Genomic DNA, 144,179 nt, shown 5'->3' on the forward strand with positions numbered 1-144,179 from the left:
GCCAGAGGGATACGCTCTGTGGACGATATAGTAGAGGACGGTGCGTTGGCCCCCTTTACTACTCTCATGTGTGATTATGGGATGCCACAATCGCATCACTGACAGTTCCGACAGCCTATGCATAGCCTGCGACACATGCTGGGTGCTCCTCCTTACGATCTAGAGACTGACGGTTAAAAATGGCGATCTCTAGTTGGCAGCGGCCGCCGCAGAGGTCCAAATCGGGACCCTCTTCCTAAGCCAGAGTAAGGGGGCTACACCCTTTGATAACCCCTGCTCAACCCTGTGGTAACATAGCACAAGCAGACAGGCCTATCTCAGAGGCAGTGTGTGAAGCATTGATGACCATACACAATAACGCAGGGAAGACACTACAAACGACACCACAAGCAGTTATAGAAAAATAGTTATCTTTATATAGATTGAACACGAGGCGTAAAAGAGCTCAAGGAGCCACAATGCACATAATTACAGATTCAATTCAAATGCAATAAAGGCACTCAAAAAGCATGTGGAACGAACTTAGTGCGAGGCCGGGGTCCACGCGACCCGGTGGTGCACATTGTCCCTGAGATTTAAAGGGGCACAGCACGCAATCTCACAAGGAAGTTGCGGTGATGACAGGCGGACTCGCAGCGGCCACAGCTCCCAGCTGTAGCGGTCCGCGGGACGGGGCTTAAAGGCGGGCACCCAGCGGCACGCGCAGGTGGTAACAAGACCCAAGAAGTGGGGACTAGTGCGGGCACTCGGCAGCACAGCTCCTCAGTTGCAGCTTGCCGCATTAGCGATTTCGATGATTCTCTTAGGTCGGCAAATGCGGGCACTCAGCGGCACAGCTCCTCAGCTGCAGCGGCCCTCAATAGCGATAGTGATGATTCTTGTAGGATGGCAAATGCGGGCACTTAGCGGCAGAGCTCCTCAGCTGCACAATAGCGATAGCGATGATTTTGTTAACACAGTCAAATGCGGACTCTCAGCGGCAACAGCTCCTCAGCTGCAGCGGCCCACAATAGCGATCACAATGACTTTGGTAACACAGGCAAATGCGGGCTCTCAGCGGCAACAGCTCCTGAGCTGCGGCGGCCCACAATAGCGATCACAATGACTTTGGTAACACAGGCAAATGCGGGTTTTCAGCGGCAACAGCTCCTCAGCTGTGGAGGCCCACAAAAGCGATGCAATGACTTTCAGCCCGCATTCCCCGCAGTAGAACCAGAGGCTCCGGAATTCCCAACAGAGGCCTCACATGCGAGTAGAATCCCTCTCAAATAGGAATCCGGACTGCTGATGTGTGAAGTCTAATGTCCTTGAGACTTCGGCAGGAGGCAAGCTCAGATCAGGCCTTTGGGTAGTTGCTTCAGCAAGATGAGTGAAAGTTTCAAAGTCAATTTTTTTTGGCAGAGTTTTATATAGCGCGAATTAGACCCAAACCGAATCGGGTATCAGAGCGCTTTACATAGCACCAGTTATGTTACATTTAGGACACACATTCATTTTGTTAGGCACGGGGAGATTAAGTGATTTGCCCAGAATCACAGGAAGTTTGGCGCCGTTACCGATACTCGAACCCAGTTCCTCCAGGTCCGAGGTCCGAGGTCGAGCGCCCTAGCCGTTAGGCCAACTCCTCTTCCCTATTCCCTCTAGTTACTTGGACAGGTTCGTCTTGACATCCAGAAGTAGCACACTGTATAGGGGTTTTTGCACAGATCTTTATACCCCAAAAGTCTTTGTTCTCAAAAAGTCACATATCACTGAACCCAGCCAGAACCAGTTTGGTGTCGTCCTGAGGCACTTTGTTTCCCTAACCCTCGGTTCACATCATTCTTGCCTGCCGCCGAGTCTGACATTTTGGCCATCCTTAGATCTCTGAAGTCTGGCTCATCCACTGATCCATGTCTGGCTAGGCCCCGATTTTACTTGACATCTCTGCCGCCTTCGATACGGTGCCTCACCAGATGCTTCTTGCCCGGCTCTCTTCCATTGGCATCACGGGCCTGGCTTGGGAGTGGATTAAATCTTTTTTGGATGCTCGCAAGCAGCAGGTCTGCATGGTTCCCTGTCTATCCTCTGTCAGGAAATTCGCTATGGGGGTGCCACAGGGCTCTACTCTGAGCCCTCTGCTTTTCAATGTTTATCGGACCCCTTTGATTTATCTGGCAGAGGAGGTTGGGGCAAAAATCATAGTGTTTGCAGACGACACCCAATTGTTATTTACCTGGAGGGGCTCGGATCTGGACACCAACATCGCCCAGACGTGCCTAACGTCCGTATTTCGCTGGCTTGGCCATGTCTCTGTGAAGTGCAATGAGGACCAATCTGAGGTCCTCTTGTACGGCCAGTTCCCTCTGGCCTTTAGACAATCTCTGTGGCCCCCTGATTTCCCGTCTCCTAACTCTGTGGGAGCCCCAGCAAAGAACTTAGGGGTATGATTTAGTGAGGATCTTCGGTTCGCTGACATGTTAAACAAGCATTTACAATGCAATGGTCTCAGCATTATTAAAGGTAGAGCTATTGGCATTGCTCATGATTTTTTTTTTTTTAATTATAAATAAATGGCATTGTCATTGTACAATGCATGACCTATTGCATGTACACCCACACAGAGCCACACACACAAAGCCACCCACACAGCACAACTGCAATGGGTGGCTCTGTGGTTCTCCGAGCGCTACCTATTGGACACGGCAACACACTCGCAACCTTCATCTCATCAAGCTCTTCTCACACTATTCCACCCATGTACCAGGCAGAGATCTCCAGCGCAATTACTGCTTAATGTAGCATACAGATGCTATAGCAGAAGTGTGTGGATTACATGAGATACAAAACCATATGCCCCTGCACTACCATTGCTGGGTATATCCAGAGGACCCACGACTATCACGAACCATGAACTGAGACACTTGAAGGAGCCCGGGATTCATGACACAGGTGATTTATACCATGAAGGCAGTCTCATGTTGTTTGCCTCCCTAGAGAGTAATGGACTTCAGCCAGGGCAGTCCTCATACACCACACTATAATATCAGCATTGAACTAACATTGGGGTGACATGTCAAGAGAGCCCCAACACACTTAACTATTCAATACTTGCATGTCATGGGGCAGGGGTGGCACAATCCGGGGGGCAGAGGCCAGAAAAATGGCACAATCCGGGGGGCAGAGGCAAGAAACATGGCACGATCCGGGGGGCAGAGGCAAGAAACATGGCACGATCAGGGGGGCAGAGGCAAGAAAAATGGCACAATCAGAGGGGCAGAGGCAAGAAAAATGGCACAATCAGGGGAGCAGAGGCAAGAAAAACGAGTGCAATCAGGGGACAGAAGGCCAGAAAAACGAGTGCAATCAGGGGGCAGAAGGCAAGAAAACAAGCACAATCAGGGGGCAGAGGCAAGAAAAACGAGTGCAATCAGGGGACAGAAGGCAAGAAAACAAGCACAATCAGGGGGGCAGAGGCAAGAAAAACGAGTGCAATCAGGGGACAGAAGGCCAGAAAAACGAGTGCAATCAGGGGGCAGAAGGCCAGAAAAACGAGTGCAATCAGGGGGCAGAAGGCAAGAAAACAAGCACAATCAGGGGGGCAGAGGCAAGAAAAACGAGTGCAATCAGGGGACAGAAGGCCAGAAAAACGAGTGCAATCAGGGGGCAGAAGGCCAGAAAAACGAGTGCAATCAGGGGGCAGAAGGCAAGAAAACAAGCACAATCAGGGGGGCTGAGGCAAGAAAAACGAGTGCAATCAGGGGGCAGAAGGCAAGAAAACAAGCACAATCAGGGGGGCAGAGGCAAGAAAAACGAGTGCAATCAGGGGGCAGAAGGCAAGAAAACAAGCACAATCAGGGGGGCAGAGGCAAGAAAAACGAGTACAATCAGGGGAGCAGAGGCAAGAAAAATGGCACAATCAGGGGAGCAGAGGCAAGAAAAATCCCTCTCTCCCGTTCTACTATAGAACAAGTGATTCTAAAACTCCTAACACTTATCCTAAGTGCTATGTTTTCTTGCTTGAGGTTAGCCGGACTATTGCGCCCGAGATCATTCAAAAGGCAGACTCTTCCAAGGAGGTGTGAAACTACCCCATGTACATTGATTCCAGTTTCAGTTTACTGAAGGGTAAACTCTTCTGGAGGCGGGGCGTCTTCCCCAACCCACAGATGAGACTTACTTATGCACTTTTTTCTGAAGCAGGGGCTCATGATTGAAGTCCTTAATGCATACTGCCCTAATGGTTTATATCTGAGCTGGCATAGAGCTGTGCCAGCTTAGTTCACTTGTGTCAGAATACTTTCCCATGCACATAGTGTTGCTGTTTTCCTACTGATTTGATGCTGTGTGCATTAAACCACCAGTGTTGTTTCTGATACCATGGTGGACCCGGCTTTCTATGATAACTCTTCTACTGTAGGGCACTGTACTAATGCCCTGCCATCTACTAGTATTCCTTCTAAGGAAGGCCACACTCAGATACAAGTTGCAGCTGACCTGTGGCACAGTGACCCAATCAGCCAGACAAAACCTCCATTAGCATAATTTTGAGTCACTCTTGTTTCACAAAATTCCTGAAATTATACCATTATGCCACACGGCAAAATTATGCTCTGTATTCTGTCAACACACAGGAACTACGCGACGCGAACAACGGAACAGAAGCTGCTGTTGTTTGTGGTGGGTTCTGTTTTTTGCACGGTTTGGTAGAGTGAAATGTATCCTCACGTCCAAATGCATTTCGTACTAAAATACATCGCCAAATGCCACTTTTGCATTTTATGTAATTACGTGTAATTTCGTGCAAGTATGCAAAATCAAGTAACGCGAATTTCTCCCATCCCTAGCTAGCAACTAACTAGCATCTTGATTCCCCTCAGTATTATGGGGACTAAAGAACTGCACGGATATTTATCATGATTGCTGAAGGACTAGTTGGGCTGCTGCATGCAAGACCTGCGAGCTGGCATCTGTGCCTTGATGTCACTTAAGATACAAAACTGAAACATACCTATGAAATTAGAGTAAACAACAGCATTGATTGGCAAAAGGATGAGGAGAGTTATAACAAACACTGCACCGTCACAAGGATACACGTTTGGCAGCTACATCCAGGTGAAAACAAATCTAGCCGATGCTGGCTGTACACCCAATGGAACAGGACTGCTCCAGGAACGCTGCCCGTAAAGAGTTAGATGACGTCATCGCGTACGGTATAGACACAGACTAGAGTAAATACGAACTAATTGGCAAGGGCATGGTGGCTAACCTCGTGGCAATCGGTACTCACAGTACGTGTTTAATTTATCATAGATACAGAGGTGAAAACCTGAAAAATGCTGTGAGGACGTGGAAAGGACGGAGATTGGCAAACACAAGTGAACGTCCACCCTCCTCAGCAAGGCTGCTCTCTTCCTGCCTCCACTGAGGAGTCCTCTTCTCACCAGATTGTTGCAGGAGAGTGAATTGCATTGAAAGTGGGTCTTTTGAGATAATTCCCACACGGGCCCAGTGGCGTAGCCAGTGTCGGCCCTGGTGCAAGGAGGGAAATGGACTCCCTGGCTGCTGTTTCAATGATAATATACATATATTATCACGTTTCAGGGGAGCCTTTGAGGTCCGGTGCTACTGTACCAGCTGCACCAATGGCAGCTAGGCGCCTACTTGTTCTCCAGACTCAGTCTCCCCCCATAGCTCCAATGACAGACTCCCGAGCACAGTGTGAAATAAAACACAACAAGACGACATAGGAAGGGAGGTGGGACGCGAACGCAGACAACCAGGGGCATGCTAACTCCGGGGTAATACGAACGTTGCCATTTCAGTTATTAGAATTACACAATTACACTTCTCCACAGAACAGTTCCGAAGAGAACATCGAACCCACTTCAACTGTAAGGTACTTGTTGCACCCAGTTCACAGACGATGCCACAATCCGAGAGGCGAACAACAACCAAGACTTGGGAATGGAATTCCAGTCAAAGGTTAAAGAACTCAAGTATTACTTCCCGACAAGTCACGACATGCATTCATCATACAGCGGCCACAACAGGGCACCCACCTGCATGAGTATCGCGACATAGACCTTCCCTGTTTCATGCGCTTTAGTCATACATGCTGCCAATGCTAGGGACCCAGTTTATGGGCTTAAACACACACCAAGGGGTCCGAACACGCGCACATCCGCGCCTAGAGGGCACTGCGCGGCTGCCTTTGGCTGCGGGCGGGCGCACAGCCGAAGGCCTGCGAGGCCTGCGCCTGTCATCAGAAAGGATATCCCAGACTCTGAAATCGACTGCCGCAAATGGAGGCCGCGATAGCATCGCCCCCAGCTGTCCTGCGAGGGGATACTGCCGGACAGTGGATCCGTGCGCCTCTCACAGGGCCCGCAATGGCAATCTGCGTGACACATCAGCACCCTGGGCCCTGGCCAGGCTGATAAACTGCCTGCGAAATGCGCGGGGCTGGAGATGGCAGCGATAAGGGACGTGAGATATCTCCAGGCGCACACGTCACAGATGCTGAAAGACGAGGGTAAAACGCTTAGAGAGCACAATATGAGAGCGGATTGAGGTGTGGCGAGCAGCACTGAAGTGGCTTTGTGCAAGCGGCACCTCCGCTGCCTCCACGCGCACCCTCAGTGCCTAATGACGTCAGGATTGACCCGAGGAAGGACCAGTTTAGTCGCCCATCCTCTCCCGGGTGATAAGAGTGTCTCTGGGAAGCAGTGCAGGTCGATCCACGCTTGATAAAGCGCTCTTGCCACCAGCTATTCCTGCAGAAAAAGGAGCACGCTGCAAGAGAGCAGATAGAAATGGCGGCCGCAAACGTCTGCAAATTTCGGATTCAGGGGCGTGTTTTGGCGTTCTGAGTGACGGGTGACGTCACAGTCGAAAGAACGCAAAAAAACACGCCCCCGAATCCGAAAGAGACGGGGCTTTATTGGAGTGACGCCTGTCTCCTCCAATGGCTGGGCTCCGTTTAGGAAGCCAGCCACTGGAGGAGAGAGGCGGGTTCAAGCCCCCAAACTGAAAATGACTCAAAATCATTAAATCTCCTCCCGGAGACTGCGCAAGCGCGGCCTTTGGTCCTCGACCTAAAAAACTGACTGTTGTCTTCTTTGGCACCCTCCAGACACTTAGAAAGTTATTTCCCCTGCTCCCTAGAGAGGCCAAAGAGACAGTAGCCCGTGCTTTGATTCTTTCCCGTCTTGATTATGCCAATGCCTTGTTCATTGGCATTCCCGGGTATTTGCTGAAAAAACTGCAAACCATACAGAATGCCGTAGCTAGACTCCTTTTTAACATCTCCAGGAGATCTAGTGTTCGACAGCATTTGCGGGATCTGCACTGCCTGCCTGTGGCCCAGCGAGTACAATTCAAAGCTCTCACTCTTGCGCACAGGGCCCTTCATGGTCTTGGTCCTTTGTATCTAAGGTGGCGCTTTGCCCTGTATGTACCCAATCGATCTCTGCGGGCTGCCTCTTTACGCCGGATGGTAATGCCGCGTTTCCACAGAGCTCGCTTGGGAGGCCAGTCTCTTTCTGTTAAAACAGCAGTGGCTTGGAATTCGCTCCCTGCGAATCTTCAGCTTACTCAAGACTTAATTGGTTTCCATCTGTTCCGCCCCAGTTCACTTCCGTGCCAGGACACTGTAGAGTATTAGTGCGCGATACAAGCTTTCTATTACATATAAAATAACATAACATCCTGCCTTTTAGGAAGAGGGGGTCTGTTATCAGACACACAGTGGGAGGTGGAGCCATCATTGACCTTGCCAGGCACAGCCCTGCTCAGATCAAAGGGTCACCCCTCCCCATACTCCAACTGCATATATCTCTATTCAATATTGGTCGGGATCAGCCTGCCCTGACCCTCCAAAACCAGATAGCCAATACACATAACAGCAGCGCACACTGGAAGGTTTAGGCAAGAAATTACCTTCTTCCTAAAAGTGATATTTTCAATCACATCCCTGTGCTTAGCTCTTTTCTGTCCCTGTGTTTAGCTCTTTTCTGTTTTCTGCACTCCCCGTGACTGTATTTCTACTGCTCTGTGCCCCACCGCTCCCCGCTCCCGCCACTGCTCCCCGGCGGCCCCTTCTGTACCCGCTCCCCGATGCACATTCGCCGCCCCGCTCCCACTCCCAGCTGCTCCTCCCTCCCACTTGGCCATTTATGGAGGAGACCGCATGGTGGTGAGCTGTGATCCTTGACCCTGCTCGCAGGGCCGGTCGCTCCATGCACCGCACGGCTCCCCGTGTGTGACCAGGACCTTCACCGCTGCTGCCGTGAGTTTGCCGCTGCTCCTGTGCTCCGTCTGCTCTGAGTATTTTGTGTTTTTACTGTGCCCATTATTGTATTTGCTTTGTGCCCTGTGTTTAGCTCTTTTCTGTTTTCTGCACTCCCCGTGACTGTATTTCTCCTGCTCTGTGCCACCAGCTCCCACCGCTGCTCCCCGGCAGACCCGCCCCTTTTTCTCTTCTGTACCCGCTCCCCGACACCCATTCGCCACCCCGCTCCCGCCTCCCAGCTACTCCTCCCTCCCACTTCGCCATTTATGGAGGAGACCACGCGGAAGCGCCGCTGGCGCGCCAAGGCGCACCAAAGGCAAGCCCGTCTGTGCCCGTCCATGCCTGGACTGCGCCCAGTGCCAGAACCCCTGGCCCCCACAGGAACCTGGACATCCGACTGAAGTACGACATCGCCGCCCTCAACGCACTCAACACCGGACGACCACTCGCCTGCTATCAAGCCACCCCAAGGCGCACCCACGGACCCTTCACCTGTCAAGCCTGCAAATTCACCTGCCTCCGACCCCGCACCCCACCCGCCAAACCAAACCATAACAACAACCACCTCAAGTGCATCCTCCTCAACACCCGCTCCGTTCACAAGCACGCCATCGAACTCTGGGACCTCCTCGACACAACAGCACCTGACGTCGCCTTCCTCGCGGAAACCTGGATGAATGCCTACTCAGCCCCCGACATCGCTATAGCCATCCCGGACGGCTACAAAATCACCCGGAAGGACTGCGTCAACAAAACAGGAGGAGGGATCGCCATCATCTACAGAAACACCATCAGCGTCACGACCAACACCGAAGACACACTCTCCACCACGAACACCTACACTTCCAGATCCACACCGACCCCCAGACCACCCTCAGAGGAACGCTCATCTACAGACCCCCCCGGCCCGCGTAGACAATTCAGCGAAACCATCGCCAACCTCATCAGCCCGCATGCCCTAGCCTCACCAGAATACATCCTCCTAGGAGACCTGAACTTTCACCTGAAGAAAAACAACAACAGCACCACCACCACCCTGCTCGACAACCTCGACAACCTCGGACTCAAGCAACTGGTGGACACCCCCACCCACCTCGCTGGCCACACTCTTGACGCCATCTTCTCCGCCAGTAACCACGTCACCTTCAGCCACTCAACCGGACTACACTGGACCGACCACAGCTGCATACACTTCACATTCAAGAAGACTACATCTCACCACCTCATGCATCAGATTCCCCGCAGATGCTGGAGCAAAATCACCACAGACCAGCTTACTACTTCACTGAGCCAGAATCCACCACCCGACACCAACATACCCGACACAAACAACGCTGCCCACAACCTCGCACAGTGGATCACCAGCTGCGCCAACGACCTCGCCCCACTGAAGAACCCCCACAGCAATACCACCACCAGAAAACTCTCATGGATCACAGACGCCCTCAAAACCGCAAAGAGATCCTGCCGTACACTCGTAAAGACCTGGCGCCACAAACGAACAACAGAAAACATGACAGCCCTCAAAAACGCCACCCGCAAATGCCATCAGCAGATCAGGGCCACCAAGAGGACAACGTTCAAAGAGCGACTGGACAACAACACCCATAACAGCAAGGAACTCTTCAGCATCGTCAAAGAGCTCTCCAACCCCAACGCCAGCTACAACAATATCACCCCTTCGCAAGACCTCTGCAACTCCCTCGCCACGTTCTTCCACTGCAAGATCGCAGATATAACAGCCTCGGACCCCAAACTCCACCTTCGGACACCAAACCAGCGACCCCCACCACCACCATCAGCTCTTGGACCCCGATCAGCAGTGAAGACACCATCCACGTCATGAATATCATCCACTCCGGCTTCCCCTCCGACCCATGCCCCCATCACATCTTCAACAAAGCCGACACCACCATCGCACCCCACCTGCGGAACGTCATAAACAGCTCCTTCAAGTCAGCAACCTTACCTGAGAGCTGGAAACACGCAGAGATCAACGTCCTCCTGAAGAAACCCACAGCGGACCCCAAGAACCTCAAGAACTTCGCCCCCTCTCTCTTCTCCCCTTTCTGGCTAAAGTCATCGAGAAGACCGTCAACAAACAGCTGACTGCTTTCCTCGAGGCAAACAACTCGCTCGACCCCACCCAGTCTGAATTTCGACCCAACCACAGCACCGAGACCGCCCTAATCGCAGCCACTGACGACATCAGAACCCTGATGGACAACGGAGAAACAGCCGCCCTCATCCTCCTAGACCTCTCAGCTGCCTTTGACACCGTCTGCCACCGCACCCTAATCGACGACACTGGAATCCAAGCAAAGGCCCCCTTCTGTTCCGCGGCCACCGAGATCATCTGCGGCGTGCCTCAAGGATCCTCACTCAGTCCAACGTTCTTCAACCTCTACATGACCCCCCTCGCCACCATCGCATGAAAACACAACATCAACATCATTTCCTACGCCGACGACACCCAGCTTCAGGAAGGTATGAAAAAGGTAGCAGAATGGATGAAGCTCAGTCGTCTTAAGCTCAACTCGGACAAGACGGAGGTCCTCATCCTTGGACAATCCCCATCTGCCTGGGATGACTCCTGGTCGCCCTCGGCGCTGGGCACCGCACCGACACCCACGGAACCACGCACGCAACCTGGGATTCATCTTGGACTCCTCCCTCACAATGACCAAACAAGTCAACGCCGTCTCATCCTCATGTTTCAACACCCTGCGCATGCTTCGAAAGATCTTCCGATGGATCCCCACAGAAACCAGTAGAGCAGTCACCCAGTCCCTCGTCAGAAGCCGGCTGGACTACGGAAATGCCCTATTCGCAGGAACCACCGCCAAACTTCAGAATCGCCTCCAGCGCATACAGAACGCCTCCGCACGACTCATCCTCAACATCCCTTGCCACAGCCACATATCCACCCACCTGAGGAACCTCCACTGGCTGCCCGTCAACAAAAGATTCACGTTCAGACTGCTCACCCATGCACACAAAGCGCTCCACAACATGGGCCCCGAAAACCTCAACGGCCGCCTCTCGTTCTACACCCCCACCCGCCAGCTTTTCTCCACCAGCCTCGCCCTCGCCATCGTCCCACGGATTCGCAGAACCACCACCGGGGGAAGATCATTCTCCTACCTGGCAGCGAAGACCTGGAACTCCCTCCCTATTTACCTACGACTGACTCAGGACCATCTCAGCTTCAGGAAGGGAAGCACCTCAAGCAAGACCTGGCTCTTCGAGCAGTAGCAGCACCCCCCCCCCCCCCTCTGGACCTTGAGACCCTCACGGGTGAGTAGCGCACTCTATAAATGGAAATGATTGATTGATTGACAGAATATAAAAATAATCATCACTAAAACATGCACTTTAATATTCGGAGCTCAGGCATACTAAATTCGAATTTTCTATCATGTTCCTTGGGTCAATTAGGATTGTACTAATTCAAACAGTCAATTTACAATAGGGAGCATTCGCGCTGTGGCACTTTATGGCAGTGGCACAGCGCCTAGAGCATCTAACACCAGCAAACACAGAGGAGACAAAAGAGAAAAATGGAAGGACGACTCACGACAAAGGTGCCAGGTCTAACACTGACCCAATGTTACATTATATCCTGATGCGGAAAGGATACAAGGACACTATGGTGGGATTGTATGTTACAGCTATGAACAGCCTTTTTTCGAGCACCACTGCCCACACTTTACGCTGTTTGTGGAGCAGAGGCTGGGCCTCTCACTCTCTGAGCAGCACTGGCATGACCTTTGGAAAGACCAAGGCAGTTTCCTCAAGGTGGTCAGGTTGAAATTCAGTTATTTCAAGTTCCTACACCGCTGGCACTGGATGCCGGAGGGGGTCTATAAAGCACATATGGTGGTGACGATGGGCCTGGCACACTGACTATTCTCTCCTGTTCCCACATCCCTTTCCCTTGTGTTCCCCTCGTCATCCTTACCTGATAATCTGCAGGATCTTCTGGGTCACATCTCACCTCTATCTGGACGGGTTATCTTATTGTTTTTCCTGTTTTCAATGTATTCTCACAAGTTCTAGTTTACACAGTATCTTGGATTCTGCTGAGTCGATAAACTTCGATCCCTGTAATATGCTCATTGTATATGAAAAATCAATAGAGAATTGAGGTATTAAAAAAAGAGACAGGGAGTGGAGTCACTTAACATTTGACTTTGACAATTCCAAAGTAAGAGACATTACTGAATTTATAGACATGATCAGAACACCTGTAAAGTGATAAAATTAACAACCAAGTCTCACTAAAATAGATATTCAATTTAAAATTCTACTGAACTGTGTGCAGTACTCATGGTGAAATATGAGAGAGGTTTTGCCAACAAAATGTGGGACAGAGGGTCTGCTCTGTGCCGAATAGTCATGTGTGAAGTTCTAGTTTATCCCCATATTTTGGAAGAATGAGCCAGGTTTGAGTGAGACTTCAGACCGACCTCCAAATGTGTTGGTGTCACTCGTGATGGGTGACGCTTGAGGGCTCTGATGTATGCATGTCCGAAATAATGTCGCTGTCGAGGCACTCAAGCCTGCTTGCATGACAATGCTACAAAGAGTTGACGCACTCACTAATCAATGGTGTATTGATGACGAGCGTACTGTGATATAGGGGCCTCTGTGAAGGAGAACAATATTTTTGAGTAGTGAAATACCCCTCCCCTGTTCCTCAGAGCAGAAACACCCACTCATTTATATGATACATTGCAAACTATGTGAGACATTTCTGGTTCATACTTGATATCTCTATCTTAGGAATGAATTGTTTCAAAGAAAAATTGCTTTTTTTTGTCAGTGAATCTTTGTTGAGAGAGGGAGGTGGTTACTGTAAAGAAAACAACAAAGTCTGCAAGAGGCCGGTATCTTAATAATTTAGGAGACAGTTGTGCTCTTAAATAAGAAACTCAAGACCTAATTAGGGCCTACATTTCAGTCTTGTTCGAGGATATAAAACTGTATCAAATATAAGGAATAAGCGACAGACACCGAAAAATTGGAAATAAACTGTTCCTTTAATTGTCGCTTTGACACATGACCTATGTCAAATTTTATTTGATCTGGTGTTTAAAACTCCCTGGCATTTTCCTCTGTTTACTTTCCTATGTACCACGCTGTGGATTTGAAAAACCTGCAAATAAATTATTAAAAAAAAAAAAAAAGTTGTCCAGTTTAATTGCAAAACTGACCGAAATACTCATATATTCATTTAAATACAGATATATTCATTTAAATACAGATATATTCATTGAAATACAGACTGACACTTCCAGTTGTCACCTTTCTGTAAATACTTTTTAGTCCTCTACATCAGTGATTGGAAGATGCTTGTCTGAAGTGAAGCTATAAATACTTTCTCACAGCAGCAACCAAGTGTGAGGCCCTGCATTTGTTTGTGTGAAATGTATTCACTGCTGGAGCCTGGAGGCAGCTGTTTCATCAGCGGCCACCAGAGGGCGATCCTTGCCTGAGCTGCACATTGGGTGAAAGTGAGAAGGGTTTCCTGTTCCGGGTCAGCGGTGGCAGAGACAGCACCAGCAGCAGTGGTGACATCACTTCCTCCCTGTGTTCTGTGCCCAGCCTGCTGCAGAGGAGGAAGGAGCCCTGTCTGTCTGTGTTTGCAGTTACCGCCATCTTCAGACCCTCACATATCCCCCCTCAGACCCCAGATCTGCCCCCAGGAGGAGGAGAGAGCCTGGACAGGTTTCTGCTCAGGTAGGACAGCTGCTAACTCACTTGGCTGCAATTTATTAATCACTGGATCAGATTCCCCTCCCCCCATTAATGGTGTTGTCAGGAGAGCTCAGCTATTCCTGCTGCTGATGCTGAGTGGGGAGCAGAGGAGGTGAGGCCTGTCCAGGGGGGCAGAGGAGGAGATGCATGTCCAGGGGTGCAGAGGAGGGGAGGCCTGTCCAGTGGTGCAGAGGAGGAGAGGCCTGTCCAGGGGTGCAGAGAAGGCGAGGCCTATCCAGGGGTACAGAGGAGGAGAGGCCTGTCCAGGGGTGCAGAGGAGGAAAGGCCTGTCCAGGGGTACAGAGGAGGAGAGGCCTGTCCAGGGGAGCAGAGGAGGAGATGCCTGTCCAGGGGCGCAGAGGAGGTGAGGCCTGTCCAGGGGAGCAGAGGAGTTGAGGCCTCTCCAGGGGTGCAGAGGAGGCGAGGCCTGTCCAGGGGTGCAGAGGAAGAGAGGCCTGTCCAGGGGTGCAGAGGAGTTGAGGCCTGTCCAGGGGAGCGGAGGAGGAGAGGCCTGTCCAGGGGGTGCAGAGGAGGAGAGGCCTGTCCAGGAGAGCGGAGGAGGTGAGACCTGTCCAGGGGAGCAGAGGAGGAGAGGCCTGTCCAGGGGTGCAGAGGAGGGGAGACCTGTCCAGAGGCGCAGAGGAGGTGAGGCCTGTCCAGGGGAGCGGAGGAGGTGAGGCCTGTCCAGGGGTGCAGAGGAGGTTAGGCCTGTCCAAGGGTGCAGAGGAGGGGAGACCTGTCCAGGGGAGCGGAGGAGGTGAGGCCTGTCCAGAGGAGGTGAGGCCTGTCCAGGAGTGCAGAGGAGCTGAGGCCTGTCCAGGGGTGCAGAGGAGGTGAGGCCTGTCCAGGGGTGCAGAGGAGGGGAGGCCTGTCCAGGGGTGCAGAGGAGGAGAGGCCTGACCAGGGGTACAGAAGAGGTGAGGCCTGTCCAGAGGAGCAGAGGTGGTGAGGCCTGTCCAGGGGTGCAGAGGAGGTGAGGCCTGTCCAGGAGTGCGGAGGAGGAGAGGCCTGTTTAGAGGTATAGAAGAGGTGAGGCCTGTCCAGGGGTGCAGAGGATGTGAGGCCTGTCCAGGAGTGTGGAGGAGGAGGGGCCTGTTCACAGGTATAGAAGAGGTGAGGCCTGTTCAGGGGTGCAGAGGAGGAGATGCCTGTCCAGGGGCAGAGTAGGAGAGGCCTGTCCAGGGGTGCAGAGGAGGAGAGGCCTGTCCAGGGGTGCAGAGGAGGTGAGGCCTGTTCAGGGGTGCAGAGGAGGAGAGGCCTGACCAGGGGTACAGAGGAGTTGAGGCCTGTCCAGGGGAGCGGAGGAGGAGAGGCCTGTCCAGGGGGTGCAGAGGAGGAGAGGCCTGTCCAGGAGAGCGGAGGCAGTGAGGCCTGTCCAGGGGAGCGGAGGAGGAGAGGCCTGTCCAGAGGAGCAGAGGCGATGAGGCCTGTCCAGGGGTGCAGAGGAGGTGAGGCCTGTCCAGGGGGTGCAGAGCAGGAGAGGCCTGTCCAGGAGAGTGCAGAGGAGGCAATGCCAGTCCAGGGGTGCAGAGGAAGTGAGGCCTGTCCAGGGGTGCAGAGGAGGTGAGGCCTGTCCAGGGGGTGCAGAGCGGGAGAGGCCTGTCCAGAGGAGTGCAGAGGAGGTGAGGCCTGTCCAGGGTTGCAGAGGATGTGAGGCCTGTCCAGGGTTGCAGAGGATGTGAGACCTGTCCAGGGGTGCAGAGGAGGCGAGGCCTGTCCAGGGATACATAGGAGGAAAGGCTTGTCCAAGGGGCAGAGGAGGAGATGCCTGTTCGGGGTGCAGAGGAGGTGAGGCCTGTCCAGTGGTGCAAAGGAAGTGAGGCCTATCCAGGGGAGCAGTGTCTCTCTTCGGGGGACTGTGCATAGCGCCGCGAGGCTCAGGGCGGACTGAGAGGTGCTGTATGGGGTGGAATGAAGTCTGGGCTCCTCTGTCCTTAATGAGAATCCTTCATCGAGAGCTCCTGGGAGAAGCACCGAGGCCAGTCCAGGGGTACAGAGGAGGTGAGGCCTGTCCAGGGGGCAGAGGAGGAAAGGCCTGTCCAGGGGTGCAGAGGAGGTGAGGCCTGTCCTGGGGGTACAGCAGAGGTGAGGCCTGTCCAGGGGGTGCAGAGGAGGAGAGGCCTGTCCAGAGGAGTGCAGAGGAGGCGAGGCCAGTCCAGGGGTGTAGAGGAGGTGAGGCCTGTCCAGGGGTGCAGAGGATGTGAGGCCTGTCCAGGGGTGCAGAGGAGGTGAGACCTGTCCGGGGTGCAGAGGAGGTGAGGCCTGTCCTGGGGGGTACAGCGGAGGTGAGGTTTGTCCAAAGGATGCAAAGGAGGTGAGGTATGTCCTTTTCAGGGGGTTGCAAAGAAGGTGACGCCTGTCCAAGAGGTGCAGAGGAGGTGAAGCCTCCCCAAGGGGAGGAGAGGAAGTGACCTGTCCAGGGGGTGTAGAGGAGGTGAGGCCTGTCCAGGGGTGCAGAGGTGATGAGGCCTGCGAAGCTGATAAAGAAGAGTTGAGGCCTGTTCCACGGGGGTGCAGAGGAGGTGTGGCCTGTCCAGGGGTGCAGAGGAGGTGATGCCTGTCCTCTGGGGTGTAGAGGAGATGCCTGTCCAGGAGGAGCAGAAGAGGTGAGGCCTGTCCCGAGCGTGCAGAGGAGGTGAGGCCTGTCCCGGTGTGTGCAGAGGAGGTGAGGCCTGTTCCGGCGTGAAGAGGAGGTGAGGCCTGTCCTGAGGGGTGCAGGGGAGATGCCTCTCCAGGGGGAGCAGAGGAGGCGAGGCCAGTCCGGGGGTGTAGAGGAGGTGAGGCCTGTCCAGGGGTGCAGAGGATGTGAGGCCTGTTCAGGGGTGAAGAGGAGGTGAGACCTGTCCGGGGTGCAGAGGAGGTGAGGCCTGTCTGGGGGGTACAGCAGAGGTGAGGTTTGTCCAAAGGGTGCAAAGGAGGGGAGGTATGTCCTTTTAAGGGGGTTGCAAAGAAGGTGACGCCTGTCCAAGAGGCGCAGAGGAGGTGAAGCCTCCCCAGGGGAGGAGAGGAAGTGGCCTGTCCAGGGGTGTAGAGGAGGTGAGGCCTGTCCAGGGGTGCAGAGGTGATGAGGCCTGCAAATCTGATGCAGCAGAGTTGAGGCCTGTTCCATGGGGGTGCAGAGGAGGTGTGGCCTGTCCAAGGGTGCAGAGGAGGTGATGCTTGTCCTCTGGGGTGCAGAGGAGATGCCTGTCCAGGGGGAGCAGAAGAGTTGAGGCCTGTCCCGAGCGTGCAGAGGAGGTGAGGCCTGTCCCGGTGCGTGCAGAGGAGGTGAGGCCTGTTCCGGGGTGAAGAGGAGGTGAGGCCTGTCCTGAGGGGTTCAGGGGAGATGCCTGTCCAGGGGGAGCAGAGGAGGCGAGGCCTGTCCGCGGTGCAGGGGAGGTGAAGCATGTCCTGTTCAGGGGGTGAAGCGCAGGTGATGCCTGTCCAGGGGTGCAGAGGAGGTTGTACCTGTCCTGGGCTGGGGGTGCAGAGGAGCTGAGGCGTATCCGGGAGGGGTGCAGAGTGGTTGAGGCCTGTCCAGGGAGATGCAGAGGAGTGGAGGCGTGTCGTCTGCTGGGATGAAACCTGCCCTGTAGGGGTAGGAGGTGAGGCCTGTCCTGTTCTCTTGGTATGAAGAATGTGGACCGCCTCAGCCGCTGCTCTCACCGCCCAGAGATGCTCCTTTCCAGACATATCATTTTATTTTAAGAGCTCATAATCCGCGTTTTTGAAAAGTATCTGGAGTTACCACAGAGCCTTAGATGGCTCCTGACAAAGGCACACATCTCCTCCAAGCATGGAGTTTATTTTTTAAACCACTGTCTTTAGTAAAGTAACCAAGACTACAACCCCCAGAATGCACTTACGTATTACATGAAAGTACAGGCATGAATATTCAGGGGATCACGCTTCGGAAATATTTGGTACTTCCCAGGGCATCGGGGCAGATAAGAGTAGAACAGTTCATGTGCAAGGACGTTCATTCTCAGCCTCTTTCTGCTGATTGTGAGTCCTGTGAGATCTGTGATAATATGAATCTCTCTCAAGGAGATTTCACACAGTTTTATCTATTTCAGGGAGAAATACAAGGAAAAACAGGGGGCGCCCCAGTCTCTGGTATCCTTGGATCTCTGGACTGACCCTTCCCTGGTCCTGCAAGAGAGGACAAACCATGTGTTTAGTCTGGCCTCTTCAAGGGAGTGAGAGCTGGCTCAGGATCCTGGTCCACCAGGTCCCGTCTCCCATCCTGGTCCTAACAAGGCCCCAGCTCACGTCCTAATCCTCACAAGGCCCTGGCTCACGTCCTGGTCCTCACAAGGCCATGGCTCACATCCTGGTCCTCACAAGGCCCTGGCTCATGTCCTGATCCTCATAAGGCCCCGGCTCACGTCCTGGTCCTCACAAGGCCCCGGCTCACGTCCTGGTCCTCACAAGGCCCCAGCTCATGTCCTGGTCCTCACAAGGCCCTGGCTCATGTCCTGGTCCTCACAAGGTCCTGGGTCACGTCCTGGTCCACCAGACCCAAGCTCAGTTCATGGTCTACCAGGCCCATGCTCACGTCCTGGTCCTCACAAGGTCCACAAGGCCCACGCTCACGTCCTGGTCCTCACAAGGCCCCGGCTCATGTCCTGGTCCACCAGGCCTTGGCTCACATCCTGGTCCTCACAAGGCCCTGGCTCACATCCCGGTCCAACAGGCCCCAGCTCACGTCGGGGTTTACCAATCTCCAGCTCACGTCCTGGTTATCACAAGGCCCTGGCTCGCGCCCTGGTCCCCACAAGGCCCTGGGTCATGTCGTGGTCCACCAGACCCTGGCTCACATCCCGGTCTACCAGGCCCATGCTTACGTCCTGGTCCTCACAAGGCCCGGCTCGCGTCCTGGTCCACCAGGCTCCAGCTCACATCCTGTTCCAACAGGCCCGGCCCATGTCCTGGTCCACACAAGGCCCTGGCTCATGACCTGGTCCTCACAAGGCCCTGTCTCACATCCTGGTCCTCACAAGGCACTGGCTCACGTCCTGGTCCTCATAACGCACCAGCTCACGTCCTGGTCCTCACAAGGTCCCTGCTCGCATCCTGGTCCTCACAAGGCCCCAGCTCACTTCCTGGTCCTCACAAGGCCCCAGCTCATGTCCTAGATCCTCACAAGGGCCCAGCTCACGTCCTGGTCTTCACAAGGTGCTGGCTCACATCCTGGTCCTTCAGGCCCCGGGTCACATCCTGGTCCTCACAAGGCCCTGGCTCTAGTCCTGGTCTTCACAAGGCAATGGCTCACATCCTGGTCCTCACAAGGCCATGGCTCACGTCCTGGTCCTCACAAGGCCCTGGCTCATGTCCTGATCCTCACAATGCACCAGCTCACGTCCTGGTCCTCACAAGGTCCCAGCTCGCATCCTAGTCCTCACAAGGCCCCAGCTCACTTCCTGGTCCTCACAAGGCCCCAGCTCATGTCCTAGATCCTCACAAGGCCCCAGCTCACGTCCTGATCTTCACAAGGTGCTGGCTCACATCCTGGTCTGCCAGGCCTCGGCACACATCCTGGTCATCACAAGGCCCTGGCTCTCAAGTCCTGGTCTTCACAAGGCAATGGCTCACATCCTGGTCCTGACAAGGCCATGGCTCACGTCCTGGTCCTCACAAGGCCCTGGCTCATGTCCTCATCCTCACAAGGCCCCAGCTCATGCCCTGGTCCTCACAAGGCCCTGGCTCACGTCCTGTTCCTCACAAGGCCCAGGCTCACATCTCAGGCCTCACCAGGCCCTGATCACATCCTGGTCCTCACTAGACTCTGGCTCACATCCTTGTACTCACTAGACTCTGGCTCACATCCAGGTCCCTACCAGGCTCGGGCTCACGTCCTGGTCCTCACCAGGCTCCGGCTCATGTTCTGGTCCTCTCCAGGCTCCGGCTCACGTCCTGGTCCATACCAGGCTCCGACACATGTCCTGGTCCTCACAAGGCCTTGGCTCACGTCCTGGTCCTCAACAGGCCCTGATCACATCCTATTCCTCACTAGACTCCGGCTCACGTCCAGGTCCTCACCGGGCCAAGCCGGAGAGGGAGATCAATTGGTTGTTGGCCCGCAATGCCACCTCAAACAGGAAGCAGACATAGGCAAATCAGCTTTAGACTTCTTCCAATAGGCCAGTCCAGCCTGAAGAGCCAATGCAGATCCTTTCTGAACCAGAACACAATCAGCCCAAGACCGGTTTCAGCCTATCTGGGCCTTGACTGTAGGGTGCGGCTTCATTCCAGTGGTGCAGCGAGCACGGAACCCACATCTGGGCTCTGACTCTAGGGTGCGACTTGATTCCAGTGGTGCAGCGAGCACGGGTCCCACATCTGGGCACACCTGGCGTATTTATGAATAAGTAAAATGATGGGTGGGATGGTTGAGTTCATCCCAGGCTCTGGTAATTACTCTGGGACACATCCAAGCCCAACCTTCTTGTTCTCGCCCTCCGTTGCACCCCAGCCTGCAGCCAATCAGAGAGTTTTAGACAACATTACTTCCAGAGGTCTGCTCCAGTAGTCACAGCAGTTCTAACTCTAAGGATCGGCCTGTCTCTCTGTTCCTGATGTTTATCAAACTAACTGAGGCCACGGTGAACACGCAGCTCACCAAATACCTTGAGTCCTACCAACTTCTGCACAAAGTCCATCCAGGGCTCCAAAAGAGCTAAAGCCACGTGGGATATTAGAGAAATTATGTATGGGGGTGGGGAGGTGGGGCTCTGATCTGATTAGATCTATCTGGAGCCTTTGACACCATCTCCCACTCGACATTACTACAGAGATTGCAGATGGTGGGTCTTTGGGGAAAGTGCCTGCTTGGTTTTTATCCTTTTTGAAAGATCCGACCCAAGCGGTGGCCTCAGCTAACTTCAGATCAACCCCTAAGACAATTCTCCCTCACCCGGCTGTAAAAGCACAACATTTGTGAATAGGGATAAGAAGGGCACATACAAGGTTTCAAAGAAAATGGCTTTATTGCCAATAAGCTGCAGCTGAGACAATTTCAGGACTGCAAATTGATCTGGTTTTACAGAAAGGAAATCAGTCTTTATATACATTTTTCAGAGCCTGGATACATTAATCATTAACATCAACATCATGGTGAGAGCACTTCACAAATAGTCCACGTGTACATGGACACATTAATTATTAACAATGACATCATGGGGTGATCATTTCAGAAATAGTCCACGTGTACATTTACCTTATACATGACGCACATGACCATGTTAATATTTAGCCAATCTCTTACGCTACTGCCTTCTGACCTAGAGCCTGAGTCTGTTATCTTGTTTTTGTCAAACATGCACTGTTTGAGGTGGTCAGCAGATGCACAATTTCCACACACAATATTTGTCCTAAGCAAACACTTTTACCCAAGCAGAGGCAGAGCAGATTGACACGTCCCAGTTCAGAGAGCCAATTCTAGGAATTAACTCTCTGAACCGGCTTCTGTAAACAGGTGAAGGCCAGAGAACTGTTACACATGTTTGAGTTGCATCAGAAGGGACACGTACTCGTTCGTTTGCAATCCATTTGGTTTTAACTGAATTTCAGACAATTCAGTTTAACCCTCTGTGCACCAGCTGTGCACCATGGAGCAACCTTTCATTATGATTAGTGGGCTCATATTATTTGTAAGCAGGTGAAAGACAGAAATTAATATAAACTACGGTTCACTTTAATGTATTCATTCAACAAAGGGCCAACTAATTTTTCATCTTTTACAAAACGACCCTTTGAACCTTAGTTTAAAATAATTTCATCACGAAGCATGTCATAATTTAATAATTATATTGTCCATTCTTATCATTGTCAGAAATGTCTATGTTCATCAACTCAGTAGTGACTGTTTGCATCAGCATTCTTTCTTTTTCCTCTAATCTCCTCCCTTGGCATTTTGTCAGCTGTCCCAATAGTTGCCAGCACATTGGCAGGCAATTTATTAATAGACAACAGCCTACTATTAGTAGGAAAATTGTTATGAACACCATTCCTATCTTCCAACCCCATGTGCTCAACCAACTCCAAAGTGAACCTTCTATATCCCATGTACCAGAATCCTGATGTGCTTCTACACCTATATGATGCAATCTTTTTATTGCCTCCCTGACAGTAACAGAGGAGTCAGGGACATAGGTGCAACAGGACGCCCCTATAATTGCACAGACTCCACCCCTTTCTGCTAGCATCATGTCAAGAATCATTCTATTTTGTAACGAAACTAATCTCACAGCTTGAAGCTCTACTGTAATATTTTCAAGTATACTTGTCGTTTCATTTATTGTTGCTTCTAGTAGTCTGGACAATCTACGTATATCCCCTGAGTTGATAGATGGACCAATCCATGGTATCACCCCTTTAAATATATCACCCGCTATCTGTGATGCTGTATCTCTTTGATCCACACTTCTCCTGCCTCGCCGTGGTGCATGTCTTTGCATGTCCCTTCGTACTTCCTTTGTGTCTTTTATTGCTATAGCAGGTAATACAAAACCTAGGTGACACCAACCACTCCAACTTGTTGGAAGCCATGTATAAGCCCTTTCTCCACAAATGAAATAAATTGAGTCACCTACATAAAGTGGAATGCTAATATTTCCGGCCGTCATTTCAAATGTCATGTTACAATTTGTACTATTGCCCACCTGATAGGTCCCATTACTCTTAATACAAATACTCCCTATTGCGTTGTGTTTTTTTAATTTTAACTTCAAAAATGGTATATTCTTATTTGCCTCTTTTGATGGGCCTGCTATCCCAGTGCTTGTATTTTTAGTTTGAAAGAGCGGAGTAAAGATGTCAGACAGGGGGAATGTTGCATTCTGTTCTATTACTTCCGTGCAGTTCCCCAGAGTCAGAATATCTGCCATATATTTGTTATATAATGTTCCTGCAGGTGGAGCCATTGTTGTCCCTGCACCAGCAGTACTTTTCTTTAACACCTTGGCTGCTAGGTGTTTTCCCGTCCTGTGCTGGCTTTGCTTTATTCCCATTGTTTCATGACGAGCTCAGCTCGTCATCAGCACAGCTCACCCGTGCATCATGACGAGCTCAGCTCGTCATGAGCATGGAAGGGGTTAAATTCTGCAAAACAGCTATTAGCTCTATTTTTACTATTGTTATGTAAATGGCATAACAGGATGCTTCAAAAGGCAGTGGGACTTGAACCAGGGGCAAACTTTGGTCCACCGAAGCTGGGAATTGCAAACATATCCAGCAATCTCCCCTTGTTAATATCTTATTGGTATGATGCAACAAAGTCACAAAGGATTTGTGGCGCATATCTTCTCTGTGGGCTATTTCTTCAGGTGACAAAGTGTATGCAGGTATGATAACAGGGGGTGTTGGTGTTGGTATCAATTGTTCCATGGGATAGAACACGTCCAATAAGTATACAGTAATTAATGCTAGCAATAAAAGACAGAATATCACCCCAGGTATGCACATTTTAGACTTGTACCATTTTTTCTTCATTGTTTGAGCTGTATATTTTCTATTCATACCTATCTATTCTTATACTTTCTTTAATTGGATGTAGTGCTATTGATGACACTATGTTGTGAATTATCACTGTGAATCTTTACTATAATATAAGCTAAACACACAAAAAGCATGAACACATATAAGGTGAGGCTGTAGTATAGAATATATTGCGAACAGCTATTCGTTAATATTTCAGATGGTCTCTGAGAATTTCTTGGTACTTCTCGCCTCCCAAAGATATGCATGTAATTCTTGTAATGCAAGGTCACGTATATCAACCTTTAGTGCAGCCTTACTTCATTTTTACAATATTGTCCACTGTACCTCACCCTAAAGGTAGCTTTTTAAAGCAGGCTGTCTTGCCAACCTATGAAAAGTTATTTGCTGGTTGCTGCAGCAGCACGGGTGCTCGCAGTGACAGGAGGACTCGCAAATACCTCCCGGATCAGTTCATCTACTAATTGCTGCAGTGGCACGGGCACTTTGCAGTTACAGGAGGACTCGCAAATACCTCCTGGATCAGTTCATCTACTCAATGTTGTACTGGCCCACTTTTTACTAAGAACTCCCTGATGAAGTTTGCTAAACTTTTCTTGTTCTGCAACTGAGCTATTACTCCTGGTGGTAGCGTGCAATATACCCTAGTTGAATTTTCTTAGTCAGAAAGTACTCTATCTAAAGCTTCTCGTAATGCTATACTGTTTAAGTCTTGCATTAGCTCATATTCTAGCTGATCAAATGATTCCTGGATGTACAGTAGTGCGCTTTCGTTGTTTTCTTCACCGTTATTCCCAAAGTCAAAGATATTTGTTAAAATATCTGTTAGGATGATATCTAGCAGTAATACTTCATCTATTTCCTGAAGAGGATCAATTATAGGTATTATTGACATTTCATCTCTGTCTTCTTTGTTGACCGTAAATTGTACCTCTTCTCCTCTTTGATCAATTCCGGTGTTGGCATGTGCTGCTGACCTGGATCTTGGCTGGATGTGGTGTCAGGAGGTGCCCTCTTGATGTTGCTGGCGTGGATCCAGGATTTGTTGTTGGTGCACTTTACCTCAGTCTTCGTGGCGAGCAGGACTTGCTGTGGACCCTTCCAGCGAGCTTGGAGACAGTTGGACCTCTGGAATGCCTTGATGAGCACCCAGTCCCCAGGTTTAAACTTGTGTCCTTCAACTTGCAGTGGCTCTGGAAGGGCCCCCTTCACATGCTGGTTGATAGAAGCAAGAGTGCGTGTAAGTGACATGCAGTAATCATTCAACAATTCATTCGTCATCATAGGCAGAGCATTTTTGTCTGGAACTCCCCAAGCTACCATTGGCAACCCAGTGACTATTTCGTGTGCACTGAGTTTGGTCTTGGCATCTGGTGTGCTCCTCATGCTCATTAGGGCAATAGGCAAGGCATCCATCCAGGTCAATTTTGTGTCGGCACATATTTTTGCTATTTTGCTCTTGAGCACGCCATTTTTTCTTTCTACTGCACCAGCTGCCTCTGTATGATAGGCGCAGGGTAGCTTCTGTTGTATTCCCAAGGCTTTGCATGTCAATTTTATTATTTCATTACAGAAGTGGCTGCCATTGTCTGAAAATATGGTTTTTGGGACCCCAAAACGTGGGATCAATTCCTTTATCAAGCACTTGGCTGTTGAGATGACATCATTGTGTTTTACCGGGTATGCCTCTATCCATTTTGAATACATGCACACCACCACCAGGATATACCTATGCTTATTTGTAGGTGGCATCTCCACATAGTCTATTTGCAGGGCTTCAAATGGCATTGTTGGTTTTTGAAAGTGGCCTTTGGGTACTGGAGCAGTCTTACCCACATTGTACTGTGCACATACCATACATCTTTGACATATTTCCTGTGCTGTTTTCCTTATATTCTTGTTCACCCAGAACTTGTCCATACAGTTTACTATGGCATCCCTGCATATGTGTGCCGGGCCATGCATGGCCAAACACATGGAGTAGACCATCCTGTCTGGTAACATATATTTCTCCTTGGTGTCATTCATCCAACATCCTTGAACAAATGACCCGTCCTTTGACCAACCCATCTGTTCTTCTGCTGTTGCTCCTTGTTGCATTAGTCTTATACCTTCAGTTGTTAGATCTAGTGACTTCACTTCATCAGGTAATTCTTGGGCCGTTAGTACTAGTGCTGAATTATTTCTTACTGTCTGTTTTGCTGTTATGTCAGCAAATGCATTTCCCTGGCCTACCTTGTCAGTAACTTTCTTGTGAGCACTGCATTTAATTATGGCCAATTTCTTTGGAAGTGCCAAGGAGTTAAGTAATTTAGTGATCAGCACTCCGTGCTGTATCTTTGTGCCTTGTGAGGTAATAAAACCTCTTTCTTTCCAGAGTCTTCCAAAGGAATGTGCCACATTAAAAGCATATTGGCTGTCTGTGTATATGTTAACACACCTCCCTTCAGATAACTCACAAGCTTGTGTGAGTGCCACAAGTTCGGCTGCTTGTGCAGACAACTCAGGTATCTTACAGGACTCAACTACAGTTTTATTTGTCACAGCTGCATAAGCTGCTGATGTATTTCCATCCTCTGTTCTAAGGCAGGAACCATCCACCCACAATTCTCCTTCAGCATCTGCATAGGGTGTATCAGTCATATCTATTCTACCGTTTGTTTGCTCCTCAGTTAACAAAATACAATCATGGTCTGAGTCCACTAGATCATCAGTGGGAACAGGTAACAGAGTGGCAGGGTTAAGAACATTACACTTGTGAAGTGTTACATGTGCTGCAAATAAACAGATCTCATATTGCGTAAGTCTGACATTTGTGAGGTGTTGAGTACGTGTCTTATTTAATATCAGCTCCACTGCATGTGGTACATAGACATCAACTTCATGTCCCATTATTATGCATTCTGCACGTTGTAGTGATAAGGCAGTTGCTGCAACAGAACGTATACAGGAAGGTAAAGCCTTGGCTACAGTATCCAAGGTGGCAGAGAAATATGCGCATGGTCTTTTGTGGTCACTGAACTGCTGGCATAGAACCTCAAGAGCACTCCCGTCAGACTCATGAACATAGAGTTGGAAAGACTTAGAATAGTCTGGTAGGCCTAAAGCAGGAGCAGAGCAGAGAGCTTGCCGAATGGCAAGGAAGCTTTGTTCATGCTATGCTATGCTATGGTGACTTGTATAGCGCACGGCTGCCCCAGCGAAGGGGCGTCCCGGCGCTGCAGAAGGACAGATTACAGTGAGGTGGAGACGCTAAGGATGAAGCTATTGTTGAAAGAGGTGTGTTTTGACAGCCTTTCTGAAGGCTAGGAGATCTTGTATCCCACGGATAGCTTCAGGAAGACTATTCCATAACTTGGCCGCTAGGAAGCTGAAAGAGCGGCCGCCCATTCTGGCCAGTCTGATGCGGGGGATGATCGCAAGATGCTGCCCCTCTGACCGGAGCGATCTCCTGGGGATGTACTCTGACAGAAGTGGGCGAAGCATTGGGGGGGAGGAGGTTTTAAGAATTTTGAAAGCGAGGCACAATGCTTTGAACTGGACCCTTTTGCCCACCGGGAGCCAGTACAATTTCTTCAAGGTTCCAGATACCGAGGAATGGCGCGGGAGACCAACCAGAGCCCTGGCAGCCGCATTCTGAACTCTTTGCAATCTAGTAATTTCAGCTAGATTAGCCCCAATAAAAGGGAGCTGGCATAGTCCAGTCTGGAAAGGATGGTCGCCTGGACGATTAGTTGGCGAGTGCGGCAGTCAAAGAACTTCAGAATGGGCCTGATGTTACACAGGACGCCAAAACATGTGGCGGCAACTTTTTTTGTGTGGTGCGTGAACTTTAGAGCAGAATCCACCCAAACTCCCAGGTTTTTGACACATTCCTTAGGCGTAGGGGGTGGGCCTAGCGCATCCGGCCACCAGCTGTCACCCCAGGACGAAGTGTTTTTGCCCAGGAGGAGAATCTCCGTTTTCCCGGCGTTTAATTGAAGAAAATTCGCCGTCATCCAGTTGGTGATGTCAGTGAGTGTCTGTTTAAAGTGTTGTGCCTCCAGACCACTGTTGTCATTAAGTGCCACCACCAACTGGGTATCGTCTGCATAAGATACCAGGGCAAGTCCATTTCTTCTAGCTACCTCTGCCAGGGGGCGGACATATACATTGAACAGGGTAGGGCTCAGGGAAGAGCCTTGCGGCACTCCCTGTCCAATGTTATGTTCCTCAGAGATGTAAGGAGGGGTAGAGACTCTAAAAGACCTGTTGAAAAGGAAGTCTCTAAACCAACCCAGAGCTGACCCTGTGATTCCAATTTCCTCCAATCTCGACAAGAGGACCTCGTGTGACACCGTGTCGAAGGCAGCACTAAGGTCCAACAGGACCAGTGCTGCCGTGCCTCCAGTGTCAAGGATGGTACGGAGGTCCTCTGAGACACTGAGCAAGGCGGTCTCGGTGCTATGACCAGCTCTAAACCCGTGTTGAGAGTCATCCAAGATGTTATTGGTGAGGAGGAAATCTGTCAGAATGTTGTTGACATGTGCCTCGATAATTTTGGCAGGCCAGGGAAGCAGAGAGATAGGTCTAAAGTTCTCAGGAAGCGAGGGGTCTAGAGTGGGTTTTTTTAGAATGGGAGAAACCCAGGCCTGCTTCCACTTGGAGGGAACTTTAGCGGTCAGAAGGGACCGGTTAATGATTTCTCGGATGTGCTCAGTGATAGATTCATGGGCTTCACAGAAGGTATCCGGTTTAAGGGGATCTGCCGGAGAGCCTGATTTAATCTTTTTGCAGATTTTTTGGAAACTCTCTCGCTCAAGCGTGGGTAAAGAGGAGAGAGAGGGCCTAATGGGATCAAAGATGGCCAATGGCTGCGGGCCTTTAGGAAAGGTGTCGTAGATTTTCATGATCTTGTTGGTGAAGAAGTTGGCCATATTATTACAGAGGTCAGGGGAAGTGATAGTGGTGTTGACAGTTTTCTTTGCGGTAAGATCTTTCAAAATTTTAAATACAGCTTTCGAGGTGTTAGAGCTGTTATTGATTTCATTGGCATAATATGCCGCCCTTATTTTGCAGATCTTACGATGGTAGGTTTTTTGAAGCATGACATATTCTAGTTTTAGATTGGCATCGTAGTTTTTCCTCCAACCCCTCTCTGCCTTTTTGCATTCCTTTTTCAGGCTTGCTAATTCGGAGTTATACCAAGGGCTAGCTGTGTGGGTGCGAACCTTGGTGCATCTGGCCGGGATCAAGGTATCAAGTGCCTGAGTGATCCAAAGGCAGAACTGGTCATAGCTTACGTCTAAATCTTCGGTAGGGGGTGGAGGATTTAATACCAGAAGATTGTGTAGGTCTTCAAGATGAAGCTTTCTCCATGGCCGTTTCTGGACTGAAGGAGTAGGTACCGCTACAGATCTCAAGATGCACGGGATAGACAGAGTTACTAAATGATGATCGGTCCAGGTCATAGGGATTGGCGTGCCTGCGGAACAGCTAGTAATATTGGAGAAAATGGGGTCAAGAAGGTGACCCGCTCTGTGAGTGGAGCTCCTCACAAATTGAGTAAGTTGGAAAGCCGCAAGATCAGCAAGAAAGGTGGCCACTTTGGGTTCGGAGTCCTTATCAAGATGAAGATTAAGGTCACCCATGATTGTAAAGTTAGCAGATTTAAGGATGTTGGTGTCTAAAAATTGTAAGAGTGAGCTAATGAAAGGGGTATCTGCACCAGGGGGTCTGTAGATTAAGAGCCCCGTCGCGCAGAACTGAGGGTTAGCTTTGATCGAGAAACGCGCGCTTTCACAGCCCTTAATATCTATTTTGCTGAATTGACAGTCAAGGTGGGATTTGATTATTAGGGCCAAGCCCCCCCCTCTCGTGCTCCTATTCACAGTGTGAATGGTATAACCTGTGGGAGTCGCCAAGTTGCAGACCGAGTCCATTTCATCGAGAAGCCACGTCTCAGTCATGAACAGGGCATCGAGAGAGTGGTCAGTTAGGAGGTCAGAAATTTCAGAGTGGTGTTTATGCACAGATCTCACATTAAGATGACCTATCCTGAGAGTGTGGGTCTTGGGGGGTTTGGGTGTGGTTTTTATAGTAGAGCAAAGTTGAGAGGGATGTAGTAAAGGATGTCGTATGTGGGCTGGGTTGCGTCTCGCACAGGTACAGGTGGAGTGCTGAAGATCAAGCAGTTCCGCTTTAGAGTAACACATCTTACCGGGTAACGATAGAACGCTAGAATGTAAAAACCAGGGGGACTGGCGCCTGGCGCTGCCTTAGCGCGGACGGGCGCAGACGGGCAGCTCTTTGGCGGGTCTTCGGCGGGGCTGCGCGCGAACGCTACGCGCCCGTGTGTCTGCGAGGGCTAAGTAGCCTGCAGGAAGTAGAGCACTAGAGCGCTAACCGCTCTTCCAGCAGGGCGACCGGAAGTGCCCCCACGAAGAGATGCAGGGAGGCGGCTCCAACAATAATCAGTAAGGCGTGTGGTGCAGGGGAAGGTGAATTTTACAAAAAAGCACAGCAATTTGCAAGGCGCTAATCCAAATACACTATTTACAATTTACAATTTATTTTAAGCACAGAGTTTTAAAACAGACGAGCGCTGTCTCAATCTTACTGCCAAAGTCCAAACGCTAAACGGGTTGGAGACACTGCCACTGTCTCCTTCCCGCAGCGCGCTGCAGCCCCTGCTCTGCCTAAGTAGCCTGCAGGAAGTAGAGCACTAGAGCGCTAACCGCTCTTCCAGCAGGGCGACCGGAAGTGCCCCCACGAAGAGATGCAGGGAGGCGGCTCCAACAATAATCAGTAAGGCGTGTGGTGCAGGGGAAGGTGAATTTTACAAAAAAGCACAGCAATTTGCAAGGCGCTAATCCAAATACACTATTTACAATTTACAATTTATTTTAAGCACAGAGTTTTAAAACAGACGAGCGCTGTCTCAATCTTACTGCCAAAGTCCAAACGCTAAACGGGTTGGAGACACTGCCACTGTCTCCTTCCCGCAGCGCGCTGCAGCCCCTGCTCTGCCTAAGTAGCCTGCAGGAAGTAGAGCACTAGAGCGCTAACCGCTCTTCCAGCAGGGCGACCGGAAGTGCCCCCACGAAGAGATGCAGGGAGGCGGCTCCAACAACATGTTCTGGCAACCACTGAAGGGGTTCGGGCGTGTCCTTGTGGGTCAGGGCCAATAAGGGTTTTGAAATCAAGGAGAAGTTAGCAATCTAATGTCGACAATAACTGGCCATACCTAAAAAGGCTCGCACCTGTTTTTGGGTGCGTGGCACTGGTGTCTGTAGAATCAATTTCATGCGCTTATCATCCAATCTTCTCTGCCCTTTCGACAGGATGTGTCCTAGGTAGGATACTTCCTGTTGAACAAATTGTATTTTCTCTGGTGAAACTTTGTGACCACGTTCAGCTAAGAAATTTAACAAATTAATGGTGTCAGTTGTACATTTTGTCTCAGAGATGCTACCAAGCAGCAGGTCATCAATATATTGTATTAGCACAGAATTAGGTGATAAATTGAATGTGTCTAGTTCTCTTTTCAAGGACTGGTTGTAAATGCTCGGGCTCTCTGTGAACCCTTGAGGGATACGACAGAAACAGAAGGTTCTCCCGCTTACAGAGAATGAAAAGAGGTACATGCTACCCTCATCTACTGGAATTGAGAAGAAGGCATTTTTTAAATCCACTACTGAAAAATATGTCATTTCTGGTGACAATGTTGACAATATTGATACTACATTTGGGACAACCGGGAACTGTGGCACCAACATTTTATTAATTTCTCTGAGATCAACTATGAATCTGTAACTTTTTTCATCAGTATTTCCATCGCCTTTCTTTAAGACCGGAAGAATAGGGCTGTCACAAGGACTGCCTGATATTTCTTTAACAATCCCTTCTTTTAGTAAGTCAGCTACTATAACCTGCAATCCCTTTAGACTCTCTGGAGCTATTTTGTACTGTGGTATTCTTGGTAATTTCACATTCTGTTTGACTGTAATTGTTACAGGTGTGATGTTGATTTTCCCAGTGTCATTTTTGTGTTTTGCCCATATCCTTGAATCTATCTGATCCATTATTTGTGCTGTAATATTTTGTATTCCTATTGATAGGAAACAGTTGCCCATTTCCTCTGTCATTGGTCCATCTACTTCCAAGAAAACTCCGTCTGCAGTGCACTTAATTGTGGCATTCATCTTTTTTAGCAAGTCCAATCCCAACAAATTAAATGCACATTTGTCTGATATAAGGAATGAATGCGTGTCCTGAATTGGGCCTATACTGTATTTCAAGGGTGCTGAAATTGGGCTTGTTACAAGTATGTTGGTGAATCCCACTGACTTATTTATTTTTCACGAGAGAGGAACATCTGGAAACTTTTTCTTTGTTAAGGAGGAATTGGTGGCCCCTGTATCTATTAGTAATTCCACAGGTGTACCTTCAATCTTACCCCTCACATATGGTTCAGTGGGATCTACAGGGATTACCATCCTCTGTATTAACTCTCTCGGGCCTCCCTAACGAGCATAGTAAACCCATTCCCCTTGGGGCCCTTCCTGATGGATCCTGATCATAAGGGTGATGCACCTGCATTTTTGGTATTTCTTCATTATCAAATTTGTGTTGGGGGGATACCCTGTTGGGCCAGGTTGTGAGTCACGTCCTTGCTGTTGATATCCAGCTTTTCCCATGCTCCTTCCCCGGCCTCTTGATCTCCCTATCCCACCACCTCTCTGTGACTGCTTTACGGGGTGTGGGCATTGCGCTCTCCAATGATCATGGTCCCCACAATTAAAGCATCCCTGTGTGCGTGTTAGTTCATTTGTGGTTGTATGCTGTGTTGGGGGTGCAGAGAATGACCTTTGTGGGCCCCCACGGCCTCTTCCTCTCCCCCTGCTTCTTGGAACACGGCTGCTATACTGGTGAGCCTGCTGAATCAAGACGTTTTTAATTCTTTTATTTTGTTATTTTAATTTTCCAAATCCTTTTTCCCTAGCATTTCGTAATACTGTGATAATTGTAAAACCTCTGTTAGAGGTTTGCATGACCAAGTAGGGTTGTACTCTAGAATCCCTCTTTTAATTGCAGGTTTTAAATTCAATTTACAAAACAGGAGACAAGTGCGCTTTGTGTTGCTTCTTTTTCAGTATCTAAACCACTTGAAGCTGTGAAGACCTTCTGTATTCTAGAGAAAAACCCGGATACTGTTTCTTCAGTATCTTGAATGCATGCATTTAATTTTGACCAGTCAATTTGTTTTCTTGGCACTAGTATATTTATTTTGCCCATTATTTTAGCCGGCAAATTTTTAATTTCCTCTGAAATATCTTCTCCTTGTTCCCTCTTTTCTGTAGTTATTTTTTCCCATTTTATTTTTAAGCATTCATCATCTTCTCTTCTTATCTTTCCCCAAAGGTCTGGTGGCAATATTATGGAAAACATCTGTTCTATGTCATCTAGTGTTAGAGTGCCCACTCTTTATATTATTTCCGTCTGTCTATACCATTCCTCTCTTTCTTGTCTAATGTCTGGAAACTGAAGTGCAAATCTATGTAATTCAACATTTGACCATGGTGTGTGAACTTTAATAGTGGTCTGCCCTTCCTGACTTCCTGGTACTTCTCTTAATGGCATGGTGTGAGTAGGGGAAAGAGTACTAGCTTCCTCCTCTTTACTTTTTTAAAGTTTTGTACATTTTTGTTCTAGTATCAGTAGTGTATCTATCCATTCAGCTAATATCTGGACAGCATCTAATATTTCTGTGCTTGTTGCCCCTACATCGTCCATTACTGCTGATATTGTGCCGTTATGAACACGGGACAACCTGTCAGGTTGGGGGTAGCCGTCTTCCTCAGGCCAATATTTGTCCCAGTCTTTAAACCAGCTGTAACTTTTTTTGTCCAACTTTTCCAAAGCGCTGCGTTGAAGTGCAGGCGTGAAATCAGTTGGGAAGCGGCTTTTTGCATTACGCCATGTAGAAGTACCACTTTTCATAAACTCTATTACCCACTCGTGTACCACTTTCTGTTCTTTGTCTGATATTTTTGTCCGTAACCCTTGTCTACCTGAGCCAGAAAGAGGCGTATCTTGAAGTTGTATAGGTATTGTCTTACTAATTTGTGATGTAACTTGTGGTGTGGATGTGTGTGGTGCTGATGAAGCTTGCATTGTTTGCGGGCTGTATGGTGGTGGAGTTGTCAATAAACCTTCTATTACAGGGTCTTCGGAATCTTCCTGTTCTAAGGGAGCATTAGGTAGAGTTGGGTAAATATCTGGTATTGGCTTGTGAACTGTGAAGCATTTGTCTACTTCCATTTCCTTTTCCCTACAATGACTTACATGTCTTTCTTCTCCTTTCTCCCTATCATGGACCATAGCTTTTCCTCTCATAGTTTTAGGTTTACTTGAGAACCTTGAAGCTACATATGATCGCCACGCATGAAAAGCATCCCACTGCAACAAACGTACCTTCTTCCCTTTCTTTTCACGTTTCCTTAAACAATCTTCTAAATAAAGCATTTTAGCTTTATCAAATGTGCCATATTCTGGCCATTGCAATTCATTATTTTTCCTGGTGTAATGAGTCCATTGATCTAGATGGAGAATTGCAGAGTATCCCTTTTTCTTTGATACGTACCACGCTGGGGTACCGCGAGGGGCTGTAGGTTGAGTGACATCTAACGCTGCCCTGCGGCCTTAAGCTGTGTAATTTGCTAAGCATTTTTAATTTTATTTAGTTACTAATTTAATTATTTTTCTTCCTTTATCACTTTTTATTTCTTTTCTAGAAATACACTGTTGTACACCCTATTTCAACAATATGCATATTTTTTAGACGTCTTTCAGAAGCATGCTCTGTCTTGAGTCAACCACCCACGGTCCCTCTGAGGCAACCTCCAACGGTCCCTCCTCTGTCCTTGTGATCCTTATGATCTTTCACAGATTGGACAGTCCTCCTCAGGCACTTATGTTAAAGGTGCCCTCAGACCTCCCCTAGGAATTCCTAATGAATTCCAGTGTCTACCCTTTGAGGTGTCAGTAGAACAACATTCTATTTATAAAAGTCAGTTCAGTGCATTATGCACTGCCTACCTGATCATCTGATCAGTAATGCCTTTGTATGCGTCCTTCTTTTTGTGGCAGAAAACCTCCTGATGGCTCGAAGGGAGCTGCAGGTGTCTTGTGTCAAAGGCTTATCAATGGGAGCCTTGTTTTCTGGGCGTGTCAGGAAACAAGTCCTCTCTGGAGCTGCGCAGCAAACACCGAGATGTTGAAGGCCCCCGTAGAGTCCTGAGACCGCAGTTCATCAACCCCTGCAGGAACCAGCAGTCCCTAGCGAGTCACGGGCACCATCTGTAAAAGCACAAAATTTGTGAATAGGGACAAGAAGGGCACATACAAGGTTTCAAAGAAAATGGCTTTATTGCCAATAAGCTGCAGCTGAGACAATTTGCAGGACTGCAAAGTGATCTGGTTTTACAGAAAGGAAATCAGTCCTTATATACATTTTTCAGAACCTGGATACATTAATCATTAACATCAACATCATGGTGTGAGCACTTCACAAATAGTCCACGTGTACATGGACACATTAATTATTAACAATGACATCATGGGGTGATCATTTCAGAAATAGTCCACGTGTACATTTACCTTATACATGACGCACATGACCATGTTAATATTTAGCCAATCTCTTACGCTACTGCCTTCTGACCTAGAGCCTGAGTCTGTTATCTTGTTTTTGTCAAACATGCACTGTTTGAGGTGGTCAGCAGATGCACAATTTCCACACACGATATTTGTCCTAAGCAAACACTTTTACCCAAGCAGAGGCCGAGCAGATTGACACGTCCCAGTTCAGAGAGCCAATTCTAGGAATTAACTCTCTGAACCGGCTTCTGTAAACAGGTGAAGGCCAGAGAACTGTTACACATGTTTGAGTTGCATCAGAAGGGACACGTACTCGTTTGTTTGCAATCCATTTGGTTTTAACTGAATTTCAGACAATTCAGTTTAACCCTCTGTGCACCAGCTGTGCACCATGGAGCAACCTTTCATTATGATTAGTGAGCTCATATTATTTGTAAGCAGGTGAAAGACAGAAATTAATATAAACTACGGTTCACTTTAATGTATTCATTCAACAAAGGGCCAACTAATTTTTCATATTTTACACGGCTGATTTTGAGCCACAATCTTTTCAATATTTACATGGCCCATTTGGCCAGCCTGATCGAGTCATTCGATATCACCTCTACTCGATGATACACAGATCATTAGATAGAAGAAAATACACCTGATCGAGTCATTTGATAATCGATATCACATCTACTCGATGATACACAAATCATTAGATTAGAAGAAAATACGCCTGATGGAGCCATTCAATATCACCTCTACTCTAATATACACAAATCATTGGTTTAGAATCAAATACAGATAAAATGCTCACTAATTTCAGGAGCTGCTGCCAGGAAGTAGCTGATTGGATGAGCTCAAACTCCCTGGCGCTAAACAGTGGAAAAACGGAAATAGTGGTATTCGGGACCGGAGCCTCATGGCACAAGGGTGGCGGCCGGTGTCTTTGGGAGCTCTGCTCACCTCATTCCCTCAGGTCAGCAAACTGGAAGTTTGGGTGGACTTGCATCTGTTCCTAAAAGGATACATTAAAATCACCTGCTCTATAGGCTTCTGACTGCTGAAAGTTATCAGAAAAATACTTCCATTAATCCCTGCTTTATCTAGGAGGGATCTGGTACAGGTTCTGATTCTATCGAGAATGAATTCCTACATCACTATACATAGGCATAATTGAATATCGCCTACATAGATTGTTGCTGCTACAAAGACAGCAGTTGGGCTTGTTCTGAGGTTAATAAAATCAAGGTCGATCTCCAACAAACTGGTCAAATTGCAACCGCTTCCTGTCCTGAAAAGATGTCAATATAAAGCACTTCATGTCATAAATGCTCTACAATCAGGGGGTTCATTCTTATATGTCCTCGCCTTTTGCCTGGTATCAGCTGGCCAAGTGGTAAGAAGAACCCATCATGCTTTGCGGCGTAAAGTCTCTAAGTTTATAAAAATCAGAATAGATGGCTTCTCTCTGCCTGCGGTGACTGCAGGTACCTGGAATGGAATGCCCTCCCACCTGCCCTGTGCGCCCAAGAAAACATGAGTTCTTTCAGGAAACAAATCAAAACCTTTCTGTTCATGTTCAGCGGCTGTGGGATTTTGATACGTATGTGCTTATACTAGCGCCAGGACACTTCTTTCCCGAACTAGTTATTCGGTGCTATATTAATTTGCTTTCACATCCAGTCATAAGCCAACGATCTCTGGGCAACAGATCGTTGCAGCTATAGACGCCTGTTAGAAATGGGATTTCCGGTTGGCTAAGGCTTGCGCCAAAGTCAGGCAGAAACCACCACTCTAGTCAGGGCAAGGGAGCTACACGCCAAAGATAACCCCTGCTCACCCTCTAGGTAACGTGACGCATGCAGTAAGGCTTATCCCGGAGGCAATGTAGGTTAAGTATTTGCGCACGCACCCAGCAACAACACCCAAAGCCCACCACAAAGGAAACACCACACAAGGTTATATATAAAAATAGCCTTTGTATTATACCAAACACATTAGATGATAAACACACACTTTACAATGTGCCATAGGCACGGGCAGAATTTACAGGGGATTATGTACATGGGACAGGGCTACGTGGGCCACTGTCAGGAATGAGCACTTTTACAACTAGCACTTGGTAGAATTAGCACTTTGTAGAACATAGAATACTTTTAGGAATAGCACTTAGCACATATACAGGTAGATGCATCATTGGTGCCGTTTGCGATTCCTTAATTGCGAAAATTAAGGAATCGCAATTAAGGAATCGCAAACGGCAATGCATCAAGAAATCGCAAAGGTTTTAGCGATTTCTTAATATTCCTTATTTGCGATTCCTTAATTGCGAATCGCAAATAAGGAATCGCTTAACATTGATTCCTATGGGCCTAGTGGCCCATAGGAATCAATCGGAAGGCATTTTCATTTTGCGAATTCGCAATTAAGGAATTGCAAAATGAGATTGCAATTTCACTGGTGCAGGGGGGGGGTCCAAAGGACCCCCCCCTGCACCCCTGGAATGTCACATAAGTACATTTTACTCACACACATGTCCCAAGGGCATGTGTGTGTGTAACATGTAAGTGTCAAATATGCATTTATTTGAATTTTTTACACTTTTCGCAAAATTACCATGAAGGTGTACTTCATGGTAATTTTTCCCTACAAAATTGCGAATTCGCAAAATAAAATTAATCTTGCATAGCATTTAAGAAATCGCAAAAAAATTGTGAATTCTTAAATTGCAATACATGAAAAATAAATGATGCATCCCAATAAGTGATTTTGGAATCGCAAACGGCCGATTTTTGTGAATCGCACCGTTTGCGATTCCAAAATCGCTTGATGCATGTGCCTGATAATAACTGTAGCACCAAATAGCAAATGTAGCACACAACCAGTAGCCACTAGTAACAGGTAAGTACCACCTACGCAACCCTAACCACCTTAGGCATGTATCACGCAGGGAATCATGAACTCACTAGTATAACAATACTAGGAAAAACAACCACCTAAGTATGATAAAACACATTCAGAGGAATAGGCACAAAGACATTATACATGATGCAGAAATCACACTAGGCAGGTCATTACACATTGCGCAAAGATCACATAGGGCCAAAAACATGTACCCCACGCAAGGGCACAACACATGAACTGTCCCCAGGCCAACTGGCCTCTCAGGGGCTGAAACGCCCTGTGTCCAAAATGTCAGGGCAAGCTGCGTGGGCAGCCAAAGGAGATGCACCAGGGCCTAAACGTAGCCGCTGCCCACTAAGTGCTGGGCAGCTGTAGCAGGTTCATCCCCGTTATCAGGCTGGGACGCAGATGCCCTCGACCGATTTCGCTACCAGTCACACCTAGGAGGTGCTCTATAATACTTTGGGGCACCAGGCTCATAATAGTTTATAGAAAAGAGCGTCTTGAAATACGCGCCCCACTCTGGATTTGATATATATTTTCATGAGTACACTCTAGCTTTCATCGGATCTCTGTTCTTCTTAAGGCTGCTCTCGCTGTGCCAATTACCTCAGAGATATTCTGTGAAATTGATGCCTCCTGAATTTTGAATTTGAAGAGATAAGTACTTTGTTCTTGACCCATCGTCATATCACACGCCCAACTGCATATTGAAATCCACACATTGGCTTACTATATGTCGCGCCTAAACATTTGCCCTGACGAAGTTACATATTGTAACGAAACGCGTTGGCTGTTTTTACCTGGTTTAATTGACCGAAATAAAGAAGAGTTATTTGGAGCATTAACAGCGTCTCCTTAATCTATTTGAGTGCGCCTCCTACTTTCGTTTATAACTTCACCCATTTGGGACCTGTGCCCTAGGACAACAGGCACTTGAAGTGTGCAGCACCAACATCCACTTTTTTACTATTGTTTTGGTTGTGCTTAACCTTGGTCAGGTTGTCCTGTTCTTCTTTCTCTCAGCTATAGCAGGGAGCCTGGCACCAGCGTGCCTCCTGGCTCTCCCGTGGGGCTCTGAACAACAATGGGGCCCAAGGACACATGGGAGCCTCGTGGTCTCAAGAAACAAATGCCACCTCACGGGGTGAGCGGTTCGTTGCCAACCGGGGCCGCTCTACCCTCCAAAATGCCCCTAACAATGCGGGTGTGGGATCCTCTCGGGCTCTAAACAACGATGGCCCCTTCGTTGGAGTCCCTCCTCTAGGGACTCTGGAAATAATGGCCCGTGAAGTCCGTGGAGCCTCGCAGGCTCTAAAATAAAATGAAGCAAGCACTTTAGCAGTAGTGGGGCGGGCACCGGCAATGTGCCCCGACGCCCCCTCGAACAATTATGGCCCCTTCGTTGGAGTCCCCCTTCTGGGGACTCGGGAAACACCTGAAAAATGCAGTACTTTAGCAGGGGAGCGACCCGCTGCCAACTGGGACCGCTCCTCATTAAATTGGGAACTCCCACCGAGACGCCCGCACTCACCAGCTGCTTGGAGGAGGCGTCTCCGCGGGGCTTCTTTACGGCGGCCGATGCTCCTCTAATCCCCGGAGCGGAGTCTCCGTTGTCTTCCGGCTGCTCCTCGACCCGCACCCCGGGTCTTGCTCACTCCCAGCGCGGGGTAGGCTCCCGCCTGGGATCGCTTAGGGCTACACTTCCCGGGACACCGGCACACTCTGCTGGTGTCCCGAACTGCACACCTCGCCCTAGGATGCCGGAGCGCGGGGTGGGCTCCCGGTGGCTTCCGGTGTCGGAACAGTACTTCCGGGTCGCACTAGGCAGCGGCCCGGAGGTAATTCTTCGCGGGCCGCGGCAACAACGGGCTCCCGAAAATCGGCAGAAATACGGCAATGAGCGGGGTAGGCACCCGCGCCGCAGATTAGGGCAAAATGCAGGCGAAATGCAGGGTGGGCACCTGTGCCAACAAACAAAGGCAGGGGGATCCCCACGCTGGGGAATCCCTCTTTAGAGGTGAAAGCAGCTCTGGACTGCAGACAAAAGTAGGAGTGCTCCCAGCACTCAGGAAACAGCGCTCCCCTGGCGCCTCCAGAGGCAGAGTCCTAGCCAAAGTCCAGCAAAGTTCCGAGGAAGAAGAGAAAGGTAGGGGGGGGCAAAGGCTGGGTTCAGAGGCCAGCTCACAGGGCCCTCCAGGCAGGAAGGCAGTCCCAGTGGCGGTCCTCCTGGCGCCCAGCAGCAGCAGGCCCCCCTCAGATTAGGATCAGGAACAGAGAACATTGGTATGGGGTCACAGCCCTTCTTATACCCAGAAATCCTTTGTCTAGGCTGCAGGGTGGGGGAAAAACCAGTCGCAGCTGGTTTTGGAGCACTCTGATGTGCTCACCCCCTCTTCTCATTCACTGGCCAGGCTAGGGAAATTAGACGCACCACAGGGGGCGGAGCCAGCATTGTGTGGGGAAAGCCCAGCCCTATTCAGGTCCCAGGCGCACTCCTCCCTCACATCACTCATGCAGATCTCTCCACTCACCACCGGGGCAGACCCATCATGACTCATGGAGCCAGGCTCACCAGCCAGCTCCAGCCAATCACAAGCCAGACAGCCAATTCACATAAATTACACAGACAGGCCAACTTATAGAAGTGGCACTTCCACACTAGACACAATAACGCCGCACACATAATTGCGCAGCATTTAATCCATCGAGTCCACACATACCAAATTCGCACCTGCACTCCCCACGCATCAGGAACTACCAGGGACACAACATTCCCCATGCATTCCTATGGGAGGGCAGGCCAACCTTACTACACGCACGCACTTTACCCTGGGGCACCGTGGTAAAGTGCGCAGAAGCCAAAAATCACTAACACCATGTCACAAGTAAAAGCAAAAAGTTTAGGGATGAACCTGCCAGAAAGGCCAAGTCCAACACGCCCTAGGAGGAGGAAAGGCTCCGGGATCTGAAAGTCAGGTGTAGAGTTTTACAAAGCTTAGAAATAAATTCCTGCCTGAGGCGATGCGACTCGGCTATCCCTCCTACGAAAGAGAATTGTCTCCCCGTTACAGTTGGGATTTGTCCCACATAAACCCACAGCGGTTCATCTACGCACTGTATTCGCAGTGCTGCATCGGGAAAGCACACACATGAAGGCTGATAATGCCGATAAGGCGTTTGACTCCCTGGAACAGTCTTTTATGATCGAGACGTTTAGGCGCCTTGGTATGTCAGGGAATTTGAGATCACGTAGGAAGCTGCTGGACACACAGCCTATGGCCTGAGTTTACGTAAATGGGCTCAACTCAAACGCCATTCATATCACCTGGGGAACTGGGCAGGGACGCCCTCTGTCATCCATTCTATATACCAGGAACGAACCCTTAGGTCTGTGAACTCCAGGAGTGGCATACCATAACCATACTTGGCTGACACCTTTTAGACACTGAAACCAAGAAGAAAACACATCTTTGTAAATTGACAGGTTTATAGTCACAGTGGCCAGGCCTGGAGGTGCGTTGAGAGTTGAGAAGGGCAGACGACAGAACTTCAGAGTTCAATTGTTCGAAATCCTTGAAGTTAGAGGTTTTCTGGACAGGTCCGCTGTCCTCTGGAGATCTGGTCTTTATTGAAGAGTAGAAATTAAAATATCCTCTTGGAATCAAAAGTATCACCAAGTAGTTATAGCCACCATTCAATCCACTCTACTCAATCACATCTACACAAGATCTGTTAATTATACATATATACCACCAAGAAAGAAATTCCACATAGTAGCTTTAATATAGAAAAATACAACTCATGTTATTTCCTTTGTACGTAAAAAGGAGATTATGTATGTGACTCCCTATAAACAGTTCTAATTTTAATCCCCAGGTACAAAATATAATTTGGCGCACTAAAACACTTCAGATAAAAATACATGAGGCACTGGCGCATCAGTGTGGGTTTAATGTGCTGAGAAGTTTGATACCAAACTTCCCAGGTTTCAGTGTAGCCATTATGGTGTTGTGGAGTTCGTAATGACAAACTCCCAGCACCATATACTCTTAATGGCAGGACTGTACTTACAATGCCCAAGAATGGACTTGGGCACTGTATGGGTACAGGGCTCATTCACCTGTACCCTCACCACTGGTATAGTACACCTAGCTGGAGGGGTGGCTGATCTAGGCCAGGGCAGTGGGTTGTAGGCATGGCTCACAAGGATGTGTGCCATGTTGACTCTTCACTTTGTTCTGCATCAAAACACGCAGCCTGCAAAGGCAGTATGTGTGTGTAGAGGTACCGGGCCTCTAAGGGTGGCACAATAAGTGCTGCAGCCCTTAGAGGCCTTCTCTGGTCACTGTGCCCTGGGTACCTGTGGTACCATTTACCAGGGGCTGACCTGTGGTCATGTGAGATCTAGCTATTTTGTCTGATGCCCGATGGAGCTACCTGGTTTAGCTATAGGGGAGACAGGTCAGTGATTCCCTCCTTGGACGTCACCTACCCAGTCGGTCGTCAGCCAGACTTACTTTCGTCTCTCCTGTCGTCTCTTCCCGCGTGCTCCCTCTATCTTTGTCTCTCCCTCTCTACTCTCTCAATGTATTGAGACTGAACTATTTTGTTGAATGCCCGAAGAAGCTACCAGGTTTAGCTATAGGGGAGATGGGCCGTAGACTCTCTCCTTGGTCGTCACCTACCCAGTCGGCCGTTAGACAGACTTCATTTCGTCTATCCCTGTTGTCTCCTCCCCTATCCCCCCCTTTTTCTCCTTCCATGCCCCCTACCCGCTACGCTCCATTTATCTTGCCATCCATGCTTTTTTTTTTGTTTTTTTTTCTCAAATCGAGACCAAGCTATTTGACAACGCCTGGTGGAGCCACCTGATAGCTATAGAGGAGATGGGTTTTGGGACTTCCCCTCGACCGTCACCTACCCAGCTGGACTTTAGACAGACTTTCCTTTCGTCTCTCTGCCGTTATCTCCCTACTATCCCTTTACCCTTACCCCCTTCCCCTCTACACTTCAATCATCCCGTCTTCTATGCTCTTGCATTTATTTGTCTAGCAACTGATGTAAATTGAACTGACGTAATCTTGTAATGTAATTTTTGTGGTACCTCATGTAAAGCGCTCTGATACCTCCGGGTCTAGCCAGCGCTATATAAAACTCTTGAATAAATAAATAAATAAATAGGCAAATTAATTTAGTTTTGGGGAAAGAACACAGGCCCTGGGAACCTGATTGGCAGGGTACCAGGGCACATCAAGTCAAATTGCATCAGTGGTCTGGCAAAAAGTGGGGGGGTTGCTATAACAGAAACCCACTTTCCTACAGGTAGTCTTTGAACAAAATGTGAAGATGCATACCATGCGTTCTAACTTGTCATTTGCTGGTCTATTTTCCAGAAGGGTCTCTCTTGGAGTCCACCAAGCACGTTTCATCGTATTTTCAGCAACTTGTTTGGGTATCCGCGTTCCTTTAATTTGTGCAGAAGAATTTCTGCATTCATGAAATAATCACTTTTACCTGAGCAATTCCGTCTTATTCGGAGAAATTGGCCTGAAGGCAAATTGTCATGTAAACTGTGTGGATGATGACTTGTATAATGCAGGGCATTGTTCCTAACCCTTGATTTGGTAAACAATGTATTTATTCATAAAGTTTTATATAGTGCGAACTTGATCCCGAAGGATATCAGAGCGCTTTACAGTTAGAGGGAGAGGAAGGAAAAGATCACAACAAGACTAAAATGGTGAAACTAATATGCATAAAATCATATAGTGCAAACATAACAGATCCTATCTAATTCAGGGTTAACGTAGAGTGGGCTAGTCAATGATAAAATGACATCGTTGGAAGTGATGATACATAATGATGTAAGCGGGGCGAATACAATTATAACAAACAGAATTATTAACCAATGCTGTAGTATTTACAGAGCGATTAGGGTCCGTCGTGTTAAGGTAAGAATTATTCATGAGGAATCTTTTTGCTTCCAATTTGAAAGCATCCTTGGAGGAGATTATATGAATTTCCTGTGGAAGAGAGTTCCAAATATCTGGTGCAGCGCCAGAGAAGGCTCGTTGATGGTAGTTCATAATCTGCCATTGTGGCCAAAGACTGCTACATCCAAAAATGTGATAGATGACTGGCTACTGGACAGACAGAATTGTATATCTACTGATCTGGCATTCAACCATTCAATAAACACATTTAAGATATCATCTTGTCCATCCCAAATGCAAAAAATGTCATCAATAAACCGAAACCATTTGTGAATATGATGCACAAATGGATTGCTTTCATAGGAAAATTTCTCTTAAAACTTGGCCATGAATAAAACGGCCAGCTCTAGGGCAAAGGGACAGACCATCGCTGTCCCTTTGATTTCCTCTCCATGGGCAGCTCGCTGGTGTGACAGTGTCTCCATGAAGACACGTTGAGATGTCTGCCCCAGAAGTCATGGTGGAAGGTTGAGTAGTCGCGGTGGAAGGATCACCTTCTTGGGTCTGAGGTGCTGGTGTTATCGCAGAAGTGCAACAACAGTAGAGTCAGCAGTGGTTGTCTGCATCTTCCCCTCTGCGGTCTCCGAATCAGCTTTTTTTATTTAGCAGTTGACACTGGCCAGTGAGACACAACCTCTACACAGACTTTAACAAAATGGTAACAGTTGATAAACAAAGAGCGCACAGCAAATCAAGGTAGTCAATTTTGCGAAAGTAAAAAGAGGTGCTCCAAGAAGGTAGGGATCGGTTACCACAACCCCTAACTTAACCCACAGAGGTGAGTTAACCAATATAAAGAGTTCTTCCAAGCACTCAAACGTTTATAATAGTAATAAGTCCTCCAAACGTTATTTATCAGTTGAGTTGTCCAAGTTTATTCCTCCAAAGAAACAGTGATCCAGCTCAGTTCAATAAACAAGCATTGCCAAGCACAGCCAACACGTGTTTCGCCTAGCCAATATACGGCAATTGACTTCTTCAGGGCTGCAACCTAATTGGGAATTCCGCTGACTTACTGGTGTAACTTGACATGGCACGCTGGCTTACTGGGCTCACTCGTAATCGCTATAACGAGGGTTATGGAAATTATGGAAGGGTTACAGGCCATAGAGAATGTGTTTAGATGTATTGAATGGAGTAATTGTTACTGCTGTTTAGAGTGGTGCTTATAACTTAGGTTTTGTGCATATATTTTATAGATTTGACGATGAAGGATCAGTCTACTTGAACATGATATCTACTTTGACTTCAACTGTAGTTTATTAAGGTTGGTAGTTGTTAGTTGTCTCTTAGCATGTATCGTACTTTATCTAATTATTTACTTATACTATACTTCTTCTCTTGAACCTGTCGATGTCTTCCTTCTAGCAGTTACTATTGTTTTGCACATATGTTGGTGTACCCGTTTTTGGAAATTTGTGTGGCTCTATTCTTCTTTCCATACTATTGCACCGATACATGGTGTGGTTTGAGGGTTTATCCCCTATAGACTTTAGAATAACTTAGAGGTACAATGGTACTCTACACTATGTATTATTATATTGTTATATTTTTATTTGTCTCATACCTGTTATTTGGGTTGCAGCCCTGAAGAAGTCAAGTGCTGTATATTGGCTAGACGAAACACGTGTTGGCTGTGCTTGGCAATGCTTGTTTATTGAACTGAGCTTGATCACTGTTTCTTTGGAGGAATAAAATTGGACAACTCAACTGATAAATAACGTTTGGAGAACTTATTACTATTATAAACTTTTGAGTGCTTGGAAGAACTCTATACAGACTTGCTCAGTCAGGGAGACTGGGGGACCCTGGGCTCTTCACAGGGCTTCTCGGCACTCTGCCACATTTCCTCTGTTCCTTCTGGGCCGTTCCTCACAACGGGCTCTGCTGCTGGTCCTCCTCAAAGGGCAGGCAGACTTCTGCCAGACAAGGCTCTCTCCTCTTCCCTCTCATCGGACAGGCAGCTCACAGGGCCACTGCCCGGGGCAATAGTGTCATCCCGGAAGACTTGCAGAAACCAGGCAATGTGCCCTCGCCTACGGGGGATTCACTATCAGTGATACTTATCTTGAAACAGCGGCTCTTCGTGTCGGGCAGTAAAGCAACTTGAGTTACAACAAAGCCCATATGTTTGTGACCCACTTTTCTGTGGTATTTTCAGACCCTGAATGCTTATTCCCTGTCTGGGTTTACCAGTTTCCCTGGTTTCATTTCATCATCCATTTTCTTCTGCAGCACAAACCAGGACTTTGTGCAGGGTGATTGCTGCTCACAGCAGGTAGTGATGATGCTGCCTCCACGCGGGAATACTTACAACATGAGCACAGTAAGTGTGAACCTTCTAAAAGGCGGTCCTGACTCCCTCCCTCCACCCTTGTGTCCAAAGTTACACCCTTCTCGTCTGGATTGCTGACAATATTGCCCATCTTGTGCCATGTTAGATGGTTGGGAATTGAACATGGATGCGACTGATAACAACATACGTACACATTTGTAAACAATATAGAGCCCTGCTACCTTATATTATAAATAGTGCTCCCGGTTTTATGGTATTTATTTTTTACACATTTCCGTCTGTATTTATCCATATTTCTTTTTTTATCATTTTATCTGTATTTATCCGCTTTCATTTCTGTGGCAAGCAAAAGAAGACGATGCAGCTAGTATTTTTTCACATTTATTTAAATAGACAATGCACACTTTTTGCCGTTTTTGTATAGTGTGACTTTGCCCCAGAGGTACTGAAGTGCTTAACATGAGCAACAGTTTGATTACACAAGGTCCTTTTCATTTTTACAGACACTGGGAAATTAAGGGACTTGGTCAGAATCATGGGATGGTGAGGCAAACCGAGACTTGAGCCTATATGTTCACATCCATGGTAGTTAATTCACCCCAGTGCTATGGGTAGTGAAGGTGACATCACAATCCCTTTGCCATTGCAGGGTTACATCCACTCTTAGCCCCACAGAAGTCACTTAATTCCTGCTGTGCGGCTAAGAAAATAAAGCTGAGTGAAAATCAAGGAACGTAATCAGGGCTATTAGATTCCTGATTTCTTCCTGTTTTTCCCACAGCCGTGATGACCAGGCAAGTCGGGTGGTTCACTATCTGTACTCCTCAATAACGCTAACTTACCACAGCGTTCAAGTCCCTCCAAATCTACTACTCCCATTTCCTCCACCCACCACCTTTTTGGTTGATGTATACACCCATTGCCATATAATTAATAGAATAAATGTAAAGACAGAGCCCACAGGTTGACACTTTAGGCCACCAAGATTAATGCACTTGTAATGGGCTTTCTCAATACAATTAGAGATTGGGCTACAGAAATGTGGAACGTCAACGATTAGACATCTATATAGCTTTTACATGCTGAGAGCTACTCAACAAGTCACCCTTGTGTCCTCCTCACCCCTACAGTATTCGCGTGGTTATACCTGTGTACTAAAAATGCTACAGTTAGCAGCAAGTCAGACTACCTGCAAGGTCTGTAAAGTACAGTGACTTAAGATTGTCCATTAATTTGAATAGAAAGAACTACGTTCAGGGCATCGACGAATAATCACGAGGGCTAGCATTCAAGCATTGCTCGAGACGGCACTTGGTGACAGTCGCTAGGGTTAGGTTTCAGATGTTGCGATATCTACTCACTCATTTGCATGCCTAAATTTCCATTTGACGGCTCTGTGCTTGCCTGGGAGCGAGCATTGCTCTCCAGGGAGAGGCTGCATTCCGGTGTCCTGCACCTCGATCCACCGGTGTGCCAATGAACCTGAACTGCATGCTTGCCTTTGCCACCCTGTAACTAACCTTGGTGCTGTGCTTGGCTCTGGGCTGTAGCTGAGAACCAGGCGCTGCAGCACCTTAGACGTGCAGATGTTCACGTGCACTTTCAGATGCATGGCTGCCTTCCTCGGGCTTCAAATCTACAGTGCTCCAAGGTCAAGTGGCAAACACCGCCCGATATATCTGTCTTTTTTAAAACTGCTTTACGGTGAAGAATGGCTTAGCAAAGGTGCCACGAACACTAAAGAAAACAAACCCCCCTCCTCACACCGACCCCCAATACGCTGGTTTCGAACTCATTTTAGGATGCCCACTGTCTCTGCTGCCATTGACAGCTAGGACCCTGCCAGTGAAAATATTCAAAGATTTTGCTCCCCATACTTTGTGGGGGTAAATGAAGCCATAACCTCGCTGTGGTGCCAGGCCCTCCTTAAACGAGTTCTCTTGATGGACCTTTCATTTTTCTTGTTGATCAACAAAGAAATTAAGCTACACCGACTCTTCCACACCACTAATTCGAAGAGAACATCACTGTCCTGCTGCTTGCCCATTTCTTTGCGCTTTAAACTATGCCTCTGGACAGGCAGTTTCTGACAGGATGTCTAGGGGGGCAATTAACCCCGTGGCATTGTCAATAGTGTGTGAATGATGCATTGATAAAGGCCGATAAGCGCTCTCGGCCTGCTGCTGCCTCGGAGGTAGAGAGGCTCGGTCATTCACAGATCAGTCTCCCTTGGCAGCAGAGTGCTTAGTTCAGACTCTGGAGGGCGGGGTGATTTAGAGGGGAGAATAATCTACAGGACATCGCAGTAGCAGCTTCAGATTTCTTTCCTTGGCCCCTGTGCGCCCCAGACACTGATTTTTCAGAGGAGACAATAGACACCATAAAGCCGGTTAGTAAGTATTTTTCCGTTTCTATTTATAAATAGTGACAAAGGAATAAAAGTATTCCGTCTGTATTTATATGTAAAAATCCATTTAAACGGAAAACCGGGAGCAATATTTTGTATAGTTTGCAAATGAAATGAGGTTTAATTACATGCTTGAGTATAATTGATGAAAGAATCTAGTTATAACTGTATGCTCCTTTTCAGAATTTGACAATCCTAGTCAGGATAAGGCACAAGCAAACCCCAAATTGAACTGTGGTCAACCCCCGTGGTAGCTTGGCACAGAGCAGTCAGGCTTAATTTACAGGAAATGTGTAAATATTTGTGCAACACTTCAAACAGTAAAACAGCGTAAACAGCACACAAAATCAACACCAGGTTAGAAAAATAGAGCTCAGTTTAATCAACAAATCGAAACCCAAACGACAACAATCCAATGAGTAGAACCAGAGATATGAATATTTAAAGAATACACTTCTATACAGCACCTAAAAACATAAAGCACCAACCTAGGCAATCTGGTCATGCTGAACCAGGTCAAAGTCAAAAGTTCAAGCTGATCACGATGGAGCACAAATTAGATAGAGCCCCAGATTAGTTCAGCTGAAGGTTTTACCCTCTCAAGTTTTAAGCCAAGAGCCCCGTTCGCATTGGACAGGGTCGCAGGGAGTAAGGAGAGTGTCGATGGCGGTGGTGGACATGGCACGAAGAGCAGGCCGGGTATCGCTTACGGTCGGGCTGGAGCTTCGCGTTGATGGTCTTCCACATCGATTGATCCTTGCTGTTCAAGGAGATAGGCGGCAGGGGCTCGTGCTGAAGTTCTGTGCGAGCAGTGGGATTCCGGTGCGAACGGGCTCATTTGCACTCATGAAGAGTTCAAAAGCTTGATTTAGGAGCCCACTGAACCACAGCAAGAGTCTAGGGCCTGAGAAGCACCATTTGGGAGCAAGGAACGCACTGAAGACTGGACCAGGAGCTGCTTGGGAGCTTGTTTTGTGCCAGAGGCTCAGACAGATCACTAACCGTAGACTGTTCTGGAAGGAAATTAAGGCATGGCTTTTCACTCAATGATGCATCGGTCAGTACCTGGTTGATTACTTTACTGAGCGCCAAGACGCCTCGGCATTAGTGCGCTTTAGAAATACCATCAGTCAGTCAGTCAGTAAGATCAGGGAGCCAACAGACAAACCCTCTGAGTCACTCGGGGATCTCGGGTTCAAGACAGAGTTGCAGGCCTAGATATTCTTCCCCAGACAAGAGTTCAGCAGGCCAATAAAGCAGGGCGCAGTTCCTTATAGAGCAGCAGTCCAGCAAAGTGGCACTCCTTGTAGCGGCACAGTAGTCCTTCTTCCTGGCAGTGTCCCCAAGTCAAAGTGGTGGTGTCCAATGTCCTTCTTTCATACACAGTGGTGCCTTTGAAGTGGGCAGAAACGTCTAGAGGCATACCTTTGAAGTGTACAGATGCCCTCCATTCCCTGCCCATGTTCCAGACTAACTACAGGGGGTGTGTAGTTCTTTGTGTTGATTGTATGGAAGAGTCTGTGGCCTGCACTCCTTGTTTCTATTCTCTTTAATCCAATGGTAGTCTTTAGGGGAGCAATCCTGGCTTGCGCTGCGTCCTGCGGCACCAAGTAAACAATGTAACAACCGCTGATATGGATGATATCAGTCCCAGGATGCATCACGTGTTGTAGGATGAAAAAATCATCGTAAACCAAATTTAATGAATGTCCCATAATTTTATTGTTTGAAAAATGAGGTTGTAGAACGAGGTTATTCCAATTTTGAAATGCGAGCATAGTGCCCAATTGCCTTTAATACAGCATGTCGAAATTCCCAGTTCCTTTAACAATGATGAAAAGCTTGACCAATGCATTTCGGGCCGTACCGGTCCTTCGTCAGGGGTTCTGTTCTAAAAAATGTTAATCGAAAGAATTGCCATTAGAATGCTATAAACTCATTAACACGAGCAACATTAAACACCTTATATGTCAGCCATGTAAATTGTCCCATAAACAACTCTTTCCCTCCAAAAGTGTGAAGTAACGCTGTATTAAAGGCAATTGGTTATTATCCTACAAGTCGTGATGCATCCTGGGACTGATATCATCCATATCAGCGGTTGTTACGTTCTTTGTGTTGAGACACTACAGAGCCTATTCAGGCCCTCCCTCGTATCCTGCCAGTGATGTCTCGTGCAGTGGCAGGCTTGAGACACGTTCGAAGGGCTCCTTAAGTGGGTGGCACAAGCAGTGCTGCAGCCCACTAGTGGCATTTATTTTACAGGCCATGGGCACATGTAGGGCTACCTAACTAGGACCTAACAAGTAGATTAAATATGCTACATGGGCAGAAGTATATGTGGCCATGTTTTAAGAAGAGAACACACGCACTTTAGCACGGATTAGCACTGGTAAAGTGCACAGAGTCCCAAGGCCAACAAAACAAATTTATCAAAAAGTAGTAGGAGGAAGGTATAAAGTGTGGGGATGAACCTGCAAAAAGGGCAGTTCTAACACTACCCCCTCCAGCCTAACGACAGGGGAGTTTAATCAATACCTTGATAGACTTTCCTGCTTAGGTGATAGAACGTGGACAGTGGCCCTCTACTTCAGAGGCACTCATCAGTTCTATGCCCCTTTGAACTCAGTTGGATACCTCTATCTACACTCTCCTGAGCCACGGAACTGACCCACTGGGAGCTCTTCTCATCATCTGTGCAGCACCTAACACTAACTTGTTCACAGATACATCCCAGTTGGCAGACAGTACCACCATGTGATCTGGTTCGTTACACCCCTTGGATCAGACTTTTGTCCCCAACCCAAGGTAAACTCTGTGAATTAAGACAGCAACCAACAGAGGCCCCTGACAGCGGTCAGCTGACAAAAACATCACAAACAAACGGGTACGTGCCAATACACAGATGAATAGACCACAGGTTTCCATATTGACCGTGCTAGCACTACCTCCCATAAAAGGACATCACCGATGTGGAAATTGCATCTCACGCTTGAGTACCATCGAAGGAGATAAATTTGAATACAGAGGCAAAAGTATCATCCATGAAAAATTCACAAATTGCAATAGTACCAAAGTAATATATTGTGTAATATGGCCATGCCAGCTTGCATACGTAGGTGAAACAACTCAGGCAGGAAAAAAGAGGATCACTCAACACAGATCAATAATTAAATGCAAAGTCCAGAATGCATCCATGGTACAACATTGCGAAGAAAAAAGACATGGGACACAAGACATAAAATGGACAATCCTAAAACACGTAAAAGGAAGTTGCACTAATTCCATACTATCGCGCTTCGAAGCAAAAACGATCCTACGTCTGGGCACAACCGACAATGGACTCAACGAGAAGAGAGAAGTAATGCATTGCATATGAGAAGCCAACTACATACAAACCCTCCAGGATTTCACAGCAAACCGCAAAATCTGCACTTTTGTAAAAATGCCGCAATTTTTACAAAGTACCCAGGAATGCAGGGACTTCAACGGGGTAAAACAGTGGCAAAAGGAGACCGTGGGAATTAAGAACATTCTGCACAAGTGTGATAAAAGAGCTAGGAAGTGTAGATAGGTAGAAGAAAACGGCATGGAGTGAAATCAAGAGTAGCCAGCTTGGTATCTGGCAATATAAATATATATTATGTTATGTAACCTCCCCCTTTTTGTACAAATTAAAATTAGGCCATATCCTAGGTTGCTCAAGGTTTACATGTTTCATTCTATGTCACGGAAGCAGTGCCCCTTTAATTAAAATGCTACAGTTAATTTATCTCTACAGACACATTAAAGATATGAGAATTAAAATTCGGAATTATGAAAAAGTCAAAGTGAAAAATAAAATAATGAATTGTTAAACCAAGTACCTGGTTGGAAAATTTTAATTTGAAGCTAATGTCTGAAATTGTGAACTTTTCTGAAATTAAATATTGTAAAGGTGTTCTGATGTCTGAATTGATTGATTCCCTAATTAGGCATACAATTAAATCATCAGCTTCAGATTGATTCACTCAACTCTGACTGATAGTTTTAAGGCCATACCTGAAGATTATAATGCTCTAAGACCTCCTTTTCTAATCGGGTTCCAGCCCTCTGTCTTGGCGTAAGTTCAACAGACTCTTAATAGACAAGTGAAAAATGGCCATGACCATATTTCAGAATGTTGGATATTGCCTAATATGAAAGAAAAATGTATTTTGGTCTTTAGAATTACAGAAGACTCAGGCGGTGCTGTTCTAACTAATAACATGGTCTGTTGCATTCTGTAGTTTGTTGTGTAATGTGATTTTTTAAGGTCGAGGACCGTAGGCTGCGCTTGCGCAGTTCGGTCCGAAGATTTAATGATTTTTAGTTAGGGGGCTTGAACCCGCCCCTCTTCTTCATTGGCTGGCCTCGAAAATGCTGGACAGCCATTGGAGGAGAGGGGCGTCACTTTGTTTAAGCCCCGTCTTTTGTGGATTGGGGGGCGTGTTTTTTCGTTTCTTTCTCGCTGTGACGTCATCATGAAAAAACACGCCCCCCAGTCTGAAAAGGACGGGGTTCTTTCACGATCCCTCCCCTGGTTTCCTCCTCCTTCCCCATCTCTTCCCACCTCTTCTTTAATTAGTAATGCAGTGCTAAAAAATTATGTGAAAATGAAACCGGTTGATTTTTCACTGTTTTGCTTTGGAAGCGGAGCGGGCTGACTTTTCACGAAATCTAGTTTAATCTTTCACATTTTATAGGCGGGAAAAACGCTGTCTACACCTCTCCTTAACATGTTACTTCAGCAAAAGTAGAGCAGATCGCTTTAATCTATCTTTTGCCAGGGTGCAAAATCGTTTTGGAGTGGAGCAAATCCTTTCCTGTTCCTATGAAGGAGACAGAAAATAGCGCAAAGGAGCATTTGCTTGAAGTTTGCACCGCTGCAAGGCGTGTGTATGACTGGGTTAATTTCGGCCTTGTTTCCGCCTAATTTCTTGCCCCCTCTTCTTTCTTTAGACCCCGCAGCTCCACCTCCTCCCTCGCAGTGCTGCGAAGCGGAGTTTGGGTGGCATAAAACACCTTCCGCGGTTCACGGGGGAGGGAGGCGGGGAGGGGGCGGTAATGTGTGGTCAGCCCGGGTCCTATCTGTGCCCGTGCCCTGGGCACCACACCCAGACCGCCTTTCACACGCTGGCAGTTGCCTCCCGCCCGTCTCTGATAAAACTATCTGATGGCCCCAGACCCGCAGGGGCCCTCCGTGCCTAGGAGTCTGATTTTCACAAGCCCCTTTGTGCGCCCCCAGTCCTCTCTCGCTTCCTTCAGACCTGCCCCGGATTGCAGCCCCCAGTTCTGCCCAGGCTCCGGGGCAATGCCTGGTTGATGCACACGGAGCCTTCTGGGAGACATGAAGATAGGCCTGGGACTCTGAACGGCGGGCCGGGGTTGGGCGGAGTCACATGCACCTCTCCGAGTCCTCATCGCACCAACTCGCTCTCCTTGTCTTGACCTTAGAGCTGCTCTCCCCTCCCTCCAGCTCGACTGCTCTGGCGACTCTTCTTTTCTCTGCCCCTCCATCCACTCTGTGGCTTCCTGTTTTTACCGGTCGGCGTAGCTCTCACTGTAGCTTTCACTCCCCACCCCCGTCTTACCTTCTGGTGGCCCCAGACCCGCAGAGGCCCTCCGTGCCCAGGATTCAGATTTTCACAAGCCCCTTTGTGCGCCCCCAGTCCTCTCTCGCTTCCTTCAGACCTGCCCCGGATTGCAGCCCCTAGTTCTGCCCAGGGTCCGGGGCAATGCCTGGTTCATGCACACGGAGCCTTCTGGGACACGTGAAGATAGGCCTGGGACTCTGAACGGTACTAGAACACGGTCACATTGGATGTCTATGGCAGTATCTATATACTACTTTCAGCCATTTAGCCAAGGCTATTCAGCTTCTAAATATGTAGTTCCTTTCGCAACAAATTCTTATCGTGGATCTATTGGTTTTGCTAATATTTGCTGATATTTGCCACTTAACTATCTATTCTCCTAAAATGTAACTGACAGCTTGGAGATTATCTTACCTGTTGCACATCTCTGGCGAGAAGACTCTAGATAGACTCTCACCACCCCCAAAGACATTGCATCATAGATTAGCAAATTTTGCAGCATCAAAAATAAAACTTTGCAGCACACAATTGTATTTCATTACTTTAAAATTGTTTGTTTTCAGCCTTTAAAAATGGAAGCTATTCGAGAAAAAGTATTAGGTTTGAAATAGGCATGTTTAAGGTTAATGGAGTCGTTTTTTTCTTTACCTTTCTTACTTGAACAAGCTGTTGTTTGTACTACCCATTGCTGAGCCTGATGGGCTAAAAGGAAGTGCTTCCATGGAGGTCACCCCATATGCTCTGGGGTTCTGTGTATGTGTGTGTGGCTCTGTGTGTGTGTGGCTCTGTGTGTTACGGGCTCTGTGTGTGGGGGGGCTCTGGGTGTGTGTGTGTGTGTGTGTGGGCTCTGTGTGTGGGGGGGGCTCTGTGTGTGTGTGTGGGGCTCTGTGTGTGTGCATGGGGCTCTGTGTGTGTGGGGCTCTGTGTGTGGGGGGGACTCTGTGTGTGTGGGGGGCTCTGTGTGTGGGGGGACTCTTTGTGTGGGGGGCTCTGTGTGTGTGTGTGCATGTGGGGGGGAATGTGTGTGTGTGGCTGTGTGTGTGTGTGTGGGGCTCTGTGTGTGTGTGGGGGGCTCTGTGTGTGTGTGGGGTGGATGTGTGTGTGTGTGTGTGGCTCTGTGTGTGTGTGTGTCTCTGTGTGTGTGTGTGGCTCTGTGTGTGTGGCTCTGTGTGTGTGTGTGTGGCTATGTGTGTGTGGCTGTGTGTGTGTGGCTCTGTGTGTATGTGGCTCTGTGTGTGTGTGTGTGTGTGTGGCTCTGTGTGGATAGCTTTTTTTGTAGGTGGCTCTATGTGTGGGTGGCTCTGTCTGTGTGAGGGTGGCTCTGTGTAGGTGGCTCTATGTGAATGACTCTGTGTGTGGCTCTGTGTGGGTGTAAATGCAATAGGCCATTCATTTGCGAGCGATTAAGCTATTGTAAATGACAATGCCATTTATTTAACGATTAAGCTATTGGCAATGTAAATGACAATGCCATTTATTTATGATTTAAAAAAAAAATGTCATGAGCAATGCCAATAGCTCTACCTTTAATAATGCCGAGACCATTGCATTGTAAATGCTTGTTTTAACTTACCACGGATTTACCTATTAAAAAAACTTTCAAAATTTACCTTTGTATTAATGTCCCCCTCTTAGGGCATTATATACACTTAGACCATATGAAATTCCTACATTTTGGGTCTGGTTGGGGATTTTAAGATTTTTATGGGGGCATAGCCTGAGTCTACTGGGTAGGAATGTTTATGGAAATGGTGAGGTTTAGGGGTATGGGATAATTTAGGGAGATGCGGAATAGTTGAAGGAAGTGGAGAATTGGGTCACCAGAAGACATTGGGTGGACTTGGGACAGTGTGAGTGCTTTGAGTGGGGTCAGGTGGCGGAATGAGGTCATAGGTTGGAATGGATGTACAAGGAGGAATAGGGGCAGGTTTTCTGGAAGCACTTGTGTCAGAGGAGGTATTAGACCTCCCTGTGTGGCAGACAGGGCAGAGAGCATATCTTCCAGGATGTTAACCAATTTAGAAAGTTGCTGAGTTAGATTTGCTTTAATACACTACGAAAGTGTGGCTCGTCATCCTGTGATTCTGGGCACGTCACTTAATCTCCCTATGAACAATGCATGTGTTTGTGTTGTAATTGTGTAGTGTCACTGGTGCACATGTGAAGAGCTTCAATACCTTCGGGTCAAGTTGGATCTATAATTTAAAAAACTACAAAAGAATGCACTAGGAGGTTAAAACGAAAAACAAAGTCTTAACATAAGGAAAGACAAATTGATACCCAGTTACTTGCTATTTTGTAGAGAGTGAAACCAGAAAATGTGGATAAAATTGTGGCTTCCATGCTGAAATCGTGTGATTTTAGGCAAATATTAAATTTCACTAAGGTAGGTTCTGGAATGCCATTTCCTATGGGATGCTCTGCTACCAGGCCATCTTTGAGGAGCTTCTCAGAACCTATACTAAATCAAATGGAGGATTGCATTCCAAGGAATAACAGCCTTCACCTGTGGGCTGCTACCTCTGTTCCATATCCCAGGTTGCCTATTTCAAAGCGGAATACTCTGCTAAAACAGTTTCCATTGATATAAGGCTGAAAATTAATGATTACGAGTAAAATAAAGTGTCGCAAACATGTCGCTAAATTGCCATATTTGTGCCGCTAAATTTACTAACCCATGTCGCTAGATCCTGGGGGGTCTGTACATAACATACAGCACAATATGCATGTAACATACGAACTGATAGTTTTTCACTAGGTCCTGATGAATCGCCACTGATCCTCCAGACTATGAGGCATCAAACCTGTCGACCCCTTGTAGAGCGCAGTTATCCCAAACCATTACTTCAGATAGTCGCCACTCTTCCTTTTAACCAGGGGAGGAGCCAACCTGAATAAAAGTAATTATTTGGACTACCCAACCTGTTTTAATCACTTCCATTACACCACATCTACACTTTTTAGGTCCGTTACCTCCACTGCACCAAACGGCAAGGAACAAAAGATCTCTGCCAAAGAGCCCCTCTTCAGCATCTTCAGGTCAAAACCTCAGGGGGGATGAAACGTGGTTGGGAATTAAAAGATAATTCCAATTTCAAATCTGTGTGCCCTTGACTAAAGTACAAGCTAAGGTTTATTCTTGAAAAAAGGTTTCAAGTCTTATCCTGCGGAAATTAAAACACTTGCCCGGGATCACATCATTTGAAATCAATGTAGGTGTCAAGAGCATTATAATTAGGTTGAGTAGATTATTTAAGTAACTAGTCCTACAAGTCTTCTAACATTTTTCGGATTTTTCGAGGCCTGTTTGGGATCTGACTGTACCAACCAGGATTAGAGAGGCCCCAATGCGGATAATCTCAGCTGCCTGCTAATAAATTACCATAACTACTAAAAGTAACTACAGTCTGCTAACTCAGAGCGCTGCCCAGCCCGCCGCAGTACTGGGCAAACCGCAGGAGAGTGAGAAGCTGAGGCAAACAGGATGTACATTTCTCAAAAGGCTTCAGCTTAGCTGCTAGCTCCCTGAAATAATTTAAATCAATTTTATTGTAGGCAATATGCCTAATCTGTTTATTAATAAAAGCTATGCAAAAACATACGGTCGGATGTATTTATTGTGAAAAGCATATCTTAAAAGTGCCTATGGATATAATATAGGGGAATTGCTATTACACTGCATTAAAGCCAGCAGCGTTATTTGTTATCACAATCTCACATATTACCACAGAAGACTCGTATTTGCCCAGCTTTTGTAATAACAATGGTCTCAATGAAATAGGCTGTAATTGCTGTGACTTTACTCAAGCCAGTTGTACCTACAGCTTTTAAATACAAGTGACTTACGATTAAAAGTTATATATTTGTCCAAAACAAAAACATGTCACTTAAAATGCTTTACATAGATTGTGTATGATGAAAATCAAATTTTGATCTAGTATTTTTAGCATTGTATGAATTCAGAAGCACCAAGCAGAGAAGGACAGAATTGTTCCTTTTAAAACAAGAGTTAGTGAAAGAGACGGTAAACATGCCTGTCTTTTGGTGCTTGAGAAGAAGTGATTGTAAAGGGCTGCAGGGTGTGCAAGTAGAAGCGTGTGTGTGGGGGGGTAAAACTGTGAAGGCAGCCACGTCGGGCCTGCGCACTGAAGCACGATAAGAGAGTAGGCGTGGTCTGTATCCACAAAGGGGCACTTCCACAAACCGAATGGGAGGTCAGGAACAGCACCAGCCCTCACTGCACCATCCCTCACTGCACCAGCCTGCACTGCACCAGCCCTGCACCAGCCCTCACTGCACCAGCCCTCACTGCACCAGCCCTCACAACACCAGCTCACTGCACCAGCCCTCACAACACCAGCCCTCACTGCACCAGCCCTCACTGCACCACTGCACCAGCCCTCACTGCACCAGCCCGCACTGCACCAGCCCTCACAGCACCAGCCTCACAGCACCAGCCCTCACTGCACCGGCCCTCACTGCACCAGCCCTCACAACACCAGCCCTCACTGCACCAGCCCTCACTGCACCACTGCACCAGCCCTCACTGCACCAGCCCGCACTGCACCAGCCCTCACAGCACCAGCCTCACAGCACCAGCCCTCACTGCACCGGCCCTCACTGCACCAGCCCTCACAACACCAGCCCTCACTGCACCAGCCCTCACAACACCAGCTCACTACACCAGCCCTCACAACACCAGCCCTCACTGCACCAGCCCTCACTGCACCAGCTCACTGCACCAGCCCTCACAACACCAGCCCTCACTGCACCAGCTCACTGCACCAGCCCTCACAACACCAGCCCTCACTGCACCAGCTCACTGCACCAGCCCTCACAACACCAGCCCTCACTGCACCAGCCCGCACTGCACCAGCCCGCACTGCACCAGCCCTCACTGCACCAGCCCTCACTGCACCACTGCACCAGCCCTCACAGCACAAGCCCTCACTGCACCAGCCCTCACTGCACCAGCCATCATAGCACCAGCCCTCACTGCACCAGCCCGCACTGCACCAGCCCGCACTGCACCAGCCCTCACTGCACCAGCCCTCACTGCACCACTGCACCAGCCCTCACAGCACCAGCCCTCACTGCACCGGCCCTCACTGCACCAGCCCTCACAGCACCAGCCCTCACTGCACCAGCCCTCACAGCACCAGCCCTGCACCAGCCCGCACTGCACCAGCCCTCACTGCACCAGCCCTCACTGCACTAGCCCTCACTGCACCAGCCCTCACAGCACCAGCCCTGCACCAGCCCTCACAGCTCCAGCCCTCACTGTACCAGCCCTCACTGCACCAGCCCTCACTGCACTAGCCCTCACTGCACCAGCCCTCACAGCACCAGCCCTGCACCAGCCCTCACAGCTCCAGCCCTCACTGTACCAGCCCTCACAGCACCAGCCCTCACTGCACCAGCCCTCACAGCACCAGCCCTGCACCAGCCCTGCACCAGCCCTCACTGCACCAGCCCTCACTGCACCAGCCCTCACTGCACCAGCCCTCACTGCACCAGCCCCCACAGCACCAGCCCTCAGAGCACCAGCGCTCACTGCACCAGCCCTCGCTGCACCAGCCCTCACAGCACCAGCCCTCACAGCACCAGCCCTCACTGCACCAGCCCTCACAGCACCAGCCCTCACTGCACCAGCCCTCACAGCACCAGCCCTCACAGCACCAGCCCTCACTGCACCAGCCCTCACAGCACCAGCCCTGCACCAGCCCTCACTGCGCCAGCCCTCACTGCACCACCCCTCACTGCACCAGCCCTCACAGCACCAGCCCTCACTGCACCAGCCCTCACAGCACCTGCCCTCACTGCACTAGCCCTCACTGCACCAGCCCTCACTGCACCAGCCCTCACTGCACCAGTCCTGCACCAGCCCTCACTGCACCAGCCCTCACTGCACCAGCCCTCACTGCACCAGCCCTCACTGCACCAGCCCTCACTGCACCAGCCCTCACAGCACCTGCCCTCACAGCACCTGCCCTCACTGCACCAGCCCTCACAGCACCAGCCCTGCACCAGCCCTCACTGCACCAGCCCTCACAGCACCAGCCCTCACTGCACCATCCCTCACAGCACCAGCCCTGCACCAGCCCTCACAGCACCAGCCCTCACAGCACCGGCCCGCACTGCACCAGCCCTCACTGCACCAGCCCTCACTGCACCACTGCACCAGCCCTCACAGCACCAGCCCTCACCGCACCAGTCCTCACTGCACCAGCCCTCGCTGCACCAGCCCTCACCGCACCAGCCCTCACTGCACTAGCCCTCACTGCACCAGCCCTCACCAGCCCTCACTGCACTAGCCCTCACTGCACCAGCCCGCACTGCACCAGCCCGCACTGCACCAGCCCTCACTGCACCAGCCCTCACTGCACCAGCCCTCACTGCACCGGCCTTCACTGCACCAGCTCACTGCACCAGCCCTCACAACACCAGCCCTCACAGCACCAGCCCTCACTGCACCAGCCCTCACTGCAACAGCCCTCACTGCACCAGCTCACTGCACCAGCCCTCACAACACCAGCCCTCACTGCACCAGCCCGCACTGCACCAGCCCTCACAGCACCAGACTCACAGCATCAGCCCTCACAGCACCAGCCTTCACCCCTCACAGCACCAGCCCTCACTGCAATAGCCCTCACTGCACCAGCCCCCACTGCACCAGCCCCCACTGCGCCAGCCCTTACAGCACCAGCCCTCACTGCACCAGCCCTCACTGCACCAGCCCTCACAGCACCAGCCCTCACTGCACCAGCCCTCACTGCACCAGCCATCACAGCACCAGCCTTCGCTGCACCACCCCTCACAGCACCAGCCCTCACTGCACCAGCCCTCACTGCACCAGGCCTCACTGCACCAGCCCTGCACCAGCCCTCACTGCACCAGCCCTCACAGCACCAGCCCTCACTGCACCGGCCCTCACTGCACCAGCCCTCACAGCACCAGCCCTCACTGCACCAGCCCTCACAGCACCAGCCCTGCACCAGCCCGCACTGCACCAGCCCTCACTGCACCAGCCCTCACTGCACTAGCCCTCACTGCACCAGCCCTCACAGCACCAGCCCTGCACCAGCCCTCACAGCTCCAGCCCTCACTGTACCAGCCCTCACAGCACCAGCCCTCACTGCACTAGCCCTCACTGCACCAGCCCTCACAGCACCAGCCCTGCACCAGCCCTCACAGCTCCAGCCCTCACTGTACCAGCCCTCACAGCACCAGCCCTCACTGCACCAGCCCTCACAGCTCCAGCCCTCACTGCACTAGCCCTCACTGCACCAGCCCTCACAGCACCAGCCCTCACAGCACCAGCCCTCACTGCACCAGCCCTCACAGCACCAGCCCTGCACCAGCCCTCACTGCGCCAGCCCTCACTGCACCACCCCTCACTGCACCAGCCCTCACAGCACCAGCCCTCACTGCACCAGCCCTCACAGCACCTGCCCTCACTGCACTAGCCCTCACTGCACCAGCCCTCACTGCACCAGCCCTCACTGCACCAGTCCTGCACCAGCCCTCACTGCACCAGCCCTCACTGCACCAGCCCTCACTGCACCAGCCCTCACAGCACCTGCCCTCACAGCACCTGCCCTCACTGCACCAGCCCTCACAGCACCAGCCCTGCACCAGCCCTCACTGCACCAGCCCTCACAGCACCAGCCCTCACTGCACCATCCCTCACAGCACCAGCCCTGCACCAGCCCTCACAGCACCAGCCCTCACTGTACCAGCCCTCACTGCACCAGCCTTCACTGCACCAGCCCCCACTGCACCAGCCCTCACAGCACCAGCCCTCACTGCACCAGCCCTCACTGCACCAGTCCTGCACCAGCCCTCACTGCACCAGCCCTCACTGCACCAGCCCTCACTGCACCAGCCCTCAAAGCACCTGCCCTCACTGCACCAGCCCTCACTGCACCAGCCCTCACAGCACCAGCCCTGCACCAGCCCTCACTGCACCAGCCCTCACAGCACCTGCCCTCACTGCACCATCCCTCCCTGCACCAGCCCTCACAGCACCAGCCCTGCACCAGCCCTGCACCAGCCCTCACTGCACCAGCCCTCACTGCACCAGCCCTCACTGCACCAGCCCTCACTGCACCAGCCCCCACAGCACCAGCCCTCAGAGCACCAGCGCTCACTGCACCAGCCCTCGCTGCACCAGCCCTCACAGCACCAGCCCTCACAGCATCAGCCCTCACAGCACCAGCCTTCACCCCTCACAGCACCAGCCCTCACTGCACCAGCCCTCACTGCACCAGCCCTCACTGCACCAGCCCTCACTGCACCAGCCCTCACTGCACCAGCCCTGCACCAGCCCTCACAGCACCAGTGCACCAGCCCTCACTGCACCAGCCCGCACTGCACCAGCCCGCACTGCACCAGCCCTCACCGCACCAGCCCTCACAGCACCAGCCCCTCACCGCACCAGCCCTCACCGCACCAGCCCTCACAGCACCAGCCCTCATAGCACCAGCCCTGCACCAGCCCTCACAGCACCAGCCCTCACTGCACCAGCCCTCACTGCACCAGCCCTCACAGCACCAGCCTTCACCCCTCACTGCACCAGCACTCACTGCACCAGCCCTCACAGCACCAGGCCTCACAGCACCAGCCCTCACAGCACCAGCCCTCACTGCACCAGCTCACTGCAACAGCCCTCACAACACCAGCCCTCACTGCACCAGCCCGCACTGCACCAGCCCTCACAACACCAGCCCTCACTGCACCAGCCCTCACAGCACCAGCCCTCACTGCACCAGCCCTCACTGCACCAGCCCTCACAGCACCAGCCCTCACAGCACCAGCCTTCACCCCTCACTGCACCAGCCGTCACTGCACCAGCCCTCACAGCACCAGCCTTCACCCCTCACTGCACCAGCCCTCACAGCACCAGCCCGCACAGCACCAGCCCTCACTGCACCAGCCCTCACTGCACCAGCCCTCACAGCACCAGCCCGCACTGCACCAGCCCTCACTGCACCAGCCCTCACCGCACCAGCCCTCACAGCACCAGCCCTCACTGCACCAGCCCGCACTGCACCAGCCCTCACTGCACCAGCCCCCGCTGCACCAGCCTTCAGAGCACCAGCCCTCACTGCACTAGCCCTCACAGCACCAGCCCTCACTGCACCAGCCCTCACTGCAATAGCCCTCACTGCACCAGCCCTCACTGCACCAGTCCTCACTGGACCAGCCCTCCCAGTACCAGCCCTCACTGCACCAGCCCTCACTGCACCAGCCCTGCACCAGCCCTCACTGCACCAGCCCTCACTGCACCAGCCCTCACTGCACCAGCCTTCACAGCACCAGCCCTCACCAGCCCTCACTGCACCAGCCCTCACAGCACCAGCCCTCACAGCACCAGCCCGCACTGCATCAGCCCTCACCGCACCAGCCCTCACAGCACCAGCCCTCACTGCACCAGCCCGCACTGCACCAGCCCTCACTGCACCAGCCCCCGCTGCACCAGCCTTCAGAGCACCAGCCCTCACTGCACTAGCCCTCACAGCACCAGCCCTCACTGCACCAGCCCTCACTGCAATAGCCCTCACTGCACCAGCCCTCACTGCACCAGTCCTCACTGGACCAGCCCTCCCAGTACCAGCCCTCACTGCACCAGCCCTCACTGCACCAGCCCTGCACCAGCCCTCACTGCACCAGCCCTCACTGCACCAGCCCTCACTGCACCAGCCTTCACAGCACCAGCCCTCACCAGCACTCACTGCACCAGCCCTCACTGCACCAGCCCTCACAGCACCAGCCCGCACTGCATCAGCCCTCACAGCACCAGCCCTCACTGCACCAGCCCTCACAGCACCAGCCTTCACCCCTCACTGCACCAGCCCTCACCGCACCAGCCCTCACAGCACCAGCCCTCACAGCACCAGCCCTCACTGCACCAGCTCACTGCACCAGCCCTGCACTAGCCCTCACTGCACCAGCCCTCACTGCACCAGCCCTCACTGCACCAGCCCTCACAGCACCAGCCCGCACTGCACCAGCCCTCACAGCACCAGCCCTCACTGCACCAGCCCTCACAGCACCAGCCTTCACCCCTCACTTCACCAGCCCTCACCGCACCAGCCCTCACAGCACCAGCCCTCACAGCACCAGCCCTCACAGCACCAGCCCTCACTTCACCAGCCCTCACTGCAGAAGCCCTCACAGCACCAGCCCTCACAGCACCAGCCCTCACAGCACCAGCCCGGACTGCACCAGCCTTCACAGCACCAGCCTTCACCCCTCACAGCACCAGCCCTCACAGCACCAGCCCTCACAACACCAGCTTCTGCTAATTGTAAATACAAGAGCATGGCTTTAAAAAACAATATTTGCTGCAAGCCCCGGATCAGCCAAATTAAAAGATGCTCACGTGGACACACATGTATCAAACATCATTTATAGATGCGGGCAGGAAATGGGTAAATCAAATGTTGATCTGGTATTTTTAGCTGTAAACATTGTTTCATCCGGTACCTCGCGCTGAGAGGGAGACAACAAACCGCGCGCGAGACAAGAGCCGCTCTGAGGTTCAGCCGCGCATGCCCAGGAGACGGGGCCTGTCACCAGTGCGCATGCGCAGGTTTAATCTGATCATGATAGTGTCACTGAGCATTGCGCAGGCGTCCTCACAGGGAAGCGGGGCCTGCAGAGTCCAACCGAGAGAGGATGTAACCGGGACCGTCAACACTGTCTTCCCTCAAACACGGGAAAACCCCAGGACCCAACTATGAGCGCGGGTTAAAAAGAGTCTGTTGGATGAACAACTGCGCATGCGCTGAGGACAGACACCGCCGCGAGCGCAGGCAAAAGAGAGCACATTGATTAGCAACTGCGCATGCGCCGAGGACTGACACTGCGTTTCACCGCGCAGCACCGCAGCTAGGGTTACAGAGTGTGTCTTGGATGAACACCTGCGCATGCGCTGAGGACAAACACTTCCTCCTTTGGCGGAGCACGATGCGCCTCAGCCAACGCTGAGAATTATTTAAGTGCAAAGCTCCTCGGGCGGCTCCTCTAATGGGGAAGTGTTTCTCTGCGCAGGCGCAATGTGACTTAGAAACATTTGTTGCGCAGGCGCAGTTAATACATTTCTCAGCCTGTGCACGTGATTTATTTCGGAGGTGTTAAGATGACCCGGAGCCGAGTAAGTTTACAGTCCTTTATTAGTTTAGTAATAAAGTAGAACACCCCGGACAGAGCGGAAGGCAAGGCTGCCGGTCAGGTGTTTAGTCCATAACTGGATGTCAGCTGGGATTCTAGAATGCCAGCTGATGACGCAGGGTGAGCGCGAGGGGACAACGGGAGCCTACAGGGGACACAGCAGGAGAGTACAGCTGGGATTCTAGAATGCCAGCTGATGACGCAGGGTGAGCACGAGAGGACAACGGGAGCCTACAGGGGACACAGCAGGAGAGTACAGCTGGGGTTCTAGAATGCCAGCTGATGGCGCAGGGTGAGCGCGAGGGGACAACGGGAGCCTACAGGGGACTGTAGAGTACTAAGATGCTGGTAAGATTGTATGCTTACGTTGTTATTGCTTGCTCTCATTGTTATTGCTCGTGCATACTCTTGCTTCACACGCGCATCTCTTGAAAGAGTGTTTTCTTTCAAGAGATGCGTTCCTCGTGGCATCTCTCACATGCAACCTTCAACTGTGGGTCTGCGACTTAGACAGTTGAGGCTTTGCCGTGTGTGGACGTGCTCCTGTGGTGCTCTGTTACTTTGGTAATAAACTTACCTTACTTCATTCAACTAAGCCTCCAGCCTGTTCCTGTGTTCTTTAAAAGTGCATCTTCACATTTGGCGACGAGGGACTCTTTTTTCTTCGAAAACAGAGCATCACCAACCTTGCACCGTTCTCCTCCTCATCGTACTTCGCCAGAGCATGCTGTTCATCCTTCACCGTCAAGAAAACCCGGTTTAATTTGGCCTTCTGCATCAAGGTATCGGACATTTTCTTCACTTTCACCGATTTTCCTTCCTTGATGCGCCTCCTCTATGACGTGAGACGTTAGCGAGATCATCTTCTCGTTCCAAGCACACGTCATCACGCTCACACGCGCAATCACGTACCTACGCTACGCAGAGGGGCCATTTTGTTTTCTTTTGTCATTCAGCGTTACCATGGATACGATTTCACGATCGGAAAGATCGCAAAGCAAATGAATAATCGCATGTCTCTCAGGCATTAACGGTGAGCGCATTTCAAGGTTATTTTTCAACGGTGAGCCTATTTTCAAGGTTATTTCACTTTTCCTTGCATTTCAGACATTTGAAAAGTTCTTTTTATTTTAAAAAGTTCTTTTCTTGTGAACATTTTTAAAAGATTTCAGGCTTTTGCTGTTTAAAAATACTTTACATCCGTGTTATTCATTCAACATGGCTACTAACCAGCAAATTGTTGCTTTAAATTATTTTCTACCAGTTCCTGGTAAACCTAAGGAACCTTGGAGGCATTGGTTTCAGAACTTTGAAAGTTACTTAATTGCTATTGGAGCTGATGAATATTCACCAAAGAGAAAAATGGCTATTCTCTATAGCAATTTAGGAAAAGAAGGGAGACAAATTTTTAATAATTTGCCTAATCCTCTCCCAGCTTCAGGAAGTGGAGATGAAATTAATGAATATTCTGCTGCCATTCTAAAATTAAATAGAAAATTTCTTGATCAACCTAGTGTGATCCTTGAACGTTTTAACTTTATGAAAAGGCGTCAAGAACAAGATGAAACTGTTGAGGAATTTATTTCCACTTTGAGGAATCTTGCTTCTGAGTGCAGTTTTGGCTCTTATTTGGACACAGCTCTTAGAGATCAATTTGTGTATAACTGCTGTCACAAAAAAATTCAAGAACGTATACTAAGCTGCAGAGATCCATCCTTATCTGAAGTACTCGAAATGGCCAAAGGAATCGAGAGATCAATTGTATCTTCTAAGTGCATCTCTCAAAGTACCTCTTCCTTTACTCCAACTGACTTGAGTGTTAACGCAGTTTATTCTAAGGGCAAGCCTTCTCAAAGACCGTTTCAAAGGAGAACAAACACTTTTTGTTTTCGTTGTGGTTCTAAAACACACTTGAGCAACAACCCTACTTGCCCAGCTCAAGGGAAAAAGTGCACTTTTTGTCTCAAAAATGGTCATTTCCAATCTGTGTGTCGCAACAGAAAGTCTTCTCAAATTAATAACATTTCTTATTTTTCAGGCGAAGATGCAGATGTTCAATCTATTGATTCTGATTTAAAAAATGTTACTATTAGTTCAGTCAATATTGATGCTAATGAGGGAAATTTAGCTGTAAAGGAAATTCTCTCCATTCATTCTGTCTCTATTTGTATGGTTGATTGCATTAATTCAGAACGTGTAAAGGATCCCTCTTGCCTAGTTATTGTTGATCAAATAGATATTGACATGATGGCGGATTCTGGTGCTCCAGTGACCATCATATCTGATCATTTGTTCAAGACCCACTGGTCTTCAAGAATTACCCTTGAACCTTTGGACATCATACCTAAAGGATATACTGGCAAGCAAATTGACATTTGGGGTTTCTTTATCACCAGTGTAACTTGTTTTGGAAGGTGCATTTACACAAAAGTTTATGTAGCTACTGATGGTAAATGTATTGTAGGGTGGCAAGACCTTGCTAGAATGGGCCTCAAACTTGTTCCTGGTTCAGAATTTCCTGTTCAAATCAATGAACAGAGTACCTTTTCTTTCATCAATTTTATAGATGTTGGAATTGTCAACAAAATTATTGCTGATTTCCCAGAAGTCTTTAATAATTCTGTTGGTATGATAAAAAACTACGAACATCGCATTCGTCTCAAACCTAACGCAATTCCTGTAATTCACAAGTTGAGGAATGTTCCTCTTAGCGTAAGAGACGATTTAAAAAAAGTACTTTTTAAAATGGTTGATGAGAAGATTATTGAAGCTGTGGATTCTTCACTTTGGGTTAGTCCTATTGTGGTCGTGAAGAAAAAGGATTCCAGTATTCGTCTCTGTGCGGATCTTAGATCACTTAATCAAAATATTCTTATCGACTGTTACCCTTTGCCCAGAATTCAAGAACTCCTCACCGGCATTGCTGAATCAAAATTGTTCACGCTCTTGGATTTAAGGAGTGCTTATCATCAAATTCCCCTGACTAAATGCTCTTCTGAACTCACCACTTTCATTACTCCTTTTGGGGCTTTTAAATATTTAAGACTACCTTTTGGATTGGCAAGTGCCGCAAGTGTGTTTCAAAAATTTATGGACAGCGTCTTATGTGGTGTTAAAGGTGTGCAAGCATATCAAGACGATGTTTTGATTCATTCTAAAAATGTTGATGAACATATTAAGGATTTACGTATTGTTCTGTCACGCTTCAAAAAAGTAGGAATCACCCTGGGAGAAAAAAAGTGTACGTTTTTTGTGGAAGAATTAGACTATTTAGGTCATTCTATCTCCACCTCAGGTATCAAACCAAAACTTTCCCTTACGCAGGCTATTTCCAATGTACCCATCCCTAACAATAAGGACACTTTGAGATCGTTCCTCGGTCTCACCGAATATTACTCGAGATTTGTCATGAACTATGCCCAGTTAGTTCAACCTCTTAGGATGCTAATAAAAAAGGATGTTACCTTCTTGTGGAATGATGAGGCAAATTCAGCTTTTAATAACATAAAAGAGGTTATCGTAAATGCCCCAGCCCTATCATCTTTCACACCAGGCCTGAAGTGTGGCATTTATGTTGATGCTAGCCAAAAGGGTCTTGGTGCAATCCTTTGTCAATGGAAAGGTTCTGTAGAACACACCATTGGTTTTGCCTCAAAGTCACTGAACAATGCCGAAGGTAATTATAGCACAATTGAGAAAGAGGCTCTTGGCTGTGCATGGGCTGTAGAAAAATTCAAAGTCTACATTTGGGGTTCACATTTCTTACTATACACTGATCATAAACCCCTACTACACCTTTTAAACGGAAATGGTACTGGTAAAGCCTCTTCCAGGTTAGTAAGGATTCTTTCTAAGCTACATGATTTTAATTTCAGCATTCACCATGTACCTGGAGGTAAAAATATGAGAGCAGATGCACTTTCCAGGTTGCCTTTGGAAAATGACGAAGATGTTCTCAGAGATGACATTGAGTGTGTCGTAGCCTCTTTGGAAGACTTAGTTCTTTCTCCTCTTTCTATTTCTGAGGAAGACTGGTCCAAATGCTATTCCGAAGATGAAATTCTTGTGGCTGTGAAAAACTTAATAGTTTCAGGCTGGCCTAAGATACGTTCCCTTCCTGCCCCCTTGAAGTCCTTTGCACAAGTTTCAGACGATTTGACCATTATCAATGGCATTGTTTTTAGGGGTGATCGATGTGTTCCTCCTTTGGCTTTAAGAAAAAAATTATTTTTTGCAGCCCATCAAGGTCACTTAGGTGTAGGTGGAACCTCTCGCAAATTGAAAGAACATTTTTGGTGGCCTGCCATGGAGAGAAACGTCAATGATTGGGTTGATTCTTGCAGTACTTGTCTGGTATCAGACAAACACTGGAAATTACAGAACCTACCTTTACATAATGTTCCCATTCCTGAGGAATCCTGGGTCAAGCTAGCGATTGATTTTTCTGGTCCTTTTGAGATTCTTCCTAGATCTCAACGTTACATAGTCTCCCTTGTTGACTATCACTCTAAGTGGTTTGACTTTGATTTTTGTACTAACCCAGATTCTACGTCAGCAATTACATTTTTGGAAAGAATTTTTAGAATAGAAGGTCCCCCTAAGGAAATAGTCAGTGACAATGGTTCGCATTTTTGCTCCCGTGTCTTAGAAGAATTTTTGAAGAAGTTTGACGTCAAACACTTAAAAGTCGCTCTTTACTCTCCCGCATCCAATGGTTTGGTTGAACGGATGAATAGATTTTTGAAAGAAGGCATTCAAACTGCTTTCTCCTGCAAAATGGATGTTGAAGTTTTTCTAAGGGAAAAAGTTTGGGCCTACTTAATTACCCCTCACTCCACTACGGGCATTTCACCTTTCAGACTCCTTAAAAAAAGAAACCCACATGGTACTGTCTGCCCTTCTTGGATCAAAGATTTAACCCCTCAGGTTTCCAAATGCATATCCTGTTCTGATAAGTTGGTTGTAAAAAGTAATGTTGTGAAACAACAATCTGGACAAAAGCGAAATTTTGATCCTAAAGTTCTTTCCACCCCTGAAATGTTTACTGTAGGTGATTGGGTCATGTTCAAAACCATGGATAGAGTCTCTCCAAGTTTTCTATGCCCACTCAAGTTCTCAAGGTTTCTAAAGGTTCCCTGTTTTTAGATAAGAGAGGGTGGCGTAACATACGCTCTCTCATTAAATTAACCTCTGAACAAGTCATGATCATTCGCAGAAATAAACATGGGAATGACAACTCTTCCTATGTTGATTATGATTTTCCCACAAAGTTAGATACTCCTTCTCTCACCCAGGTGGAATCTTTGTCTCCCAATAATACCATTCTTTCTCCCCAAGATTCCCAAGGTGAGATGTCCTCTCCTTCTGTTGAGGTCACCCTTCCTCTTCAAGACACTCAAGAAAATGTTGAAATTTCATCTCCCTCTACTTCCACTTCAGATGTGACAACTAGAACACACAGGAATTGTTCTTTCCCTACACGTTTTAAAGACTTTTACGTAGACTAAGTTTTATTTCCGTTAGTTAAGTTTTCTTTATTTGTTTTGAGGGAAGGGAGGAGATGTAGAGTACTAAGATGCTGGTAAGATTCTATGCTTACGTTGTTATTGCTTGCTCTCATTGTTATTGCTCGTGCATACTCTTGCTTCACACGCGCATCTCTTGAAAGAGTGTTTTCTTTCAAGAGATGCGTTCCTCGTGGCATCTCTCACATGCAACCTTCAACTGTGGGTCTGCGACTTAGACAGTTGAGGCTTTGCCGTGTGTGGACGTGCTCCTGTGGTGCTCTGTTACTTTGGTAATAAACTTACCTTACTTCATTCAACTAAGCCTCCAGCCTGTTCCTGTGTTCTTTAAAAGTGCATCTTCACAGGGACACAGCAGGAGAGTACAGCTGGGGTTCTAGAATGCCAGCTGATGACGCAGGGTGAGCGCGAGAGGACAACGGGAGCCTACAGGGGACACAGCAGGAGAGTACAGCTGGGGTTCTAGAATGCCAGCTGATGACGCAGGGTGAGCGCGAGGGAACAACGGGAGCCTACAGGGGACACAGCAGGAGAGTACAGCTGGGATTCCAGAATGCCAGCTGATGACGCAGGGTGAGCGCGAGGGGACACAGCAGGAGAGTACAGCTGGGATTCTAGAATGCCAGCTGATGACGCAGGGTGAGCGCGAGGGGACAACGGGAGCCTACAGGGGACACAGCAGGAGAGTACAGCTGGGGTTCTAGAGTGCCAGCTGATGATGCAGGGTGAGCGCGAGGGCACAACGGGAGCCTGCAGGGGACACAGCAGGAGAGCACAGCTGGGATTCTAGAATGCCAGATGATGACGCAGGGGGTAAATGTAAATGTAAATTGATACTTGTATAGCGCACTACTCACCCGCAAGGGTCTCAAGGCGCTTTTACGAACACCGCTGTGGAACCCATCCTGGCTTTCCCTGTGAGGCATCCACTCCTGGGCACCCCCAGGGTGAGGCCAGGCATCCTTAGCATTGTGGGGGCCGTTGTGGAGATTAAGCAAGCTATTGCCCAGAGTTGCAGAGTGGGACTCTATGATTAGAATAGGCACCGAGGCGAGAATTATCAGGTCTGTGGAATTTTTGAGTCCAAGACCCGCAGAGGCGGGGAATTGAACCCTGGTCCCGGGCTAGACCTCTGCATCAGGGTCTGCCGCTCTAACCATTGAACCACACTTCTCCACTAGGGGGGGACAACGGGAGCCTACAGGGGACACAGCAGGAGAGTACAGCTGGGATTCTAGAATGCCAGCTGATGACGCAGGGTGAGCGCGAGGGGGCAACGGGAGCCCGCAGGGGACACAGCAGGAGAATACAGCTGGGATTCTAGAATGCCAGCTGATGACGCAGGGTGAGCCCAGTCTGCCACCCCAGTTCAGACATGGCTACATGCAAATCAGTCTGACCCTGTGCCTCATGGGAACAGTCCAGCCCGAACTGCCACGCCATGCCTTCCCTGGACCGGTTTCTGGCATTCCAGCCGTCTTCAGCCCGGCGTGCTTGAATCCAGTGGCAAAGTGAGCGAGGGACTCACGTCTGAGCATACCCAGCCACACTTATGGCGGCCAAAAGCGGTACAAAAGGGGGTGGTAATGGACGGAGCATCTGAACCAATCAAACACTCACACCCAGTCACACCCAGTCAAAAGATCTGGGTTTACTCCATCACCGTTCTTTAGCCCACTCTGCCACCCCAGTTCAGACATGGCTACATGCAAATCAGTCTGACCCTGTGCCTCATGGGAACAGTCCAGCCCGAACTGCCACGCCATGCCTTCCCTGGACCGGAAACAAGCTTCCGAGGACCGGTTTCTGGCATTCCAGCCGTCTTCAGCCCGGCGTGCTTGAATCCAGTGGCAAAGTGAGCGAGGGACTCACGTCTGAGCATACCCAGCCACACTTATGGCGGCCAAAAGCGGTACAAAAGGGGGTGGTAATGGACGGAGCATCTGAACCAATCAAACACTCACACCCAGTCACACCCAGTCAAAAGATCTGGGTTTAATCCATCACCGTTCTTTAGCCCACTCTGCCACCCCAGTTCAGACATGGCTATATTCAAATCAGTCTGACCCTGTGCCTCTTGGGAACTGTCCAGCCTGAACTGCCACACCCGTAGATTTTTCATCCCATCTAGCCTCTGCATCGCCACTCTGACTTTTGCTCGAAGAATTAGCACGTTACACAGTACCAAACCCTGTCAGCTGAAACCCCTGAGGAATCGGGTTTTTGCTTGCAGGAATCGGGAAGCAGGAGACTAGCCCTGAAATCGGTAGTCTCACGCCTGAATCGGGAGGGTTGGAATGTCTGGAGTACGATTACTGCAACTCAACACATCTTCTTCCCAAAGGATGTAAACAATGGAACGAATGTGGAAGGAAACATCCACCCATACTTAGTCACACACAAAGTCTTTGAACTTGCTTGGCATAGCCACAGTGCTCCCGCATCTGCTGGTGATAATTTCCGCATTGTTAATACCGCCTCCAGATTCCAGTTCTTCCTCATAAGACTCACTACTTTCTTCTCTTGATTCATCAGTGGTTTCGCTGCCTATGACATCTCTCTTTACCCCAATGGACTCTATTTGTTCTTGATGTGAAGGAGCAACAACATACCGTCAGTCAAAGTCCTTCTGATCTCCCTCATCAGCAGGTTTGTTGGTGTCCAATTCCACATCCTTTGCCTTTTCAATATTGTTCTCCATCTCGCATTTGGATAATGCAGATGCATGCCACACTTTTCCATCGCTCAGGAGAGCCGAATTGCAAAACACCTTTTCCACCACCAAGGGTTGGGTGAATCTGTTCTGTCCTTTCTCAATGTGTCCACTTCTCTTTACTCTCACCCAATCACCTACCTGGATGGCTAGTGGTTTGCATTTGAGTTTATTGTCAAATTGCCTTTTGTATGCCATCCGTGCCTTCTGTACATTCTTCCTGACCTCCTCTGTAGACCAATTGGCTTTCCTACTTGTCTTGAGCCATCCTACATTGTCCTTGGATAGTGCTGTTCTTCCAATGTAGGATGGCTCAAGACAAGTAGTAAAGCCAATTGGTCTACAGAGGAGGTCAGGAAGAATGTACAGAAGGCACATATGACATACAAAAGGCAAGTTGACAATAAACACAAATGCAAATCACTCATCATTTCAAACGGGCTGATTCCTGTGCTCTCCCTAGGAGTTATTCTGTGTGCCCAAATCATTTTTTTTGTTTCCATTTTCTAACACAACCCGTTGTTATTTGCTAGTTGTATGGTACCTTTTACCACTCTGTTAAACCTCTCTACAGCTCCATTACCAGATGGGTGGTATACTGAAGTAGTTTTATGTGTTACTCCGTTTCTTTCGATAAACTTCTTGAAGGCGACAGAAGTGAATTGCTTGCCATTGTCACTCACGATAATTTTTGGGATACCTTCTCTTGTAAATACTCCATCAAGGAACTTGACAATGTCATTTGCTTCTACTTTATGGAGTATTTTGATCTCCGAGCATTTTGAAAAATGTTCGACCAAAACTACGATATACAACAGATCTTCCTGATATCGTATTGGGCCCATGACATCTATTCCCACACTCCCCCAAGGCATCTCAGGGCAAGGCAATGGATGCAAAGGTGGTTTGAGTGTGATTTTGGGCTTGTCCGAGTTTTCACATTTAGCACAGGTCCTGACTCCAAATCACACCCTGGCCACCAGTACCAAAATGTTATTCTCTGTTTAGTTTTATGATACCCTTATGTCCTTCGTGGCATATTTACAGAATTTTCTTTCTTAGATTCTCGGGAGGTATTACCCTCCCCTGTCTTAATATTAATCCCCCTTCCACAGATAATTTGTTTCTGAGTTCCCAGTACGGTTTCATCTTGTTTTTGATGTGGTTTTTGTCTGGCCATCCATTGATGATAAATTTGTTTACTTCCTGTATCACTTCATCCTGTTCATATTCCTTTTCCCATTCATTTTTTTTGAATGCTCGGAAATTCTTTGCTAATGTTAGCCACTCATCTTCTTTATCTTCTTTATCCTCTTCCTCTTCCCTTCCTTGTAGGGGTAAGCGGCTGAGAAAGCCTGCCACTATGTTTCTTGCACCTGGAAGATACTTTACTTAGTAGTTGTAGTCCAATAATCTTACAGAAAATCTTGCCAATCTGGGAGATGCGTTATATAGTCCCTTAACAGTCAACACTTTTGTCAAAGGTTTGTGATCACACCTTAGGGTCACCCTTTTTCCCCACACATATTGGCGGAAATGCTCCAAACCCCACACACATGCAAGTGCCTCCCGTTCAATCACCGAGTACTTCTCCTCGGTGGGGGTGAGTGACCGTGATGCGAAGGCAACTGTCACTTCCTTTCCTTCTGGTCCAACTTGCGAAAGTATAGCGCCTATACCTTTTCCACTCGTGTCTGTTGTGACTATACTCTCTAGCTCTGGGTCGAACCCTTGTAGGGGTGGAGCATCACAAATTTCCTTTTTAAGGTTTATAAATGCCTCGTTGCAATCTCTAGACCATACAAATTTGTTTTTACTTTTTAGTAATTTTCTAAATTCATATGTGTTTGTTGAGAAATTCCTTACAAATTTTGAATAAAATTCCACTAGCCCTAAGAAGGCTCTTAATTCTTCTTTTGTTTGTGGTTCAGGAGCATCCTCAATAGCCCTAACCAACTCTTTCTTTGGTTTTATTCCTTCTTGTGTTATTTCATGACCTAAGTACGTCACTGTTCTCTCTGCAAATTTGCATTTGGTGTATTCTGCTGTCAATCCACCTTCTTCCAGTGTCTTGAGAACTTTTATTAATTTTTGATCATTATCTGTTTAGGTTTTTCCCATTACCAGGATGTCATCTTGAAAGATGAGCATGTCTTTGACATCCTTAAATACCTCATGCATGAGTCTCTGAAATAGTGCCGCTGCCGATGCTAGTCCAAAAGGTACTCTTTTGAACCTATAACATCCGAACGGTGAAATGAAGCTGGTTAGGCACCTACTGTCTGGGTGTAGAGAAACCTGGTGGTATGCGGCAGTTAAAACTATTGTTGAAAAAATACCTTCATACCTTTTGTCCAGGGGTGTGGAATATTTTTAAAAATGTACTTGTCCAGTGGACAAAATTGTGCAGAAAACTACTTGTCCTGCAAAGAAATCTACTTGTCTTACCTATTTCCTAAATCAGTTAAACCGACCGCCAAAACTGTATGTTTGATCTTAGAGAGTGCATTTTAGGCATCCTAGTGCTGAAGCATTGGGAGAACAATGTCCACAAAGAGGGAGCATACAGGAATCAGAAATTACACTTTACCCGGTGTATGCTATACTGGTAAATCAATATTGCATACTTACATGACATATATTTTTGTACAAGATATTTACAATGATTATAAAAGATTGTCACAAATCAGCTAGAACCAAGGCTGCCATGTTTTAATAAAGTACACAGTGGTATAAGCAGACATCCAGGGAGAACCATGAATAATATGACTGGCAGGACAAATCTAGCAAAAAAAGATCTGCGGGGCCTGATGACGAAAGCCAGAAGAATTAACTTGTTTGTTTTCCAAACTTTCTCCATTTTTTCAGATGGAGGCTTGAGAGTACTCTAGCAAATTGTAGGGGCATTTTGAAAGGACATAGGCGCAGACACAGAGGATTTTGACCAGAAACAACAACTTATGAATAGTTTTTACTTTGTGCTATCCGGATGTGCTCAACCATCATTTTGTCCCGGAAAGCCAACTCACAAGTCTGCAGATAGACAGAAAGGATTGATAGGTTGTGGAATAGGGTCAAAAATCAATGGCAACTTAAAGAAAGGGTTACATAGTTGGGTGTTAGAAAGACAACATAAAAAGTCAGACATTTGCAAAAGAAGAAGGAGGAATGGAAAAATAGGATAACAAGAATGAACTCACAGTAAATGTGACAGTCACCTTGGTCATGTGGTTAATCTGGAGGTGGCTGCCCCAGTATTCAGCCTTCAAAAATTGATAACATCCCCAGTATGTGATTAATACTTCGCAAAGCCGTGGGTGTCTCCCTCTGGACAGCAGCCAGAGAACAAGTCAATAGAGACTGAGGCAAGTGTTGCACCTGTGCGCTGTACACAAGATTTTTAAAATGAAGCACATGTCAGAGTCCTCCAGGTGTAACATGTTCTAAGCACTCCCTGACACCAGAACATGGAAAACCCTCCATCACATGTATGACAGAGGTAACAACATTTACAAACATTCACATCAGCATTACAGCGGGAGTCAGTGACGATCAAGAGGTTACATGGAGAGCCAGTGACGTATCCGGGGGGAGGGGTGCAGGGTGGGTTATGGAGGGATGCAGTGATGTCCTGAGGGAGGAGGTACACAGGGTGGCAGCGATGTAACAGGGTGGGCAGGAGGAAGGAGGAGTTGCAGAGGAAGGCAGCGATGCCCTTAGGTGGGGGTTAAAGTGGGAACCACGGATGGCCCATTAGTTAACATCTAAATATGGGAGAGGTCCTAAAGTAGGAACCACTTCTGGCTTCAGGGTAGGGAATACAACAAAGCTAGGGTTATGCTGATTTTTAAAGAAGAGAGATGGTTTGGCATTTAACAGAACAGGGAGATGAGAAACACAGGGAACTAGAAGGTTGGTAGAGGGCAGAAAGAAGGGAGGGCAGCAGGGAAGTGGAGGAATAGTGGTTTTACCCTGGTAGTTTGAGAGCAAAGGAAGGGAACCAAAGTTGGTTAGAGATGTATAAGGATATATATAAAAAGCAAAAAAAGCGGGCTTTTATTGGGTAAGAAATACAGCATTGGGGTTAGACTAGGCCACAATGGTAAACTGTACCAATGGCAGAGATTTTAGACACAGCAAGAGAAAGGAGATGGGTTGAGCAGGGAATTAGAAAAAAGACAAGTTCTGAGACTGCAAACAGGAGAAGGTAAGGGTGGTAGACATAGCTTGAGGGGGTTAGGGTGTTACGTAGCAAGTAGAGGATGTTCTATAGTTGGTACGTTTGTAATGTATGCCGGCTGGCACACAGCATAAGTACACTTTCGATTGCTTCTGCTGCCTCTCCTGAGAGGTTTGCAAAGTTAGTTGTTTCTGCTTTAAGCAGCTTCTAACTGGAACTTTTCCATGTGTTGTATTTATTTGTTTTGCATAGGATTACTTTCCTGCAGAAAAAACGTCCTTCCTGACTGCCTGGGAGTAAAAGTATTGGATCTGTGGTGTAATTTCATGTTCAGCTTCATTGCAAGATGTAGCTGTGAAAGAGAATCCGGGGTTCTATAGGCACATTTTCTTTGGAAACACTTACATTACCTTCTCAACGCAGTTTACTTTCCTATCTATTTTTAAGAAACACATTTCTGTACACTGCATAAACACACTGTCCTGCCGTACATGCTGCTTTATTTACCCCTCCCAGTACATTTGAAGTACATTTCTGCCTTATGTAGGCACACAATGCGCCAGGCTCTTATGAAAATGTGGCTTTATTATCAGCTGCCACATGAGGGCGCCTCGTTATACCTCTTCGTTTTTATTTGCTTCCGTGTACTTTATCTCTGTTCTCCTTACAACACATTTTTTTTTAGTCATGTGATAGTTCTTCGTAAGATATAAACTGTCCGAAAGCTGTACCTCACCCAAGATGTCTCCCACGCAACGTGCTTAGTTCAGCACATCGCGCTGTCCATCTTTCCTCACTAAACATCTACGTTCTCTTCAGCTTTTACTTCTCCATTGTTCTGTTTTTATAAGCAGATATCCCTTCACGATGCCTTTTTGCTCTCACTTGCATTCAATATTCTAGAGTGCATCGATGCTCGTTCTTCACTTCGCGCTCTCTTTTACACCGTGCCAATCTGTCATTTATTTAGTCCTGTTTCTTTTTACAATGCGCATTTGCTGCCAGTCTCAGAGCCGATCACCTCACTGTAACATCGATACAGGCGCCAATACAGTCAGATGCTTGATTTCTCTTCAATGCTTTAATTAGTGCACACGCTTTTGATATTTTGCGCTGTCATCAATTCGCTATCTTTCCGGCATCCAGTTATTCCTCCAACTTGTACTTCACTTCCATTTTTTTTTTCTCGCTTCGTAGATTAAGCATTCCTTCCTTTTTTTCATATCACACGCGTGGATGTTCCGGTGTGTTGCTTCACCTCGTCGCCATTGTAAAGATGACCCGGAGCTGAGTAAGTTTACTGTCCTTTATTAATTTAGTAATAAAGTATAACATACCGGACAGAGCGGAAGGCAAGGCTGCCGGTCAGGTTTCTAGTCAATAACTGTCAACTGTCAATTGGATGTCAGCTGGCATTCTAGAATGCCAGCTGATGACGCAGGGTGAGCGCGAGGGGACAATGGGAGCCTACAGGGGACATAGTAGGAGAGTACGATTACTGCAACTCAACAGGAGGATTCCGTGTGTCTGGAAAAAACAGTTTGTTTTTTTTGGCATATTTTATACAGTGCGAACTCGACCCGAAGGTATTGGAGCGCTTTCCATGAGCACCGTTGAAGTAACACAGTTAATGAAGAAGAACATCAGGAAGCCGGAAATCGTTTAAGTAAGTATTTATTCTCATCAAGAAAGCCCACGGCCAGCTGGGAGCAGCGTGACTGTGAAAATCAGCTGGTGAAGAAGAATGGTGACACTCGCGGTGACGCGGGTTAAGTCATATGTCAAGGTTCCAAATGACGTAAGAGTCATTCAACCAATCACAAGTGACATGCTAATGACTACAGGATAACCACAAGAATATACAACAACCGTATTTACATTACACATTCAGGCGCAGGGAGATTGAGTGATTTGCCCAGAATCATAGGATGTGGCCGCGACCCCGAGGCTCAAACCCTGGTTTCCATCCTCTCCCCGGTGTTTCCGGCCCAGGTTGTATCCTCGCTGGATCTGACTCTTTCCAGGTTGCGGCCTCTATCCAAGGCTGTTCACAGTCTGCACTCCGTGGAAGATCGCATCACTCTTTCATTAATCTGTGATATGAAGTTTTGTGTTCGCTCCGCGCGGGGACACAATTAATAAGGTACAAGAACCGCCTCGTGCCACAGCACACGCTAAGATGTATGCAAGTGCAAAGCTGCTCGGTTTGGCTCCTCTATGGAAGGGGGAGTGTCTTTCCTCTGCGCAGGCGCAGTGAAACTCCGCACCCTCTGTCTAAGGCTGTTCATGGTCTGTACTCCGTGCAAGGTCCCAACACTTTTTGATTGCTCTGCGATAGGAAGTAGTATCTTCGCTCCGCACATGCGCAGCTGTGGCGCGCGGTCCTGCACATGCGCAGTTATGAGACGGAATGTGGCTCGTGCAGCGGCGTGAGCGCGCGCGTTAGTCTCAAGGACATCCGAGCGGTGCCTTCTCTGCCTCCACTGACCGGTGCACCTGGTGAGACGAGGCCTGGAGGGCCACAACCTCCCAAGGGACCCTGAGGAGGGGCTGGTGCACTGCACCCTGCAGAGAGCCACAGCTGCCAAGGTTTCAGATTGCCATGTGTGACATTTTTATAATTTCAGTGAAATTATGAGTGACGTTTAATGACTATGAATGACATTTAACAGCTATGAGTGACATTTAACGGCTTTGAGTGACGTTTAACAGCTATGAGTGACATTTAACGACTGAGTGACATTTAACGGCTAAGAGTGACATTTAACAGCTATGAGTGACATTCAATAGCTATGAATGACATTTAACATCTATGAGTGACATTTAACAGCTATGAGTGACACTCTCTCCCGAGCACAATCCAGCAATGAAGACGAGGAAAACCTATAAATATCAGAAATGACACCCATTTGAGCAGCAAGGAACTGGAAACTGCTGCAAAGCGCCGGTGCATGACATTTCAATGTACTTATGAATATGAGTCCCATTCAGCGGCCAAATGTGGGACACTTAGGGTGGCACTTTCTGCATTTAAAAAATCATCCAATTTTGAACAATGAGAAGCTCTAAACATATTATGAAAATAATGGGAAACTATTGAAATGAAAGGTCACTAACCTACAACCCCTTTCTAATATAACTACATATTTAAACTAATTGCGGCAAAGCCTTTCACGGCAATGAAGACACATGAGAAGGACGTTTGATGGGACTGTGAGACACTTGCTTAGCTTGACAAGACCTCACTCATGGATCAACACTGTGCAGCAGAGGCCAGTGCGTCAAGAAATATAGACGGGCCAGTTACTCTGAATCACTTTTGCAAATGTGCGCTCTGTACAATTATACAAATCTCAATCTCAGCTGCACAGAGAGTGTTATTATTGGTGCAGAAAAGAATGATGCTTCATTTCAACCGCGCTATTCTAAAACACAGACTCTTATTTCCTCGGAAAACTACATAATAATTAATTGCCCGTCAATTGTCAAGGTACAAAATTGTGGCTAACATGAGGCTTTACCCAAAATGACATTGCCATGGAGCATATGCTAAGTAAGGGATTTTTGCACATAGGTCAGGTGGGCTGAGGGAGTTCCTGACGCTTTAAATCACAGACGGGCAAAGTTAGTTTATGCAATTGTTATTTACGAGTGAGAGGCCAAGGGGGGGAGTCAGAAGCACCTCTGCTGAGTGACTGTGTGTAAGTGTCTATGTAGAGTAAGTGAGTAGGGAGCGTGCTGGATGCGGAGGGCCGGGCGGCAGCGTTTAAACAGCAATTAGGTAACTGCCTCCAGATGCTATTGTTTGTGAAATTATTTTTTCTGTTGATGATCAGACTCGTGCTGCTCTGCGGCTGTACTGACACAAAAGTACAATAATAAACTGACTGTACAGTACTAAGTCAGTCACAGTTCTGCCTGACACGCAGCACTTTGCCTGTTGGAATGATGTAACTTAAGTAACACTTACTTGGACTAGACAAGTTCAGACTGCTGTCTCTTCCCGGTCAGTGACCGGCCGCTCAGCAGTGCACCCGGACTAGTTATGCCACACAATGCACATCATGGACAAGTTGCCGATGATGCCCACGGCGAAGACGGTCAATGAGAGCAGCATCACGGCGTAGGTGCTATACGAGTTCTCCGTCATGGGGTAGAGTGGGTTCTGGACTTGCGGGCACTTCTGGTCAGTCTTGGTTGTTTCCCCTGTGCTCTCAGCCCTGTCCGTCTCCGAGGCCCCAAGGGTATTTGGCTATCACCCTCGGCTCATACTGCTGCACGGCCTTGGCATCGTCGTCCTCTGCACCTCTCCGCACGTTCAACAAGGTCCCAGAGGTGTCTGGAGCACCCCACCCTGCCACTTGTTCATACGAAGGCAGAAGCCAGTATTGCCCTGTGGTGGTTCCACTGACTGACTCCCCGTGCCTCGGTTATCCAGAAACATCTCTTCCTCAGTCTGTGGACCCGTCCTCCACGGCCGGGACGTCAGCCTGCCTCATAAACGAAGCAACTTCGGATGCCTTGTCCCCCGCCAAAGTCCGAGCTCACTAAAGGTCACATCCGGATTATAATCCCCCAGGGTGTGACAGTAGCAGCAACCAATCACTGCAGAGAGCCGGCCCCCCCATCGGTAATTGCGAGAGCAGTGTGTAAAAGCCGTGCGGGGCCGCCGCAATTAATCATGTAGCCTGGAGCGAGGCGCGAAAGGGCGGGCAGATTAATTGATGCATTGTAAGACTCTCAGCCACTCCAGAGCTGCGAGCAGAATTTTTTTTACTATTTAGGAACTACTGAGTACAGCAAGCAGCTGCTGCCACCATATCTAGGAACAGCAGAGCCGGCGCACAGGTTCACAGGCACCACAGGTGGCACGCGCTGGCAAGTGGCATTAAATGCATGACAATGCATTTCAGTGCGGTGATGCGGAACACCGCACTGAAATGCATGAGTGTCACACCTGATGCTTGATACTTGACAGGCATGGATGGTGACCAGTGCAATGCACCGTGCAGAGTGTGACTGGTGCACTACACCATGCAGTGTGACAGGTGCACCGTGCAGAGTGTGACTGGTGCACTGCAGTGTGCAGAATGTGACTGGTGCACCGTGCAGAGGGTGACAGGTGCGCCGCACTGTGCAGTGTGGCTGGTACACCGTGCAGAGTGTGACTGGTGCACTGCACCGTGCAGAGTGTGACTGGTGCACTGCACCGTGCAGAGTGTGACTGGTGCACTGCACCGTACAGAGGGTGACAGGTGCACTGCACCGTGCAGAGTGTGACTGGTGCACTGCGCCGTCCAGTGTGGCTGGTGCACCGTGCAGAGTTTGACTGGTGCACTGCACCGTGCAGAGGGTGACTGGTGCATTGCACCGTGCAGAGTGTGACTGGTGCACTGCACCGTGCAGAGCATGACTGGTGCATAGAATACAAACGGGATGTCATGTTATAAAAAACAATGGAAAAGGAGTGAACAACTTAACCACCTTCCCCGTGACAAGAGATAGTTTATTATAAAACAGAAGACCTCTGGGCTTTTTCAGCAGACCCCATACCTCAAGGCCTAGATTCAATGTTCACATTGCAGGACAAACACGGGTCTTCTCTCTGGAAAGGTGTCGCTCCGTGTGTGTGAAAACATCTTGTGTTTGCAATATTAAAGTACACGATTTTCAGAGGTGCAGCTGTGTGAAGCCTGTTATGTCTAGGTGCGAGGGACAGATCAGAACAGAATAACAAGGGGCATTGTTGTTTACCCTTGAACATCATGTGCAGACTAAACCTCAGAGCACAGCATAGAACTTGCAAAGCAGACAGTTCTCATGTGTAAAAGGGGCACAAATAAGTATTGCGAAATAGATTTTTGCATTGTCGTGCGCAAAAGCAGGTTCATGGCAGCAAAGCTCATGCTAATTTAGAAATTGTCGACAATGGACCTACAAGCCTTACTACACTTCTGTTTAATGCTCGGAAACCCACCTGCTCCCGAATCGCTAGAAGCCTCTGAGCTGTTTTCGTTTGTCTTCAAGAGGATCACCTTCAAACTCCTCATCCACGCACACAAGGCCCTCCACAACTCCGTACCAGCATACCTCAACCACCGACTCAACTTCCACACCCCCACCCGCAACCTCCACTCTGCCTGCCTTGCCCTCGCCACAGTACCTCGCACCCGAAAATCCACAGCCGGCGGCAGATTCTTCTCCTACCTCGCTGCCAAGACCTGGAACACTCTCCCTACCCATCTGCGACAGACCCAGGATCTGCCGGCCTCCAGGAGACTCCTCAAGACCTGGCTCTTCGATCAGTAGCAGCCCCCCCCTACCTCAGCACCTTGAGACCCCCACGGGTACGTAGCGCGCTTTACAAATGGTATTGTATTGTATTGTATTGTATTGTATTCCGCCTGAGTTATTATCTTGTATTACTGCGTTCCGTACAAATTGGTCCTCCTCCGTATCAATATCTTCAGATGTACTCCTGAACATATTGGAATTGAAGTCCCCGTAATGATCAGGCTGTTGTTGGTATGCTCTTCCGTTATAATTTTCTCGAGCTCCTCCTGATTCTGAGCACTTGCAGAGGTGCTAAGCTGTGCATCATTGGCTCCATAGCATAAATGCTCTTTATAGAGCTGTATGTAGCTAGGCCTCCCTTGCTGTGGCCGAATTTGGAGCTTTTAATAGCAAGTAGGGAGAGCAGATTAAATCCGTTTAATGCTGGTGGCGATTCGCACCAAGTTTCCTGGAATGAAATAGAACACTGGGACTTTAGAGACCACCCTTTTAATAAGAAAAGCAAAACTACAAGTCCCATAAGCAATAGTAATGGATGGTGTCTAGCATGCCCTGGGGCGACAGCCGATTCAGTATATCCAGTTTAATTTTTTCAGTATTTGACACAATATTGAATTTGTAACCTTTTGTTTTTATGGTCATGAGTCACCAGAATACTAAAACATGTTGTTTCTTTTAATTTCAAGGTCCATTATGTAATGGTCACCAACTTGGAAGCTCTGTTCATTCTTCAGTGTTTGTCATTGATCTCCACGTGTGGCTGGTTTGGGTCCGCCCCTGCATCGATCCCGATAACTCACACAGGTAAGGACCTTGTAGCAGCAACATGATATCCCGGCAGTTGTCTTTAAGAAGTGTGCTCTGAGGCAGGTATCCTGATACAAAATTTTTCTGTGCTCTCTCTCAAACTGCAAGAACCCAGAATCTTCCCAAGTCTGTGAGAAAATTGAGTGATTCCAAGAATAAAATCAAATTGTAATTTTTGTAAAAAGCCTGCCACTATCTGCTATGTACATTTGTTCAAATAAAACAAAACACATCAGAAGGCCAACTAATCTATCATGCATTTAATGCAAAAATAGCAAAAGGCCAAGCAAACTAACAAGTGACAATTGTCATTTCAATGGACGCGAGCATCCACCCAAAAGCAAGTTGAAGTATAGAATACTAATGCTACAATATGTATTTTTATACACTTTTCTCCTAAAACAAGACAATGAAACATGAACATGTGATAGAAATAGTTACTGAAACTAAACTAATGAGTATGAGGCAGGGTTGTTTCTCAAGAAGAATGCGAGAAGTCCTTGAGAAACAGATAAACGATATACAGACAAGCTGTAGAATTCATTATTTACTTCTGATTTCCAATATTCAGTTTCCTACAAGATGCAGGAAAGTGTGCAGATGTACAGCACTAAATAAAATGTTTCTGGGCCCTAACAGAATCATGTAACTTTGCAGCCATATTAAGGCGAACAAACGCATCAAATTGATATAAGATCATTGTAATTTGGTATGTAATATATCAATGCAGGTTATGGCATTCATTTGTAAACAATTATCGGTATTAAAGCCGCAAGTATATGCAGTTACGCAGTCTCAATTCCTTCTTCCCAGTGGCCACCACTGCTGCTAGCCAGATGCATTCGGCAGTGCCTCCTGTGACCTGAAATGCTGCATTTAATCAGTACCAAAGGTCATCAATGCTTCTAGCCAGCTCTTGTCACAAGTGCCACTCACACCCCGACCCCCCTTCACCTGTTATTCTTTGAGCCTGCTCCAGTCAGTAGTGGCCCTTACAACCTGTTATCATCCTAGCCAATTCGGGTCATTAGAGGCCCCTTGGGACTTGTAATCATGCTATCCAGCTTCAGACAGTATTGGCCCCCTGGGACTTATTATCCTGCTAGGCAACTCCAGACAATAGTGGCCCCTGTAACTTAAATCCTACTAAGATTAAAAACCAGAGGTCATCTCTGCTGCTTACTAACGATTTACAAAAGAGAAGCTGAGGCACAAAGACAGCACACGTTATAAAAATTGATTCAACTGTCTGTTTTTTCATATTCTGCTATGTGTATTGTAATTTTGTATGTAGTAAATTATAACAAGACTTAAAAAAAATACCTTCTACAAAAAAAAGATGTTATAAAATAATAAAATATTAGAACATATCAACACAATTATAGTGTGATTTTAGTCATTAGTTTGCCAGTTTTCTTTCTCTAATATAACAGGCACAAAACCCGGTGCAAATTTGCTCCCTCTTTACCCCAAGTGTTGTTTCCTTGCCAGGGTTCATCCCATTAGGCAGGGGCCCCTTTCTTCCAAAAACAGAATACCCGTGATGCATTCATAAAAACATATAGGTGGTAGTTTAATACACTGTGGTCAAAAGCGGGAAAACACTCGCCCAACGAGGGTGATGTCATCACCTCCTCGAGAGAAACACTGAGATCAACGCTAACATTTTTAGCGTGGTGTTTGGAAGTAAACTTTAAATTTTGTAAGTGAGCCCAGGGGGAGGAATAATATCCTCCGTTCACATGGTGGAAAGCCAAAGATCCGGTACTCACATCATCTATTGGAGAACTTCACCAACGACCTACCCCTTCTCATGTGGCCCGGGAGTGAGGACTTGGAGGTGGTTTTTTGGTTTATAAATCCTCCATCCGGCGCTAATTGGTGACAGGGGGTTCGTATGAAATAGTAAATTGCTGATCAAAGATCAACAGTGATGGTCTGGGGATCGTGGGCGCCATCTTGTAGTGGGTTAGAAGCCGATGTATCAAATGGATTATTGATAGCAATTAATGTGACCGGGTTGAAGATCGTTGGAGTGCGCCCAGTGAATGTGGCTGTGATTGCGCCTATGAGAGAATCCCATTGTGGAAAGGCAGGCGGTGCGGCATGGTTAGTTGCTGATCAAAGGTCGTTAGTGATGGGCTGGGTCCTGGTGATTTACCCAATGCTATTTCTGAGGCAGCTGAGGTTATTTCCTCTAGTGATATAAGAGTTTCTAGGAAGTCTCGCGCAATGGCGATTAGTGCCCTGAGAGGTATATCTCGAAAGAAGTCCTCTATCTGAGATTCGGGTAGGACTTCATGTGTAGAGTGATTGATTGTTGCAAGGATTCTGTTCCTACACAGAACTGTGCACAGAGACCCAGGGCATTATTGAATTGTGGTGTACCATAAACTCACCGCAGTACCTAGAGAACCCCAACCAGCTAGCATCAGTGCCACATTAGCTCTTCGTCCTACAGCAAAGGGTTGTGTAGGTGCCAGGGCAACAATCACCAATGAAACAGTACCCGTCTGGGACCTATCCCTAACTGCAGCTGTATGGGGGTGTGATCTGATAGGCCTCTGGGTGGGATATCCAACATGACCAACCGATGAGTGTGTTCCCTAGTGATAAAAATGTGATCCAGGCTAGAAAACGACCCATGGATGGTAGAGAAATACATATAATCCCTAATTGTAACTCCTAACTGCTGAATGAAGAGTCCTCCACGTTTTGGACCATGCCAGAGCCTCTGCCATTGGCCCCAAACAAGACTCTCTGTGTATGTTGTGTAGCTGTGGGACGGCATCTATCCTGATCAGGGTGAATGACATAATTCCAGTCTCCTCCTATCAATGCAAGGACGTCGGGTAATGATCCCCAGGTAACAATAATGCGTTCAGTAAATATGTGACTGAGAGAGGGGAGCTTAAACCCTACCCAGTACTATAGACTCTCCGCTGATCAAGCCCATGTACGAGTATGTGTAAATGATAGTCTGCGGTGATTCAAGATAGCCAAACCTCTGAAGCCCTTCAAGAAGCCAGAGTGAAAGACGTGTATGAAGTCAAAGCGGGCCAGGCATGGGGCCTTGGTCCCCATCTAGTGTGTTTCCTGTAATAGCAAGACGTCCACCCCTAAGCTTTGCGCATGTCTAAGGACAGCTCCGTGTTTAATCTTGTCAAGAAGGTCTTTAACATTCCAAGTGACCACTTTAATTTCCCCCATTGGATTTGAATTGTTTAGATGTATTGTTATGGTGTGCAGCAAGTAAGATTACGAGGTGTGTGACACGTACACCAAGAGAAGATAATACATTGCGGGCACTTTCGAATATCAAAGTCCAAGTCCTACCCCAATACCTCAAAGAACAATGAAGTATCTGTCGGGGAATGTAAACAGTTCCCACCCCAACCGGGGTAAAAGCTGAAACAGTCCAATGGTTACCTGAGATGACCAGTTCAGGTGGGGTAGCCCATATTGGTCAGTGACAGGGTATATTGATTGAGATTACTCACCGGGGATGACCATGTGATCTGTGTTGCTGAAATGCTGGGGTTCATGAGTCAGTTGTCTAGTATCTCAGCTTGCTTGTTGCCTCGGGAGCGGGATGCAGGATGGTCTCGATCAATGCCTTTGTTTATCTTTTTTATTATTATTCTGATGGAGGCGTGGGTTGGCAGAGGAATAATCCGAGCCCCGAACTGGACTATAGGTATAGCCCATGTAAGATCGGTTTGCTTTGTCAGTGACTGGTTGTAACTTACAGTGCCCTCTCAGCTCTTATATAGGCTGTAATTCCTTCCTTTGTACTTTCTGAAACTCTGCGCTTTGCATTGTATTCTCATTCTAAACATATGCAATTGGGGACGTGGCCAAGATGGCGGAGTGAGGAGACGCTTTCGCCCGGAGCTCCCGACCCGATCCGGGCCCTGAGCCTTCTGTATAGCTTGTTCTCCCCCCCATTGGCATAAAACCGATTGGGGATGGTGCGGGAACCGGTCGGGCTGTGCTAGATCCGAAGTCCAAATCTGGAGTGGCCGGGGGCCCGTTGTCCGGACCGCGGCACGGAGCGACGCCAAGACCGGAAGCGAAGACGGATAGCGGCCTAGCCGGGGTTGGGCTGAGCTCTGTCCCCGAAGCTTGCCGAGGTCAGCGGTGGTGCAGTGGAAGGAAGTAGGGGGCACACCTAGGTGCCGTGACGGTGCTGCGAGGCCCTGAGAAGCGCCTGCTGTCCTCAGAGACGACCCGCCCTTGGTTGTCGGTCCCGTCGCAAATCGGGGCCGCGGCTGCGGCCTGGCTGAACGGACGCTCTGCAGGCCGGAAGGGTGGTGTCGCTGGAAGCGTAGGCGGACCGAGGGCCGCAGCGACGAGGATTGGAATTGGAACCGGGACCCTCCAAGGACTGATCCGGAGGCGCCTGCTCCTGGGGACGAACAGAGAGATGCCCGGAGGCTGCGCCATCACCGGAAGGGGTGCATCAACTGGCAGAGGCGTGAGGAGCCGCCATAGTCGCCATAGTTGCCATAGTTGTTGTGGTAGTGACGAAACCAGCGGACTATGGTGGTGCGTGGTGCCCTTGAGAGCTACGCCGCGGATGGTCGGCTTGCCGTGGACGACAACAGCGGTCGCTGAAGGAAAAGACAGGTGCGAGGACTTGGATTGCACGGGTCCCTGCACTTGCTCGCTGCGCAGCCGGGGGCGGACGGTGGCGGACGGTGGTGCCCGGGCCACAGAGGTCATTCTCAGACTCGGGGGGTTCGTGTGGAGCACCCCGCGGCGGAGGACTGAGTCATCATAGCGAGAAGAGGCAGGTGGGGCCGAAGCCTGGGTGTCTGGCCGGTGCGGTGCCCGTACTCGGCGGAGCGGCCTTGAGGACAAGATGGCGAGCCAGAAGGGTAATAAATGGAACGACCGCACGCTCCCCGAGATGCTTGGCAGGTCTCAGACCAGGGGAGACAGAAATAAACCGTCGCCGAACGCGGCGAGTGGCTCTCACACAGCAGGAGGCGGTGAGCCCCCGGTCACCAGATCCTTCTTGGAGTCACTCTTTGGCACACTGAGAGACGATTTTCAAACGCTGAAACAGGAGGTGGCCGGGGAGGTCCGCGAAATACGAAAAGAAGTGGACGGACTAGGTGAGAGGGTGGCCACGGTGGAAAGCTCCACACGACAGGACAGGAAATCACGCAGCTACAACAAGAAGTGTTGCGGTTAAGGGACCAACAGATAGACCTCCAGGCCCATAATGAGGACCTGGAAAACCGCTCTCGGCGGAATAACATCAGGGTCCGGGGAGTGCCATCGACGGAAGAGGGGACGGATGTGGCGAAATACCTAAGGGAGCTTTTCAGAGACATATTGGGTGAAGCGGCGGACTTTCCGGTACGGATTGATAGAGCTCATCGAGTGGGCCCTCAGAGGCGCGCAACAGCCCCTCCTCCGGACATATTGGCCTTTCTTCCTGATTTTCCACTGAAAGAACGGATCATGGCGAAGGCCCGGAAAAAACCCTCGATGACGTTTCGAGGACACCCCGTAGCCTTATATCAGGACCTGTCTGTGATCACCCTCCAAAAGCAGAAAGCGTTCAAAATCGCGACAGACTTCTTGAAACAGCATGAAACGCCTTATTCCTGGGGTCATCCTTTCCGCCTTATTTTCAGGTGGAACTGCATCAATTGAGGTCCCTGCAGGACACGTGCGAAGTACTGGGGATCACCGCGGAGGAGGAGGTCTCAGCCACGCCACGCAGGAGACGCGCCACAGAGGACGGGTGGCGCAGGGTCTCGAGGCGCAGAACGTCAGCGGCATCCCAGCGTCCGAGCTCGCCTACCATCAGGGCTGATATGGCGAGCGCCATCCAGGAAGCCTCCAGAGATGCCGTGATGCACGATGGTGTCACGCTGACAGCGTAAGACTGCTCCGGGGGAGAACGACTTTGCATCACTGTTCTTGCTGGATTAGGGCCATGGAGGGTGGGGAGGGAGCAGAGGGGGGAAGGGTTTTGCTGGACGTCCACTACGATACGTTACCACGGACTTGTCCGGACAGGACAGGGCTGGGACAATTTCTCAGAGGGTGTTGGGGGTTCGGGGGTTTTGGGGGGGGGAAGGGGTGGGGGGGAGTTGGGGCACCAAGAGGGGTGTGGGAGGAGGGGGAGTTGGGGAGTTGGGGGTCAGGGGGGTTGGGAGTTGGGTAGGGGAAGGGGTGGGTAAAGTCCGTTCAGTGTTCTTGATGATTCCACGATGCCTTGATGGGGAGCGCTGGGCAATTGAGGCCCACAGACCCTTCCTCACTGCAAAGGATCCAATGCATGTTTCATTCTGTTTTGACTCTCTATGGCGACCCTTAAGGTAGTGACCCTTAATGTTAAGGGGCATAATAACCCTGTCAAGAGGTGGGCAGTACTGTCCTTGCTAGAGAACACACAGGCTGACATTTGTCTTCTACAGGAGACCCATTTGCTTGCGCGAGACTGCCATAGATTACGATCCCGCGCATTTCCCACGCAGTTCTTTTCTTCGTCCAACACCAAGACGGCTGGGGTGGCGATACTGGTGGCTAACTCCTTTAGGGGGGAGGTACTACACAAGTTTGCTGAGCAGAAGGGGAGACTCTTAGCGCATAGATTCAAACTAGGGGCCCTGACATTTACCATCGGGACGATTTACTGTCCGAATGAACATCAGGATAGCTTCTTTCAATCAGCATTAGTGGACATAACAGCATCCCCGGACAGGCACATAATTTTGGGTGGAGATTTGAATATGGTGGTTGACTCGGCTGTGGATAGGTCGGCTCAGCGTTCCCCACAGACAGGGGAAATGTCACAAGTAGTTAAATCCCAACTGGTGGACCTGGATCTTCATGATCTTTGGCGCCACCTGCACCCCACAGATCGAGACTACTCCTTCTACTCTCACGCACACAAAACGTACGCGAGGCTGGATCACCTCATAGTTACTGGCCCAGTCCGTGATCTGGCTACGACGTCGGAGGTGGGGGTCATCTCTCTATCTGATCACGCCCCGGTTTCGGGGAGTTTCTCTCTGCTGGCTGATCGGGCCCCCCGAGGGGTCTGGCGCCTCAGAGACGCTCTTTTACATAAGAAAACAGTCGTGCAAAGGGTTACGGCGGCGATCAGGGACTTCCAAACGCATAATGACAACGCAGACACGGCGGTGGCGACGCAGTGGGCGGCACTTAAGGTGGTGGTCAGAGGGAATTCATCGCGGTCTCCTCGGCGGAGAACAGGGAACGGAGAGAGAAACGGGATGAGCTCACGCAAAAAGTTAGGGAACTGGAAGAGGTGCACCGCCGTACGGGGGGCCCTAGGATTTGGAAACAGCTGAAGGCGGCGAGGAAGCTCCTGTCATCCCTGGACATGGATAGGGCGGAATATGCAGCACTACAACTGAAACACGCTTATTACACAGGGGGGGACAGGTGTGGCCGTCTTCGTGGCGAACAAACTCAGGGTGGCCCACGAACGCCATCGGGTGAAGGAGATTGCGGCAGGAAATGACGGGCTGGTCGCGGAGGATGTTCAGATAGCCGTGGCCTTCCGTCGATTTTATGTGGAATTATACACTGGGGAGAGCCTGATGGCGCAGGAGTCGGAGGACTACCTGGACTCAGTCACCCTTCCGTCCCTAGAAACATCTCAAACGGAATATCTCGAAAGGGAGATACGGGTCGAGGAGGTAATTGCTGCCATCTCCAGGCTTAAACATGGTAAGGCCCCTGGCCCGGACGGCTACACAGCGCTCTTCTACAGGACGTTCAGCGCCACGCTGGCCCCTATACTGACTAAATTGTTTAATTCCTTCTCCGAACCAGGGGCGATCCCACCGGATCTCCTGCAGGCCACAGTTTCGGTCATACCTAAACCAGGGAAGGACCGAACCCAATGCAGCTCGTACCGTCCGATCTCCCTTTTGAACGTGGATTGAAAACTTTATACGGGAATTCTAGCGGCGCGCTTAGCGCTCCATTTGCCGTGTCTGGTGGAGTCGGACCAGGCTGGCTCTATCCCCGGGAGGCAGACGGTGGATAACACCAAGAGGGTAGTACATATTCTGGAGAAGGCTTCCCGGATTCCTGGAGAAAGAATGCTCCTATCGTTGATGCTGAAAAGGCGTCCGACCGGGTGCACTGGCCCTATCTGGAACGGGTTATGGTGAGGATGGGCATCGGTGAAAAAGTTCGCACCCTGGTTTTTAATTGCTACCGGTTCCCGTCGGCAGTGGTGCGGGTCAATGGCTGTAGCTCTCAAAGGTTTGGCATTGAACGGGGCACCAGACAGGGCTGCCCACTGTCCCCACTCCTTTTCGCTATGTACATGGAGCCCTTCGCCCAGAGAATCCGGCAGAACCCGGACGCGATTGGAGTGAGGATGGGGGGATATACACACACGGTCAGCCTCTATGCGGATGATGTGATTCTGACCTTAGAGGAACCGAGGCGTACTCTGCCTGCGTGCATTGGCGAATTGGAGGCTTTTTCACGGGTGGCTAGGTTCAAAATGAATATGGGAAAATCAACAGCACTGGACATCTCCCTGACTCCTGCAACACGACGGGAGTTGCAGGGCCTCTTCCCCATGCATTGGTCAGCCCACCAGGTCCAGTACTTGGGCATCCTGTTGGCACCTACATTGCAGGCCATGGTGACAGCCAATTATACGGCTTTGACTGGAAAGATTAAGGAGGAACTGGAGTGGTGGAGTAAGGGCTTTTTATCGTGGCTCGTGAGAGTGGCGGCGGTTAAAATGACGGTCCTCCCACAGATCTTATATCTATTCCGGGCCCTGCCGTTGCAGCCGCCTAAGGGCTGGCTCCAGCAGACACAGTCGGCTCTGTCCAGTTTTATTTGGCAAGGCCGCAAGCCTAGGATGAGGAGGGTTCTCTCCACGTTGGCACCGGAATCGGGGGGACTGGGGGTCCCAGATTTGCGCAAATATTTTCAAGCGGCGCAGCTGAGATACCTAGTCGAATGGAGCCGATGGGAGTCGGACAAGCACTGGTTGTTCCAGGATCAGGCGGTGGCGGGCCGTCCCTTACAAGAGGTGCCCTTTCTGCGTAGGGCTCATCGCCCCCCGAATCTCTACGCGTCTTTTGTAACGCGGGTTCCGCTGAGGGTGTGGGATGCTACTAACAATGCACACGAGCTTACCACGTTCCCCTCTCCGTTTACACCTATTGCAGACAACCCGGACTTCACGCCGGGGATTACCCAGGGAGCTTTTGCACACTGGCGTGCCGCCGGTTGCAGGACCCTCTTCCATGTGTACGGGCCGGACGGAGTTCTCCCTTTCCAGACTCTCAAGGAGGAGTATGGTTTGGCCGAGACAGATAGGATGCGCTACTGGCAGGTGCGACACTGGGCTTTGCAGCCACAGGTGCGTGAGCTGGCATACAGGAAATTATTGCCGTATGAGAAATGGTAAGTGACGCGAGCCTCAGACACTAAGCTCATCACGGATCGTTATAAAATGTTACAGCCTCCCCCCACACACTTTCATAACCCAGGTAGGGAACGCTGGAACAGGGAGCTGGGAAGAACACTGAGCCATAAAGAGTGGGACCAGATTTCATACCGCGCACGACACTCTGCATACCATATAGGACTAACTGAAACATTCACTAAAGTGTCTACATACTGGTATTACACTCCGGAGCGGTTGCATGAGATGGATAGACGTATTGATAATACCTGTTGGCGGGAGTGTGGGCAACCTGGTACACTGACACATGTCCTGTGGGAGTGCCCGTTGTTGAGCCTTTACTGGAAGGAGGTGCTAGATGAGATCGACATCCACTTTAAGATAGAGTTGCCCCGCCTCCCAGCATAATTCCTGTTGGGCTTGCCTAACGGGCTGATGTATCCACTAAAATCACGCAGGGGTAGACAAATTGCGTTCAGAACGTTCTAATACACTGGCGGACTACCACTGTTCCATCCATCACGGGTTGGCTACATAGGTTATGGCATGTCCTGGGTATGGAGAAATTATCACTGATGATGGCCGGGGAAGTAGATCAATTCGAGGAGTTGTGGCAGCCCTTTCATGCACTACTGGCCACCGAGTTCAGGGAACTAACCTGTCCGAGGTACCTGAGGCTCTTGAGACTGACACCACTGCTGGACTTCACCGCATAATGGCCACGGGCTGTATAGGGCTAGGGGTTAGGGGTGTGGGCTGAGCTCAGAAGGTTTAGCTAGACAAGACACTGGACGGGGGTACTGGGATGGGGGTAGTGGGGCAAGGGAGGGTGGAGGGTAGTTGGGGGGGAACTGTTTCTTTAAAAGGGAGAGGGTACAGGGACTTCATTTCTACCTCAGGGTGTTATTTAATGTGATGTGGATGGAAACGGAGCTCATGCAGCCTCTACTGCATTTGCGGGACACGTAGCATTATCTTGAAGATGGGCTCCCGGGGTTACAGCACAAATGTCATTGCTTCAATGTCTTTCTTATCTGTGTACTCTTTCAATAAAATACTTTTAACATAAACATATGCAATTAGCAAAAAAAAGCAGTCATCAGCGGGGCATTAATCCCATTCTCCCAATACTAAGTTGGCCTTTATAGTGTTGAAGAGGAACTAATGTCAGTAAATTCACTCATCCACTGGTCGACAAGCAATGTCCCAAAAGCAGCTCCCCTTTGCCCTCCTTCTCTTTGTGTTGTTCTGGTTGCTCTATTTCAGTCTCTTTGTTAAGACTCTATTGATATGCTTGTCTGGTGTGCTGAAGCACTGTGAGGTCTTTCTAAGCAAAAGACGCTCATCATTAAAAATAAATGAATAAATATAAACCTTTCTTTTTGGAACTCTCCGCACGAACAGGTCCCAACAAACAAGCATCCACTGCATACCCGACGGAAATGACAATAATGGATTAATAATGATATAAAGTAAATCCCACAAACTGACAATCTGCGGCTCTTCAGACCCAAATATACATTGGTAGACCTCAGCTTGCTCTCCCAGGCCTCCCACTGGGAGTCGCACTGTTGTCTCCTCTGGGCTCAGAGATCTGTGGTTTCTGTTGTTCGCCAGGGGCCCTACACCTTTTCAAACTTGCTTAGGCATCGCCGGGACTGACACTCCAGATTTCAGGCATCCTGTACCAATTTAGTTTCACTTCCTGGGCATTCAAAGACTGAATCTTGTTCTGCCTACAGTATCAGATCACATCTCGGCAGGCTACCATCAGTGCATCATTGCAGACCAAAAGCCTGTAGCAATCTAATGTATCTACCCTCCCAAATTCCCAAAGTCACCATCTGTGGTGTGAATTCCAGGGTGAATTTTAGGACCTCTGAAATCCGGCCACCCTCCACCCTCCTGAAACCCTGAAGCCTGGGGCAGTTCCAGAGCATGTAGAGTAGGGTACTGTTCTGCCGGAACCCTCTATGGCAAGGGTCATTGTCAATTCGCCCGATACAGTACAGCCGGGTCCTTGTAATGTATGCCCTGTGAGGTAATTTTAGCTGAATGAGTTTGAAACCGGCCCGTATAGCCACCTCTCTCGCTAGCAGCATGCTGCATCTAAGTCGTCATCTTCCAGTCCCAGCGACATAGGTTATATTGGAGAAACGGGCAGGGAATGCAGACTCTGTATGGGTGAACACAAATCCAATAAAAGGTTAGGCAAACGAGCTGCACCCCTGGTGAACCACTGGATTGAGGCCCAGCACACTGAGTCTGACCTTCGCTGGACCATATTTATTCAGACCTTGCTAAGGCCATTTTGCGTCTTGCCGCATATAGCGCTACTTGTTACAAGTAGCGCTATATGTGGCAAGACGCAGAATGGACTTAGCAAGGTCCGAGTAAATATTAAAACAAAAAGAGAACGAAGCGTCTATATGAGGCAGCGTATAGAAAGGACCCATTATTTCGAAAGTAGTTGACATCACTGCCTGTTGGGGTGGCACTTCATCCGATAACTGTTCGGAAATAACTATTAAGGAGGCTAACTTTTCAAAAGCAGTGTTATGAACATTTGGACACGATTTTATCAAATTAGATCCTTGAAAAAGCTCATGGGGGCGAAACATGCGTCGGCTGTTGTTGCTCTCCATGTTTTCAGAAGTGAAAATAAAGTTAATAGAAGGACCTGATTCAAGACTTTGTCTAATTTTCAACTGAAAGAACACTTGATCAATGGCCAATTGAAATAAACTTTGTGGAAGAATCTCCATTTTATATTTTTTTGACTCCTCTGTTGGATGATGGATATAATGATCTGGTGTATTTTGGTTCAATATTAGTCTAGGCCCTCGAGTCCTAGTAAAAACATACCCTGGTGGGTGGGTAGTGTAACACCATAGAAGCACCCCAAAGAAACTTTATTGAATCGAATAATTTAGACAAATTATTATAAATGGATGTGCAGATCATTAAGCAAACCTACAAAGTTTTGGAATGAACTCAATAAAAATCTCCCCTCAGAGAATGCCATTACCTGAATGACTTAGTGCCTGTGGAGTGGGGCTCCACCCACACAGGCATAGATATGTGCTATTACTAATCTGTTTTTTATGTAGGGGCCATGTTCCTGTAATCCTGCCTCCCATTTTTCCGCTTCGTGCCCCTTTAGATTTTCCAAATAAATTCCTTGCCCCTTCACTGTGTTTAATATTTTAATTTTTATTTTTTATTGATCATTTTTTGCCTGGCTGTATTACTGCCTCATTCCTATTGATTACGCGTCATATAGAACTTCATGACTTTCTTGTTTGAGCTGCTTGCTAGCAGAATGGTCAGCTTACTTTAGCCTGCTGTGCCAATATGCAGGACGTGCACTTTACTGACGAGCCCTAGGCAGTGAACCCATTTCCAACCATGACGCTCTACATTGAACTGTGATGCCCTACGTGGAATTCTATGAAATCCCTGCCTCATTTGGTTTCTAAGACCCACATTATACGGGATTATCTGCCTGCTAGCAGAATACCCTGCTCCACTTAGCCCCCTGTGCCAACATGAAAAACGCACACTTTTATGATGAGCCCTAATATTTGAGTTCATTTTTCAGCTTAAAGAAGGGAAATCCATGATTGTCGCAGCGCATTGTTTGAATTCACCACTTATAACGCCACGCCTCCTCTTTTATGTTTTAGCTGCTATGGAAAAGTTGCGGTTGGGAAACGTGCATTGGTTCCAAATATCAATTGTTCTGTTTTCATTTTTTCAGTCATCAGAACCGATTAATTCTTGCCTTCACCCCAACAGGGGAAGACATTTGTCACCTTGCATCTCTTCCACTTGTTGACCTGCCGAATCACGGGCGGGAATTGCAAAATGCTGAGAAGTCGAGTTGGGCGTATAGACCCCCTCGCAAGGTACGACATGTGCTGGGTTTGACTCATATATGCCTTGGAGAATTTTGAGTGACTATTATATCACGTCATCATACCCGGCAATCAACCTTGACCTGTGCATGAAGACGATAAGGTCAACATGCAAGGAGCATATTGCTACAAGATAAACCAAGGAGTGACACTTAAATCATCATCTATCTAATGACATTTTGGAATTTACAAATACCCTGAAGAAGTTCTTGTTTGCAGAACGAAACGCATTGGCTGTGGCCTATTTAAAAAGAAGGAAAATAAAGCCATAAAGAAGACATTTCAATCACCTTGTTAAAACGGACTGGATACAAATTGAGTTGATTGTACATAAATTGGAATGTGGTGCAACTTTAACATAAGTTTACATATATGATTGACCCTGAGGGATAAGGGTGGTGCCTTTGGACAGAGGGCATTTTTGAAGTTTGCACACAATATTATTTTACTTCTGTTTAAAACATCTGGTACGCGTTCTGAGGTTGGAGCCTATGGTAGGCTAGTTGGTTCACTGTCCAGTCTAAGTGTTGGTGAACTAAAGTGTTGAGTGCTGCAAGCAGATACAGAAGGCAAGAGAGATTTAATAGGGTTTCAGCAGAGAAATATATCCAAAGGTGAATAATATTCGTGACCATGAAGGGGTCAGATGGTGTGCTTGATGGATTAACTGATTTGAGAAATGCGGAGTTCACCAGGTGAAAAAAGCAGTGAAGGGAGAGAGAGCAGTAAATAGATAAAAAGGAGAAAAGAGGCAGTAAGTGAGGTATCAGGGTGTTCCCAATAGTGGTGATCTTAGAGGAAAGTATGACGGAATGGCAGTGGCAGATTGGGTGGTGTGCTTGATGAGTGGGTAGATTAAGTTGGATGAAGGATGTGGATGAGACTGTAGTGATCAGATGGTATTTTGAAAGTATGGGTGCTTGGCATTGGCAGCAGCTGGAAAGTGTGTGCTTAGTGCATTTATGTTGGTAGCAAGATTTTTTTGTTTCATTTGTAGGGAGGTCAATAGAATAAATATAGACTATTATCGTGGTCTGGGGTAGGCCATCTTAATTTGCTGCAAGTGCAGGAACCTACAGATGTTTCTGTTTTCACCCTAGCATTTGCAGGTTATCAGCCCAACTGTTTCTGTTTACTGAAAATGTCAACTGCAGATCTAAATCACTTTTTGATTCGTCAATCCCATATGGTAGGTCACATCTTTTAATCCTCTCTTTTCCCCTGTTAATTTGGTCAGTAACATCCTAACCAGTCCTGCTTCCTGCTTGGGCTGTTTCTTTATTTGCTCCACTCTATTTTAAGATCGAGGCTAGGCAGCGCTTGTGCTGTCTTTCGAGACATGTTGTGTATACTTTGTGGACTTACAGCCCACCCATTGCTTTTCATTTGTTTCTTTCATTGTTCTCTACACATCCTTGCTGCAAGTGGTTAATCTGTTCTATTTGTCCTTCTTTTTCATGTGTTGTATCATCCCATGGGGCACCGCCCCATATACTTGTAGTCTTCCACTTGTCCCATTTTGTCAACTGCAATAGGGACTGCTTTTTCCTTTGTCTATGAGCACTCTTACGGGTGCTTGATGTTTTCACTCGCTCGGAGTTCCGTTTCAGTAAAAAGGGATGCAAATCATATTCTTATCTCGTTACATTTGCTGTGCATTTAAGGACCGAGGGCGCCTCCCCACTGCCGCTTTCAAACGCCAGAGCTGCTCCCACCGCCCTGTTAAGTGCTGTGCGCACCACCTGCCGGGATGGTACAATGGAAACTGCAGGTATGCATATTGATTTAAATATATAACACAGTGGGAAGCGGTTTGGTCAATGTTCACACCAGCACTCTGAAACTGTAATAAGACGCTGTAAATGTCTCAAGTCGTGCAAGTGACAGCAGGGTCAGCTAATTCTGCGCACAGCACTGTTAATATGTGCTCAATCTGAATAGTGTTTTACGTGAAAGCGTAATACTACTCAAACTTGGCTCCTTAATAGTAGCTGCTGTACATGCTGCAGGGGGCTGTGTTGACTCACCTCTGTGTTCAATCCAGTTCAGCGTCCAGGATGTAGACAGGACCCACTGGGTTGACATCATTTTCCTTTAATGTCCGAGACCTGTCCTAGAACAGCTGTGCAAACTGGGCAGAGAAAAACCCTTTTTTTACTTAACTCTCAAGGTAGCGAGAGCAAGTAGTCCCAGAATTCTCAGCTTGGTAATGTTGGCTGCTTGAACTCAGAGCTCAGCAGTAAACCTACAGACTCAAAAGAATGAATGACCAGCACACTGATTATCCTGTCAAGAAAATGTACTTCACTCACTCAGTTGCACCCAATACTACATGAATCAAAAGCAGGTCAATACCTCTGCCTTCTAAGTTGTCGGGTGCTGCGCTCACTCATGTCTATCCCTGCCCTCCCTGGTATCATTTATTTTTCTTCTGGTTCTGATCCCTCATCCCATCCAGGGGCATTTAGGATTGGCATGGATATAGTACATGTGAATGAATGAATGAATGAATGAATACACACTTGTATAGCGCATGGCTACCCCAGGGCATCCCAACACTTCCTGTGACACCATTCAATCACCACTGATCACGGAACGAGGAAGGTCTTCAGCTGCTTCCTGAATCTAAGATGGTCAGATTCAAGGCGGATGAAATCTGGGAGCTGGTTCCAAGAATTGGCTGCATTATAAGAAAACAGCCGGCCTCCAGACCGACCCGTTTGATCCTAGGGACTGCAAGCAGTTGCTTATTACTAGACCTTAAGGTCCTCTTGGTGCAATAAGGTTGTACCATGGACTGAATCAAGGAGGGACCATTGCCAGAGATGGACTTGTGGACAATGCACATGACCTTAAACCTGATTCTTTCTTGAACAGGGAGCCAGTGCAGCCAACCAAGCGCCCACTTAACAGAATTACGTTTAGGGATGTTCAACAAAAGACGGGCTGCGCAATTCTGGGCAATCTGTAATCTCTTAATAGTTCCCTGTTGCCCACCAAAATACACTGCGTTCGCTGAGTCCAGCCGAGACATGATGAGGGCCTGAACGAACAACCGTCTGGCATCAAATGGGAGCAAGGAAAGGATCTTACGTATCCACGTAAGAAGACCATAACAGGTCCCCGCCACTTTACATGCGGGCGCAGAGAGGTTCAAGGTGCAATCCAACAATACACCAAAACTCTTCATTTGTTTCTTTGGAGCCGGCGGAGAACCAAGACAACTGGGCCACATAAGATCTAAATTGTTGGGGGATGCATGGCCCAGGATCATGATTTCTGTCTTGGCCCCATTTAACTTGAGAAAGGACAGGTCCAGCAGGCAGGCAGCTAAGCCCGGCTCAGATTTATCTTGCTGACTAAGAGACACCACAAAATGGGTGTCCTCAGCATAGGTCACAATGTGTATTCCCCTGGGGAGTACCACCCCCGCCAAAGGCCTCATATAGATGTTAAACATGGTAGGGCTCAGTGACGACCCCTGGGGAACTCGATACTGCTAAGGTCTTTGCTGTAAGAGGGCTCCTTCTTTAAAGACGGCAAAAGATCTATCTGTCGAGAAGGACTGTAGCCATTTTAAGGCAGTGCCTGTGACTCCCACCTCCGTGAGTCTTTGGATCAAGATATGAAGGTTCACGGTGTCGAAGGCTGCGCTGAGATCTAATAAAATAATAGCAGCGCAGCCTCCGTCATCCATGATCTTTCTGGATTCTTCCACCACAACAAGGAGGGCCGTCTCCATGCCCTGATGAAGCCTGAATCCGGTCTGAGTCGGGTGGAGGTAGTCATTTTCCTCAAGATGAGCTGCCAATACGGAATTCACATATTTTTCTGTTAGTTTGCTAATTCCTGGCAGTAAAGAAATGGGGCGATAGTTGGTCCAGTCCTTCGGATCCAAGTTTTTTTTTTTAAGAGGGCCCTGACTCTAGCCTGTTTCCAAAGACAGGGCACCTGGCCTGTTCAAAGCGAGGCATTTATTACATCCTGAATAACTGGGCACACTATCTCTGAGACCAAATTCAGAGTGGCTGGTGGGGCAGGGCCTGCAGGCGATCCTGATTTCAGACACTTCAAAAGATCCTGCAGTACAGGCAGGGAAAGTAGAGGGAACTCATCCAGCATAGCCTGTTGTGGAAGCAGTTAAATATTTGTATCTAGGATCCTTTGGTGAAAACTAGAATAGATGTTGTGAACTTTAATTGAAAAAAAGTTAGCTAACTCCTCACAACTCTTTAAAGCATTACCACCATCAACAGGGAAACTAGGGGGGGAGAAGAGATTTTATCATTTTAAACATTTCCCGAGGGGAATTAGATGCTGAGATGATTTTTCCGTGATAATAGCTGGCTTGGGCAGCTTTTATTTCCTTTTTATAGACCTTAATTGCCTCTCTATATTTGCCCTTACTTATTGCTGTAAAGTCCTTCCTCCATGTCCTTTTGAGTTGTTTACAAGATTTCTTAAGCTGTCCCAGAGTATGAGTATACCAAGCTTTCTTATTTGGGCCTACACGGTGACAAAGCTCTTTCTTTCTTTGGGAGAATTATGTCAAGGGAAGACTCCAGCCAATTGTAAAAATTCTCATTCGTCTTAGTTGGATCAGAATGAGGAATGGGAGTGGACTCTATAAGACTGGTTGCCCATCTTTCCACTGGAAGTTTATTCCATATACGGCCAAATTGTTTAGTTCTAACCGACGGTTGTAAGGACTCTTGGGGGGTCCAGATAAAAGCTAAAAGGCAGTGATCAGACCAAGGAATCTCAATAGACCCAACCAAGCGATGTCTGTGAGATTTGTCAATAAGGGATCAAGCAAATGTCCCAGATTATGAGTAGGGCCAGTCACTATTTGCTTGAATTGAAATGTTTCTAAGCATTCAATAAGGTCATTCACGGGGAGAAATTGAGATCCTGAAAGTGTGAATTCAAATCACCCAAGATAGAAAAATTGGACGACAGACTCGCTTCACTGGTAGCTACCTCTGGGAGGTCTTCACAGAAATTACCCAGTGCTCCTGGTGGGCAATATATAAGAATCCCGGAAAAAGTACAGGTTGGAGGGTAACTTATGCCAAACGAAAGGCTTTTACAATCAGATATGTGGCAGTTGGTGGCTCTACATCTATAGATGTCTTTACAAATAATAGCAGTCCCCCCCCCCACCAATGCCACGATCTTGCCTAAAAATTGCGTAGTTTGGAGGGAGAGCTTACACTAAATCCGCATAAGAATCCTTATTCGTCCATGTTTCCGTGAGAAAGAGTACATCAGAACTCCTCTCCTCAAGAAGAAGGTATATTTGAATAGAATGTTTTTGGAGGGAGCGAAAGCTAAGTAAAATAATAGAAATAGGTTTTACTTTACCCTTACCATTAGTCAATGGGGGAGCAGCCTGGAGGGGCTTAAAATTATAGTTACATAGAGGGCAACATATATTCTTCTCCTCTAAAGACAGACTATGCACGCACTCACTCCTGCTCTCACCTTTAACTCTAAACAGCTGGTCCCTATCATAGCCATACTTGTCTGAAGAGGGTCGAGCAGAGGTTCTGGCCCCTGGCCACGTCCTGGCGCGGACGGGTGCAGATGGGCTTGCCACTGGCACACCCACTGCGCGCGTCCGCTGTGCGAAGGCGTAATCGGCACGATTTAAAGCTGATAATGCGTGCGTGAGTGCGCGTTAGCACGCAAAACTAGAGCGCTAACTCCAATTCCCAAAACACAGAGCGGAAGTTCCCACAGAGTCTATCAACCAGCTCAGAGTGCCCCCAACAGAGTGAAGTGTAAGAAGGAAGTATTTCACACCACAGAATTAAATGCAGGTAGGAAGTATTTTCACACAATTTTTAAATACAATCACAAATTAAATAGGAGACTCTCGCTTCTGACCAGGTTCAGAGCGGGACAAAAGTGCAGTTCATTCACCCTCATACACAAGTGCTCTCAGTCTTAAGTGTCTTACCCCTTCACAACATGAGTCAGTCCTGTCAGGGTCCCTTTCCAGCTGTCCAGCAGTCGCAGGGCACACCTGCGCGCTTGAGAGAGCTCTGGCCCACTAGCAGGCTTTTGTGGAGCTCTTACGTCCTGGGTGCATGGCAGCGTTCAGTAGGGCACCCTCTTTGCCTTTTCTTTACAGTTTACAGTGAAGATCAGCAGTCCTAAAGTTTTGCGGTACACCTGGCCCGTTGGTGAGTGAAGGCCCTCTGGGGGCCCCACCATCTGCAATTGAGCCCACATTGTGGCCGGCTGAACCCCAGCGTAACCTCAGACAGGGTGGTCGACACTTGGGTAGTTGTAGTCCCTCATGGGCTTCTGTCATGGACCGCTCAGGAATTTGGCAGATACAGCCCCACACAGTCTCTCCAGGAAGTCCGTAGATTCAGCCCCTCTTGGGTTAGTTAAGAATTTGGCATGTGCAGCCCTGCATGGGCTGGTTGGCAGCACACATTCTTCACCGGACTGGGCGTTGTCAAGGACGTTGTCATAGAGTATTATTTTCTGCATTGAACTGTTGGGAGAGTCTCGGGGGACCGTCTGACTCCCTGTCCTGCTGGATGGATTTCCAGTAGTTGGCTTCCTCCGGCCCCATACAGCTGCTAGGGATGCGCTGGACCTTGCTTCTACCAGGACAGCCTCGTCCTCCTGTTGGATAGTCAAAATCCCTTCTCTAACCTGACAGACAGGCAGGCAGGCTTCTAGGCTCTTCAGAACCGGTACCAGCAATCAAATTCAAATTTCAAAGCTTTATTCGATTATTCAAAACAATCATAAAAGCATACAGTATTAAAAATACAGAATAAAATACAAAACGTGCAACACATATTTCAATAAGATAAACAGCTCAAATGGTATCAGGTATGTCGGCCAGACAATCAGATATTTATAAAGACCAAGGTTAAAACACCAGGCTTTTCCTATGAGAGACAGCTTTTAGTAAAAAGGTAGCGGTAAAGAAACAAATGTCCAACGTATCAAGTGCAAATAACAATTTCATCGCTTGGGCAGTAGTAAACACAGAATATTTCTTAAAAACAGGTTTGAGGTAGTAGAGACGAAGGTGCAAGTAAAAAGGGCAGATAAGCATAAAGTGCAATGTGCTTTGCTTTGCCATCACAGGGGCAAGGGGTTGGGCTATACATTTTCATCTGTGGGAAAGCCACCAGGTTATGGGCAATGCCTAATCTCAACCTAGTGAGAACAAACTGGTGAGATTGTTTGGTAATGGCTTTTAAGTACATAGGCATGCCCCAATCGTCCAACATGTTAGAGTGGTAAAATACGTGAGTAGACATGAGGCTACATTGGACACTACGCAGGTTAGATTGGGTCCCTAGAAAAAAAATTTTAAGCTCCTTTTTTGGTACAGTGACAGCGCCCAGGGGCTCATCAAAAAAATCAAGATTAAATATTTCACTGTAAGAAGATGAGACATAATTTAACCAGGGGATCTTACGGCATTGTCCAACCGAAGACAATCTAAAATGATCTGCCTGGTAAAATCGGTCTTATCCTTAGCCCAGATTGACCTCCAAGCCATAAGAGGTCTCAATCCCGTTAGGTCTGTAAGATAATCCACGCCCACCTCTCTATGGCTCAGTTCAATGGATGCCGAGGAGGGAAGGCAAAGGAGTCTTTTAAGGAACTGGTTCTCTGTAACTTGCAGATCCCTGTAATTACAGTAGCCCCATATACCTGATCCATATAGGGCAATAGATACACATCTATGTCTATAGATATTTAACATGTCAGGGATGCGACGACTACCAAGTTTGGATGCAAAGCGGAATACTCCGGAGGAGCTTTTGCCCATCTTGGCATTCACGTTTAAAATCTCTGGTGCCCAAGTCCCTCTGTTATTAAAAGTTATGCCGAGATAACAGAATTTGTCCACTACCTCTATTCTGTGATTGTTAAAATGAAATGGTTTGGAAAGTTTTATCCGTTTCCCGCAGGCCATAATGAAGGTCTTAGAGTTATTAATTTTTAGTTTTCTCCCCTTAATAAAATCGTAAAAATAGTTCATAAGGTTTTGGAGTCCATTCGGGGTACGCGAGAGTAGAACCGTATCATCAGCATATGGCAGGACCGGCACAGGGGAACCACCAACCTGTGGGGAATCTGCTTGTACCCTCTTCAATTCGGGAAAAGGGAGAAAAGCAACGGGGCCAACACACAGCCTTGCCTTATGCCTGATTTAACCCTGATTTTCCTGGTACATTCCCCTGCCTGGCCAAAGCGGATCTGGGCTGATAATTTATTATAGAGTCTGGCCAGGAAGTATAATATTGCTGAAGGGGCTCCCATTTCCAATAAAGTGGACCATAACAAAGTATGGTCCACTAGATCAAAGGCGCTTGAGAGATCAGCGAAACAGAGAAATAAAGAACCCTGTTTCGCTTTGGTGTGTTTCCCGATGATAAGATCGAGATTAATACACTGCTCTGTTGTCCCAAGACCCTTGCGGAAGCCATATTGAGATTCAGCTAGAATTTTATTGTCCTCCGCCCATTCCTCCAATCGCATCAGTAGGACCCTGCTCATAATCTTGAGTGAGGAATCCAGAAGGGAGATAGGGCGGTAGTACTTAGCCTCTCCTCTATCTCCCTTCTTGTAGATCAGTAGAATTATGGATTCACTCCAGGTAGATGGTGTACTATCCCTAACTGAGGCATTAAACACCTGGGTCAGAAGCGGGCTCCAAAGTGCCAGGTTGGATTTAAACAGGTCAACCGGGACCCCATCCGGTCCCGTTGCCTTCCCCCCTTTGCTCTTACTGATGGCAATATCCACTTCTTGAAGAGTAATACCCAGGGATAGCTTAGGTTCATACAGGGCGGCAGAAGAGCTAGCACAGTCCTCCCCAGCCGGGTCAAAGATTTCTGTAAAATATAAAACCCAATTATCTTCGCTAACCTGAGCTGATAGTATAGGGAAGTCTTCCTTTACAAGAAAAGGGCTGTTGACCGTATTCCAAAAGAGCTTACTATCATGCAGTATTGCAGCTTTAGTCAGATCATCCCAGGCAAGCTCCCTTAGCTCATGTTTTCTACGTGTTAGGTGCTGTTTGTATGTCTGCCTGAGGTATGTAATGGCCTCCCTGTCTCTGGGTTGTTTAGAGAGTGCCCGCTTAAGTTCTTGGAGGGATTTGGTGCACGCACTATCATACCAACTGGCATTTGCCTTCTTTGATAAGCCTTTGGTGATGGTAAGGGATCTTTTTATGATAGTACCTAATTCCTCAAAATCGGCTATAATACACTGAGAGGATGCCTCTGGATCCAAACGTTTAAGTATTGCTACAGACCCCGCTCCTACAATTTTTATGCTGCAGCTTCTCGGAGTTATCCACACACCATTTAATGCGGATGCCGTTCTGCCTACAGGGGGTTAAGTCTTCTACTATCGTACGCTGGATGTTAACCGGAGACCCCCAGATAGCATTATGATCGCGACTTCCAAAATCTACAAGAGTAGGAACCGTACAAAATGGAACAATATGTACAGAAACTAATAAATGGTCAATAACAGAGGCCATATTCATTCCTACAAAAGTCGGTACTGGATTACCCTCATGGTCTGTGGCCGGGGAATGTATCAGTAGATCCTGGTTAAGCATAAAAGAGTTAAGGGAGTCACCATAAGGGGAGTGTATAAAATGTGCCCGATTTTCCGCATTATCCCCGTCATACCCGCAAATTCTAGTGAATGAGTGGGGGCAGGTACGAATATTGAAATCCCCTCCCCAGATGATATCAAGAGGTTTATGGATGCCTTTACAAATATTACTCACTGCTAAACCCAACTCATCCACAACTGAGGTATTTGAAGCATCGAACAAATTGTTGTAATGGTTAATCAACAGGGTTACATGACCCCTTTTGTGTTCCAGGCTTAAAATTTGCGAGTGAAAACCCACAGTCTTGGGCAATTTCACACGGACAGGGAGGTTCACAGAAAGTAAGATTACTAGCTCCACTTTGGCCCTGCCCATATTAGACCTTTGTGCCGGGTTGTTATATGACACAAATCCATCAAAGATGATATCAGTTGTTACCCACGTCTCCTGAAAACATAAGACATCAAACTCAGAAAGGATTTCGCTCCAGCCCAAGGACGACATTTGCCGGCTCCAGCCAGCAATATTCCAGTTGGCAAATTTGAAGCCGGGGGTACAGGAGGCTGGTTCAATAGCCTCTGGTACACTAGAAAATGTCAATGATGGCATAATGGCAACGGAGGAGATCGTAGGAACAGGAGGGTGGGAAGGGACAGGGGGGTCAGCTCCCTGGGATAGTGAATGTACCGAGGTAGGGGTGAGGGGCATTACGGGGGCTGGAGTGATAGATACACTTTTACCCATAGCTGCTACTAAACTGTTACCAGGGGGTCAGTTCCCTGGGATAGTGAATGTACCGAGGTAGCGGTGGGGGACATTACGGGTGCAGGAGTGATGGATAAACTTTTACCCATAGCTGCTACTAAACTGTTACCAGTAGCAGGGAGGGTGGGGACTGAGACATAAGTTGGAGGTAGTCAGTCGACTCCATCTAACCCGTTAAGACAGTTTAATCGGTTAAAATCGCAGAAGGGGGTCTCCAGAGGCAACAAGACCAGTCTTGCTTCATATCCACGAAATCTGCCCCTCCGCTCAACCCTCGTCCAATTACCTCGGCCTTGATCATGATGCATATGGATAGGGGGAAAGAAGAAGGACACTGGCAGCGTCTGGATGGTGGAATCGAGGGATCTATTAAACCCGGCACATATGTGCAAAACTGTCCTGGGGTCTCGAAAACTCACAGTGATACAGTCCCCAATTATAAACTTTCTGGTTTTACCCAGCCAAGGTACCCTTCTAACCATGATAATTTCATTATGAAGGTGGGCCGGGAGGGGTCTATTCCAGTTCAGCCATCTAAAGACTTTACTTTTGAGGGATTGGAAAGTCTCAGCTTCTCCAACCTCTAGGGGAGGGACACCGGCCAAAACTACCATGAAGCGATTGGCTTCAGGGGGCAGGTCAGGCCTACGTGGTCTAGGGACAATCTTATCAGGGGGTGGGGGAGCTATTGATCGTTGGATGTGGCCCCGTTAGTAGTGGTCACTGATTGAACTGGGCCTACTGGTAGCAAAGAAGGAATGTTAGAATTGCTGCTTTGAATCGGGGCTAGATTGCCCATAGAGGGTTGCAAAGAGGGAACAGCAGTATTCACTAGAGGGGGACCTAGATTAGTGGGGGTGATTTGGGGGTTAGAGGGATTAGAGAGAATATTAGACTTGGGGAATCTAGCTAGAATAGCAGCAGAGGTTTTCTCAATGTTAGTCAGACGAAGTTCAATGCGTTCCAGTTTGGACTCTAGGGGGAATAAAAAAGATTTAAAGAGGGCTCCCAGGGTTTCTAAAGAAAAATCCAAGCTAGGTAAAGGTTGGGATGAACCTGGTGTTGGATTAAGGGTATCATGTTGATGTTTGGCAGATTTTGATTTGCCACCCGATTTCGAGTTATATGGCCTTTTACTTTTGGTTGCAGCCCGTCATTAACCCCATTTGATATAGTATCACAAATAACAGCGGAATCTGAGGGAATGGGCACATTAATATCAAGGACCATATCAATTTCTGGAAGAATTTCGTTAACCAATATGTCCAGATCAAGTGACGCCGGGTTGGTCTCAGTAGTTGTTAAGGATGGGCCCACCGTGGCGTTATTACTAGTCTCTGTAAGCCGGTCGGGGGTTTTAGCATTAGCCATAGTACCAAGGGAAGATCTTTTGTAGGCAGATAGTTCCTTTGATAAACGCTTCTCGAGAACGTTTATTTCAGTGTCAATGAGGGTATTAGCTCTAATCAGAAATTTCTCCTTACCTCCAGTAATAGCCGCTCCGGCTAAAGACGACTTGCTCCTGGTTTCTCGACCGGACATCTCCCCACACTAAGGATGTCAAGGAGTATTAGAAAAAACAAGGGGGGTGGCCCGGCCCGGACACGATCGGTCACGAACGGGCACAAACGGGCCCGCTCTTGGCCTGGTCTTCGCCCATGCGCATCCGCGCGCGTCCCGCGGGCCGGAAATGTAGGTCCACCTATATAGTTCTTAGGGAGAACACGCCCCCCAATTTGAATGCACAGGGAGGAGGCGGCGGGAAGAGGACCAGCTGTGGCAGGTTGGCGCGCTGCCCGCTGGTCCTCGCAGTCCCGCAACGAGCCTTGGTGGATTGTGGCTCGAGTCCAGTGTGCACAGTCACTGGGGGACCCAAGGAGACGAGTGGTGCCCGCGGAGCGGGTGCCGCGAGGCGTCGGTCCGGTTCCCAGAAGATAAGGCTGCGTGAAAGGTACTGCAGAGTCCGGCGGCTATTCAACCCGCCCTTGCAGGGAGACACACGCAGAGCCGATGTCCAGCCCCCAATTTGAATGCACAGGAAGGAGGCGGCGGGAAGAGGACCAGCTGTGGCAGGTTGGCGCGCTGCCCGCTGGTCCTCGCAGTCCCGCAACGAGCCTTGGTGGATTGTGGCTCGAGTCCTGTGTGCACAGTCACTGGGGGACCCAAGGAGACGAGTGGTGCCCGCGGAGCGGGTGCCGCGAGGCATCGGTCCGGTTCCCAGAAGATAAGGCTGCGTGAAAGGTACTGCAGAGTCCGCCGGCTATTCAACCCGCCCTTGCAGGGAGACACACGCAGAGCCGATGTCGAGCCCCCAATTTAAATGCACAGGGAGGAGGCGGCGGGAAGAGGACCAGCTGTGGCAGGTTGGCGCGCTGCCCGCTGGTCCTCGCAGTCCCGCAACGAGCCTTGGTGGATTGTGGCTCGAGTCCTGTGTACACACTCACTGGGGGACCCAAGGAGACGAGTGGTGCCCGCGGAGCGGGTGCCGCGAGGCGTCGGTCCGGATCCCAGAAGATAAGGCTGCGTGAAAGGTACTGCAGAGTCCGGCGGCTATTCAACCCGCCCTTGCAGGGAGACACACCAGCAATCAATTCAGCCTACTTGTGATGTCCCTTCAACTTGGATAGACTGTCAGGCAGACACCAATCCTGTTGGCAAGCAAGCACCTGAGTGCTCTGCAGAGCACTTTATTCCTTGGTAACAGAGGACTTTGAACTGGAGCATACAAGAGGGCTAGATGGTCCCACTTGTATACACAACTGGCAGAAAGGAGATGTAGAGTACTCTGGCACACTCTCACATTCTGTGTATGCCCCTCACAGGCTACACCCACCAACATGGTTAACACGCACTTGAGATGTTAGCGCAAAAGCCTGGACAGGGACATAGAAACAGAGCATTAAATGGGTGCGTCAGTAGGACCCCACTCCAGTGATCCTGATGCAAAGATCTCATCAGGCTATTGATCCTTTCAACAGGGTGCATCGCCACCACCGCTCTAGCTGATAAACCCATGACAGTCCTCTGCCTTAAATGAGGGCACACTTGGTGTGACCCTCCAGGTCACAGGCCCGGTCCAAGACCTCTCATAGTCCCTTGTTACAAGTTGCACAGTACTGGGGCGGCATAAAATTCTCACATAATGGTTTCCTTTAGTTTGTGATAGATTTCCCCAGTAACGTACAGGTGCAAGGTGGACGCCATTGAATGGGGAGCTGCCATGAGGAGCAAATTTTTCTGGTCTTCAAACCACACGCAATTTGCCATTTCATAGGGTTTTTCTCACTAATATTTACCACCTGTTTCCAGCAGGTGGTAGATATATTCATGTAGTTGGTTTTGGGGGGTGGCAAGAGTAGGGGAGGGAAGGGGAATCTGGTCTAACAGGGCAAAGCATTGTATGTTCCCCCAGTTAGAAAAAAAGATAGCACAAGTCTTGGTTGTTACTGCTGCAGACAAAGTCTTTTGCAGCTTTTCCGTCAAATGTTTCCATCTGGAAAAATCGTGTCAGAAAAACCTAACAACTGATAATCAGCTGGAATAAAATTAACACATGAAAGTACACTTTAATTTCTTTGCGCTTCAGTTAGTTGAGGGATAGATCTAGGCATAGGGCTCGCATCACACAATAGATTATCGTGAAGCCGAGGCCAAAAGTCAAAAGTCAGGATAACAGATACATGCAGTTGGCAACTTCGACAGGGGAAAACGCCCGTTGTCAATGGAGGGGACATTCCCAACCCAGAAATCTACATTACAAATGAATGAATAGTATTTTTTTTATAAATAGATTATTTGTGCCAGTCCATATGACTCTGGGATACTGCGTTACAACTCCACAGGGTACATGTAAGTTATGCGAGTCTATTAAAATGTTGGAAATTTTACAAATTCTCACTCTTACAACCGAGTGCTCTCAGTTTACAATTCTTCGCTCTTCTGTGTCAGAAAAAGAGCTAAAATTTATCAAAATTCTCCAATTCTGCATTCATTTGACTTGTAACTTATATTTTTGGAAATTTACTTCTATTAACTGTTTAATTTTAAATCTACAGGTGATTGAAATTATGTGCCAAGAACGCAAGGTTTAGCGCTAGGCAACTGAATGTCAGTGCCATAAGGAGGATTATTTTGAAAAACGGAAGGACATCCAGCATTTTAAGTTTGAAGAATTTCTAAAATCTAGGTGTTGCGCTGACCTGGGAGCTGAGAAAAGTGCTATACCTGTAAGTGAAGTCTCTAATTTTGCATTTCATTAACCCAGAGCAAAGCCATATTTGTGCACACAGCATCAGAAATAATGTTGAAAGACCACTTCAGCATGCTCATCTGAAATATTATCAGAAAGACGAATTGCCTCAGCATGACAGAATAAATGTTAATCTAAAGCCTCATCTAATTCCAGAGAGGAAGCACACGGTGCATAACAGAAAGTTATTGCAAAAGGTTTCTTCTACATACCATCATAGAAAAGACGCCGAAAGAAGACTTTGAAGCTGACACATCCGACAGAAAAAAGCACTGAGATTAAAAATCACTCTTGCTCAACAACCGTTTTTAACCAGTGAAAACTCGAGACTATCTGCCTCTGGATATAACACCTCAAACCACTCGCCTCTCTTTTGCAATTCCCTTAAAGATACACCACTTCATTGCGTCCATGACCATCTCAAATAAATGTTTCCTTTTTATTGTGTACTGTTCTGTGATGACTCTATGTAAATTGGATTAGCATTATCTGTTGTGCAGGAGTATATGTAGAAGTGTTAAATATAAAAACTGATTAAGTGAACACTGGGGAGCTATATCTAATGTGAATCCCTGTCATCAGAACTACAAACTTTGCTCATTGTATAAGAAGGTTAAAAGGAACTGATGTTCTGCGACTGGTGATCCACAATAGTACTGTGCACTTTCTAACGCCCTCGGTTACTGCCATTACGTCAGTGCAAAATGGAACTTAACATTTAATCATTAAATATCCAACTAACACCTTTATCACTGCTTTGCTAAGAACCTATACAAATGAGTGTGAAAAAAACATCAGTCACAAAATAAGTTGCTGCCGGAGAGGTCATAACCTGAAGACCATTATCTACAAGAAACCTTTCAACAGGTGCTTATAGGGCAACTTCCAGACAAATTTTGCTCAATTCAAGCGTTAAGGAGATTGCCCATGATTTGTTTCAGAGATTAATGCTGACCATTTTCTAAACAAGCCGGACTCCAGGAAGGATCTGGTTCACTCCAAGCATGGCATATGAGCAAAAGAAGAACAAACTTGGTGACATTAGCACTAGAAATAAATCTTGTAAAAACACAGACTATGAGAACAAATTCAGTGTTCAACCCAGCCTCACTCAACACAAAATAACACAAGCTGGGGAAGAAAGATTTAGCCATAAATCTCATGTCACTGAACATGTGAGATTGCTCACTGGGGATAAACGCTATCAGTGTTCTGAATGCCAAAAATGTTTCCGCAATAAATCGCATCTAATTGAACATGTGAGAATCCACACAGGGGAAAAACCTTTTCAGTGTTCTGAATGCCAGCAAAGATTCTGTAGCAAAATGAATCTTTCTCGACATGCAAGAACCCACTCTGGGGAAAAACCTTATCAGTGTTCTGAATGCCAAAAATGTTTCCGCGATAAATCATATCTAACTGAACATGTGAGAATCCACACAGAGGAAAAACCTTATCAGTGTTCTGAATGCCAGCAAAGATTCTGTAGCAAAATGAGTCTTTCTCGACATGCAAGAACCCACTCTGGGGAAAAACCTTATCAGTGCTCTGAATGCCCGAAATGTTTCAGTGGCCAAAGCACTCTCACTCGGCATACAAGAACCCACACTGGGGAAAAACCATATCAGTGCACGGAATGCCAGAAATGTTTCATTGACAAAAACACTCTCACTCGGCATACAATAACCCACACTGGAGAGAAACCTTATCAGTGCCCTGAATGCCAGAAATGTTTCAGTTACAACAGCAGACTCACTGAACATACAAGAACCCACACTGGGGAAAAACCTTATCAGTGTTCTAAATGCCAGCAAAGGTTTTGTAACAAACCGAGTCTTTCTCGACATACAATAACCCACTCTTTGGTAAAACCTAATCAGTGCTCTGAATGCCAGATATGTTTTACTGTAAAAAGCAGTCTCACTCGGCACATAAGAATCCACACTGGGGAAAAACCTTATCAGTGCTCTGAATGCCAGAAATGTTTCAGTGAAAAAAGCAGTCTCACTGATCATACAAGAACTCACACTGGGGAAAAACCTTATCAGTGCTCTGAATGCCAGCAAAGGTTTCGTAACAAACCGAGTCTTACTCGACATGCAATAACCCACTCTTTGGAAAAACCTTATCCGTGCTCCGATTGCCAGAAATGTTTCCGTGAAAAAAGAAGACTCACTGAACATACAAGAACCCACACTGGGGAAAAACCTCATCAGTGCCCTGAATGCCAGCAAAGGTTTCGTAACAAATCGAGACTTACTCGACATGCAATAACCCATTCTTTGGAAAAACCTTATCTGTGCCCCGAATGCCAGAAATGTTTCAGTGAAAAAAGAAGACTTACTAGACATACAAGGACCCACACTGGGCAAAACCGCTATCACTGCTCTGAATGCCCAAAACTTTTCAGCCATAAATCTCTACTTACCGACCATGTGAGAATCCACACTGGGGCAAAACCTTTATCAGTGCTCTGAATGGCCAAAACGTTTCAGCCGTAAATCTTTTCTTACTGAACATGTGAGAATCCACACTGGGGAAAAACCTTATCAGTGCTCTAAGTGCCAGAAACGTTTCAGAGGTAGAGACTGTTACAAGCGCCATAAGCAAACACACACTGTCCAAAATAATTTGCTCTGATTGCCAGAAAAGATTCAATTTTAAACGCAGTCTCACACTACATGAGCAAACACAGACAGGAATAAAACATTACCAGTGCTCTGAATGCCAGAAATGCCTCTTTGATAGGCATAGCCTCACTAGCCATGAGAGACTCCACACTGGGATGAGTGCTCTGAATGCCAGAAAACCTTCAGAGAAAAGCGCTTTCTCACTCAGCATGAGAAACTCCACACTGGAGAAAATCCTTATGCCAGAAAGCTTTTATCTGAAAGACAGTGTTACATGTCATGAGAGATCCCATACTGGGGTAAACATTATGAGTGCTTGTAATGCAAGCAAATCTTTGCTTACAAACTGCTTTTCATTCGACATGAGTGTACTCACACGGGGGAAAAAGCCTGAGGGTGTTCTGAATGTCAGAAAAGGTTTATTGACAAATACAATCTAATTCGACATGAGAGAACCCACACTGGACTAAAGCCTTATATGAGCTCTGAATGCAAGAAATGTTTTAGTCAGAGAAGAAAGTCAGTCTCACTAAACATGAGAAATCCATCCACACCAGGGGAATAGGAACCCAAATCAATCCTGAGTTGCAGAAAAGCTTCTAATGCAACCTGACTTTACATAAAAGAGCAAAAATTGTAGTTGCAATAGGATTTATCAATATAAATCTTGCAGTACGACTGAGGCTACTGGTGTGCAACCTCAAATGAAAATTGTGGGATTGAAAATAGTCACCAAATTGCCAAAAAATGAGCAGTTTGAGTACCTGAAAGTTACAAAACTTCCAAGGTCACTACTCGATTCATAGAAATGTTAGTGCTTGCAAAATCAACTAATTGCCAGAATATTCACATTATTTCTGTCTAAAATGTACGAGAACCAAAAGGCTTCTACTCACCATTGTTTGTTTACATAAGACTGAAATATATATTTTGGGTGCAGTGTTTTGTAAACTTTGTTAACATTATTGAATACATAATTTTCTTGATGAGATACAACAGCAGTAAAACATACCAAACAAGTTATTTGCCTTTGGTAACACTGTTTCTGGTGGATACTCCTTTACCTGCTAATTCCTCACCTTGGGAATATTCCCCAGGCACCAGACTGGATCCTGAAACTTTAAAGCAGTCCCGCTGCGCAACTCAGTGTCAACATCTTTCTGCTCCAGAGTGACAAGCGGAGCCACATATGAGCACTAACCATTCTCATTGTGAACAACCTCAGGGGTTCGTGGGTTCATTATCTCACAGGAATGTATCACATATGCAGGCCATGTGTAGAGGTTAATTCACCTTTTTTAAATGAACAAAATTCAGATGAGTCCTTTTCCACTTCTAAAAATTCAAATTGCATTCTCAGCAACAAGTGTATATATACATTTCTGAGTAATGTCAGCGCAGTGCTCAAGCTGAAAGTGATATGATAAAACAATCAGATCCACATATTATATTCAGAAACAGGAATGTGAATGACTTTTGTACAATACAATTTAAGCAAAGCTGATTCTCAGGAGACATAGGTCATGTGAAACAGTCCCTGAATAGTCGAAATTTCGACTGTTTTAGTTAATTATCATGGTCTAATCAGAGCGGTACATTGCTGACTCGCCCATATACTTATCACACTGTATTCTATACACCTTAGTAAGGAATCTTCAGTTTCACTGGCCAGTGTACTCGGTAGGAAGTCAAATTCAACTACGCAGTTCCAAACACCTGTAGCCAGTGAATCCTCTGCTCGCTGTCAAACAAGTTCAAGTATGTCACGTCCTGATGAGGCCCTCATAATTGACTGTGTTGTCCATGAGAAATTGCAACAGCCCCCCTCTGTTGGTAGGCAGGAAGGCCTTCAGCACCATTCGAAATGCTTGTAACTCTAACAGATAGATGTGGAGTTGGGCCTCTGACGGTGACAATGGTTCTCTAATATCCATCTCTCCCATATGGCTTCCCCAACCCAGAAGGGATACATTCGTCTCCACTGTTAAGTCTGGGTAGATTTGCGAGAGTGGTCTGCCTCTGACACAATTTCTGACACTGGAGGAAATGTTGGATCCTGCCTACAACAGGGTGAATTCGTGTCAGAAAGTACACAATAAAGAGGTATTGCAGCTGCGCCAGCTGTAGCAGCAGATGACTCAGTGGCGTGTTGCCTCCAGTGTCTTTGTGTGCCATGGCCATGAAAGAACTGGAAGACTTGGGTTTGCAGCTGGGTCTGGCGTTGGCAGTATTGAAAAACGCTTCCGTAGCCACAGAGGGGACTTCACGTTGAGACTTCACCACTACGAGTATGTGGCAGTGGAGTACGAGATGAGAGCAGCACCACACAGGTACAACCTTCTGTGAGCATTGCTGATCCTGACATCGATGATAGCAATCATTCTCACACATGCATTGCTTCGGCATTTTCAAACTTGGTCGAACTTTCACCTGATGTTGTTGACCAATTTTTAGCGAGTCTGTCTGATATGATGTTCTCTCCAGTCAATGAGGATAACTTTTAAAAAACAACAACACGCACACAGCATTCCCTGAACTCTGAATTTGGCCTTCAATTTGATAAACACAGCCACTGAAAACATTTGGAACTATTTTTCCCCTGAAAGCGAAATTATTTTTTTTTCACTTCCAAAATATTTACCCTTTTTCTGGTACATGTACTCTGCTTAAAGTAGAACTATTCTTAGAGAACAGAGCTTCCATTTTTAGGATACTAGAGACAATATTTTGCCTCTAGCACATGTACAGCATTTCTATAAATATGTGATGAAATGGTCTCGACCTTCTTTTCTGTATTCAGAGCCATTTCATGTGTAATTTTCGCAATTCATTCAGCTGTTATGTATATGCATTTAACTGAATGATGACACTGCTTGAAAAGCGTACAGTACCAATACTCATTTTCGTGTATTTACCATATACCATTTCAAATGCGAATTATGTATTTTTGGGTGGGTTGGAAAACACACATGCATTGTTATATGTTTAATATTGGTTAGTTTTAGTAATGATGGACATTAATACGGGGAGTGGGTGTTATGTTTCTATCTAGGACCCTAATTCGATATTCCCGATTTATGCCCTTATATGGTTATAATAAATAATATCCTATTAAAGGCATAAGAATCATATCCATATTTAGTAATAGCCCATGCAGTCCAAATACGGCAAGGCTACTCCCCTAGACTCCTAGAAAGTACAACGCGTTCTTTAAACAAACCAAGCCTTCAGCACCCCGGGAAATCCCCCTGCTCTTGTTTTGATTTGCACAAGAACTCCTAGAGTCCAGAAAGAACTGTTAGTTCTTAGTGACGTCTTATGTCCAACCTTACGTCAAACCCGGCACCTTTCAGGTATAAATATACCAACGTTGCCTTAAGCAAACACACGGTGGTTTGGAGCAGAGCGGCTATCTACTTGCCCGAGAGCCCAGCTGATGCGAGAGCCCACGGAAGCCGCCCCTCCCTTTTTACGCACTGAGAAAGACGCTATCTTTTTCTCCAGCCGAGAAGATTCCAGCTCCGGTATTTCCAGCCACCCTTGCGGGTTGCTGGGAGATCGAGTCCTGAAGAGAGAGATACAAGACCTCCCACATTCTATTACTAAGGTACGGAGCTGACTAAACCCTTGAGAGAATTCTTGATTCAGATTCTTGGCAAAACCAACTTAACTTAAACTGCTACTTACTTACTCCTTCCCACGTATTAGGCTTAGGTCAGGTACACTGGGGTAGGCGTATTTAGAAGCACCAGTTGAGTACGTTAGTCAATGTTTTTATGTATGTATACATTTTATCCATTTTAAAGTATCATATGGCTAAGAAACCATATCAATGCTTTTACAGTATTATTTCATAATACTACTTTTACTGTACGCACTTTACTTCATGTTAAGTATTGCAATTGTGGCAATTCATTTCTCTTGCATGAGAAAGAAGACTGCTCAATAAATAACACCTTTTATTGAAAATGCCTGTCTCTCTATTTCTCTGCACTCTGGTGAAACTAAGTATGCACGATTGACTGAGTAAAATAGCTGTCTATTGTTTTCACATGACTCTAGAGATACACTCTTATTCTGAGGGAGCATAGTTGTCATGTTATATGGTTGTCAGAAGCTAATCCCTTCTTGTCTAAGTCCGGAGAGTTAACTCTTTCCTGAACATTCGAGAAAGTTTCTAGTGACCTCTGAGCTAGCTGGCGAAACTAATTAAGTCTAATATAGTCAGTAGAGACCTAGTCGACCTCAGTCCTACGTCTACACTGCTGTTTATATGATTCCAATGCGCAGAGCCTATTGGGAATATAGGAACTACACTACATGGCGCCCAACGTTTGGTAAGGCGATAATCTAACGCAAGACACTAGAGTAACTCAGTCGTGCTTTTTCACACAGAACCCTTTTACCGTAAAAACTCCAAAAGACGTCTGGAGTGGGTAAAAGGTTCAAATCCGCCGGAACTTAGTAGGAAGAGATTCCTATCTATTAGTTTCTGGTTTAGTCAACGTTAAAGGATACACTGTTCCAAAATATTGTGCACCTAATCTTTGTTTCCTTGAAACTTGATCTGCAACAAAAGCTTTCTGTTAGTAAAAATTACGGTAAGTGAAGACGAAACAGAGAGAGCTAGACTAGCAGCTCAGCTCGTAGTGGATGACACAACTATCCAACAGAATGACCCGGATGCTATATTCATCCCGGTAAATGTAAGAAGAACTATAACTAAAAATCTTATAGAAAAAGGAGTATCACCTGAACTATGGTTCAGGTGACTAAAACTGCCTTCTTTACAGATAAAATCAGAGCAGCTGAAAACTCACCTAAGGAATTATTTAAAACAGTTAATTCACTTTTATCCTTAGGTAATAAAAATGTAGCAACTCCCAAAACAGATACTACGCTAACTCGGGTATCTGGATAAGATAAATTATTTGCAACTGCATTTGTGGTGAAATACCTTTGATGTGTCTTTGCAACTCGCAGTTAAGCAGGCGATGCTCCTTTCACTCATCCGCCAAATTACACATTGCAATGAATCGCTGACACCATATTGTATGTTGGAAAACCTTAAAAGACATTATTTATGGCTGCAAAATTCACACTCTTGAGCTTATGCTACTTTATTTGACTGTGGACAAGGTTTAAGCTAAGCTCAAACCATAATCATTTGTAATCAAATAGGCATCTGTAAAGCTGAGCTGTGAGTGGCATGTGGCCGAGGATATGTATTCTTACCCCTTAATTGTACATTTGAGCACAGAACATTCCTTGGAAAATTGTGATCAATTAAGGGAAATACCTCTGTGTGCTAAGAAAATGCATTAAGAATAACGGAATGTTAATTATCCTATTTAATACCTTCTCATTGTAGTTTTTTTTCCAGAAGAGAAGTCTGTTAATTCTACCAGATTTGTGACACCATTAGAAATAAGAAAATAATGTATCTTTACCAGATACGTTTATCAGTAAATTACGTTAAATTATTGGACATAAAATGTTGCATGTATAACTTCTAGGAGAGAAATGAAAATGTTGGGTTTCTTGGACATAATTTGAACTTTTTTAAAGATGAAATAAGCGCTATAATAGTTTTTTGTAAATGAACCCCAATGTGTATCTCTACAATAACATCTCTCTTAAATCAAAACTGCGCTTGTTTTAGGGAGAAAGCTAAATGATCTAGCAGATCAGTATTTTTATTAGGAAGCTTCAAGTTAAAGAGTGAAAACTCTTTTTTAGAGTTCCCTAAAATTTGTGATAGTTATTTCAATATGTTTGAAAAAAAGAATAGGTATATTTCATGACAATATTGAAATGGGAACGAAAATAACAGGAGCAAATATTTACATCATAGTACAAAAATATTGGAGACTAAGGGCCTGTCACCCAAAATATAAATTCCTTTTTGTTCTATGGCATTTATATTTTGGCGGAAGGGATATCCGTCACCAGTGTGATGGAGTAAACCATTCTCTCATACCTAAATCAGGCCCTAAATCTCAGAAATATAAAATATATTAAACCTCCATCAAAAATAATACATTTGGTAAAAGTGGTTCCTTTTGGGGTCAGCAGACTACTGTTTCTGTGATAGCTTTTAGATAAAGGAATCTTTCAATTTTTTAAATGCAGCCCATTTTCCTTTCACATTCACAAAGGTCCCCTTGGGGACTCCTTCCCGTTTGCTACTGGATTACCGACTCCTAATAATGTTTTGCTACCTACGTTTGGTCGTAAAACTTAATACATACCGCAAGGATGTATTAAAGTTTCAGAAGGGTATCCCCCTTCCAAATTCTAAATCCTTAAATGGGCTTAGTATATTTCAAAAAGGGTTTTACAATTGCAAACCATGGGATTTACCGAATCAGGCGTTCGTGAACGGTAAAACCCGATGTTTCTAAATTGTCTCCAAATTAAGGTTGCTAATACCATTAGTTGAGTTAGTAACCTGTACACCTACCTATGTAATATTAGTATTGCTTGAGATCAAATGAAAACCATCTCGCTTCACTCTGACACAATACTTATTTAAAGACAGAATTTCTGACATCAAGCTTTAATGTTTTGTTAAATATGTTTCTAAATGTTGTCACAAACAGAAAAGTAGCTAAAGCTGTCTCTGGGCCTTCAACATAAGATATGACGTAATCATAATTTTTAGATGCATTTTCTGAGTATCAGGAACAATGTGTGTTTCTTGGTTTTCTCAAAACCACTATAATAAACATATTTAACCCGTTTAGATGTTATCTGTTTGTTCTGGCGTCTGTTGCAGATAATAATCTAGATTTAGACCAAGGATCAATTCCACCCATGGTTTCTAAAAGCTGTTTATCATTGATCTCAATTACTATTATCAGAAATAAAACTGTAAATGAACTGATCTGAGAGATGGACCTTCAAGCATTATGCTCAGTTAATTTATGGAACAAAGTATGGAGTTAAAACCTGAATTGATTAGATACACAAACATGGCCTGACCACTGTATTTTACATCAATAGATTATTTATCAGCACATATTCTCTAACTACAATTGACTCATCTTCTAATTGATACTGGTCTTGTGATGGGTCTGCTGGAACTATTTCCATATGACATTTAAATTCCCAAAAGATAAGGACTTATGGTTTCAGGGCTGGTCAAACCTTAATGAATGTTACACCTAGAAATGCCCTGTTGTGCAGCATGATTTAGACGTGGTATGTTTTTCCTTTCGAAGGTAAAATTGTAAAAATATTTATTGTTGTTGCAACCTAAAACATTATCAGTAATCGGGAAAATAACAATAAGTGGTCCTGTGATGCTTGTTGGAAAGAGAAGTGTTTAACCACAAAGTGGATCGAATTCAAGTTTATAACTTAATTGCTAATGTAGAAAAAGATATGATTTTGAACTCTATGAGGCGGTTCTTTTCCAGAAAGTATTCATGTCCGTATCATAAGTCATAAGTCAAATAACGCTGATGAAGTCAAAAAGCCTCCTTGAACATTCAAATTGAATTTGAATTACAATATAAAATGATCATTGTTCACAATATGATTATCGTTCACAATATTTCTCTTAGTATTTTAATTTTTGTACTTATTTGTGTAAAAAAATTATTTGTATTTGTTTTTCTATATGTTGGAAGCATTACATTAATGAAATCTCTTTATCCCACCTTCTTTCTTTTCTTTCCTTTCTTCATGAACATTTCCATTGTTTAACTTTTTAGGTTACTCAACAAAAGGAGCACAGAGGGAAAAGGAAACCTGGTCGCCCTCCACTCAAAAAGTCAATTCAACACAAGTGACCAGGTCCTAAATAGGCCTTTATATTCTTTCAAAAAGTATACATATAATCAAATATGATCCTTTATTTTATCTCCCCGCACTTAAATGCTAGTAGGGGTAGAAAGCACACTCTTTATAGGCCAATTTAAAAGAATTCACCAGCATCCCATATTGACAGTCAAACAAAGAATAAACAATAGTGTTCTTACTGTGCCTAAAAAAAGTGTGAAGAGGCGAGATGACCCCTCACGGGCGCACCACCATCGGAATATCTGGTTGGTACTCACCAGAATTGCCCTGTTCTCATCATCGGCGGTCATCAAGCCTCAAAAGAAAGTGTCCAAACATAAATGTAATGTGAATGCAAGTGCAGTGAAGAAGGGAGAAAAGAGAAGAAAACCAAGAAAAATTGTCTTATAAAGTTAGGAATGCACGTAACTGGTCACTTTATTCTTTAAACTTAGTGCAGCCTAACTGGTTAAAAGAAGTAGGGGAATAGGTTGCTAATCATACAGCCCAAACCCACAAACCAACATGTTTCATTGCCTTTTACCACTTGAGGCAATTTCATCAGGGCGTATATTTCCTTGCCACTGCATCATTGCTGGACACCACATTTACACAAGACTGTCAAAAAAAAGAATAAGGGGGGGGCGTGGCCAAGATGGCGGCCTGAGCGGACGCGACACGAAGAGGCTCCTCGTCCCAAACCCCCAACACAATATAACTGCACATTATTTCACCCCCTAATTGCTCTACAAGTAGCCTACTTCAGGCGGAATACCTGTCGGGGCCCCTGGCGCGACCGCACACGCCGGTTCCCGAGGCGCGCATCCAGTGGAGCCGAAGGACGCTGCACCAGGCCGGGGGAGGAGATCGCAGCGACCCCGGCCAGTGGGGTGACGACGGCTGACGGAGCTCGTCACTGCGGATTGGCAGACGTCGCACCAAGATACAGCTGGCCCTCCACTCGCGATACCGGGGACGTGAGACACGGAGCGGAGATCGGGCCGGCGGCAGCCGGGCGGGTCGCCCGTGAGGTGAGAAGCGGTGCCAGGCGGCGAGACACGCCACCTGAGGCCCCGGCTTGGGCCTACTCGGCGGAGGAAGTCACGGTCGCCGCTGGAATTGGGCGACTACCCGCACGGGGGTGCAGAGCAACCCGTAGGGGCTCCCAAGGCCTGGAGTTCAAGGGGTGTGCAGTTGACCCCCCAGAGTGAGGGCCTGTCTGGGGCCCAGCGGGAAAGGCCCCCCCGACACACAGTTGCCGCGGGCCACGACACGTGGCACGCCTCCCCCGGGGCGGCTGACTGGGGCTCTCCCCACGGAATGACCAGCATCGCACCGCATCACGGCTAACCCCATCTCGAGAGGAAGGTGTGGCGGGGGCCGGAGATCTGGCCAGCGGTTGCCGTGTGGAGAGCACATAGAGCCGGGAGCAGAGCCGGACGGAGAGACGCACTACCCGGGGCCCCGGCCTGGCGATCTCCAGCACGGAGGCGAGGAGTGAGCGGGGGGGCTCGCGAGGGCCTGGAAATTAGGACCCCTTGGTATACAGTTGCAGCGGGCCACGCCACGTGGCGCGTTTGTGGCACTGCGGCTGCTGGGCGGCCGTGGGCCCCCCGCGGGTCGGAAGAGAGTATCACCAGGGGGCGAGCGAGGGGAGCAGACGCCGGGGCCAAGAGTGAAGACTCGAGGGGCACTCATCAAGCCTTCGGCGATTAGTGGCAGCTCCCCAGATTCAGCACAGAGACGGAACATATCGGGCTCCAACCGTAGAGCGGGCCGCACCATTCCAGAAATACTGGCTAAAGGCGCAACTAAGAGGGAAAAGATCCCAAATAAACAGACGACTTCGCCTCCCCTTAAAGAGGAGGACCGAGACGAGGGGGAGGCCCCTGCAACTAAGTCGTTCATGGAGGCCCTATTCACTTCACTACGAGAGGACATTCAAACTCTCAAACAGGAAATGGCGGGAGGTTACAAGGAACTGCGCCGCGACATCGACGAGCTTGGAGAACGGGTGGCGGAGGTCGAGAACACCGGGCAAGCCAGAAGCGAAGAGGTGTAACTCCTACAGCAAGAAATTATCGGGCTGCATGACCAGCACACGGACCTGCAGGCACACACGGAGGATCTCGAAAACTGCTCGAGACGCAACAACATACGGGTCCGACATGTGCCTTCTAAAGCAGAGGGGGAGAATATCACGGCCTATCTGCAGAGTCTGTTCACAGACATACTAGGGGAGACTGGGGACTTTGAGATCCGCATCGACAGGGCCCACAGGGTGGGTCTTGCACGCCGAGCGCCGGCTCCCCCTCCAGATATCCTGGCCTTCCTGCCCGACTACCCACTCAAGGAGCGCATTTTGAAGGTGGCACGTCAAAAACGTCCCATTTGCTTCCAGGGCCACACAATCGAACTCTTTCAAGATTTATCGGCAATCACACTACAGAAGAGACGGACATTCAAAGTGGCCACCGCCTTTCTGCGCGACCACGGGATCCCGTACTCCTGGGGACACCCTTTCAGGCTCATTTTCAAATGGAAAGGGGCCCTCCATTAGCTTCGGTCCCTGCGAGACACCTGCAACCTGCTAGGCATCCCCCACGAAGAGGACACATCAGCGGCCGACTCCGACCTACGGTCATCCCAGCTGAAGCCCCCACTGACACTAAGAGATGGCTGGCAAAAGGTGAGACGTAGACGCTCACCCAAGATGGGTCTTAAGCTGGCCCCGAGACCGTGGCGCAGGAACACGCAGCGGCGATCGAGGAGGTCTCCAAGGACACGAACGCCGGATCCTGAATGGACACCAACAGGGGGTGTTATTTTACACAACCACAACGCCTTGTTGGGGGGCAGGACAGGGGGCCTCGGGCCGCCATTGCCAATTTTTCCCTTCACTCAAGACTTTACCACAGGCCTGGACTGGAGCTGCATAGGCCTGGGACAATGTTCACCAGTTGGGGACTCACAGTTGGGGATTGGGAGGGGGGAGGGGCGGGGGAGTACGGTACGGGGGTTGCATGTAGGGGTACACCAAGTTGGGGTTCAGGGGGCTGGGGGGTGTTCGGGGGGGCTCTGGTGGGTTCGGTTCAAACAGGCGGCAGGCACTGAGGCGCGGGGTAGCTATGGACCTCGTCACAGAAGGTCGGGATGCACATCCACTCATGGCTGATGAGACCATCCAGGTTCTTACCCTAAATGTTAAAGGGCTCAACAACACAATGAAGAGACGGGCAGTCCTTTCCTATTTAGAAAACTCCTGGGCGGCTATATGCCTTCTCCAAGAGACGCATTTGCTGGCCAAAGATTGGCATCGCATGAAGTCTAGGGCTTTCCCGACTCAATTCTACTCCTCCACCACAGAGAAAAAAGCGGGGGTGGCCCTTCTAATCGCCAGACACTTTAAAGGGCGGGTGGGTGATAAAATGACGGAAATCAAAGGCAGACTCTTGGCCTACACGGTCCTGGTTGGAAACATGTCAATCATAGTAGGGTCTATCTACGTTCCCAACACCAAACAGGAGGCCTTCCTTAAGGGGGCGCTGTCGGAGGTTCTGAGCACTGAGTCGAGGCACATTATTATTGGCGGGGACTTTAATCTGGTTATGGACAATGAGAGAGATAGGTCGGGCAGGAGGTTCGGAGACTCAGGGGTACTCTCCACTGAAGGGAAACGCTGGCTCACCACTAGGGGGTTCCTGGACACATGGAGGGAGATACACCAAACATCCCCGGGGTATACCTTTTACTCACACCTGCATCGCACATATGCCAGAATAGATCATTTTCTAGGCTCTACGGACTTGGCCCCCTTGGTTCGAGACATGGAGGTCGCCCCGCCGGCTCTCTCGGACCATGAAGCGGTGGTGCTTCACCTGGAGGTCCCGCATATACGGTCTACTAGGGGTAAATGGCGCCTTAGAGAGAACTTGCTTTCTCGCAAGGGGGTCACGCAGCAACTTTCACAAAGCATCAAGGAATATATACGCCAAAACGATACGAGTGAGGTGGCTATGCCGGCCGTCTGGGGGGCGCTTAAAGCGGTCGTTAGAGGGGAACACATAGCGATCTCGGCAGCGGACAATAGGGAACGGAAGGAACGCCGATGGGAGTTGGCGGAACAAGTGCTAGAGCTTGAAAGAGTTCACTGCCGGACGGGGGTCCCCAGAATCTGGCGCAAGTTGAAGGCAGCCAGAGCGCAGCTTGCGAGCCTCGATTTAGATCGAGCAGAATACGCAGCATTGCGCCTCCGTCACACTTACTATGTGGGAGGGATAAGACCGGCCGCCTCCTGGCTAGTAAACTTAAAGCCAAAATTGTCCGCTCCAAGATCCCGGTCATCCGCGAGGGAGACGGCAGGGAGCTCTGCGAAGACGACCACATAGCGGAAGCGTTCCGGGCTTTCTATGCCAAGCTTTACACGGCTGATCCTGCCGTGGATGTCGAAGCAGGGACGGCCTACTTGGCTGAAGCAAATGTAACGGCCCTTAACGAGGCAAACGCCCTGGCATTAGATGCCCCCATACGTCCAGACGAAGTGATTTCCGCAATAGCACATCTTAAACCGCTGAAGGCGCCGGGCCCGGACGGCTTTTCCGCGGGCTTTTATAGAACATTCTGCCCACTACTGGCCCCAATTCTAACAAAATTATTCAATTCCTTTCAGGGCCCGGGCTCGATCCCGCAGGAGATGCTTGAAGCAGTCATTATAGTCCTGCCGAAACCGGGCAAGGACGCGTCCCTCTGTGCGGCACACAGACCAATCTCGCTCCTCAACCTCGACGTAAAGCTCGTTACGGGCATTCTGGCCGCGAGACTGGGCCCCTGTCTTCCAGGTATAATTGAACCAGACCAGGCGGGCTTCATCCCTTCCCGTCAAAGTGCAGATAACACCAAGCGCCTGATGCATGTAATTGATAAAGCACATTTTAACGTCACTGACGCAGCCCTTTTATCCGTCGACGCTAAAAAAGCGTTCGACAGGGTGGACTGGACACATCTAGACAGGACGCTGGCGAGATTTGGCATGGGAGACAGATTCTGGGCCTGAGTGGCTAGCTGTTATGCGTCACCCCGGGCAACGATCAAGGTGAACGGGATAAGCTCCAAACAATTTGACATCCGGCGCGGCACGAGGCAGGGCTGCCCGCTCTCGCCGCTGCTGTTCACCCTCTATATTGAGCCATTCGCCCCACACATACGGGACAACCAAGCCCTCACAGGTATCAAATTTGGGGGAGAGGAGCAAACGATCAACCTCTACGCGGACGACATTCTTGTCGTTGTGGACAACCCTAGGGCGTCGATACCGGCATTTTTGGAGGAAATGGAGCGGTTCGGGAGGGTGTCGGGCTTTAAAATGAACGTCGGGAAGTCTGTGATTCTACCTCTGGGGAGCAACACCCGCCAGGCCCACAGAGGTTCGCTGACTATAGGGGGGTTGACTACACAAATGGCGCTGCCGTACCTGGGGATCGACCTGACGCCCACAACGGCCCAGACGCTCGAGCTCAATTACTCTAAACTCCTAACGAGCATTCAGGGGGATATCCAGCGATGGAGACAGATGCCGCTCTCTTGGCTTGGACGGGTGGCTGCAGTAAAAATGTCTCTACTACCGAAGGTCCTCTATCTCTTCCAGACCATCCCAGTCACCCCCCCTATCGGCATGATTAAAAAGCTGCAAGACACCATACCTTTAGAAAAAGAAGAAAGTACCCACACTTCCAATTGTTTAATCACAACTCACTTAGAATAAGAAATGAACCAACTTCATCATGTTCATCTCGGCAATTACTTATGCCTTTTATTCGTTTTTTTAGAAAAAAGCGATGTTTTTTAGAAAGAGAAAAAGGAGTTCTCCACAAACATAGCCACACGTTTTAGTGATCTGACTTATACAACAACATATGTGCACATTAGAGAAAAAGGAGTTCTCCACAAACATAGCCACACGTTTTAGTGATCTGACTTATACAACAACATATGTGCACATATGTTGTTGTATAAGTCAGATCACTAAAACGTGTGGCTATGTTTGTGGAGAACTCCTTTTTCTCTTTCTAAAAAACATCGCTTTTTTCTAAAAAAACTAATAAAAGGCATAAGTAATTGCCGAGATGAACATGATGAAGTTGGTTCATTTCTTGTTCTAAGTGAGTTGTGATGAAACAATTGGAAGTGTGGGTACTTTCTTCTTTTTCTAAAGATATATTGGGCCCAACCCCACTTCTGTCCACAGGGCCATACCCCCAAGTTTCCAAAGCAAGACACCATACAGCATTACATCTGGGCCGGTAAAAGCCCTCGGCTGAGGCGCGACCTAGTCATGCGCGTACCAGCGGAGGGAGGGCTCGGCGTGCCTGACATGCAGCGATACTTCCAGGCATCACAACTGCGATACCTCTTGCAATGGTCCCGGCCAACCTCCGAGAAACGCTGGTTATTCCAAGATACAGCCATGGCGGGCATGCCACTTGGGAGAGTCCCCTTTCTGGCGCGCCCAGACAGGCCGGCCTACATCAAAAAGTCACCCATCACTAGAACACTCCTCCAGGTGTGGGACACAGTGGCGGTCCCGAGGGGCCCACGACCTTTCCGTCGCCGATGACGCCCCTGCTAGATAACCCGGCGTTCCCTCTGGGGATGACCCCTGGCTCCTTCCCACAATGGCGTCAGACGGAGTGTGACTCAGCTGGGCAACTATTTGATTTACAGGGTTTCATGACTTTGGACATAATAAAGGAAAAGTATGTGATTGACAAGTTCAAGTTCAAAAATTTGTATAGCGCACTCTTAGTAGATTCCCGCGTTTGTAGGAGTATTTAAACGGCGGGTTTGTACCTCGGCGGTTCACAAAAGGTGAAGGTTACCGACACACGGAACGACGGCATTCTAATTAATCTCGGTAAGCATGTGTGCGTTCTTTGCGGCTACAGTATTGTATTCTTGAGCCTTTGGTTTATTCTTAACTTTTATTATTCATACTTTTCATTGTTTACCGTAGGCGCTATCTAGGTGATATCCGAAAGCATTTAATAGTGGAACCACGAGTGCACAGCAACTTTTTGTTTATGCACTTCTGACTGACGGAGGACGTTGCTGGGTCATTAGCTCCTCGTTCGTACCGTGTGTCCCTTGAGTGCCTCAAAATCTTAACAAATGTAAGTGAAAAGGTAGACACGTTCTCTCCTTTCTTTCTTTGAAAGCGTGATAAATTAGATATTCATAGCCATTTCCTGTATTTGTCGTTCCTTAGGTTTACTGTGTATACCATGCTCTATATCGGCGGCTAATTAGAGCACAGCGAGAGACTGTCCTACCTTACCTTTTGTTTAAGCAGCTATAAAGGTTGGTCGCTAACTCCGGGAATCATTTTTTTGAAATCTTTTAAGGCTCTAACGTAGGTGACTAGTAAATAGATATTCTCTACCTTTGTTTCTCGTGAACAGATTTTTGAGCCTGAGGGGTTTTTTAACTCATTTGGCGAGATAAGATGTTCCATTAACGTAGGAACCATTGATTAGAAGCCGATAAGGTTTGAGAGTTTCAAGGTACGTGATTATAGACCATTTAATAGTATTTGGTTGTTGTTGCTGCTCTCTCCTTTGATCTTTCCCAGGAGGTACCTATTTATCACTCTCCAATGGGTCCATTAGTCACTGAGTAGGAGTGAGGTTTATACCCGCTTTTGCCCATGTTGTTAATATGTGAGAATTATTTATCATGAGGGTTTACCCATAAATTAGCAGAAATATAAAATGAAAGGAGGCACTGCCTATACCAGATGTTTTACATTTCTTGAATGAAGGTTTATCTCAATGTGTCACATGATGTTTATCAATTGGCTGGGTAGAATGGTATGAAGTTTTTTTGTATATCTTGCCGTGATAAAACGTAATAAAATGTGATAAAATGTAATGAAATGATAATGAAATGTGATGTAATGGTTTTGTTATATAGTCTTATGTGTGGTTTGTTTATAATGTTTATTGGTATAATGTTTATTGGTGTATAGTTCGGAGGCATTACAATGAGGTCATTGTGAGATATGTTGTGCAAAAATATTTTTAACTGTAATTGATAGAGCTAAAACTCTTTTTATTCTTTTTAAAAAAAACTGGTTATTACCAACAATGCATTCTCAAAACTGATTTTTCTCGTTTTTAGAACATTTTGGGGAAGAAACTATGTACAAACCTGATGAAGGTGGTCTAACCATTTGATCCACCGAAACGCGTCGCATGATATAAGGAGGATTGTGTATTATAATGCTTAGAAAATAATTCTGACGTTTTCGCTGAATTGAATTTTCTGTTTATACCTCCTTTTTATGAAATAGGAATCTAATGTTTTCTTAATTTATGCTCTTCCCCGTTATTTTAATTGGTGTTTAATTATGCTTTAACTTTGCATTGTATAATAAATTGTTCAGGACATAATTTCGTTCTTGTCTTGCCTCATGAGTATAGTTTTATGTTAATGTTATTTGTTTTTATTATTTGTTGAACGTTGTGTCACTACAAAAGGTGTCCCAAAGGGATTTCTTGCTTGACCTAATAGTCAATTTGGTACCCCATCCCTTTGGTTGCGGGGTCCCTCTCTCTTTTATTAGAGCTATATGGTACGGCCTCTTTTGGCTGGAGAGTTTGTCTCTTTATTCAAATATCATTAGTTGCAGATGGCACTGGATCAGATTAGGACCTTTGCGTTCAGCGAAGACCAGCTAAATCGCATAATCAATACCAAAAGTGGCAACAGAATTACTGTGGCCTCAGGGAAAGGAGAAAACTGGGGCAAACTGTTAAATCTTAAAAAGAAGCTTATTCGGACTGAAGTGCATGCAGATTTCCTAGTTGAATATGTGAAATCCTGCACCATCCCTATTGGCCTTCAGGTCCGTAATGAACCGGGCCTTTTTGTGGATAACAAGAAAGTCTTGGAAACATGGGCTCTGATTTCCAACCGCTGTAGCAGAGATTGGAAGTTGTTAATATTTGAAACTGCTCAACATCTGATCATTATACAAAAAGATGCTATTGACCAGTTGGAGATTGAACTAAAAAACTGAGGTGCCGGGTTTTTAGGAACCCAGTGGTGCCAGGGGATAACACCCACAGACCTCTGAGTTCTCCCTGTTCCGGACCACAGAAACACAGAGTCTTCTAGGTGAAGTCAGAGATCGAGTTTTATTGGCTGCAACCAAGTAACAAGCGTCCTAGAAGTACAACAGCACGGGTCGTAAGTTCTAAGGAGACTGTTCGTTTTTACAGAACCAGCCTTCTCTCTTTATACAAAAATAACAGCTGCAGGCAAGAATTCTTGAGTTTACAATACGGTCATATATATATTTCTACAATAAGGCAAAGAGCGAAGTCATGTCGGCCAACCCATATTTTAGATGTCCAGATCGTGATGGATGACCCAGCCCGGCCCCGAACTACCATCAGATATCGATGAAACCCCAATAAAATCGGGCACCTCCTCATCGTAAAACTGGCCATAAACAAGAAACATGGACAGGTGTATGTGTGTGGATGACATGGTTTGCACGTAGTGAATGGTTTATGGCATGTTGTGCCTTGATGCTATCTTACTCGGCCACTGGGCGAGGGACTGCCCGAACAGGTTTGGCTGGAGGCAGTGGAGTCAGCTCGTCCAGGTCATGGGGAAGTCAGCTAAGGTGGACGTGTCCTTTCAGATCAAGCTTGGCCTTAATCAATTGGCTTATATGAGGGCAAGCCATAAGATGGATGCCGTTCACAAAATGGAGTCCGAGGGTTCGGAACGGAAACCACGATTTAAGGGTGTTAGCATCACTCAATCACGACGCAAATGCATAGGGATGATGCCCTAATCATTACCGGTCTGTCGATACCAAATTCGTCATGGTACGATGATATTTTGCGACACGAGTGTTGGACCTCGGCACCATATTATAGCAAGGTCCAGAATTTCAGAACCACAGACCCTCCTTTTGCCCTCATATTAGGCAATAACTCATGCTAATCTGAGTCCAAATCTGTATTCATGAAGTCATGGAGATGCTGCTGTAGCATCATTCTGTTACTCAATTCGTCCCTTGACACAGGCTTCCTAACACATGATGTAGCACAGAGGCCACATATTGCAGGAGCGCACTGCACAAACAGGCAGAACAGGAACAGAATGGCTAAGATCATCCCAACGAATATCAGTGTTTTCCATCCCCAGGCAGAGATCAGTTCCCAGAACCACCCTAGCAAGGACCAATCCCCTTTCTCCACGTGAAGGGAATCAGAGATTTTGTGTAGCTTGGAGATGGCCTGGTACACTGTTGGAGCATTATCAGGGATGAAAATGCAGCAACTGGATTGGATCACTCTACATACACCACCACGGTCTGCAAGTATGACATCTAGGGCAACCCGGTTCTGAAGGGTCATGAGTCGGTCCGACTGGAGCTCAGCTGTCAAGTTACTAAGGGCACCGGCTGTTTCGGTCACGGCGGATTCAACTACCCTCGTTAACTGGCGAATGTTCCTGCTGTTCACCATAGGCCCCCAAAACGGCAGAAAACCCTTTGCGAAGTCTCCAAACTCTTGACTCGCAGTGTCGTCTTGACTCACGACACCCCTAACTGTCCTTGTCCGATGGTAATCTGCCCCGGCCGTGTAGGTGGGTGGCAGCAGAAACGAGATATAACATGTGCCCGAGAAGTCAGGGGGCAACCATGTATATGCTTTGTCATGGCAGACGAAGTAGGTACCCTTAGCCGCTAAGAATGGAGGGGAAGTTCGCGATGCAAACACATATGTTTCCGTGCATACGCTCTTCCCCAACTGTGCATTGGGATCCCTGCCAATACCTTGCAGACATAGGTGACCTTGGTGGGGTACTATCCAAACCGGGGAGGATTTCTTTGTTTTCTGGCTCTCACTCAAGGAAATCCCATACTTAGTAATGTTCCATCTACTGTACGGGGTAAACTCATCCTTGGGAATCGTCCGATACGTGTCGATATCCCTGCTCATATTTCTTATTCCTGCCACTAGTGCCTTGTCGCTGGAATTGCTCCCTGTGGGACGCGGGGGATATGGTTCTATGGCAAACAGGAACATTGTCTGGAAAGCCCACAGAGAACCATAGTAACTGAATGGCAGGACAAAGTAAGGGATGCCCTTATCGGTTGTGTGCGGCATGAGTCCACATATCCAACAATTCGATGTGTTCATTATAGATTGGTGCTGGTGTAGGAGTTGGATGAATGAGTTATTTACAAATTCTAGTCTTCTGGCAGACTCGTGTTCTGGTAGGGGGTGAAAGGAGTGCGAGAAAACAGTAGGAGGAGGTGTGGGCTGAGTGTTATGTACAAAGGTAACTCGAAATGTGAATAAACTATAGCCAATCAAGAACATCATTATGCTACACAACATTAAAATACATATTATCAAGAATCTTTTTCTGGCCATCACAGTGCATATTTTCTTTTTAAAGTTCGTGGGTCTAGCAGGTCTCTCTACCCTAGGAAACTCCATCCTCTAGTTGCTGCCCGCGGTGGGAGATTGATTCTGCCAAGGAGTGCTTTCCGTTCAGCCCGGGGTAATTCCCTCAGACCGACCAGAACCGTTGACCTAAACGTCCCCAGCTGCACTCCCCAGACTATCAACCGCGACCCTAGCAGCAGAACCGGATGGTGGTTCGAAAATCAAAAATGAGCAAGTTCCCTGGGCGAGAGAGCTGTAAAATCAAAAATAGTTCTTGGGGGGAAAGGGAAAATCGCATTAATTTGCTTTTATTATTTCCTTTTTCTTGACCTCAGATTATATCGTTGTTTCCCAGGTACGGTGTGGTCTTCAAACAATGTTTCAGGTTCTGTTGTGTCCAACTGCATTGACGGTGGCACAAATCCTTGCAAAATACGATCACTCTCCTTATCGGTACCAGTTCCTTTTAATCGTGCATCGCTGAAGGGGCAAAGCGTGGTACAGACTCGGTCTCAGAGTCAGCAATTCCCTCCTGGACCCACCGGTCATATGGAAGAGGCAGAGGGACCCGTTTACAATGGGTCCCGTGGATCCAGTTCTTCTTTCCTTCCACCCGAACGGCTGATCTTGTGGAAAGAAGGACGAGGTACGGGCCGGTCCACCTGGGCTGTTCGTTGTTTGTGCGCTAAAAATTCCGCACCAGCTACTGGCCACTTCAAATGCGGTCAGTGCAAAGCATGTGATAGTTGCATACAGACAAAAGAATTCGTGCACAACTCGAAGAAAATCCGATTGAAGACTCTAACCAATTGCAACACATCAACTGTGATCTATGCGATTGTTTGCCCCTGTAATTTGATCTATATTGGGCAAACCCAACAGAAAATCAAACAGCGGGTCCTACAACATATGAGCCGCATTAGATGTGAAGTGTTGGGTGCACCACTAGTTGAACACTTTAGATCAGCTCAACACCCACCTGAGAGTCTCAACTGGACCGTGATTGAGAAAATCAATCTTGGTCCCAGGGGGGGAAATATTTCCAACATACTGAATGTCAGGGAATTAAAGTGGATGTTTTACTTTGATTCCATCCAATCAGGGTTGAACGAACATGATAGTTCATTCTCACAACTTGCCACCTTACTGTAATTAGCACCACTAAATTCTGTATCATGCTTAGTGACCCGTTAGCATAATCATCAATGGTGAGATTATTTACTGACCCTGTAATGTACGCATCCATTGTATTATGTTTCCTTTTTCTAACATATGACTCTAGTTCGATACACACACAGTGGGTAACCGCCTATACCGTCGTGTGACAGGTACGCGGTATGATGTTGAAGAATAGAATGACTCCTAATGACATAGTTGGGAGCACACTTATAGGTCTTTGACAACTGTTTACGCAACATGTCTTTTTATATTGATTATCAAATATTGACACTAACTGCCTTACCATCATGTGATAGGTACGCAGTATGGCAAACATCATAATACGTGACTGTTGATTTACCACCCGACTAGTTGCTCGCTAAATTTTTTTCACGTAAATATTGTGCAATGATAATATGATTATACTACCAATGTTATTTCCCAAGTATGACTCAATTGGTCATTATCGAGCGTACCGGGTAGTCACCTCTACTGTTTTATGTGCCCCTCTAATCACTACGGACTTTATTTAACTTACTCTCTATGGGACCAGACATTAATAATTTCTTTGATAATGTTGCTGCCCCTTAACAAACAATCTCAGTTTTTTAATTCGCCTTTAACGGGTCACATCGCAGTATTTTGTGTTTCCTGACGACAGCTTTCCGGTTACCTAGGTAACGGATCAACCCCGTGAGTCTGTTTTCCAGGTCTACCACACGTGACCTTGGTTGCCATGACTTCTAGAATACCAGGAAGTTCCTCGGCCGCCTCGAGGATTCCAGATTAAGACGCCGAGCATTTTGCCGACTGGTAAGCGCGCTGACCCAAATGTCCGTAACTTTGTGAGGCAAAATCCACCGCCTCAATACGATTAACGGTAATGACGCAGTTGTTTGTCTATTTACCCCATAGACACTTCACCTGATATATTCAGCGTTTCTTCACCATTTCGAGCGGACTTCATACCCACTCGGTAAGTCCCGCTTTCACCTAACTCTGCACTCGAGCCCTGGCTCCTAGCGGCCTGTATCTAAATGATGTTCCCTCTCTGATAGATTGTTCGAGCGGCCCCCGTCCAGCAAATGGATCTAATACGGGAATTCCGGATTTCACTTCATCAGTAGGTCCCTGATTATATCCTTACAATATGCTGGATTTGATCATTATTGTACTATTCTAATGGTTATTCATATGATTCCTTCTTAAGGTAATTGAACTCGTGTCACCGACCTTCATTGGGATTAATTTCATCCCCATACTGATGTACTCAGGTACGTCCTTTTTGTCTACCCTACCCACTTAAACCAGATCGAGATTTGTCCATTATATAATTAACTTACCCCTCCCCTTTTTAACAATAGGTTGGCTGCCCCTACCTTATTGCCCGTCCTGAAGAAGACCCACTCGCAAGGAATCCTATTTATCCTGCCTATTAGGGTCGAAACGTCGACGCCCGTCCCCCCGACAGCCCCGTTCAACCCACCATTCGTTTTCATGATGGACATGGGGGCATGTTTCTTTAAACTTTGTCATTAAGTAATTATTTGCTTTGTATATTGTTTAACATTTGTATTCCAATATTACTGGATAAATATCGTGTTTTTTATTGTCACAAAAGAACCCTCCTCACCTTACCTTCACTACATCACTTCCCCTCCTTCCCCCTGGGGCACCTGTACCATCACAATTGTATATATTTCCTGAATACTCAATAATGCTCGTTTTCCTATAATGTGAATAAAACATTATAGAGGTATTTTTGTTTATGAGATTTACTTGATTGTTTTTCTAATTAATTTGCTCTCCCTCACTGGGACCCCTCTATTCATAACCAAAAATTCCGCACCAGCACCCAGGTGCCGGGTTCAATGGAGTGACCTGGATCATCAGAGGCTGGCGGAGAGGAACTGTGAACCTGTTGGTGTAAAACACGCAATTTAGTTGTCAATTCGCACAAATAGTCAAGCAGTACAGGGTGCTCTATCTCACTTAGTTTCTTGGACCTTGGCACTCCCCATATGTTTGCTGGGCGCCCAAACACAATTTCGTGGGGGCTAAGTCCCAGTCTAGAATGGACAGTCGTTCTGGTAGATAGGAGTGCTAAAGGCAAGGCGTCAGGCCACTTAAGACCTGTGCTGGCTTGGATCTTGGCTAATTTCAACTTTAACGTGCCGTTGTAGCACTCTACTAATCCTGCCGATTGGGGGTGATTTGCAGCGTGGAACTTCTGGTGTATGCCTAGACATTCGCACACTCTCCTCATCACTCGTCCCATGAATTCACTTCCATTATCGCTCCAGACCATTCTAGGCATACCGAATCTAGGGAAGAATTCCTTGACAAGGGCTTTGGCAGTTGACAAGGCAGTGTTGTCTTTAAGGGGATACGCTTCCACCCACCTGGAGAAGGCGCAAACAACAACAAGCACGTATTTCAGATTGTTGCACCTTTCCATGTGGATGAAATCGAGCTGCAAAACCTCGAACGGATACGTTGGAGGCGCAAAATGACCAGCTGGAGTTGGGGTTCCCCTACCTGGATTGTATTTCAAACACACCATACAGTTCCTGACCAAATTCTCTGCACATTTTGGGATACCACTATTCTGCCATACTGGGGCCAACAACTTACATATTCCTTTTGCACTAATGTGAGCCATTCCATGGGCCATTGTCAACACTGCAAGCACATATGCATCGGGTAACAGCCATCGCTGATGTTCTGACAATTCGACCCAACAACCATTCGCATCCAATCTACCCTTGCTTTCTCTCCATTCATTCACCTCTTTTTCAGTGGCATCAGATTGTATGGATTTCACACTTTCAATAGTGTCCTCACACATACCCACATCGGCAATCCATCTCGCAGGACCTACAACGTACATTCGACTCATTGTGTTCCTTGCAGTTTCTTTCGCAACTTCATCTGCAAATGCATTCCCCCGACCAACATCATCTTGAATCTTTCTGTGTGCACTGCATTTCACAATCGCAACTTGTAGTGGCAGGGTCAGTGACTCGAGAAGCTCGTTCACTAGCTGACCATGTTGGATTCTTGCACCGTGTGACGTCAGGAACCCACGTTCACGCCACAATCTTCCAAAACTGTGAGCCACGCCGAAGGCGTATTGGCTATCAGTATACACATTCACTCGCTTTCCTTTTGCCAACACACACGCTCTTGTAAGTGCGATTAACTCTGCTGCTTGCGCAGAATTATGGGCAATGCGCGCTGTCTCTACAATCGTGTGCAATGTTGTCACCGCATATGCTGCAGTCGTATCACCATTTGGCAACTTGAAGCATGAACCATCCACCCATAAAGCATCATTACATTCAGGAAAGGGGAGTGTCCACTAAGTCTACTCTCCCTTTTGTCTCTTCTTCTGTCCTAAAACAGCAATCATGCATTTTGACCTCATCTGTCTCTGTTGGAATGGGCAATAACGTGGCGGGGTTGAGTGTATCGCACCTTTTTATGTGAATGTGACTCGCTAATAGTGTCAGTTCATAGCTGGACAGTCGAGCACTAGTTAAGTGCTGTGTCTTCGTTCTGTTTAGTAAAATGTCTACTGCATGTGGGACCATAACGGTCAGAGTGTTATTCATCACTAACCCAGCAGACTGTCGAATACAGACAGCTGCTGCAGCAGTGGCCCTCAAGCAACTTGGTAATGCCTTAGCTACAGGATCTAGAGTCGCTGAGAAATACGCGCATGGGCGCTGTTTGTCCCCAAAGTATTGTGTCAGGACTGATAACGCGCAACCTTCCTTCTCGTGGACATATAATGTAAAAGGCTTACTGTAATCGGGATTGCCCAACACAGGAGCCGAACACAATGCGTCACGCAACTCGTGGAAACTTGTCTGACAATCTTCAGACCAAGGCATAGGATCGGGTGTGTCTTTACGGATTAGTGCCAGCAAAGGTTTAGCCAATAGTGAGAAATTCGGTATCCATTGTCTACAGTACGATGTAATGCCCAAGAAAGCACGCACTTCTCTTTGTGTCCTTGGGACACTCAATTCTGCAATTGCCTGTATTCTCTCTGGGGTCAGTCTCCTTCCCTCCTTCGATAAGATGTGACCTAAGTAGGTCACTTCTTGTCGACAAAATTGTAGTTTTGAAAGAGAGACTTTGTGCTTCATGTCACATAAATGACGCAACAACGACAATGTGGCTTCCTTGCAAATCTCTTCAGTATCTGCAGCGATCAGCAGATCGTCTACATACTGAATCAGAGTCGCACCATCATGTAGAACAATCGTGTCAAGTTGTGATTTCAGAGCTTGACTGAATATAGATGGACTTTCACAGTAGCCCTGAGGAGCGCGTTTGAAGCGGAAGCTTCGTCCTCCTAGATTGAAGCCAAAAATATCTCTGCTCTCCTCGGCAATCGGGATGCTGAAGAAAGCATTCTTCAAATCAATCACCGAAAACCAAGTGGCTGAAGCTGGAACCATTGTCAATAAGGCAGTAATGTCAGGGACAACTGGAAACTGTGGTACAACAATTTTATTCACCTCTCTAAGATCAATCACAAATCTGTACACAGGTGGCTACGAAGGATCAGCACGTTTTAAGACTGGCAAAATAGGACTGTTACAAATGTTGCCTGTTGTCTCTTCAATGACATCTTTCTCAATCAGATCGTAAATGATCGCTAACAACGCCTTTTCACATTCGCTAGAGATCTTGTATTGGGGAATACGTGGCAACCTGACATTGGCTCGCAACTTTATGACATATGGCGCTATCTCCAAAAGACCCACATCATTAGAACCAGTAGCCCAAAGTACATCTGGAAGACACGACAATTCAGTTGGAACACTCTCCTTTGACAAATACATTGGAGAAATAACTTTCCTACCTAGGGTAAGCTCTACTCCCGAAGGAGAACAGTACAAAGTTGCATATAATCTCTTTAACAAATCCAAACCTAACAAGTTTTTGCCACAACCTGTTGTAAGTATGAGGGGTGCTTCTAATTCACATGGGCCAACAGAAAGGGGCATAGGACTAGAAATCGGGTTCCTAACGGGGGCGCCGGAAAAACCTACTGAAACATTTATTTCGCCAGACAAAGGTGCGCCAGGAAGTTTTGAGTGCATAATCAAACTTTTTGTAGCACCAGTATCCAGCAGAAATTGCTCTGACACTCCTGATGTTATCACCTCGACATAAGGTCCATTCTGATCTTCTGGAACTGAAACAACTCCCTCTCTTTGTCCATGGCTGTCCTAGCAATAATTACCCTCATTTTCGTTTTCTGCGTAATAGTCATCAGCGTAGTACTGAGCTGACCTAGAAGACGCATTATTCTGTTGGTCAAAGCTATTCATAGAATTCTGAGGCGAAAAAGAAGTGGTATTCTGGGGGAAATTTCCACGGCCCCTACCTCTAGGAGCCTGTTGGACACATCTACCTCTTGAACCAGAGACGCCATTCAAATGTCGCGATAAAGCTGGACAATTATTCTTGAAGTGACCCTCTTCTTTGCAATATGCACATTGATTCGGACCATACGGTAGACGCTGATGAGAAAACTTGTTTCCTTGCGAGTTTCTCGAATACTGCTGTGATTGCTGATAATTGGGCTGACTAGGAGTGCGAGGCGGATAGGCTTGCTGGAGAAGGACCTTAGTTTTTAAATCTTTAGTCTTTTTGTCTGCCTTATCTAGCTCGTCTTTACGCCTATTTTCGTAGTACTGGGCTGTGGCTAAAATCTGCGCTGACGTGGAAACAGCCCAGGCACTCTCTGAATCTTTTAATTTATTACACAGTTCAGGGATAAGATTATGTACGAATTTGTCTACGAACAATCTTTGGCCACCCTCGGTAGCCATATCCTGACCACTGTGGTCGACAAAAGTTTCTTCAAATCTTGTGAAAAAGTCAGACACATTCTCATCTTTCTTCTGCTTGCACGCAGACAACTTGTCCCAATTAACACGCAATTCAGGCATTAAGGTCTTCATGTACGTGATAATTCTACCAGGAAGTTCAGCTATTAGAGGCTCAGGTTTGGAACCACCAACTTGTCTAGGATCTGCAGCAGTAATATTCACCCATGTGTCACCCAATTCTTGATCATGGTCTGTATGACGAATTTTACTCCATAAAATCAGTGGAACAACATTCCCAAACAACATCTCTACATCTTCTAAATTCATTATACATGAGCTTGCAGTCTGTGATAACTCCTTATAATACCCTGCAGGATTTTTACGGGGATCAGGTAATGTCTGCTTGAGTGCTAAAACTTCAGATCTTTTCCAGGGGACATGTACCCATACACGCTGGAAATGTGGCAGAATTGGTGGATTTACATTCGCATCACCTTCCCTCCAAACTGGAGGAACCTCTCTCATGGGGTACTGTCGTGGCTTCTTCCTACCTAATATTTCATCCTCATACAGTGACCTAGAAACGTTTCCCTTACTCCTATAAGATAACAATAAATCTATTGCTCTTTCAACATCGGCACCTACAATCATGCCTTCATAGAATTTAAAACGCATACGGAATAATTCCTGCATCTTGCGTTTGGGATCATTCGTCTCCAAATCTTCGCAAAGATATACACACATCTCTTCGAATGCGTATCTCTGAGTGGGTGCATCCCATTGACGGAAAACTTCCATAACAGACTGAACATCATATCTTGCGGTATCAGTAACCCATTTGCGTGCCAACTCATTCAGCACTTCTCGTTCCTCATAATCAGGCAGTTGACTACGCAACTGTCTATGTCCTGTTTTAGGGGTCGTTTTAGGCGACCCAAAGAAAGGTGAGACCAGACCAGTGACAGTACTTGCCACTCTCTGTCGAACAGAAGGAGAAGCTTGCGGAGAGGCGGATGTGCCGGAAAAGACAGGATGATGAGAAGAGGAAGTCGAGGCCATAGCGGAAGAAGTCGAGGCAGTGGCAGAAGTAGTATCAGGATAAATAGTTGGAGCAGTAGGCAAAGTTGTAGAAGAAGTAGATGGAGTATGTAGCGAAGGCGGCGGCCCTTGAGAAGGCTGCGCCGGAGAAGTAGGAACCAGCTGAAGAGGAGCTGGTGCTTGTGCAAGAGCTGCATTCCGCGCGCCGGGGCGCGGTATAACAAAATGCTTCGGGGTGCAGTAATACTCGATGTATATGGGGGTGGTGAATTCAATAAATGGGACATTAATGGATCTTTCTCGGATGTTCCCTTTGAATCTTGTCCTTCATGGGGCAACATCGGGTAGCGTTTATCAACTGCTAATTTCTTGCTTCTTATCATTTGTTCACTCTCTTGCTCTTCCTCATTATCCCTGTATGCAACGGCGGCTTGCACCATTGACATACCTCTTTTATTCTTCTTCGCTAATTTCATTTCTTTCTGTTTGGCTTCTTTGCGCCATAAGCGAAAAGAGTCAAACATCGCCGGCCGGGCTTTCTTCTTGAACAATTTGACCTTGAGGTTATCTAAAATTTCTGGGTCAAAGCTACCATATTGGGGCCATTTTAAAACACCATCTTTACGGGTGTACTTTATCCACACTTCATTATATGTGATAGGGCCTACTCCGTGCTTTATATATAACTCATATGTTGGAGTTCCAATCGGAGGAACCGGACACAAATCCTCTAATCGGGAGTCCCTACTAGAACCAAGACAAAACAAGTTTCCAAGTCTGCTAAGACCAGGCATCTTTGCTCACTGGTCTAGCTTCAAACTTCAAGGGATAATTGAATACGATATTTTCGTGAATACACGAATCCCTCGGTTTTGGCGCTTGCAAGTTCCAAACAAGGTGTATCTCAGGGATACCAAAACTAAGAACCAAACTAAGGACTGGGAGACGCTCCACTTATACTTAACTGAAGTATTGAAGATCGATGACGTCACTAGAAGACTCGTCTATCGTTTCGCTCTACCAAGGATCACTGGGTCCAAAACAGGGCGATAGTCAGGGCAGCAGTCCTTCGTAGCCGTCAGGACGCGGGGAACCTCGCAGCAAAGACCTTCGGAACCACGTCGACATACAGGGGTCGCTGAAGTGGCTGGCCGTCCTCCGGGATTTTCACACGAAGCTCCTCACGAACATCTGGCTTGGACCGATACCGCTTGATACCGCC

The 144,179-nt window shown here is 47.5% G+C and overlaps 1 protein-coding gene across 2 annotated transcripts; it reads left to right on the top strand.

The window, feature by feature from the left end:
- The first annotated feature begins 13,894 nt into the window (after nucleotides 1-13,894).
- On the top strand, nucleotides 13,895-119,625 carry LOC144805859 (uncharacterized). Of its 2 annotated transcripts, none has more exons than XM_078672341.1 (3): nucleotides 13,895-14,014; nucleotides 84,929-85,046; nucleotides 112,833-119,625. In XM_078672341.1, exon 3 carries the CDS (start codon nucleotides 114,031-114,033, stop codon nucleotides 115,501-115,503), a length of 1,473 nt encoding a protein of 490 aa, XP_078528467.1. In that variant the 5' UTR covers nucleotides 13,895-14,014; nucleotides 84,929-85,046; nucleotides 112,833-114,030; the 3' UTR covers nucleotides 115,504-119,625. The 2 variants fall into 2 exon arrangements, with proteins under 2 accessions (XP_078528467.1, XP_078528468.1); XM_078672342.1 differs by lacking the exon at nucleotides 13,895-14,014 and adding an exon at nucleotides 80,416-80,537.
- The last annotated feature ends 24,554 nt before the right edge of the window (nucleotides 119,626-144,179 follow it).

Source organism: Lissotriton helveticus (genome assembly GCF_964261635.1).
Source record: "Lissotriton helveticus chromosome 1_1 unlocalized genomic scaffold, aLisHel1.1 SUPER_1_unloc_3, whole genome shotgun sequence".
NCBI lineage: Eukaryota > Metazoa > Chordata > Amphibia > Caudata > Salamandridae > Lissotriton > Lissotriton helveticus.

Coding starts and splice junctions, on each gene's coding strand:
- LOC144805859 (XM_078672341.1), top strand. CDS start 114,031: ATGGCATATGAGCAAAAGAAGAACAAACTTGGTGACATTAGCACTAGA.